We start from the raw sequence: 144179 nt of genomic DNA, 5'->3' as shown, positions 1-144179 counted from the left end.
TCCTGAGGTGATATATATGGAAGTTTGGCCTCATAAGCACCATTATCTTGTCGGAAATCGTCACAAATATGATTATAGCTTTGATGTTTTATTTCAGCAAATCGAAATAGGAGAAAATGGCCACAGAAACAGATACATAAAAAGAAATCAGATTATTCTTATGTGATGATATCACGTGTGGTGGTAACTTTACTATTCGTGATATATATTGAGTGTTTCTAGATTTCCACTACACAGTTGGAAGGACTTCGCTAGGGACTAACTATATTTCATTTTGAAAAGGACCTCACGTTTGGAAAGAGCCGTTTACTGTGCTACGGGAATAAACGTGTATACAATGTGCTCCTCTCTCTTTGTATATCGAACGTCTTGTAATACGGAAATGGATCCTTAATACAATCGTAATATTTTGAATCCTTATTTGTAATAATTTGTGTACATTAGTGGTCAGTAAACTAGTTTATCTTTATGAGAAGTGTGTCACTACCCTTATGATTCCCATGACTGACAAGACTCCAACTCTCCTTTGACCCGCACTTGACGGGAAAGTCATGTTTTAAATAAAGAAATAAATGCTTATGATAAACGATCTACTGAACTACAGGCTGCAATAAGATACGAAATTAATTTAATTATTCGTACTGAATCGCAGAAACGTCAGAATTTTTTTCTAACTGTGTGAGGCATGTTTTACAGCTAGAATACGAAATGATTCTTCAATTCAATGATGTTAATACAGTTGGTTCCTACATTTCTGTAGTGAAGGAGACCGCATAAGACAGGCGAAACGTAGGTAGAAATCGTATTAAGATGAAGCTAAAATCTTCGAAGCTAAAATCTCTCATCATTCTTTCATATTGTCGACCAGAGCTAAATCTATGCTTTTACTTAACATAGTAGGATTAGTATGTTAATTACTGCGACTGCAGCACTCAAATGTGAACAAATTTCTCGTCTATCTGTGAGCACGAACGGTCAAAGGGCAGATCACGTTCACTGACAGTGATATGCTGATACAGATTTCATCTGTGAAAGATAGATTAGGCAAAATTGGTGGTGGAGTGTTTGTGTCTGTCAGTAGTGGTTTATCTTGTAGTGAAGTCGAAGTAGATACTCCGTGCGAATTGGTATGGGTGGAGGTTATACTTAACAGCCGAACTAAGTTAATAATTGGCTCCTTCTACCGACCCCCAGACTCCGATAATATAGTTGCGGAACAGTTCAGAGAAAATTTGAGTCTCGTAACAAATAAATACCCCACTCATACGGTTGTAGTTGGTAGGGACTTCAACCATCCCTCCGTATGTTGGCAAAAATACTTGTTCTAAACCGGTGGTAGGCAGAAAACATCTTCCGAGATTGTCCTAAATGCTTTCTTCGAAAATTATTTCGAGCAGTTAGTCCACGAACTCACGCGAATTATAAATGGTTGCGAAAACACACTTGACCTCTTAGCCACAAACAATCCAGAGCTGATAGAGAGCATCATGACTGATACAGGGATTAGTGATCACAAGGTCGTTGTAGCTAGGCTCAGTACCGTTTCTTCCAAATCCACCAGAAAGAAACGCAAAATAATTTTATTTAAAAAGCGGGTAAAGTGTCACTAGAAGCCTTCCTAAGAGACAATCTCCATTCCTTCCGAACTGACTATGCAACTGTAGACGAGATGTGGCTCAAATTCAAAGATATAGTAGCAACAGCAATTGAGAGATTCATACCTCATGGAACTGATCCCCCGTGGTACACAAAACAGGCCCGAACACTGTTGCAGAGGCAACAGAAAAAGCATGCGAAGTTCAGAAGAACCCGAAATCCCGAAGATTGGCTAAAATTTACGGACGCGCGAAATTTGGCACGGACTTCAATGCGAGATGCCTTTAATAAGTTCCACAACAAAACATTGTCTCGAAATTTGGTAGGAAATCCGGAGAAATTCTGGTCGTATGTAAAGTACACAAGCGGCAAGACGCAGTCAATACCTTCGCTGCGCAGTGCCGATGGTACTGTTACCGACGACTGTGCCGCTAAAGCGGAGTTATTGAACGCAGTTTTCCGAAATTCCTTCACCAGGGAAGACGAATGGAATATTCCAGAATTTGAAACACGAACAGCTGCTAGCATGAGTTTCTTAGAAGTAGAGACCTTAGGGGTTGCGAAGCAACTCAAATCGCTTGATACGGGCAAGTTCAAATGGTTCAAATGGCTCTGAGCACTATGGGACTCAACATCTTAGGTCATAAGTCCCCTAGAACTTAGAACTACTTAAACCTAACTAACCTAAGGACATCACACACACCCATGCCCGAGGCAGGATTCGAACCTGCGACCGTAGCAGTCCCGCGGTTCCGGACTACAGCGCCAGAACCGCATGGCCACCGCGGCCGGCAATACAGGCAAGTCTTCAGGTCCAGATTGTATACCGTTTAGTTTCCTTTCAGATTACGCTGATACAATAGCTCCCTACTTAGCACTCATATACAACCCCTCGCTCACCGATAGATCTGTACCTACAGATTGGAAAATTGCGCAGGTCGCACCAGTGTTTAAGAAGGGTAGTAGCAGTAATCCATCTAACTACAGACCTATATCATTGACGTCGGTTTGTAGTAGGGTTTTGGAGCATATACTGTATTCAGACATTATGATCACCTCGAAGAGAACGATCTATTGATACGTAATCAGCATGGTTTCAGAAAACATCGTTCTTGTGCAACGCAGCTAGCTCTTTATTCGCACGAAGTAATGGCCACTATCGACAGGGGATATCAACTTGATTCCGTATTTCTAGATTTCTGGAAAGCTTTTGACAAGCTGCGGGCCTATGGGGTATCGTCTCAGCTGTGCGACTGGATTCGTGATTTCCTGTCAGGAAGGGCGCAGTTCGTAGTAATAGACGGCAAATCATCGAGTAAAACTGAAGTGATATCAGGCGTTCCCCAGGGAAGCGTCCTGGGACCTCTGCTGTTCCTGATCTATATAAATGACCTGGTTGACAATCTGAGCAGTTCTCTTAGGTTGTTCGCAGATGATGCTGTAATTTACCGTCTAGTAAGGTCATCCGAAGACCAGTATCAGTTGCAAAGCGATTTCGAAAAGATTGCTGTATGGTGTGGCAGGTGGCAGTTGACGCTAAATAACGAAAAGTGTGAGGTGATCCACCTGAGTTCCAAAAGAAATCCGTTGGAATTCGATTACTCGATAAATAGTACAATTCTCAAGGCTGTCAATTCAACTAAGTACCTGGGTGTTAAAATTACGAACAACTTCAGTTGTAAAGACCACATAGATAATATTGTGGGGAAGGTGAGCCAAAGGTTGCGTTTCATTGGCAGGACACTTAGAAGATGCAACAAGTCCACTAAAGAGACAGCTTACACTACACTCGTTCGTCCTCTGTTAGAATATTGTTGCGCGGTGTGTGATCCTTACCAGGTGGGATTGACGGAGGACATTGAAAGGGTGCAAAAAAGGGCAGCTCGTTTTGTATTATCACGTAGTAGGGGAGAGAGTGTGGCAGATATGATACGCGAATTGGGATGGAAGTCATTAAAGCAAAGACGTTTTTCGTCGCGGCGAGATCTATTTACGAAATTTCAGTCACCAACTTTCTCTTCCGAATGCGAAAATATTTTGTTGAGCCCAACCTACATAGGTAGGAATGATCATCAAAATAAAATAAGAGAAATCAGAGCTCGAACAGAAAGGTTTAGGTGTTCGTTTTTCCCGCGCGGTGTTCGGGAGCGGAATGGTAGAGAGATAGTGTGATTGTGGTTCGACGAATTCTCTGCCAAGCACTTAAATGTGAATTGCAGAGTAGTCATGTAGATGTAGATATCTGAGGCGTGACGGTAATATACGTGTCAGCCTCGCACTATAAAGCCATTTTAGATATGGTTATTTTCAATACTTTTTCTAAGTACTTTGGAAGTGAAACTTTTTATGGAGAAAGCTACATACAGGAATGTTCAAGTGTTCAAATGTGTGTGAAATCTATTAGGACTTAACTGCTAAGGTCATCAGTCCCTAAGCTTACACACTACTTAGCCTAAATCAACCTAAGGACAAACACACACCCATGCCCAACGGAGGATTCGAAACTTCGCCGGGACCAGCCGCACATACAGGAATGGAAGAGTACCATTTCGTATCCCGTTCCAATGTAAAATGTGTTGTCGTAAACTGAAAATGAGCTTAAGCCAGTGTGACACACATCTGTCCTTTTTCTGGAAATGGACCCTTCGATACCTGAGTAAATGTAAAAACTGGAGAGACCTACGGAGGGATGGAAAAGGGCAGTTGTTAATCACTGGACGTTAAAAGAAAAAGCTTCAAAAGATGATAAGTATGTAGTAAATGAGAGTTAGGATGCAACCATCAGAAGAGAGGATCTAGTCAGTGTCAAGAACATATTTCTGTAGGACGCTGAAACTTCTGCCTCCTTCTCATGATTTGGAGAAAAAATTAAACGGCCTTCCTCACAGCGTTTTCGCGGATCATCTAAAGAGCTGATTACAGCAGTGTAGATTTTAAGTACTATTTATAGTCAGTCAGACGTACAAACTTTTCTGCTTCAAACACCGTTTTTTTGCCAGTGACCGCGTCATATCACTATTTCTCAAGACGATATTCCGAGTTCGAGTACTTACCCACCATATGCAATTGTTAAAATTCTATTTCCAGTTTTGACCTATATAGGGTAATATTTACGTATATGCAACAAATGTTTTGTTGAATACATTCTTCAAACTTATAATACATTTGGTAGAATAATACTTGAATAACACATCTGCATCTATATTCCGCAAGTTGTCATACGATGTTAGCAAAGAGCACGTAGTGTACCAGTAGAATATTTCGTTTTTGTTTCCCACTCGTGGATGACTCGCGGGGAGAACGATTGTCGATAGCAATCCGCCAAAGTTTGCCTGTCTATGACTTTTTACTCCCATCGCCTTTGTAGGAAATTGGTGTCGTAGAAAAGAAAACATGTTTGATGAGTGGCCTGGGAATGTAAAGTTTAAGAGTAAGTTTTTCCTCATACACAATACTTTTCTCGCAGCGTATCCAAAATCCGATGTTTATGTGATGCAACTCATCTGTGTGTCTGTTCTATTTTTTCAGTTATTCCAATTTAGTAAGGGTCTCTGGCTATCAGTATTGACGAACAGATCAGACGAGAGCTTCCAAGGAATCATTTTGGTACATGAATTTCACTTCCTTAGGATACTATGAACTAATCTTAGACTGATATCTAATTTTTTCTCATCTGAATTAATTTGGCTACTCAACTTGATTACCTCTAGATATTAAACGATTGTCGTTAATGTAAGAGATGGACTGACAAACTTCCAAGCTAATCTATGCATGTTACATTGCGTTTGCTTATGTTGAAGATGAACTGTTTGTCTTTGTACCATGCATGAAACAACTGAATTTTTTCCTGCCGCTACAAGCAAACAGGGAAATATCGTCAAGAAATGCAAGGTGATTCAGATAAGTTCCATTAACACGCGTTCCTCCTCAATTTCCACATTTAACCGGCCAGAAAATTTCGTCTAGGTCTGCTGAGAACAATTTTGGTGATATGGAATCTTGTCACGTGGGTTCTCTTTCAATACAAAATTTCTCACAGTTCTGATGAAGTATAATGGAAGCTGTAGCATTTCGTATATATTCTTTAGTTTACTAACAGACGCTGAATCAGTCACTTGTTTCTCAAGCGTTCTTAGTACAGGTTTTGTTAAAACTGAGTTAAAAGATTTTTCAAAATCTATGAACCGTAGACAGCGTGGTAATTCGTATCAGTTACTCTGTTCAGTTATTTAATTCATCACCTGTAAATGATCCATTGTGATATATCCTCTTCTAAAATCCGTTTGTTCCTACTGTAGCGCTGATACCTGGTTAAGAGTAAAATTTGTGAGAAGGTGCGGTGGAGCGTTGCATTAGCCACCAGTGGACGGGACGGTGATTGCGGCATGTCGACACTTGGTTTAAGATCACAAGCATGTGAAATTATTACGAGACGAGTGAGCGCCTCTTGGCATAAATTGCAAACACATTGGGTATTGCATGGCAAAGGCAAGGCGATGTCTCCCTGTTTCGGTGGTGTTGCCAAATTCTTGACCAGGAGTGGTACATTGACACAACTTGGGCGCTGTTATCCAGTGTAAATAACCATTGATTTTGTAGCTGACTCATTTGCAGTCCAGCAGGGCCATCAGGACGCAGGGATTACGCCAGACGAGGATACAACATGGAGACACCAGCCGTAGCTGCAGGTTCGAGTTCCCGCCGGGGTACCTGTTTCCTGCACTGAGTCCACTCACCGCACTTAGTGCCACAGTGCAGCAGGCTTGCCGGTCCACTTCGGACCGGATTCCTGCCTGGAGGCAGTGGGTTGCACCCCGTGCATATCAGCCACCTGCCAACGATGCATTGGGAGCGTCTCTTCGCAACTGCCTTGGTTGTCTAGGAGGAGTCATTCATCGAAGAGAGGCTACTTCTGCAAGATTCCAGAACGTGCTGTTGACATCGGTGCTGTGGTTCACGCAACGTAGGCGCTGGCGTAGTGCCACGCGCAGACCTCAGAAAAGCCCGTGACCTACCTGACTGTAGATAATAGTGCTGCCTTTCTTCACTGTGACACTGAGAAATGGAGGGTGGGTGGTCCATTGACTGGGCCACCTTTTACCCCTGGGTAAATATTATGTTTGATGTTATTTAGTTGCCCTTCCCATTTCACTTATCTGTTTCCCAATCCTAAAGGTCTGTAATTTATTATTCCTAGATAAAAGCAGTAGAAACAGTGAGGTTTTTAAGTCTCATATCTATCTCACCAAATGTAACGACGCAGATAGGAATACATCTACATCCACATCTACATGATTACTCTGCAATTCACATTTAAGTGCTTGGCAGAGGGTTCATCGAACCACAGTCATGCTATCTCTCTACCATTCCGCTCCCGAACACCGCGCGGGAAAAACGAACACCTAAACCTTTCTGTTCGAGCTCTGATTTCTCTTATTTTATTTTGATGATCATTCCTACCTATGTAGGTTGGGCTCAACAAAATATTTTCGCATTCGGAAGAGAAAGTTGGTGACTGAAATTTCGTAAATAGATCTCGCCGCGACGAAAAACGTCTTTGCTTTAATGACTTCCATCCCAACTCGCGTATCATATCTGCCACACTCTCTCCCCTATTACGTGATAATACAAAACGAGCTGCCTTTTTTGCACCCTTTCGATGTCCTCCGTCAATCCCACCTGGTAAGGATCCCACACCGCGCAGCAATATTCTAACGGAGGACGAACGAGTGTAGTGTAAGCTGTCTCTTTAGTGGACTTGTTGCATCTTCTAAGTGTCCTGCCAATGAAACGCAACCTTTGGCTCACCTTCCCCACAATATTATCTATGTGGTCTTTACAACTGAAGTTGTTCGTAATTTTAACACCCAGGTACTTAGTTGAATTGACAGCCTTGAGAATTGTACTATTTATCGAGTAATCGAATTCCAACGGATTTCTTTTGGAACTCAGGTGGATCACCTCACACTTTTCGTTATTTAGCGTCAACTGCCACCTGCCACACCATACAGCAATCTTTTCGAAATCGCTTTGCAACTGATACTGGTCTTCGGATGACCTTACTAGACGGTAAATTACATCATCATCTGCGAACAACCTAAGAGAACTGCTCAGATTGTCAACCAGGTCATTTATATAGATCAGGAACAGCAGAGGTCCCAGGACGCTTCCCTGGGGAACACCTGGTATCACTTCAGTTTTACTCGATGATTTGCCGTCTATTACTACGAACTGCGCCCTTCCTGACAGGAAATCACGAATCCAGTCGCACAACTGAGACGAAACCCCATAGGCCCGCAGCTTCATTATAAGTCGCTTATGAGGAACGGTGTCAAAAGCTTTCCGGAAATCTAGAAATACGGAATCAACTTGAGATCCCCTGTCGATAGCGGCCATTACTTCGTGCGAATAAAGAGCTAGCTGCGTTGCACAAGAACGATGTTTTCTGAAACCATGCTGATTACGTATCAATAGATCGTTCCCTTCGAGGTGATCATAATGTTTGAATACAGTATATGCTCCAAAACCCTACTACAAACCGACGTCAATGATATAGGTCTGTAGTTAGATGGATTACTGCTACTACCCTTCTTAAACACTGGTGCGACCTGCGCAATTTTCCAATCTGTAGGTACAGATTTATCGGTGAGCGAGGGGTTGTATACGAATGATAAGTAGGGAGCTATTGTATCAGCGTAATTTGAAAGGAACCTAATCGGTATACAATCTGGACCTGAAGACTTGCCCATATCAAGCGATTTGAGTTGTTTCGCAACCCCTAAGGTATCTACTTCTAAGAAACTCATGCTAGTAGCTGTTCGTGTTTCAAATTCTGGAATATCCCATTCGTCTTCCCTGGTGAAGGAGTTTCGGAAAACTGCGTTCAATAACTCCGCTTTAGCGGCACAGTCGTCAGTAACAATGCCATCGGCACTGCGCAGCGAAGGTATTGACTGCGTCTTGCCGCTTGTGTACATTACATACGACCAGAATTTCTCCGGATTTTCTACCAAATTTCGAGACAATGTTTCGTTGTGGAACCTATTAAAGGCATCTCGCATTGAAGTCCGTGCCAAATTTCGCGCGTCTGCAAATTTTAGCCAATCTTCGGGATTTCGGGTTCTTCTGAACTTCGCATGCTTTTTCCGTTGCCTCTGCAACAGCGTTCGGACCTGTTTTGTGTACCATGGGGGATCAGTTCCATCTCTTACCAATTTATGAGGTATGAATCTCAATTGCTGGTGCTACTATGTCTTTGAATTTGAGCCACATCTCGTCTGCATTTGCATACTCAGTTTGGAAGGAATGGAGATTGTCTCTTAGGAAGGCTTCTAGTGATACTTTACCCGCTTTTTTAAATAAAATTATTTTGCGTTTCTTTCTGGTGGATTTGGAAGAAACGGTATTGAGCCTAGCTACAACAGCCTTGTGATCACTAATCCCTGTATCAGTCATGATGCTCTCTATTAGCTCTGGATTGTTTGTGGCTAAGAGGTCAAGTGTGTTTTTGCAACCATTTACAATTCGCGTGGGTTCGTGGACTAACTGCTCGAAATAATTTTCGGAGAAAGCATTTAGGACAATCTCGGAAGATGTTTTCTGCCTACCACCGGTTTTTAACAAGTATTTTTGCCAACATATCGAGGGAAGGTTGAAGTCCCCACCAACTATAACCGTATGAGTGGAGTATTCATTTGTTACGAGACTCAAATTTTCTCTGAACTGTTCTGCAACTATATCATCGGAGTCTGGGGGTCGGTAGAAGGAGCCAATTATTAACTTAGTTCGGCTGTTAAGTATAACCTCCACCCATACCAATTCGCACGGAGTATCTACTTCGACTTCACTACAAGATAAACCACTACTGATAGACACAAACACTCCACCACCAATTCTGCCCAATCTATCTTTCCTGAAAACCGTCTGAGACTTCGTAAAAATTTCTGCAGAACTTATTTCAGGCTTTAGCCAGCTTTCTGTAGCTATAACGATTTCAGTTTCTGTGCTTTCTATTAGTGCTTGAAGCTCAGGGACTTTCCCAACACAACTACAACAATTTACAACTACAATTCCTACTGCTCCTTGATCCAAGCACGTCCTGTATTTTCCATGCACCCTTTGAGATTACAGCCCACCCCGTACTTTCCCGAGGCCTTCTAACCTAAAAAACCGCCCAGTCCACTCCACACAGCATCAGCTACCCGTGTAGCCGCCAGTTGAGTGTAGTGAACTCCTGACCTATTCAGCGGAACCCGAAACCCCACCACCCTATGGCGCAAGTCAAGGAATCTGCAGCACAGAAGTACACCATCAGATCAAAGGAACATGGGCACCAGTTAGTGGACGTGAATATGATGTATGTCCAGCCATCACCTTTGTAACGGCGCCAGATCTGTTGGGAACACTTTTAATGAGGTGTCTGACCGTCTGTGAAGGAATGGCAGCCCACTCTTCATTACGAGTCGAAACCAGAGGAGGTAGTGATGTTGGACTCTGGGGTCTGGAGCGAAATCGACGTTGTAACCTATTCCGAAGGTGTCTTATTTGGTTCAGGTCGGGACTTTTGGCAGGCCAGTCCATTTCAGGACCGTTATTGTCTGCAAACCATTGCCTTACAGATGCTGCTTTACGACAGGGTGCATTGTCATGCTGATACAGTTATCGTCTCCGAACTACTGCTCTGCTATACGCAGTACACTGTGCAGAAAATAATGTTCATGTCCTCCTGCATTTATCGTTTTCTCTAGCGCAGTAAGCGCACCACACACTAACCGCAAAAACCACTGCTATACCGTAACACCACCTCCTCCATACATCACTATTGGCAATACAGATCATGGCAGATAACGTATTCGCCAAACCCAAACCCTTCCATCGGATTGCCACAGGGTATAGAGTGTGATTCAGCACACCAAATCACTCGTTTACACTCATTCTCTGTTAAGTGGTGCCTCTCTTTACACCGTCTCAACCGTTGTGTGTCACTGACTACTCACATTTGTCGCTTATGGGAGCCTCATTCTTTTTAACTTCCCCGTGCTAGCTGCGGACTTCTGGAGGCTCTTTGGAACTCACGAGTGATTCCTTCCACCGATTTCATGCTTTCTTTTCCCAACCACCCTTCGAAATGCTCGACGGTCCCTGTCCGTGAGTCAATGTGGTCTCACCCGTCATTGTTCCGCTGTGGTTGTTGCTTCACATTTCCATTTCTCAGTCACATCACCAACAGTCGACTTGTGCAGTTTTAGAAAGGCTGAAATGTCCCTGATGGACTTGTTATTCAGGTGGAATCCAATCAGTCAACGCTCTAAGTCACGGAGCTGTCCTGACTGACTCATTCTGCTGTTATTGCTTCTGTTTATAACACAGTAATTCCCGCCTCCTTTGATACTGGCGGGTCCACCCCTCATGACATTTGGCGGTGAATTCCGCATTACTTATGGGTATCCGGATACTTTTGCTCAGATAATGTAAATGAATGATTTCCACGGCCTGACACTATAGCGTGAGTTTCTTGAGCCCACAACTCCCATTATGAAACTTGAGCTTCTCCCGGCGTATTCAGTTTCCAAATAACTTACGGATATGTAGGCAGGTAACGCGCGTGACAACCACCGATATGTTGACAGGTTAACACCCCCTCATTTTCACGGTACAACTGAAACGAAAGTTCGCTATACATGACAGTTTAAACCCACTGTGAACGGTAAGAATTCGGCAAATTTCATACGCCGATTACAGGAAATTCATTAGAATGACCTTGATACTTAAGTAAGTTTTGATGCGGTACATCTCTTCATTCGAGTTTCTCTGTCAGGTTCGTTACGGTTAATTACTGTTAGGTTTGGTGTCGAGTTAAGTGACCTGTTGACTTCCGCTTCGTTTTTATTCAGTGAACAGTTCTGGGAGCAGACTGGTTGGTAGGCAATTTTTTTTACGAAAAATTTCAAGTGACGTGTCATACAATCGGCAGTATAGAAACCAGCTTCCTTGTTTTTGATACGTAGACGGCACATTAGTTATTTGGGTTCATGACTGTGAGAATTTGCATATGTTTTCAGAACTTATCAATTCAGACCTCCCACATATTCACTTCGCTATGGAAGTAGGATGTCTTCCTTCCCGTGATGTGTCGGTCAGAAGGAAGGATGATGGTACGCGTATAGAAAGCCAGCTCAGACTGATGTGTATCCTCAGGTTCATAGTTGTTCATTTATTTGTTTATTTATTTATTTACTCTTCAAGTTCCAAAGGACAAAATTGAGGAGGAAATCTCCAAGGTCATGGAACGTGTCAGTTCATGAAATTACATAATAAACGTAATAACAGATAAAAATAAATGTTCATGTACCTTAAAAAACGTCAGTCCATAAGTTTAAGAAAACGCTCTCAGCGATACAATAGAAATCAGCTTAATTTTTCAAGGAACTCCTCGACGGAATAGAAGGAGTGACCCATGAGGAAACTCTTCAGTTTCGATTTGAAAGCGCGTGGATTACTGCTAAGATTTTTGAATTCGAGTGGCAGCTTATTGAAAATGGCTACAGCAGTATACTGCACACCTTTTTGCATAAGAGTTAAGGAAGTCTGATCCAAATGCAGGATTGATTTCTGCCAAGTATTAACCTAGTGAATGCTGCTTATTCTTGGGAATAAACTAATATTGGTAACAAGAAACGACAATAAGGAATATACGTATTGAGAGGCCAGTGTCAAAATACCCAGACTCGTGAACAGAGGTCGACAAGAGGTTCGTGAACTCACACCACTTATTTCCCGAACCGTCCGTTTCTGAGCCAAAAATATCCTTTTAGAATGGGAAGAGTTACCCGAAAATATAATACCATACGATAATAGCGAATGAAAATAAGCAAAGTAGACCAATTTTCGTGTATAACGATCATTCACTTCTGATACCGTTCGAATAGTAAAAATTGCAGTAGTAAGTCTTTGAACAAGATCATGAACGTGGGTTTTCCACGACAGCTTACTATATATCTGAACACCTAGAAATTTGAACTGGTCAGTTTCACTTATCATTTGTCAGTTCTGTGAAACTGAAACGTCAAGTTTTGTAGAATTGTGTGTTAGAAACTGTAAAAACTGAGTCTTATTGTGATTTAGCGTTAGTTTATTTTCTACAAGCCATGAACTGAGGTCATGTACTGCACTATTTGAAATCGAGCCAATGTTGCACACAACATCCTTTACTACCAAGCTAATGTCATCAGCAAACAGCAATACTTTAGAGTTACCGTAATACTAGAGGACATATCATTTATATAAATAAGGAACAGGAGTAACCCCAACACTGATCCCTGGGGCAACCCCCACTTGACAGTACCCCACTCAGATCCCACATCAGAGCCGTTATCAACTTTGTGAATAATGACCTTTTGCTGCCTGTTGCTAAAGTAAGAGGTGAACCAATTGTGAGCTACTCCCCGTATTCCGTAATGGTCGCAATATGGCTCAGCGTGAAGCGGTAGTTGGTACATTGGTTCGTAGTGTCCACGTAATCTCAGACTGTGAAAGTTTGGCAGCTCAGTTAGCCCAAGCTTACACGGTAACGAATACAGTGTGAGACTGATCACAACCGCATTGTGCTGTCAATCAACCGTGAATCGGGTGTGTGATGATGATCACGAGACGTTGCCCACGTCTACACCTTTTTCCCCCTACGCTGGCGACATTTCATTCGGGACTGCCAGTGTACTGAGGAAACACGATGCGTAACCATCTAAAGTTAGGGTCCTTTTAGGGCAGGAATTGCCAGAAACTCTGCACGCGGGTCGTGATTTCTGTTATCTCAGTGCACATTTTCCCCCACTATCCACTACGCTGTCTGGGCGGGAACGATGGGGGACCTGCAAACGCACAGATTAGACGGCAGAGCAGTCGCGCACGGAACACAAAATGGCTTGCATACGACTTGAGTTCATGTTATTCCATACTAAGAAATTCGAAAAACTTAAGCTATGTCTAACGAAGAGCGGTATTACACTATTATTGGCTCTTGGTGTGAGTGTATATATCTACATAAATAAAAAATTAAAATGAAGTTGAATTTGCAGTTGCATTACGTCACTAATATTGTGTGAGCCATGTAGTTCCATGTAAAATTCTTACAACGTTTCAGCTTGGATACAGAAAAAGATGCAAAAACAAGTAGTCTCTATAACATGCCGTTAAGGACGGAATAAATTATCCCAACTACTTGTGAAAGGAAAAAGGCTATTACCCTTGCACTTCTCTAGCGACAGTGCTATGGCTACAATTCTCAACAAAATATATCAGGAAAACAACGAAATTTCCGACATCATTTAATATTTTTAGATCGCTGAAGACATAATAAAATTGATGTCTGGTACAAACTGTCGGCACACTGACAGGCGCAGGCAGTTTATCAGATTGTCGTCGCTTAGGCTGCCACGTATTCGTGAATTATTTAGTTTCATTATTGAAAAAATCTTTCACACACATACACTGATCCAGACATGGATGTCACTTTTGCAGCCGCATTATGGAGACGTGGAAACTCTTCGGGCCGGCCGGAGTGGCCGAGCGGTTCTAGGCGCTACAGTCTGGAGCTGCGCGACCGCTACGGTCGCAGGTTCGAATACTGCCTCGGGCATGGATGTGTGTGATGTCCTTAGGTTAGTTAGGTTTAAGTAGTTCTAAGTTCTAGGGGACTGATGACCTCAGAAGTTAAGTCCCATAGTGCTCAGAGCCATTTGAGCCAAACGCTTCGGAGGAAAATCTTCATAGAACTTCTGGACAGCCTTAACGTAATAGAATTTTTCTTTTAATCGGGAATTACACTGCAGGTCGATCAGTTCAATTTACAAATGAACAGGGTCGCTATCAACCGACACGGCAATGATCTTGAAAACGTCTCAAAGATAGATGTGAGGTTGGCTGTGTTCTGAAAACGATTTGAAAACTGTTGCTGTATTTCTTCCAACACCGAAATGAATTGTTCAAAATTCTCATTTTCTTTGACACCAGAGAAAATATGGAAATGGGCGGTGCTCTTTTCCAGAAGGTGTCTACATCTACATGGTTATTCTGCAATTCATACGTAAGTGCCTGGTAGATGGTTCATCGAACCAATTTCATACTACTTCTCTACCATTCCACTCTCGAATGGCGTGTAGGAAAAAGGAACACCTAAATATTTCCGTTCGAGCTATGATTTCTCTTATTTTATTATGATGATCATTTCTCCCTAAGTAGGTGAGTGTCAACAAAATATTTTCGCATTCGGAAGAGAAAGTTGGTGATTGAAATTTCGTAAATAGATCTCGCCGCAAAAAAAATAAAAAACCGCCTTAGTTTCAGTGACTGCCACACCAACTCGCGTATAATATCAGTGACACTCTCACCTCTATTGCGCGATAACACGAAACGAGCTGCCCTTCTTTGCGCTGTTTCGATGTCCTCCGTCAATCCCACCTGGTAAGGATCCCACAGAGGACGGACGAGTGTAATGTAGGCTGTCTCTTTAGTGATTCTGTCGCATCTTCTAAGTGTTCTGACAACAAAGCGCGATCTTTGTCTCACCCTCCCCACAACATTATCTATGTGGTCTTTCCAATTTAAGTTGCTCGTAATTGTAATGCCTAGGTATTTAGTCGAACTGACAGCCCTTACATTTGTGCGGTTTATCGTGTACCAAAAAATTATCGGATTTCTTTTAGTACCCATGTGGATGACCTCTCACTTTTCTTTGTTTAGTGCCAATTGCCACTTTTCGCACCATATAGAAATTCTCTCTAGATCATATTGTAATTGGAATTGATCGTCTGATGATTTTACTAGACGGTAAAATACAGCGTCACCTGCAAACAATCTAAGGGGGCTGCTCAGATTATCACCTAGATCATTTATGTAAACCAGGAACAGCAGAGGGACTATGACACTACCTTGCGGAACGCCAGATATCACTTCTGTTCTACTGGATGATTTACCGTCTATCACTACGAAATGTGCCCTCTCTGAGAGGAAATCACGGATCCAGTCACACAACTGAGACGATACTCCATATGCACGCAGTTTGATTAATAGTCGCTTGTGAGGAACGGTATCAAAAACCTTCTGGAAATCTAGGAATATGGAATCGATCTGTGATCCCTTGTCGACAGCACTCATTACTTCATGGGAATAAAGAACGATATTTTCTGAATTCGTGCTGATTATGTATCAATAAGTCGGTTTCTTCAAGGTGATTCATAACGTTCGAGTACAGTATATGCTCCAAAATCCTACTGGGTCTCTTCCACAACATGATTTTCATTTTAAATGCATTCACCTATCCCTTTAAATCAGATGTTAACTGCTTCTCGCCTTGCTGCTTCTTATTGGGGTATTCAAGAGTGCCGTCAAGTCAATTAAAAATGAGAGGTTTGGAATTCATTCCGAATCGTCAATCGGTGATTTCTGCTTTCCTTTTTCCTTCATAAATTGAACAGTAGCAGGTCCTAAGTCGAAAAATCGTTCCAGGCATGCCCCTCGACTTAATCAATATATGTCGCAGTAATTAAATCACGTCTCCTTACTGTTCCTGCAGTTCCATCAAAAACTGACCTATGTTGCCCATGTGAGTTTAAATAGTTTACTCCGTGCGGGGTAGCCACGCGGTCTTCTGAATCTGCTTCGTGTATTCATCTCTTGGTCTCCCTCTACGATTTTTACCCTCCACGCTGCCCTCCAATACTAAATGGGTGATCCCTTGATGCCTCAGAACATGTCCTACCAATCGATCCCTTCTTCTAGTCAAGTTGTGCCACAAACTTCTCTTCTCCCCAATCCTATTCAATACCTCCTCATTAGTTATGTGATCTACCCATCTAATCTTCAGCATTCTTCTGTAGCACCACATTTCGAAAGCTTCTATTCTCTTCTTGTCTAAACTATTTATCGTCCATGTTTCACCACCATACATGGCTACACTCCATACAAATACTTTCAGAAACGACTTCCTGACACTTAAATCAATATTCGATGTTAACATACTTCTCTTCTTCAGAAACGCTTTCCTTGCCATTGCCAGTCTACATTTTATAACCTCTTTACTTCGACCATCATCAGTTATTTTGGTCCCCAAATAGCAAAACTCCTTTACTACTTTAAGTGTCTCATTTCCTAATCTAATACCCTCAGCATCACCCGACTTAATTCGACTACATTCCATTATCCTCGTTTTGCTTTTGTTGATGTTCATCTTATATCCTCCTTTAAAGCACTATCCATTCCGTTCAACTGCTCTTTCAAGTCCTTTGCTGTCTCTGACAGAATTACGATGTCATCGGCGAACCTCGAAGTTTTTATTTCTTCTCCATGGATTTTAATACCTACTCCGAATTTTTCTTTTGTTTCCTTCACTGCTTGCTAAATATACAGATTGAATAACATCGGGGAGAGGCTACAACCCTGTCTCACTCCCTTCCCAACCACTGCTTCCCTTTCATGCCCCTCAACTCTTATAACTGCCATTTGGTTTCTATACAATTTGTAAATAGCCTTTCGCTCCTTGTATTTTACCCCTGCCACCTTCAAAATTTGAAAGAGAGAATTCCAGTCAACATTGTCAAAAGCTTTCTCTAAGTCTAAAAATGCTAGAAACGTAGGTTTGCCTTTCCTTAATCTAGCTTCTAAGATAAGTCGTAGGGTTAGTATAGCCTCACGTGTTCCAGTATTTCTACGGAATCCAAACTGATCTTCCCCGAGGTCGGCTTCTACTAGTTTTTCCATTCGCGTTGGTATTTTGCAGCCGTGACTTATTAAACTGATAGTTCGGTAATTTTTACATCTGTCAACACATGCTTTCTTTGGGATTGGAATTATTATATTCTTCTTGAAGTCTGATGGTATTTCGCCTGTCTCATACATCTTGCTCACCAGATGGTAGAGTTTTGTCAGGACTGGCTCTCCATAGGCCGTCACTAGTTCTAATGGAATGTTATCTACTTCCGGGGCCTTGTTTCGACTCAGGTCTTTCAGTGCTCTGTCAAACTCTTCACGCAGTATCATATCTCCCATTTCATCTTCATCTACATCCTCTTCCATTTCCATAATATTATCCTCAAGTACATCGCCCTAGTATAGACCCTCTATATAGTCCTTCCACTTTTCTGCTTTCCCTTCTTTGCTTAGAACTGGGTTTCCATCTGAGCTTTTGATATTCATACAAGTAGTTCTCTTTTCTCCAAAGGTCTCTTTAATTTCCTGTAGGCAGTATCTATCTTACCCCTGGTGAGATGAGCCTCTACATCCTTACATTTGTCCTCTAGCCATCCCTGCTTAGCCATTTTGCACTTCCTGTCGATTTCATTTTTGAGACGTTTGTATTCCTTTTTGCCTGCTTAATTTACTGTATTTTTATATTTTCTCCTTTCATCGATTAAATTAAATATTTCTTCTGTTACCCAAGGATTTGTATTAGCCCTCGTCTTTTTGCCTACTTGATCCTGTGCTGCCTTCACTATTTCATACCTCAAAGCTACCCATTCTTCTTCTACTGTATTTCTTTCCCCATTCCTGTCAATTGTTCCTTAATGCTCTCCCGAAACTCTGTACAAGCTCTGGTTTAGTCAGTTTGTCCAGGTCCCATCTCCTCAAATTCCCACTTTTTTGCAGTTTCTTCAGTTTTAATCTACAGTTCATAACCAATAGATTGTGGTCAGAGTCCACATCTGCCCCTGAAAATGTCTTACAATTTAAAACCTGGTTCCTAAATCTCTGTCTTACCATTATATAATCTATCTGAAACCTGTCAGTATCTCCAAGCTTCTTCCATGCATACAACCTTCTTTTATAATTCTTGAACCAAGTGTTAGCTAGGATTAAGTTGTGCTCTGTGCAAAATTCTACCAGGTGGCTTCCTCTTTCATTCCTTACCCCTAATCCACATTCACCTACTACGTTTCCTTCTCTCCCTTTTCCTACTACCGAATTCCAGTCACCCATGACTATTAAATTTTCGTCTCCCTTCACTATCTGAATAATTTCTTTTATCATCAACTACATCTTTAATTTCTTGCGCATTGTGGTATAATGCCGTTCAACAGAGTATTTGCGCTGCCAGGCGATTATGCGACTGCGCCCGTGTGGTTTGGCATGCCGTAGCCGGCCCTGTTTTAGATTCCATTTAAGCTGCGTGTTTAGCGTATCCCCTGCAGTGTAGGATGCCATACATCAGTCAGGGCAATAAGACCGTGCAATATCGGAGTATAGAGCATAAGCATCACACACACTTGATAATAGCCACACAATCTGCTATAGCAGAAAACTGTCTTCGTACGATCTCCCGATGGAATACACGGCAACAACACAGAAGTTACGGCGTGCACCTCCAGTTACCGAAATAGTGTTGTTAATGAAGTTGTTTCAATTAAGCTAGCTAGTGAATTTTGAATGTAGACGGTCGTGATTGCTTGAATTATGCTTAGGATCCTCCAGTCTCCTTGATCAATCAACAGAGGGACAATGTTAAAGTTATTTTCTTACCAATTGATGTTCAATATTTCACTATTAAATAACATCTGCCATTGTTTATCTTTGGTTATATAGTGGCGCAAGTGGCGTGCGCTGTGTGTTGTCTTTTTATTTTATTTTTAATTTCATTTATTGGCCTTTGGCGTTTGCCATTCAAATAGAGGTAACGAATATTTACAAACTGTTATTGTATACCATGTACTAAACATACACAATTAAATTAAACTAATGGTCTACCATTTAAACTTCATAATACATTTTTTTACAATAAAAAAAAGTCAAGGTAGTATTAAATTTCACTGTTCAAAACATCACAATCACAATGAGGATTAATTATTTGTAGTTGCTTTTTATTTTGTCATTATTTATAATTTTCCAAGTTGGGCAGTGGTGTCCACACACCATATCACCATAGAGATAGGATGGCTATGGATGGTATGTCTTCTTCCATATAATTTTCCAGTACTGCGTGTCTGTTCTGTAGCTTATTTGGCCAATAATACACCTAGCCACTTAGAGTTTTCATGTCACGTCAAACTAGACCATAGAAGCACTACCTCTGCAGTGTGTTTACGAACGCTAATTCATTTGCTCATCAAATAAATTACTTCAGCATAGTATTCCTCCTGTTTCTTGCCATTCACATAGCAATACTATGCTGCCGTTTGTTGCTAATAATTATCCGCACATAAGTTATTGGTGCAGTTATGACAAACATTCACGTTGACTTTATAAATGCGTAACTGCCATCAAGGAGGAAAATTCTGGCTATGACATAACTTACATTTATCGTTATTTTAGTGGCTGCACTTGAATTCTGAAAGCAAAGCCGCAGTGCTTAACTGCCTGATTGGAATTTAGCTCAGCTCGACGCTCAATTTATCTGTAATTTACATTTTATATGAAAGTTATTGACGTATACTAACTACCCTCAATAACTGAAGACGATGAAATTTGAATAAACGATGTATCACATTCTAATCAGCCTGGGTAGCAGCAGAGGAAAAAAAGGAAATCACGGTTGGCTATTGCAGAAAAATTACGATGAGGATGCACTAGATACAGGTGTCACTGAGTTTCACTTTTGGTTAAAAAAAATGTTTCTGAGCACTATGGGACTTAACATCTGTGGTCACCAGTCCCCTAGAACGTAGAACTACTTAAACTTAAGTAACCTAAGAACATCACACACATCCATGCTCGAGGCAGGATTCGAACCTGCGACCGTAGCAGTCGCACATTTCAGGACTAAAGCGACTAGAACCGCTCGGCCACCGCGACCGGCTTCACTTTTGGGACAATGCTAACAACTTCTTGTTTTGTTCTCCAACACGCTACATAACACTATATTATTCACATCAAGATAAAAAATATGTCAACGGAAATCAGAGTTACTCGAAAATATTGAAGAACTTTAAAGTACAATATTGTACAATACTGTCATATCAATTTACCTCCAGAAATTTTTATTGGCAGAGGAAACGCCGCTGCAAACCTTTTACAAACTACTGTAAACAACCGGGAGTACACCTGTAACAGAGATGGTAACACGTCTCTAGCATCGTCAAATGTTTCCAGAATGAGATTTTAACTCTGCAGCGGAGTGTGCGCTGATATGAAACTTCCTGGTAGATTAAAATTGTGGGCCAGACCGAGACTCGAACTCGGGAACTTTGCCTTTCGCGGGCAAGTACTCTACCAGCTGAGCTAGCCAAGCAGGACTCACGGCCCGTCCTCACAGCTTTACTTCTGCCAGTACCTCGTCTCCTACCTTCCAAACTTTACAGAAGCTCTCCTGCGTACCATGCAGAACTAGCACTCCTGAAAGAAAGGATATTTCGGAGACATGGCTTAGCCACGGCCTGGGGGATATTTCCAGAATGAGAAACGCAAAGGTCCCGAGTTCGAGTCTCGGTCCGGCACACAGTTTTAATCTGCCAGGAAGTTTCATCGTCAAATGTATCCAGATCTCTTAATATAATGCGGAGTTGACCACTAGATGGTACTAGAGGTGAGTCCACCAGTATCAAAGGATGTGTGGATTATTTATCGTGTTGTCAGTAGAGAAGCAGTAACAGCAAAACGGGTCGGTTAGGAGAACTCAGAGACTTGGAAAGTGGAATAGTGACTGGATGTCACCTGAAAAACAGCTCCATCAGGGCCATTTCAACCCTTCTAAAACTGCACAAGTCGATTGTTTGTGATGTGAGTGAGGAATGGAAATGTGAAGGAACAACCAGAGCTAAGACCACGCAGACCTCTGTTGGTCACCGACAGGGACCGTCGGACATTTTGGAGGATAGTTGGAATAAAATAGCATAAAATCAGTGGAAAGAATCACTCGTGAGTTCCAAAGAGCAGTTCGGCTAATAGAGTGACAGTGCGTAGAGAGTCATAAGCGATACATTTGCGTAGTCAGTAATAAACGTCGCTTGAATTGATGTAAAAAGCGTCACCACTGGACAGTGGATGAGAGGAAACGGGTGATTTGCAGTGATGAATCACGCTATACACTGTGGCAATCCGATGGAGGGGCTTGGGTTCGGCAAATGCGTGGGGAACGTTACAAATGATGATGTGTATTGCCAATAATGAAGTATACAGGAGGTGGTGTTACGGTATGGGAATTTATTTCGTGGTTAGTGTGTGGTCCCCTTTTTGCACCTAAGAAAACGCTAAATCCAGAAAAATATGCTGTTACAGCATTGTCGACTGCATATAGCAAAGGATCAGTTCAAAAACGATGAATGTTTGCTTCAGCATGAAAATGCACTCTGTCATAAAGTATGATCTGTGAGACAGTGGTTTGTGGATAATAACATTCCTGAATTGGGCTAGCCTACCAAGAGTCCCGAGCTGACCCCAGCGGGGCACCTTGTGTTGGCCAGCACATTATTATTATCTGCTTCACTCATTCTACACTGAAGAGCCAAAGACACTGGCATAGGCATGTTGTTGTTGTTGTGTTCTTCAGTCCTGAGACTGGTCTGATGCAGCTCTCCATGCTACTCTATCCTGTGCAAGCTTCTTCATCACCCAGTACTTACTGCAACCTACATCCTTCTGAATCTGCTTAGTGTATTCATCTCTTGGTCTCCCTCTATGATTTTTACCCTCCACGCTGCCCCCCAATGCTAAATTTGTGATCCCTTGATGCACCAGAACATGTCCTACCAACTGACCCCTTCTTCTTGTCAAGTTGTGCCACAAACTGCTCCTCTCCCCAATTCTATTCAATACCTCCTCATTAGTTATGTGATCTACCCATCTAATCTTCAGCATTCTTCTGCAGCACCACATTTCTAAAGCTTCTATTCTCTTCTTGTCCCAACTATTTATCGTCCATGTTTCACTTCCTGGCATGCGTATTCAAATACAGAGATATTTAAACAGGCAAAATACGGCACTGCGTTCGGCAACGCCTGTATAAGACAACAAGTGTCTGGCGCAATTGTTAGATCGGTTACCGCTGCTACAGTGGCAGGTTATCAAGATTTAAGTGGCTTTGAACGTGGTGTTATAGTCGGCGCACGAGCGGTGGTAAGTAGAATCTCCGAAGTAACGATGAAGTGGGGATTTTCTCATACGACTACTTCACGAGTCTACCGTGAATATCAGGTATCCGGTAAAACATCAAATCTCCGACATCGCTGCGGCCGGAAAAAGATCCTGCAAGAACGGGACCAACGACGACTGAAGAGAATCGTCCAGTGTGACAGAAGTGCAACCCTTCCGTAAATTGCTACAGATTTCAATGCTGGGTCATCAAAAAGTGCGAACCATTCAACGAAACATCATCGATATGGGCTTTCGGAGCCGAAGGCTCACTCGTGTACTCATGATAACTGCACGACACAAAGCTTTACGCCTTGCCTGGGCCCGTTACCAGCGACATTGCACTGTTGATGATTGGAAACATGTTGCCTGGACGAGCGAGTCTCATTTCTAAATGTATCGAGCGGATGGACGTGCACGGGTATGGAGACAACCTCATGAATCCATGGACCCTGGATGTAAGCAGGGGACCGTTCAGGCTAGTGGAGGCTCTGTAATGGAGTGGGGTGTGTGCAGTTGGAGTGATAGGAGACCCCTTATATGTCTAGATACGACTCTGACAGGTGACACGTACGTAAGTATCCTCTTTGATTACCTGCATCCATTCATGTCCATTGTGCATTCCGACGGACTTCGGAAATTACAGCAGGGCAATGCGACACCCCACACGTCCAGAATTGCTACAGAGTGGCTCCAGCAACACTCTTCTTAGTTTAAACACTTCCGCTGGCCACCAGACTCCCCGGATATGAACTTTATTGAAAATATCTTGGATGCCTTGCAACGTGCTGTTCAGAAGAGATTTCCACCCCCTCGTACTCCTACGGATTTATGGACAGCCCTGCAGGATTCATGGTGTCAGTTCCCTCCATCACTACTACTAACATTAGTCGAGTCCACGCCATGTTGTGCTGCTGCACTTCTGCGTGGTCGCGGGCGCCCTACACGATATTAGGCAGGTGTACCAGTTTCTTTGGCTCTTAAGTATACATGGACTATAACCAACACATGTACCGAAATTCGAGTGAAGCTCAAGCCGTTATGTAGTTAGTTATGAAATAGAACTTACGAGGTCCGACTGTAGCAAACAAAAATGCAGGTCAAGGTATGTCACCATTCCTGAATGAATATTCACTCTGCAGCGGAGTGTCACCATTAATCGTAAGTGCTCATTCGCTACGCTGTTAGGTCGCAACCGCCTGAGACACCAGGTTTTAAAAGTCCACTATAGTTCAAAAATTAATATTTAAAACGGCGAATGCGTAATTATGAATAAGAATAAAATAAAATAAGAGAGACACATAAGCAGGAGTATAAGAGAGGAGATCAACTGAGGTTTCTGAGACATTGTTATTAAGAACAAAGACAATGATTTTAAGGGAAAATGAAAATGTTGCATGTTGTGAGTGATGGGGGTCTAAGAGGGAGGGGTGGATACATGTTGAGGACTCTTAATACGGTTCCGGCGGAATAATGCTGTGGGAAACTTATAAATTTCGTACATTTTCCCATCATAACAGTTTCGTAATGAATTGAATGTTGATTCGGTGAAACAAGAAAATTGGTGCGTCCATTAGTGTGGCTGTGTTGCGTAGATTAAGAGTTGCTTTACAGCCAACGTAATTCAATCTATCAACTCCTACTTCTTGTATTATATTGAAAAAAAAGAAAAGAATTTCGCGGTCTCAGCCCGCCAACCATTATGTAAATATAGCAATGAATCCCAAGGCCTTCTTGTTACGTTAGCGAGCAGTCCAGTTAACATACGATGCCGAGCTAGATGGTCAAGTCCTAATTTAATTCAAGGTCACTACAGCAGAAATCGAAGAAAACACAGTAAACTGCTCTACCTTCTCACATTCCTTCTCTCATCTCATTAACAGTCTTGATATTGCCAAGATTTTGGACTGTAGGATGAAATATTATTGTATCATATAAAAATGTTAAGGATTTATTTAAATATTTCGAATGCCTAACAGAGAAAAAAAGTAGTAGATTCACTTCCATACTTTTAATCAAATACAGAATGGCAGGTTAAAATACAGGGTGAATGACAACTCTATCGACAAAATATTGTAAGCTGTACAGGGATATTTTCTGAGAATTTTGGTGTAAGCAATCCTTTGTCTCCGGAGGCTCGTCGCAGGTTAATTACATTTCTTTTGATATCATACCCGTATTTGTGTCTGTATCTGTATTACACTGAAAATATCTGCACAGTAACACAGATGTCGACGATATGTTGTATGCGTCTTGCGTGGAATTTTAACATGTCCCATTCACTCTTGCTGCTGATAACATTAATGCCCACTTTATCCTTCGCTCTCAAGCTTACATTAATTATTGCTCGGTTCCGTCTCTGGTTTGTTTTCCCGGCAGTGTTATTTGTAAGTTAACAAGGATATACATCAGTATGGATAGATCTACTAATGAAGAGTTGCCCGATATGCAATTCATGAATGTATTGAGTGAATGAAATGGAAGAACGGCACAACGACTTTCTGCTGAGATGTTACCGCAACGACAGCAACCACATCACAGTACTTTTGCATCAGTGTTTCGTGTTGTACGTCTTGTTGATCATACTTATTCCGTGTCACAAACATAAATTCACAGAAACGTTCATAAATAAGATAAGTAACCCAAGAAACCACATACACATTATGACTCTGCGGCGATCCAGTCTCTGGTGTAAGTGGAGGTAAGAAATCAAACGAAATGGAAGTATCCTGTACGGGCAACTGAGGCCATGGGTCCACACTAAGAAAGTACCCCTGCACATCTCCAAAAATTTAGTTGATGGAGTTATGGTTTACCCTGTATATGTTTCATTAAAAATTTATGATTGTCGTCAACGGTGATAGAAAATGGTATGCAATGCTACATGACAGATCTCATTCTCCATTGACTCTCAGCTGCAGATGTCATATTTTAAGATGTATAAATAGACAGTATAGTCAACTCGGAAGATAACAGTGGTGAAAGACATATACATAGTCGCAGTTTGCTCTGCTCTGTACGTAAGTAGAGGTTTCTTAAATGCTTGGAGGAGATAACCTGTTTTGTTGCAGATGAACTTCTACCAATGCATTTGTGCACACACGAATTTTATTTTCTAACAATAGTCTCAATATGAGTCGACATACTAACTCTTTGCGCCAGTTTTTTTTTCACTGCTGCTATAAATGATGTAGTGCACTATACGTCTTTTTCACATCTCTGTAAGGTACTCCCTTCATCACTTTAATTTCCTGGACTTCTATTGTCTAAGTAGTCGAATAAAATATTGACGCTAAACAGCATGGTTTCACCACCAATTGCACATGATGGAGATATACAGGGTGTTTATAAATTAGTTTTACAAAAGTAACTTTAACTGTAAAAAAGTTAAATACGTAACAGAAATGTTTGATACAGCACTGAATGCACTACATTTTCAAGTTTTATTTATAAATATTCAGTGTGGCTAGCTGTTGTAGCATGACAAATGTCCCATCTGTAATAAATATCCTGCTAAATTATATGAAGTAGGTGCTGATGCGTGGTGCCAACTGCTCGTGTTATGTGTTGTGGCAGATCGTCGACGTTTCCCGGAAACGGAGGAACAAACACACTGTCTTTAATGTAACCCCATACACAGAAGTCCATTGAGGTTAAATCACACGACCGTGGTGGCCAGGATATTGTTCCACCAGGTCTCCTGCGGAGACATGCGACACACGATGATAATGTTGTGGCGCCATATTACTTGAAAATAAATTCTGGGTCCATATTCTGTAATAATTGAGGCATTGCCGTTGAAGTAGACTCGACAAAAAAGAAAGGATCGTAAATCTTGCTAGAGCTTACAACGCAAAGAACATTTACCGTAGGCCAGTCCTGTACATGTTCGATTACGTGACCTGGCTTCTGCTCATCCCTTATCCGATCATTCAGCCGATTCACTTTACTGCAGATATGGCAGATTCCGTCGTCATTGAACACAATTTTACTAAGAAAATCATCTTCAAACTGAATTTTGTTAAACATTTTTACACAAAACTCAACTATTTTTTCTTTGTCACTTTCTCTTAAAGCTTTCAAAAGCTCGAATTAAATAAGTGTAAATGTCGTGTGACTAGGGCCTCCCGTCGGGTAGGCAGTTCGCCGGGTGCAAGTCTTTCGATTTGACGCCACTTCGGCGACCTGCGCGTCGATGCGGATGAAATGATGACGATTAGGACAACACAACACCCAGCCCCTGAGCGGAAAAATCTCCAATCCAGTCGAGAATCGAACCCGGCCCCTTAGGAGTGACAGTCTGTCGCGCTGACCACTCAGCTACCGGGGGCAGACAGCTCCAGTTTGTAGGATTTGAATAACAAGAATTTCCGTAATATCCTACCCACAATAACACTAGCTATATTCAATTCTGAGCTGGTATGTCTCGTTGGTTTACCTGGTCTATGAATGTAAGACAACCGAACTTGTTCAACTGCTGCATCAGAGACTGCTGACCGACCCTGACCTGGCATCCTCTGTGATACACAGCGACACTAAAGCGGCATAGAAACTAATTTAAGCCGCTCGTGGTAGCCGCTCGGGCTAGGGTGCCTTGTAACGGCCCGCGTGGCTCCCCCAGTCAGAGGTTCGAGTCCTCCCTCAGGCATGGGTGTGTGTTGTCCTTCATGTAAGTTACTTAGAATAAGTAGTGTGTAAGCTTAGGCACCGATGACCTCAGCAGTTTCGTCCCATAAGACCTTACCACAACTTTCAAAAAAAAAAAAAAAAAACTAGTGTAAGCATGGGTATACAAATACAGAGGTACGTAAACAGGAAGAATACGGCTCTCGGTCGGCAACGCCTATGTAAGACAACAAGTGTCTGGTGCAATTGTTAGATCGGTTACTGCTGCTACAATGACATGTTATCAAGATTTAAGTGAGTTCGAAATGACGTTATAGTCGGCGCACGAGCGATGGGGCACAGCAACTCCGAGGTAGCAGTGAAGTGGGGATTTTCCCGTACGAGCATTACACGATTGTACCGTTAATATCAGGAATCCGGTAAAACATCAAATCTCCGACATCGGTGGGGCTGGAAAAAGATCCTGCAAGAACGTGACCAACGACGATTGAAGAGACCCGTTCAGCGTGACAGAAGTGCAACCCTTCCGTAAATTGCTGCAGATTTCAAATCTGGGTCGTCAGAAAGTGTCAATGTGCGAACCATTCAACGAAACCTCATTGATATGGCTTTTCGAAGCCGAAGGCCCACTCGTGTACCCTCGATGACTGCACAACACAAAGCTTTACGCCTTGCCTGGGCCCGTAAACTCTGACACTGGACTGTTGATGACTGGAAACATGTTGCCTGATCGGACGAGACTCGTTTCAAATTGTATCGAACGGATGGACGTGTACGAGCATGGAGACAACCTCATGAATCCATGGACCCTGGATGTCAGCAGGGGGTTATTTAAGCTGTTGGAGGTTCTGTAATTGTGTGGGGCATGTGCAGTTGGAGTGATATGCGACCCATGATACATGTAGAGACGACTCTAACAGATCATACGTACCGTAAGCGTCCTGTATGATCACCTGCATCCATTCATGTCCATTGTGCTTTCCGACGGACTTGGGAAATTCCAGCAAGACAATTCGACACCCCACACGTCCAGAACTGCTACAGAGTGGCTCCAGCAACACTCCTCTGAGTTTAAACACTTCCACTGACCACCAGACTCCCCAGACATGAACATTATTGAGCATATCTGGGATGACTTGCAACATGCTGTTTAGAAGAAATCTCCACCACTTCGTACTCTTACGAACTTATTGAAAGCCCTCAAGGATTCATGGAGTCAGTTTCCTCCAGCACTACTTCAGACATCAGTCAAGTCCATGCCACGTCTTGTTGCGCCACTTCTGCGTTCTCGTGGGGGCCGTACGTGATATTAGGCAGATGTACCAGTTTCATTGGCTCTTCAGTGTTGTTTCGATGACACGATTGAACCAATTAACAACAGTTTGTCTTTCAGGTGGTGGCGCGCGTTATTTAGTCCTGAATTGTCTCTGAACCATAGTAGCACATTTCCATTCATGAAACCATAAACAACATTATGCACTCTCTGGACCGTTATACGACTGCATAATAACTGTTGGTATAACTCTTTGACGTATGCCACCTAATGGGAGAGTCGGGAACTATCAGTGTTAGGCGGGAGTAAAACTTCCAGATATACTGCATTCAGTGCTGTATTGGACATTTGTGTGAATTGTATATCCTTTTGGCAGTGAAAAGGGGGCAGATTTGACGAAATTTCCATATTATGCCTATGTGTTACATACCATTTAAGTGTCCAAATTGTTGACAAGTAAATCACCTTAGACAGTTGGTATATAAGGCCAGACTTTTCAGCAGTTAAGCGCTGTCATTATACACTGCCTGACAAAAAACCGAAGCGCTCAGAAGGAAACGAAAAGAATCTCCATGGGTTGAGAGGATACGTAATGTTATTTCAGTGATCACATAATAGAGTCAATTTAGAAAGTATTTTACAAACGTTCTCACCGCTATGTAGAGACTCCTATATCCCAGCACAAAGGATGTCTTGTCCATGAATCGAGCATTATGATTGGCTATTATCGAATTTACCCACCGAATTACTGATGCCGCTGGTGTGGAAGCACCGTCTGCCTTTTTTCTTTTTTTCTTTCTCCAGATGAGACTCTCAGCCGCAAACAACTATTTTATACAGATAGCCATATTGCACCCACAATTAAGCCTTGCAAAGTGCCCTATATATCGTGAAATACAGAAAGACCCTTACTCAATTACACTGCAATCCGACCGAGGAGGTTGAATATTAGAGCGCGAAACCAATCTCCAAGCCAGCAATATATCACCGCATACCATGTCAATGTAGTAAACATACAATTCGTATCCTGCGCCATACAAAAGTAGCCCCTTTTACATCATTCGTATAGCTTGCGACCGCCAGATACTTGTACATATACCGCTAAGACAGACGGCACCGTATATACTCCTTGCAGCACTAGATTTTTCCCACACCCAATAGTCACAAATTATCCACTCCCAACACGTGACCAGAGTGTCCTCAGCAGTCCGAAGTCACTATCAGAACTGTACTACAAATTCAGGCTCGTTTCCCCTCGGCACAAATGCGTTACTGTTTCTGGTCCAGACCTGCTTGCTTGCTTGCTTTTCTACACCCATCTCCAGACTCTGGGATTACAAGAACATATTTATTTTCGCATAGTTTGCCATAATATTGTACCATTTTCGCTGTACTTACCGCTATCAGGCACACAGCAATATCGAACCAATCGCTCATGCAAAATAATTCCGAAGATATAGGCCCCAAATTATATCTCTACAAAACCTAAACTTTAGCAAGATGGAGCTTGCTGTAAACCACTGAGTAACTAGAAACTTATCCCCTCAGCGAAGACCTTTACGTGAGAACTCGAAAAAAATAGATGAAACTCATATTTCCACTTGCAAACTATGATGTCGGTGATGTAACAGATTCCAAACCATTCCTACAATTTACAAAGTCAACTAAGGTGTTTCTCGTATCTAGAGAACCAGTAAACGTGTCTTCCACCCGTCTTTCACCCGCTAGATGCACACACCACAATCGATGTTCTGTTAACTAAATAATGGCGAGAAATGGGCAGAAGCAGTCAACCGGATAATTTACATGGAAGGGAATAACGGTCTGGCGAGAACACACATCCATATTGAATCTTCTCCAAAATTTCCACGTGATCATGAAAACCATCCAACACATACTAAGTATTAGTTCGCTATTCGGTCGTCTAGAGGACAACATGGTTAAGCCACCTACATTCCTACACTCCAACAGGCCTCTGCATTCGGACAGCTCCTACAGTTAACAGGAAACATGAATCATTCCCGCCACAGGTCACCGGCGCTGCACGCCAAGCACGCATAGACAGAATCGCCCTAGGAAAAAGAAAAACAGCCCCATATGTATTTTATCCAGTCATTTCCTTTGTACACCTCAGAACACAAACACATACTTTATAAGCCTGATGCTCAAGGCAAACCTATCACGCACCCCCTACTACTGAGTATAATACTTCGTCAATAACCAACTGCTGGTGATACGAAATAATACTGTCCGAAAATCAACCATTGGTGGACATGTCTCATACGTTTTTCTTGCGAGTGTTACCACCATGTCTTAGAAAGAGAGGCGTAATCGTCTTGCAAACAGCTATATGTTAAAAAAACATAACCATATTACCATCACAAGCGGTCTTGTCTCTACAGGTGCATACAAGTATCCATGTTAAACGCTATAACAGCTTTATAAATCCACGTATGGCATTACCTATGAATGACGTGGTTTCTCCAGACAAATACAGTGACACTGAATATAGACGATGATCGCCAGAGTGTATATTACCACACCAGCAGTGTGGTTACATATCGCCGACGGTGCACCCTCGTAATAAAATTACCGAATTTTGAAAGTGATTCGGCTAAGGAGTGTAGTATGAAACCAGTATTTGCAACTGCCTCACGCCGCCGCCACTATATATTTCTCCAATATTTGTAACGCATTCCGTCTCGATGCCATGTATAGAGGTTCTGCGATATATCCATTGAGTTATAGACGATGATTGATTGAGAAGAATCACAAACAGTAGTAGATGGTGTGATGATTGATTTCATAAGAAATGTACACTATTATTTTCATCATGGCAGCGATAACAGCAACCATTACAAAATTGTCTCGAATGAAAAACAGCCCACAGTTGCACTAAACTCTATTTATTTTAAACCTGGAACATAGTTTCTGCTATAATAATATAGCCTTCTTCAGAAGTCCTAAAAATGATCAAAATAACATCTAGACCAGTGATACAATCCACACATAAACTTCAAAACTAGGTAAGTGATAACATATTATTTACATACACACTAATAAATTAAAAGTGTCTTAGCCCAGCGGCTGCATCAAGACCAATAAAATAACTTCAACAGATATAAGCCTGTTTAGAATATAAGTAAAATTACATATGGCAACGTATGTCCTCTGCCATTACCTCTGTTATTTGGGGCGCATGGTCGTCAAATGTGCTGCAAGCGGAGCATCGTAGGTGACGCTCATCACGGTGAGCTACGTCGCCCCATTTATCAGGCGACTAGTCAATATGTACGACAATAAATTAATAACAAGCAGATAAGGAACCACATAATATTAATACGAATGTCCAACACATGAAATACTGTTGTATACGGTCATTATAGTGGTAGAACATTAACAGTTTCATGTAAAAAAGTTCGTTGTATCACTATTTGATGCATGATTCAGAAACGAGACCATCATATGAAAATATAACTTCAGCTTAAATTATACGCTCTAATAGCTTATAGGGCTAATTCTACCATCCGACCGTAGTTGTACATAGCCACACTACAAATGATTGACATGATCTCTACGACTAGCACCCTTGTTCAAAATGGTTCAAATGGCTCGGAGCACTATGGGACTTAACTGCTGAGGTCGTCAGTCCCCTAGAACTTAGAACTACTTAAACATAACTAACCTAAGGACATCACACACATCCATTCCCGAGAAAGGATTCGAACCTGCGACCGTAGCGGTCGCGCGGTTCCAGGCTGGAGCGTCTGGAAGTGCTCGGCCACTTCTGCCGGCAGCACCCTAGTGCATGAGTGCAGTAACACGGTACAAGATGACAAAGGGCACATTAACATATCTGTCTCAACATAAACAACTGCATAAAAGCAGATAATGACTCTTTATGACAAATTCCTACTGGAGCATCGTCCTAAAACATTAGTTTATCTCAAAAGATAATCATACAATCATATGGCACAATCGAGTAACTACTAGTGCCTATCTCATCTGTGCCTATTTCATCTGTTGGACATTCGCATTAATAGTATATGGATCCTCATTTGCACATGTAGGCTTGTTATTAATTTATTGTCATACATATTAACTAGTTGTCTGATAAACAGTGCGACATAGCTCACTGTGGTGAGCAGCACCTATGGTGCGCAGGGTGCAGCACATTTGACGACCGTGCGCCCAGTATAACAGAGATAGTGGCGGAGGACATATGTTGCCATATGTAATTTTACATATGTTCGAAACAGGCTTATGTGTGTTGAAGTTATTTTATTGGTTTTAACGCAGCCGCTGGGCTAAGACATTTTTTTCATTTATTAGTGTGTATGTAGGTAACACGTTATCACTTACCTAGTTTTGAAGTTTATGTGTATATTGTATCACTGGTCTAGATGTAATTTTGATCATTTTAGGACTTCTGAAGAAGGCTACATTATTATAGCAGAAACCATGGTCAAGGTATAAAATAAATAGAATTTAGTGCAACCGTGGGCTGTTTTTCATTCGAGACAAATTTACATTAGCGTTTCAGATCTCTAATGCTACGATTTCGGTAGAAATGATGTCTATGATTTGGAATCAAGTCTTTTCATTCAACCATATACCTGCGTTGGATCCTATGGAGAAGCCCTTTAATGATTACAGCCACTAGGAACCATATTTTTTTCACTCTCATATCTCGAAACGAGCCACTTTTCTCGAACCTATCTGCTACAGTAAAATTCTAACATGGTGTTAGGTAGCCCCTATGCATCTTGCAAATACCCCTCAGACTCTGCACTACCGTCCCTGCAGCTTTGCGCATGTGATTGTTCCAATGTAGGTCGGAATTTTGTAGACTTCAGAGAAAGCTATATCTACCACCTTCTGCAACCGGTGTAGAAACAGGCGAAGCTGAGTTACTGTGACAGAACTGTGTTATGACCATTTAACAGAAACGAAGCCTGCTCCTGCAACACGAGGTAGTATAAAAGATAGTATGGGAACTGGGGGAAGGACGTGGATTTTGATACTGCATTGTGGTGCTTCGCTGGCCGGTGTGGCCGTGCGGTTAAAGGCGCTTCAGTCTGGAACCGCGTGACCGCTACGGTCGCAGGTTCGAATCCTGCCTCGGGCATGGATGTGTGTGATGTCCTTAGGTTAGTTAGGCTTAAGTAGTTCTAAGTTCTAGGGGACTGATGACCATAGAAGTTAAGTCCCATAGTGCTCAGAGCCATTTGAACCATTTTTGAATGTGGTTGGTGCAGAAAAGCAAGCAAGCAAGCAGGTCCAGACCAGAAACAGTAACATATCTGCGCCAGGGGGATTTGGATTGGTTGGGGAGGAGACCAGACAACTAGGTCATCGTTCTCATCGAATTAGGGAAGTATGGGGAAGGAAGCCGGCTGCACCCTTTCAAAGGAACCATCCCGGAATTTGCCAAGGGGGAATGAGCCCAACTTTGTAAAACAGTTCGGAGAGTGACTTTGGTCTGTTGAGGTCGCTCTGGTCACACATTGGAAGTGGATGACTTGTGACCACTGGCTGCGGGTAAATATATAGTGCTGCGAGGAGTATATATGGTGCTGTCTATCTTCGCGGTGCCGGCCGAAGTGGCCGTGCAGTTAAAGGCGCTGCAGTCCGGAACCGCAAGACCACTACGGTCGCAGGTTCGAATCCTGCCTCGGGCATGGATGTTTGTGATGTCCTTAGGTTAGTTAGGTTTAACTAGTTCTAAGTTCTAGGGGACTAATGACCTCAGCAGTTGAGTCCCATAGTGCTCAGAGCCATTTGAACCATTTATCTTCGCGGTATATGCACGAGTGTCTGGCGGTCAATAGCAATATGAACGATGTAAAAGGGGCGATTTTTGGATGGCTGAGACATCATGAAAGCTCCTACAAAAGTGCACATTATGTATTTCTGGGACACTACACAATTTCCGAGAGGTCGACTTGGCTCCTGTTTTACATAGCCATGTGACGTCAGTATAACACTGAGAACCTTTTAGATGGTGAGTCACCATGCGGACGTTTCGCGGCAATGCGTCAGCTACAGTGGGGCAGGTAAGCACGGCTGGACGCAGCTCATATATTCCGTTAGGATCGCTAGGGAGAAAGCAGCTTGTGCTATTCTGGAACAGATTTCAATAGCGTGATCTGTGATGTCAGTATCCACAGGTATAGCGTCAGCAATGGTGAACACATGTGCTGCCCAGAGGCGTTTCACATATGGGATCAGTGTGAGAGCACCTTGGAGTTCTGTGGCGTGGTGAACAGGGGTGTGTGCTGTACTTCACATGATGGGTGAGGATGTGACGGCAGAGGAGGAGACGCTGCAGAATCAGGCCACTGCAAGGAGCCTGGTTGCTGCATCCCTAACCCGCCAGCCAGAGGGCGGCCCATGGACACCAGAGCAATGCTGTGGCAGCTGCGGCAGCCGGGTTAAGGTCAGGGCTGGGGTAGTGGTGGCGGCGGCGGAGGCGGCGGGACAGTGGGGGTGGCGGGGGCGGTGGCGGCGTCAGGCGTCGTGTGGCGGGCTGCATTTTTTATTAGCGATCTTTTGTTGGAACTTTATTCCATAGATTTCAACAACCTATAGGATGCTGTGAATTTAAAAAACACTACCACGTACATGTGAAAAATATTTAATTAATTAATTTGCATAAATTTTTATATCAATGTGGTGTTAGCAGTACATTAGTTAAGGGGAGGGTGAGCACGAGTGGGTGACATGGAGCAGAACAGCAGGTTAAGCGCAGAACACTAGGTTAATTTGCATAATTTTTATGTAAAATGCAGTACAATTGTTTAAGGGAGTGGGTGACAAAGAAGAATGCGCCAGAAAGGGCGTTCAAAAGCATGTGAAATTCGATAAGTGTACCAGAAAATGGTGGGAGGACATAACATAATTTGGAATCTAAGCCGCTACAGTAGTGTAAGGAAATGGGGGTGACATGGAAAACCACTTAACTGAACAATACGTTGAGTACTGACAAAGGCCCAAACATTAGGTTAAGACCCCCAGAGTACAGTGCTGGACATAATGTTATGCAACATGTTTGCCCCATGTAATTGCTTCTTACAAGACCTACATGTTTTCATACCGCAGAGAATGATGAGCAAGAGAAATCCAACACCACAAACCGATTTTTTTTTACAAATAAACAATATACCCTTGAATTTACTGTTATGAGACTCTTCCTTTCACCACCAGACCGTCATCCTGGATTACATCATGGAAGTGATGACAGCACCCTCTGTTGTCAGTACTGTGTACTAGGCCCAGACCTTGTGGCGATGTGTGTTGCATTATCCAGATAGCATTTGAACTTCCTGCCATTTTCTGGGGGAGGGGTGGTTAGGTTAGTGGAAGTATCCCAATTGACCTATCTTCCCACCAAAATTCAAACTACCCACCAAAATCCGCCATCTTGGATGACATCATCAAATGACATCACAGCTGTCATCATGGATGACGTCATCGCCGCCATCTTGGATTTGGGGTCGCACTGCCTTTGTTCCACTACTGTGGTGAATTCAATATTCATTGTGTAAGTGAGTGAGTAAGAAAGAGGATGATGGCAGATCTCCTTCATTCAGAGCATTTGATGCAAACTGCGTTCTTTCCAATGAGAGTGCGGGGAATCAGTAGCACAACCATAGATGACATTGTTGTTCATTCTTCATTACTAGTCAGGCTTTCTGTTAGCAAAATGTTGAAATGCCTTTCAGACCATGATGCGCAAATTTTAATGCTAAAAGGTTTTGGTGCACAGTTACATGTTAAATATAATTGTAAACTATTTATAAAAGCTAATCCACTTGCAATAGAGACCTCTTCAAACCTCATTCAGGAACAAGAGTGGCAGGATGTTTACAGTGCTGATAACCTAGATGATAAATATAATGCTTTCTTTAACAGATATCTCATAATATGTGAAAGTTACTTTCCATTATAACGTTCAAAACAGGGTACTGGCATTAACAGGCAGCCTGGGTGGCTGACTAGGGGGATGAGAATACCATGTAGATCAAAGTGGGAATTATATCAAAATGTTAGAAGCAGTCACAATAGAGCTGAAGCAGCCCATTACAAACAGTATTGTAAGGTACTTCAGAATGTTATTAGGGAGACAAAATATGTTATACGCAAATAGAATAGCTATTTCTCAGAATAAAAAGGATAAAATTAAAACCATATGGTCGGTCGCAAAGAAAGTGTCTGGTGAGCAGCGCCAGGTTGAGGATATAAAGTCAGTGCTTTGTCGAAATGTTTCAGTTACTGATAAGTCGGATATATGTACACCGTTTAGTAATCACTTTCTGAATATAGCAGGTGAACTACGTAAAAGCTTAGTTCCTCCAGGGAATCATACAATTCTCTTAGAAAATAGCTTTCCGAGTCCGTTATTTGAAATACTTCTCCATGATACTGACAAAGGGGAGTCTGAGTCAATAATGAAGTCACTAAATGCTAAAGACTCCCATTGATACGGCATGGTATCTAGCAGAATGCTAAAATACTGTTCTGCATACTTTAGCCCAGTACTTAGCCGTATCTGTAACTTTTCCTTTCGGAATGGTCAGTTTGCTGACAAGTTAAAGTACTCAGTAGTGAAACCATTTAATAAAAAAGGAGAAAGGGATAATATAGACAGTTTTAGGCCTATTTCTACGCCATCGGTGTTTGCTAAAGTGATTAAAAAGAGTAATTGATCATTTCAAGTCGCATAATTTGCCGTCAAACGTACAGTTAGGTCTTTAACAACGGTTTAACACCTGGAGCTGCTATACTATCGTTTCTCTGCGAGGCTCTGGACGGATCAAATAAAATGTTGCGAACGCTAGGCGTTTTCTTTAACTAACGCATCTAATTGTGTTGATCAGAAAATATTTCTGCAGAAGTTAGGCCATTATGGAGTAAGGGAAGTACCTCACAATTGGTTTACCTCTTACTTTAAGAACAGAGAGCAGAATGTCATTCTCTGCTATACTGAGAATAGCTACAATGTGCAGTCACAATGGGGCATATTTAAGTGGGGGCTGGCCCAGAGGTCGATGCTGGGGCCGATACTGTTTCTTATTTATATAAATGATATGTCTTCTGGTTTTAGAGGTGATCCTAAAATATTTCTGTTTGCTGACGACACCAGCTTCGTAGCGAAAGATGTTGAGTGCGATATTGACATAGTCCAAACAATGCAGTTCAAGACATAAGTTCATGAATTGTAGAAAATTAATTGATGTTAAATCACAGTAAGGTAGTAGTAGTAAGTTGTCCTAGAAAGCCCATGTTTATGGTCTTATTCAAAAACTAAATGCTGCTTAAGGTTTATAATTTATATAAAAAACAGCTACCAGCCACATGTATGGTTTAAAAAGACCATGGTCTGAAGATAATAAACCTTTTTAAACCATACATGTGGCTGGTAGCTGTTTTTTATATAAATTATAAACCTTAAGTACAACAGCCACGTTTCTCAACATGTCGACTTTCGACAAAATAGCGTAAATGCTTCCCAACTCTCTCTAAATTTGAACCTTGTTTACTGGTTTTGCAAAGGAAACCTTGATTGGACATTGAAGTCGCTTTTTTTTTTTCTTTATTGTACTTCAATTCCCCATCGGGGCGGGCTGGCAGCAGCATATGCGCTGCTCTTCAGCCGAAAGACATAGAACAAAACAATAGAAGACATTTAAAAACAGCAAAGGAGAGAAGAAGGTGAACATAGATACAACAAAGGGGGAACATCATGGAAGGCAATAGACAAAAAAAAAAAAAACCGGGTGACTGTAAAATGGAGATAAAAAACTGTTTAAAAGTAGCACACACAAAAAGCCACACACAGCGATGATTAAAAGAACACAAGGCACAGTATGACTGGAGCAAAAGGTATCGACGGATGGCGTAGCACATAAGGTAACACTGACGGCGGACCTCAAGGCAATACACAATGAAAATCACACCTCTTGACGCACAGGAGAAACAGCACTAAACACAACACTGATGAGGCACACTGATGATGATCAATACAGAGGATCTGCCAGGCGCAAGGAGATGAGGGAGACCTGAAGAAGGGAGGGAGGGGAAGAGATGGGGGAGATGAGCGGGGGGCGCACGGAGGAGGGCCAGGTAGGGAGAGATGTGGGAAGGAAAGAGGCAAGTATGAGGTGCAGGGCCTCAGGGGAGAGGGGAATGGAGGAAAATCCGCTCTGGGAGAAGGAAGGAAGAGGAAAAAAGGGGGCCCTGGGGAGGGGGGGGGGGAACAAGGCCAGGTTACAGTTGGAAGGAAGGGTAGATGTCACGGCGAAGTTCGTCATCCGGGAGGGGGAGGTGTTGGAAATTGCCTTCATGAAGGAGATGGAGGGTGTGGAGGTGGAGAGAAGGAGGGATACAGCGATAGAGGCGCAGCAAAGGGCGGGGGGTGGAGAGGAAGGAGGAAACCAGAGGGTGGGGGGGATCAAGTCTGCGAACAATGTAAAGGATGCGGAGATGTTGGAGGAACAGGAGGAGGTGGGGGAAAGGGGATCAGTTCATACAGGAGCTGTGTGGGGGAAGGAAGGCGGATACGGAAGGCAAGGCGAAGCACATGGCGGTCAAGGATTTGGAGGGCCTTGTAAAAGCGGGTGGGGGCGGAGATCCAGGCAACGCTGGCAAGAAGTTGCTTAAAATGAGTGGGTATATAGGCTGGTATCACTGGCATACAGAGTATGAGAGAGACTTCTTCAGCCGCTGGATCTGTGGGGATAGTAACTTCAATTACGGTATTTCACACGGTTTTAATCTGTGGACGTGTACGATTACAAAGTTTAAGAAGATTCAGATATCATAGCAGTATACTAATCATAAGCTGATAAGTCATAAATACAACTTTCCTGTTTTCTATTACAACCAACTTTAAACAATAAGACGAAACAACACTTTGTTCTGTATACACATTTTGTTTAAAATTATATGTAAGTGGAAATAATATATATAGGAGAAACAGTTTGCCAAACGGCGCTATGGTTGGCCCGCTAGATGGCGCTGCCATAGGTCAAACGGATATCAACTGCGTTTTTTTAAAAATAGGAACCATCATATTTTATTACATATACGAGTAGTACGTAAAGAAATATGAATGTTTTAGTTGGACCACTTTTTCGCTTTGTGATAGATGGCACTGTAATAGTCACAAACGTATAAGTACGTGGTATCACTGGACGATGACAGATTTTTTGCACGTAAACCGGCATAATATGCACTATTGGGCAACGGAAAATCCACGATGGCTGCGACAAGTGGAACATCAGCGACCTTGGCGGGTTAATGTATGGTGCGGCATTATGGGAGGAAGGATAATTAGCTCCCATTTTATCCATGGCAATGTAAATGGTGCAATGTATGCTGATTTCCTGCGTAATGTTCTACCGATGTTACTACAAGATGTTTCACTGCATGACAGAATGGCGATGTCCGGCACATAGCTCGCGTGCGGTTGAAGCGGTATTGAATAGCATATTGTCCTGGCGGAGGTTCGAGTCCTCCCTCGGGCATGGGTGTGTGTATTTGTCCTTAGGATAATTTAGGTTAAGTAGTGTGTAAGCTTAGGGACTGATGACCTTAGCAGTTAAGTCCCATAAGATTTCACACACATTTGAACATTTTTTGAATAGCATGTTTCATGACAGTTGGATTGGTCGTCCCCGGATTTCTTTCTGTTGGGAAAGTTGAAGGATATTTGCTATCGTGATCCACCGATAACGCCTGACAACATGCGTCATCGCATTGTCAATGTATGTGCGAACATTACGGAAGGCGAACTACTCGCTGTTGAGAGGAATCTCGTTACACGTATTGCCAAATGGATTGAGGTTGACGGACATCATTTTGAGCATTTATTGCATTAATGTGGTACTTACAGGTAATCACGCTGTAATAGTGTGCGTTATAAGAAATGATAAGTTCACAAAGGTACATGTATCACATTGGAACAACCGAAAAAAAAAATGTTCAAACGTACCTACGTTCTGTATTTTAATTTAAAAAACCTACCTGTTACCAACTGTTCGTCTAAAATTGTGAGCCATATGTTTGTGGCCATTACAGCGCCATCTATCACGTACTACACGAATATGTAATAAACAATGGGGGTTCATAATTTGAAAAAACGCAGTTGATATCCGTTTGATCTATGGCAGCGCCATCTAGCGGGCCAACCGTAGCGCTATCTGCTTTCCCCCTTCAAGCTAGACAAGTTTCGTTCTTTGTAGTTTTTTTTCATTTGACGCTTATTTCTTGAGATATTTGGCCCGTCACGATCAATGGACCACCCTGTATATTAAAGATATGCACCATATGTCCGTCTGTACATTTATTAGTTTATTAGAGTAACTTGTAAAAACTTGTCAATCGGTGAAGTACTTTTCGAGATTTTTAACTAACCTACCTTAAAAAATGTGTAGCCTATGTCCATTCGAAGTTTGTCAGAGTATCATGCAAAAATCTGAAGAAACATCTCGGATATTTGCTACCTACGTTTCCCGTTTATGTGGTATGTATATTTATGCTCCATATACACTTTAAAAAATTTGGCCTATGTCTGTCTGAACGTTTATCAGAGTACTAAGTTGCACTGCCTGTGTTGTTCAGAATTACGATGCAACGTTCCTTCGAACATGCATGCATGTCCGAAGGAACAGGTACTGCAGTGAGTACAGCCGTTATGAAATACATGAATTGTATTCGCAGTTACGAATATGGACAAATATAAGCTGTGTAATGGAATGACGACAATGAAAATTTGTGCCGGACAGGGACTCGAAGCCGAATTTCCCGCTTATCGAGAGCGGTCGCCCTACATTAGGCTATCCAAGTACGCTCCAGTGCCAAACATAAACTTACATATGTGGTAAACCATGTGACCACAGCCTGCACTCGTACAACTATCGATATAAACCGTCCAGCCGGTAGCAGCGTCACCTGGTGAGATGTGACTGCCAATCAGACACACGCACGGTGCATGTAGTGTCAGTGATCGTGCCGTCTGTGTGTAGAATGGGGAAGGCGTGCAATCTGAGTTCGACCGGAGCGCCGGCTGGAGTGGCCGAGCGGTTCTAGGTGCTACAGTCTGGAACCGCGCGACCGCTATTGTCGCAGGTTCGAATCCTGCCTCGGGCATGGATGTGTGTGATGTCCTTAGGTTAGCTAGGTTTAAGTAGTTCTAAGTTCTAGGGGACTCATGACCTAGAAGTTAAGTCCCATAGTGCTCAGAGCCATTTGAACCATTTTTGAACGGGAGAACAAACATAGGTGATGCCCATTTTGAAGAATGTTCGTCGAACAGACACAGTGAACTATAGGCCTATATCTCTGACGTCGGTCTGTTGCAGAATTTTGGAACAAGTTTTATGCTCGCGTACTACGACGTTTCTGGAGACCGAAAATCTCTGTAGGAACCGACATGGGTTCCTCGTAAGAAACCTAGCTCGCTCTGTTCGTCCACGAGACCCAGAAAGCAGTAGATACAGGCAGCCGGGTAGATGTGTTACTTGACTTCCGGAAAGCATTCGATATAGTGTCTAACTGCCAACTAATGAATAAAATACAAGTATACGGAATATCAGACCGACTGTGTAATTGGATTGAAAAGTCTCTAGCAAATATAACACAGCATGCAGTTCTGAATGGAGAGAAGTCTTCTGGCTAGAGTTGCAAAACTATCGTAGGCTACCCTGAGCTACCATAAATAAGCGTAGATTACGGTAGGTTTCCTAGTAGCTTTTCTCATTTAAGGTCGTACCTGCGTTACCTCTACCTTGGATGTGTTGCATACGTATCGGGCGTTACCTCATAACTATCGCTTTCCTTACATATGTGATCAGTGTCCTAATAGACTCCCCTAAAAATCGGAATCGCTGAACCGTCTAGAAACTGAGTGATGATATATAAACAGCAGGGTAACCTATGGAACATTTTTGGTCTACATAATTATCTTCCTGTCTGTTACTTAACGGTAAACAGTATTTATAGCAAAATTGGAACTGTCAATGTTTAATTCGGGCTTTATTCAAAAATTATTGATTTGTTACGTGAAACAGAGGGGTGTTCTAGTAAAAATAAAACAAAAATACTGATTTATATATAACGGTTTCCTCAACAAAAAGGTAAAATAAAAAAAAAAAAACGCAAAACAAAAATATGTCAAACATCGCTTCAGTACTTCGTCGAACTTATACAAAACATGTTTCTGTCATTCGTAAACGACTTTCACATTTATCAATAATAACACGGAATTCTTGCCTTTGATCATCATTAAGGACGTTCTACTGAGTAAAAAGTAAGGGCAACATACAGGGTGGTCTATTGATAGTGACCGGGCCAAATATCTGACGAAATAAGCATCAAACGAAAAAACTACAAAGAACGAAGCTCGTCTAGCTTGAAGGGGGAAACCATATGGTGCTATGGTTGGACCGCTAGATGGCGCTGCCGTAGGTCAAACGAATATCAACTGCATTTTTTAAAATAGGAACCCCCATTTTTTATTCCATATTCGTGTAGTACGTAAAGAAATATGAGTGTTTTAGTTCGACCACTTTTATCGCTTTGTGATAGATGGCGCTGCAACAGTCACAAACGTGGTATCACGTAACATTCCGCCAGTGCGGACGGTATTTGCTTCGTGATACATTACCCGTGTTAAAATGAACCGTTTACCAATTGCGGAAAAGGTCGATATCGTGTTAATGTGTGGCTATTGTGATCAAAATGCCCAACGGGCGTGTGCTATGTATGCTGCTCGGTATCCTGGACGACTTCATCCAAGTGTCCGGACCGTTCGCGCCGGATAGTTACGTTATTTAAGGAAACAGGAAGTGTTCAGCCACATGTGAAATGTCAACCACAACCTGCAACAAATGATGTTGCCCATAGTGCTCAGAGCCATTTGAACCTTTTTTTTTTTTTACCGGGGCCAGATTGTGATGGCCCAGAGGCTCGGCATGAGCATTTTGGAAACTGCACGAGTTGTCGGATGTTCGAGGAGTGCTGTGGTGAGTGTCTTCAGCATGTGGCGAAACCAGGGTGAAACCACGTCGAGACGTCGTGGTGTTGGATGGCCACCCCTCGTTACAGATGTCGAACGTCGTAGGCTAGGCAGACTGGTAAAAAAGGACAGAACTGTAGCGGAACTAACATCAAACTTTAATTATGGGCAAAGAGAGTACAAGCGTGTCTGGACACATAGTACACCGAACACTCCTAAATATGTGCCTCCGCAGATCCTTGCATGTGCCAGTGTTAACACCAAAGCATCGGCAACTCCGACTGAAATGACACGTGACTATCGGCACTGGACACTGGCGCAGTGGCGTGTGTCTGATGTATCCCGATCCCTTCTTCATTATGCCGTTGGAAGGGCGTGAATCCGTCGCCTTCCAGGGGAGCAGCTCCTTGACACCTGTACTGTGGGAATAAGGCAAGCTAGCGGCGGCTCCATTATGCTCTGGAAAACATTCACCTGGGCATACATAGGTCCAGTGGAGCTCGTTCAAGACACCATGACGGCCAAGGAGTATCGTACAACGGCTGCAGACCATGCACACACCTTCATGAGGACCATGTTTCCCGAAGGCAGTGACATTTTTCAACAAAGTAATGCCCCATATCACAAGAACAGGAGTGTGATGGAGTGGTTCGAATAGCACAGTGGCAAGTTTCAATTGATGTGCTGGCCTCTTAACTCGTAAGTTCTGAATCCCAGATGTGATTGAAGGTGGCATCAGACCTCATCACCCTCCTCCCCGGAATTTACGGGAATTAGGTGACTTGTGTATGCAGATATGCTGCCAACTCCCTCCAGCGACCTACCAAGGTCTCATTGCTTCTATGCCACGAGGCGCTGCCGCTGTTATCTGTGCCAAAGTTCGATACACCGGCTGTTAGGTAGGTGGTCATAGTGTTCTGACTGATCAGTGTGTATTATATATATATATATATATATATATATATATATATATATATATGAATTGCCTTGCTAATTTGTCAGTTATTATGCACAGATATGGCGCATTTTTACATGTTTAACTGCTGGGGTGCTGTCAGCCGGACGGAGTAGCCGAGCGGTTCTAGGCGCTACAGTCCGGAACCGCGCGACTGCTACGGTCGCAGGTTCGAATCCTGCCTCGGGCATGGATGTGTGTATGTCCTTAGGTTAGTTAGGTTTAAATAGTTCTAAGTTCTAGGGGACTGATGACCTCAGCAATTAAGTCCCATAGTGCTCAGAGCCATTTGAACCATTTGAATTTTTTTGGTGTTGTCAGTTCTGAGTGTAGTTTGATGCTGCTTGTTCAGTTTATGTTTTATCTGTTGCGAGATTGTATTAGTGAGAGAAGGACCATAACCATCAGAGATGGGCAAACTGAAACACTTAACTGTTTCGAAACAAATGAAACAGTACAATGTAATGTTTCGATACGCTGTTTCGAAACAGTGAAACAGTTTGTGTTTTGTAATCTAATAAACGTACACATTTAATCATCTTGAATGTCTAGTGTATAAGTATGTCCATATAAACACAAATGAGGTGCGAGAGCGCTAATCATTTCGCAGAAAGTATGAAACTATCACCCGGGCGTCTTGGCAGTTTCGTATTTCCTGCAGCAAATGCGCTGCTTTCGTGTTGTGTGACTTTCATACTTTTCAATTGGCTGAGGACAGCCATAGCTGAAGACAGAAGAACCACCACGAACGGAACTGGAGGTAGGAGCAAACTTCAGAAACAACGGATATGCTACTGGGATTCCCACATTCCGTTAGTATGGGTAATATATCCACCCTGCTGATTTCCATGCACACAAAGGGAATCATTGTGGATAATAGGCACAGTGACTATAGACTCACAAATAACGCCAAATAATTCGAATAAATAAGAAAATATAACAGAAAAAAATTTTGTCTTTCAAGGTGTTTCGAACCTTTACTATAAAGTCACCATGCTTCCCAGCCCTTCCCATTCACCATTACACTATCAGTGATATGTCAAACAGATTGCTTGCAACTATACCTAGATCAAACTTATGTCTATGTCTAATAACTGTCACTCTAAGCCTTTTTTTATTCAAAATGTTGTAGGCTTACTTGCGTTTCTTAATACGATTACTGTACATGAAAAGAGAAGCGTATGTTATAGAAAAAAGTGTAATTTAATCGAATGATTTCACATATTTATCATTTTGAATGGGAATAGTATGCGTTGTTTCATTGTTTGGTTAGTGTTTATAAAGCAGATGTTACGCCATTTCGTAATAGGACAGTCAGCTAGAAACGAAGCTTTATTTTCGGATATCTTACGCTTCATTCTATTGCTTGTCAAAAAGAATTCGACACTCTTGAAAGTGTTTCATGAAGTGTTATGTTGTCTTTCAGTATCTGTGCCGAGCCCGAATCTCGTACGACACGGAGCGGAATGAAACATCACTGTTTCGATAGAATTAGTCCGTTCCAAGCGCAGGTGGACTGAAACAGCCTTATTTTGCAATAACGATACAGTTTCTGTGTCTGGCTCGAGATCGAATCTGGTGCGGTTATCCGAAACAGGGGCGGAATAAAACACTGCTGTTTGGAAACAGTGAACCACAGCCGTTCCGAAACACTGAAACAGTTCCACGTATCGATACACTGTATCGAAACATAGAAACAGTGGCCAAGTCTAATAACCATTGTTTATTGCGTTACGTTTTATGGTTTCTATTTCTTGGTGGATTTTTGTATGCTGAAGTGGAAATCTGTGGGCTCTGTATAGTACTGATCTATATGCAGATTTTTTGTGGGCGTAACACGCAAGAAGCGGTTGCAATATGCTAAACTAAAAAACATAAAACAGATAAAAGTAACTGGCAACAGAAAATACAAATAAATAATTATTCCACATAGTCACTGTTCCCAAATGTAGCCAATACGGGCACAACTAATTAGGAACTGCGTCTGTCGAAACGGGTGACACAAAAGGCCTTTTGCTGCTCTATTATCGTCGTCTCGATTGGACACACCTTGGGTAATGAATTAACGAACCACATAGCTGCACCAAGGAGGCCACTATCCGCAACGACATGAACCGGAAACTACAACTGGAGTCTAGAAACCCCTTAGTTCTCATCTGTAAGTTAAAATCCACCCTAAGATTCTATCTTCAATCAGGCAGAATACATGGTGTTGTGAAATCAGGTGTATCTTTTGTTACCGCTCTGTATTTTATTCTATAACAGACGCTCTTGATGGTAACGTAATCATTCTGCTCGGCCTCCGTATCAAATAGGCCACACGAACTAATTGAAGAGTTCATAACAATAATAACCTGTGGCCTGTTTTCCGTTTTCGTGGTTTCAGAGTATACATGCCCAGGATCCAATGTTTCCTTTAATCAAATTTAGCAGAAGCAGCTCCTGTCCTGAGCTATTGCAGCTTAAAGAAAAGTCGATTCTACGGAAAACTTTGTCCAAAACGTCCCTAGCAAAAACGACCTTTCACAGTTGACGAGGACTATGTTCGTGTGAAAATTAGCGACCATGCAAACTGGCGCTTTGTGTTCGCTTTGCTAGTAACTGTAGTAGTCTTTCAGTCCAGTCCTTGCCTGTGTTGAGGTTCAGTGTCTGTCATTCTGTAATGCATTCCGAAGGTAGCGTCCAGTGGCGTAAAATCAGAGAAATCAAGAAATAAAAGAAAATATAATTAAAAGAAGACCCTGATGGGCGAGGAAAACATATGTTACTGCCAAACGTGCTGAGAATGGCTGCAAGTATGCACTGTTCCAATTTTTTTTCTTTGATCTATCAGTACATTTTTCTATTAGAAAAATATGTAGTATAGGTGATACCAGCTCCCAATGGTTGCAGGTGTAAAAGATTGCCATGTTTTCAGTCGGCAACAGCTGAACAAAGGAAACAACTTTTCTTTTGGAGAGTGGAGTAGAAAAATGATCAAGACTCTAATTTCACTGATCTCATCACAGTTGAGAGTGTGAAATAACGAAGGCCGAGCAAAATAGTGCATAGAGAGGGAGCAGCTGGTGAGGATGATGCAAGTTCACTGTTGCACATGACTTTTTTTTAATCACTAAGTCCGAATTCCGGCTGATGTAACTTCGTTGTATGGAGAGGCATTCATGGCTTTTGATGCAATCTGTCTAGGTCGACCATGTACTATTCAGCAGCGTCTGATCCCTAACAACGTTCTACAGAGGAAAAGAGAGGAAAGCGCAATGACAGTCCTCGTGCAGTTCCTCGTTCACAAAAAGAATTTACTAAGCAGCTCGTATCCTGATATTTCATGGCAGATTAAAACTGATTGCCGCACCGTCATTCGAACTTAGGACCTTTGCCTTTCCTGGGCAAGTCCTTTGCCGACTGAACTACCCAAGCACGACTCAAGACCCGTCCTCGCAGCTTTACTTCCACAAGTACCTCCTCTCCTACCTTTCAAACTTCACCTGAGTTCTCCTGTGAAACTTGCAGGACTAGCACTCCTGGAAGAAAGGATAATGCGGAGACATGGCTTAGATGGCTTAGCCAAAACCTGTGGGACGTTAAAGAAACTAATAGCTCCTATTACTCTCATATAAAAGATATCTGCCGAAAAATCTGTGAAGAAAATGCGCGAAATGTTTCTGGATGAGCATCAGATTGATGTGTTGTACAAACTCTACTGGAAAGTGTTCAATACTTTCATTATATTATTTGTATATCTACAGTCCGACACTTTTTATACCTTGACGCATTAAAGACACAGATAACTACATTTAGTGCTAGTGACAAAGCCGGATTGGTTTCGCAAAAAGGAATTCACTTACGAAGGGCGGAAGCCTTTTATGAGCCAAAAATACACTTAAAATGGAATTCACACCAGGGATTAGCGGCAGCTGTATCTTTCGATAACGTGCAAAACCATCCTCTACCTTATCTAGAGGATGGTTTTGCTTGTAATCGAAAGATAAATGCAAAACCTTAGCTAGAGTCTGTTTTTGCATGTAATTGAAAGATACAGCTGCCGCTGTGTAATATTTTAGGCGAGATAGCTATGATGATATGTTTATGGCATTCATGAACTTTCAATTCATGAAGCCATATATATTCATGTATCATGAAGAAGTTGCCAAAAGGGGCAGAACATATCGACCTTTTTATTGATATCTTACTTGAAAAATGAGCAACATTTGGAAATAGATATAGTTTTGATTTCGCATAGAAGCGCTCGTCAGAATAAAAATTTTGTCATGATGTACTTCCTGTATATGTAGACGCAAAGCCTGAAAATTTTCCATAGACTAACCTATCTCTTTCCCATAAGAAGTTATTCCTTGTGGCCCAAAGATCAGAATCTCTCCTTAATTTCACTTAAGAAACAATTTTAATTCATTGAACTTCCTGGTGACTGGGAAACAGGCATTACTTTAAGCCTTCAGCAAAGAAAGTAATTAAACTGAAAGGACTTAGAATGTATAAAACACAGGCATCCAAGAGCTACATTTTTGTGCGGAACAGTTAAACAGTATCTTGTCGTACTGTTGAAATTCGAAAAAAAATGAAGAATCCATATGAGTTGACTTTAGTTAGGTTTATGAGGACGTAACCAAGGTTAAGGAGTAAAAATCTTAAGAGTTCAAGGCTCTTTTGCTGTCCTTGACGAATGAGAGTCACAACGATTTCAATACAGTGGTTGTGTGTGGTGCAGAAGAGGATAGTCCGAATGTGCGTATGATTAAATCTAAAACAGTACTGTAGAGAACCACTGAAAGTTTGATTCGTTCAGTTCTGTGGACCTGTAATGTAACACAATCTTTTGGTATTTGATACATTGGCGTACTATGAGGTTAATAAAGTATGATTACTTCAGTTACTGTATCATTCCTTCTTATTCCCGGCTAAACTTTCTGATAAAAACAATCTGTGTTAGTGAGGATTGAACTTTGAAAAAAATTTTCTTGTAGCTAGACTGAAATGTAAGTTAGGAAAACATCATAGGAATGTTTCAGACATGCCTAGGAAGCGCTACAAAAATTATCGTTGCTAATAAGACGATTTATATCGCTTTACAAAGTTTTTCCTCTCACCCGAAAAATGTAAATTTTTGACAAAAGATGTTTTTGCTATGAATTCATCAATTTTTATTGCAATTTTGTGCTTATACGGCAATTTGTTGCTGATATTACCATGTAATTATTGATCAAACCTTTTTAAAACAACACAGTACACGTGGGCGTCTATCATGTTAATGAGGAACTGACGGAAAAACTCGATGAAAGTGGTTAGAGACAGCAAATGTTTCGTGATGATAATTTCCTTGCTAATGGCTGCATCTTGAGAGTGTACTTGCATGGGGCCAAACAACTCACAGCTCCTCAATTTACTATGGTTACACCCACTTATTCTGACACCACACCATCAACCATTTTTCTGATTGGGTGCTTGAGTTTACTTTCGACTGTTTGCCCCATCCGACTCGGGGCGTGATGAGTGATCGTCGATTTGGGATGGGGGGGTGGGGGTTAGGAGGATGTTTACGGTGTCAGTAAATGATGTCTATACCACACATTACAGAAATCAGCTGTGACTATGCTAGTTGAAGTAGGGGGTCCTCTGGTCTCCGCCACTTGCTAGAGCCGCAACTGCAGCGAAATGAACTTCGTACCGGACCGACCTATCGCAACACGCTAATCAGAAGACGAGGTAATCATACCTGTATAACGACGCCATTGACGTGAACCCTCGCCGCCGCCTCACCACCGCGCCATGACTAGAGTCGTGGCCGCTGGTTTCTGAGTAGTATATCACAACTTTCTACAGCCCATAATCTGTGCGACGACTGAAGAGAGTGCATCAGTTTTGGTCAGGGTTTCCGAAATTTTTTCCTGGCTGTAACGTGTATGCCAGAATTACACGCAAGCTCCCTACAAATATATTTCAATTTGGGAATATCACTTCCCGTTTCCTTACCCCTTGACATTATCTGCCAGCCTAATAGTCCCTGATTTCTGTTCAGCTCTCCATCAACTAACCCCATTCCCCCTCATAAAAGCAGTCAGTAAAATTAAAAAGTCTCTCTCTAGAATAGGTTCTGATGTATCGTTTTAAATAATATATGTAAATAAGGATGGCCTGTGACATTTCCTTTACAAGGAGGATGTCTACAAATCCTTTTGTAAGCAATTAATGTATGTCAAGTTCGATTCTAGAGACTTTCCAGTTTCATTGACTCCCCTTGGGGCGGTGGGTGGGTCGTCTGAGAGCTTGACATAAATCAGGTATTACGCTTCTGGCAGGTGATTCCTAGAGATACTTTTGGACCCCTGAATTAAGACAATCGTGGCCGGCGATTGGCTTCGGACGAAGAGGTGCACGCCTGGGTACAATCATGGTTCCGCAGGTAACCGCAAACATTTTTGCATCAAGGCATTGACCGTTTTGTCTCACAGTGGGATAAATATATTAAGAGTTATGGCGATTACTTTTGAAATAATAAACGGTTTGCTTATTTTTTTTCCATCTGTCTCGTTTTCATTTTGCTACCGTTTATAGCAACAGAAACAGGGTGTAGTTTGGACGAACCCACACGGGGAAATCCAGAACTCATTACTGCTGAGGACAGAACAAGTGCAGTAGCAACAATAGTAGACTTATAATGCTTCATGTAGTGTACACAGCATATAAGTTTGTGCCAGACTCGAAGTCTGTACGAAGTTATACTGAAACGGAAGAGGCAAGTAAAATTCAAATGTGATCATGGAGAAGTGTAGTGAGCAGTTTGCTATTGGATAGTCTTCTTCTTTAATACTTTTCTTATAACTAATCAGCTGTATCTTAATTAAATACTCAAAGTCTTACATTAAACTGAAAAATGTTGGACACTGTTGCCTAGATGAGTCATTTATTAATGAGTAATCCGAAATGGCCCACTGAAGATGGCTCAGCGGAAGTACTTTCCGTAGTACGAAGCAATAAAAACAAGAAAGTATTGAAAGATGATGTCACTGATCATACTATGCTACACGATGTTTTATTGTTAGCTAACACTTTATAGATCAGAAATAACAGAATAAGTCGTGATCTTAACGTAATGGAGATCCTAGAACGTACGACATCGAAATTCGTTGCATATTTCATATGCGGCGAATACAATGGCCTACTGTGTTGTGTCATTAGGGTGTGGTACAAGCAGCTATCCTTGGAAGCGCAAAGGTCTAGGGTCCGTTCTCTGTAATATGGCCAATCAGTCCTTGTGATTTCCACGCCTAACATCAAGCAACATCGTCCAGTGTTTCAAACGCCAAATAGGATAGCTCAAACAATTCCAAAAAGGAACTTGATTCCTTATTAGGGAACACTATAAATTTCCACACTTTTTTGGAATTAAGGTCTGCTTAGTAACAGAAAATATGTGATAATAATATATTACCTTACTGAGTTAAAGGCCAATGTGCTATTAAGTCAGGCTATATAGTTATTACTGGTATTATTACGTACAACTCTTCTTGTTTACCTTGACCGATAAATACGTGCCATATTGCTATTACATCTCATTCTTGCAACGAAATACCTAGTGACACAAGTGACAGAAAAAGTGAAAATCAATCATTCGAAAGGTATAGCCAAAAGCACGACGAAGTTTCCACAGAACGGCACAAGAAAAATGGAATTTTCTTTCGTAATGAAAAAGAGATGTTGCCAGAAACTGTACTCAATTTTCGATAGATGGAGCTGTAACTATCTCGGTGCTGTTGCTTGTTATTAAAACAGATTTGTCTCCTGGTGTGTTTGGAAAATGTTGAGTACTGGATAGAAAACGGACAACGTGTGCACACAAAATACTGTCTCAAATTCCACGATTAAAAGTAGAGTGAAATGACTCCACCTCAATTGCATTGTTATCTGCCAGACTTAACGTGTTAGTTGTTTTCAGTGGGGTAAATTAATGCTACTATGTTCATCTTTGGCATGCTAGTGTAAAAATTGACACTATATTGGCTAAGAGCAAAATTCGTGCATTTCGCAATCTTATACACACTGAATCTCCAAAGAAACTGGTATAGGCATGCATATTCAAATATAAAGATCTGTAAAAAGGCATCATATGGCGTTGCACTCGGCAACGCATATGAGTCAACAAGTGTCTGGAGCAGTTGTTAGATCGGTTACTGCTGCTATGATAGCAGGTTATCAAATTTAAGTGAGTACGAACGTGGTGTTATATTCGGCACAAGAGCAATGGCGCACAGCATCTCCAAGGTAGCGATGAGGTAGGGATTTTGGCGTACGACCATTTCACGAGTGTACCGTGAATATCAGGAATCAGATAAAACATCAAACTTCCGAAATCGCTGTAGCTGGAAAAAGATCCTGCAAGAACGGGACCAACGACGACTGAAGAGAATCTTTCAACGTGACAGAAGTGCAACTCTTCCGGAAATTCCTGCAGATTTCAATGCTGGGCCGTCAACAAGTGTTAGCGTGTGAACCATACAACGAAACATAATCGATATTGGCTTTCAGAGCCGAAAGCCCTCTCGTGTACCCTTGATGACTACTCGACACAAAGCTTTACGCCTTGTCAACGAAACATCATCGATATGGGCTTTCAGAGCCGAAGACCCACTCGTGTACCCTTGATGATTGCACGACACACCGACATTGGACTGTTGATAACTGGAAACATGTTGCCCGGCCAGATAAGTCTCGTTTTAAATTGTATCGAGCGGATGGACGTGTAAGGTATAGAGACAGCTTCATGAATCCATGGACCCTGCATGTCAGCAGGCGATTGTTCAAGCTGGTGGAGGTTCTGTAGTGGTTTAGGCCGTGTACAGTTGGAGTGATAGGGGACCCCTAATACGTCTAGGAACGTACGTAAGTATCCTGTCTGATCACCTGAATCCATTCATGTCCATTGTGCATTCCGACGAACTTGGGCAATTCAAGAAGAACACTGCGACACCCCATATGTCCAGAATTGTTACAGAGTGCCTCCAGGAACACACTTCTGAGTTTAAACACCTCCGCTGGCCACCAGACTCCCCAGACGTGAACATCATTGAGCATATCTGGGATGGCTTGCAACGTGCTGTTCAGAAGAGATCTCCACCCCCTCGTACTCTTACGGATTTATGGTCAGCGCTGCAGGAGTCATGATGTCAATTCACTCCAGCACTACTTTAGATATTAGTCGAATCCATGCTACGTCGATCTGCGGCACGTTCTGCGTGCTCGCGGGAGCCCTACACGATATGCAGATGTACCAGTTTCTTTGGCTCTTCAGTGTGTAAGCTGTCTTCTGCTTTCTCGTTTATATACAAGCGAGAATGCATGTGATAGATTACTTTATTTCGAAATTGCAGATTCTAACACTTAAAAATGTTGTTCGCGTCATTTTCCGATTATTTTTCATCGGTTGTATCAAACCTTGTGTGTGTGTCATGATAAATAATGTAGTTTTGAACTCCTGCGAGTCCCACAAACACCTAATTCATTCCATGTCGCCAGCTGTACACTACATTTCAGCTTTCCGCAGTTTTTTTGCAGTAGAATCTTCGTTCAGATAATCTTTCTCCCTGACATCAATTCATAAGTTATCTACGTGGTTAAAGATATACACTGGCCTGCAAAACTTGAGAATGAAAATAACTTTCGCATGAAGTATCACTGTCAAGTATTATAGTTCGATGAAGCTTGGACCATACATAGAAAGAACTTCTGCAGTATAGTATAGAAGGTAACTGAAAAAATTATGCAATGGGACAAACAGCAACGACACTTTTATTAAAAGTTACACCGTATTCGCCAGAATTTGAAATGGTCCCTTGGACAGTGAGAAAGGTACGAAATTGTTCTCAGTGGGGTGTGTGATCACGGACAGCAATCCATGCTCTGCAACGTGCTTCCACGCTGGCCACAGGGTTAGTAAGGAGTTCTTGTGGTAGGGCGTCCCACTCTTCCACCAGCGCGGTTCACAATTGCTGGATGGTCGTTGGTGCATATGGACTTGCTGAAATACGTCTCCCTAACGCACTCCTCACGAGCTCGATGGGATTTAAATCGGGCTAACGGGCAGACCAGTCTATTCCCCGAATATCCTCTTGTTCCGAGTTCCTCCATCTGCACTGTTCGATGCGGTTGCGTCTTGTCACCCATAAAAATGAAGTCAGGGTCGGATGCACCCTGAAAAGACTCACGTGAGGAAGGAGTACAGGGTCACAGTAAAGCTGACCGGTGAATGTTCTATTTTCAAAGACTGGGAGGTGATTAAGCCCATGCAACACAATGCCTCACCAAAACGATCATGTTCGACAATGTTGGACGTACTCTCATATGGCGAGAGGTGAGAATACATAACACACCTAGGAACATGCGACATTCTGATTTACCATTCGATGTTCAAAATTAAATAGCTTTGCAACTTAGGGATCATAATATCACTGTTTCCAAAGTTTTTTGTTGCATGATCGTCTAAAATGATTATTAAATGGAATACTGGAGCAAACGATTTTATCTTCATCTAGCAAAAAATTTCGATGAGAGATTCTCGTTATGGCTGCACAGTAGAGTATTTTTTGCTATAGGGACCAAAGATAAGATAATACTGCCGCCTGTAATGCAAACAAGTCAGTAGCACAATAAGAAGCTGACGATACCAGTTTGTAACGATACCTCCAGTTTGATGTATATAGCTTCGTAGGTACTCATATTCATAAAAAATTGTTTCATATCTAAATATTCATGTTATACATTTTTGAATTAATATTGATGCATTTCATTGAAATTGATGTAAAATTATTTTTATTCGTTGTTTCAAAAGATGTACTAGCTATTATTATCGACGAAGTTGTGAACTCTTTGTTTTTAAATTGTTTCTCTGTTCCCCTTCGTTGCGCACAGTCTTGGAGGGAACGGACATTCTTGGCGAACGAATTATTGTAAATGAATATAGTGGTTTTTTTAATATAAGGCAGAAGAATCTATAGTCGAAAGTTCATTGTGGTTAAATATTAGTAAATATTGTTCTTTCTAAATTCTGAAACTTCATTTCATTGAATAATGATTGAAAGCCAGCTGAATAACACATTCACTAGTTAATGTTTCTTCGTATCAGAAATAGGATCCGTGACCAACATCATATCCCACAGAAGACTAAGAGGCCACTGACGAAATAACAAAATAAGTAATATTTTATAATGCCAGATGTCGCTGAGGGTTTCGATGCAACTTACTTAGAATAAATGATCAACGTGTTTCGAAGACAGGTTATTGAACATTGAGCATTGACGACCCCATTACACGGGCCACGACTTGCGTTAACTTCTGAATACAGATGAATGATTCTCATATAAGTTCAGAGTGTTATGTAGGATTCATTTTCATTCCTATTACTTTGTAGATGATTAACGATCGTGCTTTTCACTGATAGGCAACTTGGAACCCTTTAAGGAAATACAAAATAATCTTTTATAAATCCACTTCTTCATAAATTTTCAAGATCACAGATCAATGTACTATTTCAGTTTTGCGTCGTAATTGACTTTTAGTTTTAACTGCGGTATAGCAAATTATTTAAATTGTCCATCGAGTTCACAGATTTTAAAATATGTCTTCTCCGAGTAAATCACCACACAAATATTTTTTTTATCTTCTATAATTCAAATAATTTTATTACACATCGAAACATATTGCCATGTAATAAAACTAAGATTATCACAATGTACGTGAAAACATTCGCGGGTTATTCAGAATTGATACAAATATGACATGAATATCTTGTCTTTTGTACATTAACAATGGACAATGGATTTCTTCGCAAAGCTTTTTGATGTTCTCCCAGGGAACGGGTGTCGGCTCAGACATAATGCGATCCAGCTACTTAGGTGACTTTGTACCCTTCTCAAGAGATGGATCTGCTTACACCAAATCTCGGCGTCGAGCAAGCAACGCCGACAAATACCAACATTCATTTTGTAGTTCTTTGTAACTAACAATTAACATTAAATGTATTATCATACATAAAACGGATTGCATAAACATACTGTAAAATATACCGTAGTGGCAGCAAACGTCCTACCCAACGTCCTAACGCAGACAGCGTCAGATGCTGCATCAAAACAAAGTATGGTTATGCCTTGAGCAAGCAATTTCTTCTTCAACCCCCATACATGTTTCGATGAAATTTCACCATTATCAGTGGGTTTATTTTATTTCTGCCAAATAACACTTAAATTTCTTTTAGTGACAATACACGGTGACAATTATTGAACTATTTGAAAAGAAACGTAAATTAGTTACAAACTACAGCGTCCACCCACTTTATTCAACATGTAAACCTCACTACCGACATTGGGATGTGGGTTATGACATGTTCAATATGCCCGCCATCATTGGCGATGATGTGGCGCAGACAAATAGCGAAATTCTGCATGACCCGCTGAAGTGTCGAAACATCGATGCTGTCTATGACCTCCTGAATGGCTGTTTTCAGCTCAACAATGGTTTTGGGGTTATTGCTGTACACCTTGTCTTTAATACAGCTCCACAAAAAGAAATCGCATGTGTTCAGTCAGATACGGAAAATATGGCGGCCAGTCGAGGCCCACGCCAGTGGCCTCTGGATACCCCAGACCCAGAATGCGGTCTCCAAAGTGCTCCTCCAGGACATCAAACACTCTCTTGCTTCGATGAGCTCGATCTCCATCTTGCATGGACCACATCTTGTCGAATTGAGGGTGACTTTGGATAATAGAGATGAAATCATCTTCCAAAACCTTCACGTACCGTTCGGTACTCATCGTGCCATCACGGAATATCCCACCGATTATTCCGTGTCTGGACATTCCACATCACACAGTCACCCGCTGAGGGTGAAGAGACTTCTCGATCGAGAAATACGGATTCTCAGCCCCCCCCCCCCAAATGCGCCAATCCAAATGAAAGTGGTCTTTGTTGCTAAACCAAACCATACCAATTCCCATCATGCCCCGCAGCCAACTGTGCATTCTGTACGTCCTAACCCAAACCGTTCAGAGTTTATGACGATTTTATTTAATATAGTTCAATGACTGTCACCCTGTATATGCAGCTTTGTGGTTATGTCGTTTCTGTTCATAACATTATTAACAAGATCTGTTCCTTAATATCAAATATGGATGTTTGTATGGCTGTTATTTGCAGTACATCTGACGTTTTTCTCCACTTTCTCACATGCAATTAATCAGGATTTCTCAATACCATATTGCATATATTTACCAAATGTTAGGCCTAAAATAAAACTATTGCTATTTGTACTTCACTTTGTTAATGTTAGATTATAGCACTGCCATTATCTCACACTCTGCTGTCAACTCTTGTTTGTTAATCATCCTTTAACTACCGTTTGCTAGGCAAATATAGCTTCCGAAAATGTTGTAAGGAACTGTTACTCATAATAGGCTTTGTAAGTAGATAAATGGAAAGCAACTGTCGATGAGGACCACTATAAAAGTGTGCTGCAGACAATCATACAAATAACTGTAAACAATAGATACGAAACATATATTATAGACAACTGAACCACAAATTTGAAACTAACATGAAAGATATACTCAACACACAACAAAAAACAGATCAACACTAATAAACAGACACAGGAACAAACAGAAAACTTACACACTACATAACTGAACAAGATAAGCCCACAACGACAAACAAATGGCACACGCTGACGACATCAAAACATCTTACAGGGTTGGCAGTATATTCAAGAAACAAGTACTGAAAATAGCCTACGGAACAGAACTTTATACGGGAGAAACTGAGGACAACCAACATTAACGCATACAAACACCATACATCTGGAATCAACTCACATGTCGAAACTCGAACTCAGTGTATATCAGACAGAAATATAGAAATTTCAGCATTAAATACACTTAACACTGAATGCATTTAAGAGAACAGTAGTCTTCTACATTTTCAGAGCACCTTACAAATATGATACACAGACCAACAATAACAAAAACTGAAAATAATTAAATGCAGCAACAGCCCTCGACAGAATCTTATACTGGAAAATAATGATCAAATACTAAAAGCAATATTATAAGGAATGAGTACACAGCAGTGTGTTACGGAATTTCGTTCTCTGCTCTCAAAGAATTGTCACAAACGTATAAAAAAAGCGCATGCGCTCACTCTCTCTCTCTCTCTCTCTCTCTCTCTCTCTCTCTCTCTCTTTCTCTCACTCTCACCCACACATCGGTGTGCGCATTCGAGCGTGCGTAGTGAGAGAGAGAGAGAGACATATCTCAGAGCCTGCTGACAGTACAAAGGTCGATATTCCCACCCAGAACATACAACTTAAGATGGTGGAAACTGAGTATCTTGTAAACAGTGACACATTGAGTGCTGAAATGTACAGTTTGCGTAGGAACATTAAAACGTGGAAACAAAATAAAGTAAATGAAAATTACATGCATGACTCCCACCCCCTCCTAAGTCACCAGTTTACAAATCCCATCACAAATACACTCCTGGAAATTGAAATAAGAACACCGTGAATTCATTGTCCCAGGGAGGGGATACTTTATTGACACATTCCTGGGGTCAGATACATCACATGATCACACTGACAGAACCACAGGCACATAGACACAGGCAACAGAGCATGCACAATGTCGGAACTAGTACAGTGTATGTCCACCTTTCGCAGCAATGCAGGCTGCTATTCTCCCATGGAGACGATCGTAGAGATGCTGGATGTAGTCCTGTGGAACGGCTTGCCATGCCATTTCCACCTGGCGCCTCAGTTGGACCAGCGTTCGTGCTGGACGTGCAGACCGCGTCAGACGACCCTTCATCCAGTCCCAAACATGCTCAATGGGGGACAGATCCGGAGATCTTGCTGGCCAGGGTAGTTGACTTACACCTTCTAGAGCACGTTGGGTGGCACGGGATACATGCGGACGTGCATTGTCCTGTTGGAACAGCAAGTTCCCTTGCCGGTCTAGGAATGGTAGAACGATGGGTTCGATGACGGTTTGGATGTACCGTGCACTATTCAGTGTCCCCTCGACGATCACCAGTGGTGTACGGCCAGTGTAGGAGATCGCTCCCCACACCATGATGCCGGGTGTTGGCCCTGTGTGCCTCGGTCGTGTGCAGTCCTGATTGTGGCGCTCACCTGCACGGCGCCAAACACGCATACGACCATCATTGGCACCAAGGCAGAAGCGACTCTCATCGCTGAAGACGACACGCCTCCATTCGTCCCTCCATTCACGCCTGTGGCGACACCACTGGAGGCGGGCTGCACGATGTTGGGGCGTGAGCGGAAGACGGCCTAACGGTGTGCGGGACCGTAGCCCAGCTTCATGGAGACGGTTGCGAATGGTCCTCGCCGATACCCCAGGAGCAACAGTGTCCCTAATTTGCTGGGAAGTGGCGGTGCGGTCCCCTACGGCACTGCGTAGGATCCTACGGTCTTGGCGTGCATCCGTGCGTCGCTGCGGTCCGGTCCCAGGTCGACGGGCACGTGCACCTTCCGCCGACCACTGGCGACAACATCGATGTACTGTGGAGACCTCACGCCCCACGTGTTGAGCAATTCGGCGGTACGTCCACCCGGCGTCCAGCATGCCCACTATACGCCCTCGCTCAAAGTCCGTCAACTGCACATACGGTTCACGTCCACGCTGTCGCGGCATGCTACCAGTGTTAAAGACTGCGATGGAGCTCCGTATGCCACGGCAAACTGGCTGACACTGACGGCGGCGGTGCACAAATGCTGCGCAGCTAGCGCCATTCGACGGCCAACACCGCGGTTCCTGGTGTGTCCGCTGTGCCGTGCGTGTGATCATTGCTTGTACAGCCCTCTCGCAGTGTCCGGAGCAAGTATGGTGGGTCTGACACACCGGTGTCAACGTGTTCTTTTTTCCATTTCCAGGAGTGTAGCACATATTTCTCCTGGCCCTTATCCCGTATTTTAACCGGGTCAGCGTGTTAATTATTGGATTTGACAATGTTAGTGGTAAACGGTAGGCAGATGTCCTCCCTGTGGCCACCTCTTAGTATAACACACCAAGAAATCCTCCATCTTTGTAGGTGGAACTGTAATATTTTTATGATTAACTGACAAAGCATTCGCAACGATGTGCCAGGTTTTCAAGTACTCCTAAAAAGCAGAGTAACTTATAATACTAGGTGCAGAAAGTTAGCTAAAGCCCGAAATTTACAAAAGTAAAATATCTGGGGTGACTCTGAATGTATACCATGGATAGGCTAAGGGGAAGTTAAGCTGGTATATTTGTCAGACAAGAAAGTCAAAGCCACCGAAATAGAAACTGGGGCTGCATTTGAGGTCATTTGGGTAAGTCCAAGTATCAAAGTTGGACAAAAACGTGTTAATTGGCCACACTGAGGGACGGTTAAAAGTTGCAACGGTCCCGTAGCACTGTTGAACAGCGGGGCCACTACACAGCAATACGTTGGGTTCTCTTAAATGTATTACTTTAATTCGTTACAATATTTGACGATAATGTCCAATAAAATTTTACTAATTTAGGCGCTAAAAGATGCTATGGACCTTATCTGAGCAACGTAACCAAAATTACGTACGACGTTAAAACTACCCGTAATGTTCTATTCTTACTAGGTTCATTCACATTGCCAGGATAAATATTTGCGATTGATAAGTCTCTGTATCATAAAACAAAAAACTTTGGTCATCAACTCAGACATAATGTGTAATGAAACTGCCCAAGGAACCAGGGTGTGTTTGCTCTCATTTTGTTAAATGAGAAGAGTAAGACAACCACTGATCCAGAATTACAAGACACCAGAACTGACAGCTGTCCCTCTTAAGTCTGCAGAGTGTCTTGAAATTGTTTATGAGCTACTAGAATTCACGCTAAAAAGACAAACGGGCTGTTCTATAAGCTTATATTCCCATCTCTGGATAGAACAAAATTTCGGAAACACTTTATAGTTCTGTGTCACACAGCAAATCGTTGAGATATGTTTGTTGAAAAAGGCTGACTACGTTATGCTTAGTGGTGGAAGCTAAAAACCGAAGACTAAGTCATTCTACAGGAGAGAATGAGCACACTTACATATCCGAATACTACATCATTTATCAGAAATGTACAGACCTGCGTTGAAACATGCTAGTGAAAGGAACACAAACCGGGATCGCGAAAATAGCTGTAAGTGAGTTGGTTATCACTAACCTTAGTTCAAACGAACAGCTTTCAGACTTTGTGAATATTCTTGGTGTCCGACTATTTCGCGTATATGAATACAGATTTTTAGGCGAGCTATATGTATACACTCCTGGAAATGGAAAAAAGAACACATTGACACCGGTGTGTCAGACCCACCATACTTGCTCCGGACACTGCGAGAGGGCTGTACAAGCAATGATCACACGCACGGCACAGCGGACACACCAGGAACCGCGGTGTTGGCCGTCGAATGGCGCTAGCTGCGCAGCATTTGTGCACCGCCGCCGTCAGTGTCAGCCAGTTTGCCGTGGCATACGGAGCTCCATCGCAGTCTTTAACACTGGTAGCATGCCGCGACAGCGTGGACGTGAACCGTATGTGCAGTTGACGGACTTTGAGCGAGGGCGTATAGTGGGCATGCTGGACGCCGGGTGGACGTACCGCCGAATTGCTCAACACGTGGGGCGTGAGGTCTCCACAGTACATCGATGTTGTCGCCAGTGGTCGGCGGAAGGTGCACGTGCCCGTCTACCTGGGACCGGACCGCAGCGACGCACGGATGCACGCCAAGACCGTAGGATCCTACGCAGTGCCGTAGGGGACCACACCGCCACTTCCCAGCAAATTAGGGACACTGTTGCTCCTGGGGTATCGGCGAGGACCATTCGCAACCGTCTCCATGAAGCTGGGCTACGGTCCCGCACACCGTTAGGCCGTCTTCCGCTCACGCCCCAACATCGTGCAGCCCGCCTCCAGTGGTGTCGCGACAGGCGTGAATGGAGGGACGAATGGAGGCGTGTCGTCTTCAGCGATGAGAGTCGCTTCTGCCTTGGTGCCAATGATGGTCGTATGCGTGTTTGGCGCCGTGCAGGTGAGCGCCACAATCAGGACTGCATACGACCGAGGCACACAGGGCCAACACCCGGCATCATGGTGTGGGGAGCGATCTCCTACACTGGCCGTACTCCACTGGTGATCGTCGAGGGGACACTGAATAGTGCACGGTACATTCAAACCGTTATCGAACCCATCGTTCTACCATTCCTAGACCGGCAAGGGAACTTGTTGTTCCAACAGGACAATGCACGTCCGCATGTATCCCGTGCCACCCAACGTGCTCTAGAAGGTGTAAGTCAACTACCCTGGCCAGCAAGATCTCCGGATCTGTCCCCCATTGAGCATGTTTGGGACTGGATGAAGGGTCGTCTCACGCGGTCTGCACGTCCAGCACGAACGCTGGTCCAACTGAGGTGCCAGGTGGAAATGGCATGGCAAGCCGTTCCACAGGACTACATCCAGCATCTCTACGATCGTCTCCATGGGAGAATAGCAGCCTGCATTGCTGCGAAAGGTGGATATACACTGTACTAGTGCCGACATTGTGCATGCCCTGTTGCCTGTGTCTATGTGCCTGTGGTTCTGTCAGTGTGATCATGTGATGTATCTGACCCCAGGAATGTGTCAATAAAGTATCCCCTTCCTGGGACAATGAATTCACGGTGTTCTTATTTCAATTTCCAGGAGTATATATATATATATATATATATATATAATGAAAAGCGAACAATTGATCATTAATACTGTGGTGCATGTTTGTAATAATGTAAAGCCGAGCATTGTGAAACAGAACCTGTAAATATAATTCTCGCGCCACTTTGTAATTCGTAATATGTGGCTTGAAAAAATACACCTACGTCGAGTGCATCCCTCAAACGTTGTAAAACGTAATTTTATATAACTGGCCTATAATTTATAGTGCTTTAAAAGTAGTGTCCTATGAAGATCACATAACACTAAACTTTATTATTTTCAATTCGAAATTGATAACGGTAGGTTTCCCCAGAAAAAATAGTGTTGTGTGTGGACACTGACTTCGTGGAATATGGAGCATGTGGTATGTGGATAAACTGTCCCTGGCCAAAGTCTACCCTTTCTGTAACCGAGAACTTGTAAGCCATCAATTCTTCCTTCATACTGATCTGAACAGACTAAACTGTGTATTCTTAAAATTGCTCTGAATGTTTCTCGTTTTCTGTTCAAACTGTCTCTAAGCACTATGGGACTTAACATCTGAGGTCATCAGTCCCCTAGACTTAGAACTACTTAAACCTAACTAACTTAAGGACGTCACACACATCGATGCCCAAGGCAGGATTCGAACCTGCAACCGTAGTAGCAGCGCGGTTACGGACTGAAGGGCCTAGAACAGCTCGGCCACAGCGGCCGGCTCCTGTTTTCTGTATTACGTTTTGGACACAAGAAATAATTTATAATGCAATCTGGTCGAGTTACAGAATCATGTTCAAAAGTAGGTAATGCTTGCTTTGCACAGTTGAAAGAAACGGAGGCATGTATGAGTATTTGAGAGAAATATTAGATCACAGTTACGTCTAGCAGTTTAATAATCTGATTCTAAAACGTGTAAGCATTCCACGTTACAACTAAATAATGAATAGAGCGAGTGTGTGGCTCCGTGTGATAATCTAACATCTTTTCACACACAAACACATCGAACATTATCTGATAAAACAGTCTCGAATTCTCCATGCCATCACTTAACTGCCACGCTATATAGCATGCAGAGAATAAGAAAAGGTTTCTCCCAATTACAGTTCGGTGTAAAGTTTATACTGGCAACAGGTTTGCTCTTCATTGACTACCATTCCTGCTGAAGGTGGAGTATGACTTAGAATTCGTACTTGAACTTAGATGTATACCGAAAGATGTATACAAAGCCACGTAAATAGTTGCGCCTTCAGACGTGAATTCATCTGCGCTATGGGAATAAAAATAAATTTCAGAAGCTTCAGTTAAATGTATAATTGTTATAACTCAAACCATTATCATTGATACAAAAAACAGTATAGTTGTTATATGCGAACCACATGGTATTACAGGGCCATCACACAAGAAATAATTGAACAAAGAAATAATATTCCAGATACAACAGAAAATCCTGTAAACATTAAAATAAACGAGAGTGTGTTGTAGTCAACACACCCACTGTGAGGATGGTGCTTCGTGCCAATCAAATAAAGCTCACAGAGACCACCACACAGCTGCGCTCTACCAAAACTGTGGGTCGGTAGTTTTAGAACACTACAAATATGACGTACTGAATGCTATGATCACAGGTAGTGTCGATAAAATTGGTAGGAAAAGAAATATAAATGAATGTGTAAGAGAGAAACTGGGAGCTGGTGACTTCTCTTCGTTTTCTTGTTTGTTTTGCACATAGTTAGAACTGCACATCACTCAGTGTTTCTCCATCGTGTATTTTATATCCTTTTTTATATATGCTTTTGTGTAACCAAGGTAATTATTTTTGACACAAGGACAGTTTACTTGCATAAACATAAAAAATATATATAATTATTGTTGTCATTTTGTACTCAGTAGAAGGTTCTTCATCATAATCAAAGGCAAGAGTTTCCTGTTATTACTGATAAATGTGAAAGTTGTTTATGAATAACAGAAACATGTCTTATATAAGTTCGATGAAGTATTGAAGCGACGTTTTATATTATTTTGTTTTGCGGCTTATTTTATTTTACATTTTTGTTGAGGAAATTGCGTTTTCAAGCGCTTTATGATAAATCTGTACGGTTTCCTTTATTGTTACTACAACACCCCTGTGTGGTATCCTGTGCACGCTCTTGACACCGTGGATCTCGGAATATTGAAATCCCTAACGATTTACGAAATGGAAAGTCCCATCCGTCTAGATCCAACTAGCTTTCCGTTTTCAATGTCAATTTCCGTCGTGCCGCCATAATCACGTCAGAAACCTTTTCACATGAATCACCTGAATACAAATGACAGCTCTACAAATTCACTGCCCTTTAATACCTTGTGTAAGCGATACTACCGCTATCTGTGTATGTTCGTATCGCTATCCCATTATTGTCACCTCAGTATAGGTGGTCTTCGGAGTGCTGTAGACGAACAGACGGATGCGCATGATCAGGTAGTAGATTGTTGTATCGAGTCCTCATGCAAGATGATGACATGTATGTAGTACTGCATCTCAACCCATGTAAACATTCTTCACAAAAAAAAATTAGCTGCATATGCATCCCGTCATGTGATTATAGGTGTACAAATTTCCTGCCGTCTACTTGAGCCGACGTGTACCGTGTCTCATCAGTCCAGACGTCGTATTTAGATGCCTCGAGCGTCCAATGGAGGTGTTCCTTCGTTCATCATGATAACTGCGTCCAACAGTTATTGTTGTCCAGCATCCAATTAATGATAATCCGATTCAGTGTAGCCTATCTGAAATACGTATCTATTAGTTCTTACAATATGCGATAGTCGAGGGCAGCCTCTCTATAGAAAATGATTCCTGGAATCAAGATACTCGCAATACACACTAAGCAAGCTGACAGCTGAAAAACTCAATGCGTGCATGACCTAGAAGATGGACAGTCATACGCGTTGGGTACCCACGATAGGATTTCCGTTTAATGCACCGATCTGCATGTGTAGTCCACCCTGTGCTCGACTTTCCCATCCGTGGCCAGCACAAGGTCTGAAGGTACGGAGTTCAAGTGACACGCCTGGTAATTCCATTTACTTTTGGAAAGGGGGGAAGGGAGACTAGAGTTTAATGTCCGGTCGATGACGAGACCATTAGGGACGGAACGCAAGCTCTAAATGGTGAAGAATGCGAACGGAAGTTGGCAGTGTCCTTTTCAAAGGAACCATTACATTATATGGCTTAAGCAGTTTACGGAAATTTATAAAAACCTGAGTATGGATAGGCGGTGTGGTTTTGAACCGCCACCCTCCCCAGTACAGGTCTAGAGACTTACCATTGCACTACCTCGCTCAGTTTCACCGTTTGGGAACGAGTGTTTTCTCTTTGACATACAAGTTATTCGTTAGCGTATGTAGCAGTTTACCAGACATGTCGTATTTATGTTGTAAATTACGTACTACTTCATGGTCTTCTATTTCAAGTTCAACGGTTTTATAACAACTAGCGGCTTTACATTCATTGTTGCTATACTGGCGAACTAAATTCCAAGAATGTCATTTGAAGATAGAGCTTAGTCTAGCTAATCTCTATATGTTGTAAAAATATATGTATGTACAGGGGTTGAACAAAAATATGGAACCACCAAAAATGTAACTCATTATCATGTGTAATACGGTGTATGAAACCCGTCAGCATTGAAAACAGCTTATAGTATGATTTCCGAAGGAATATTATATAGTACCATTATTTCTGTAAAATAGTGGTACCTTCGCTTTATGATGATGGGGGCGGACAGCTATTACGAACCCCTCTCTTCATAGTAGACCAAAAAGGCTCAATAATGTTGAAATCTGGTGACTGCGGTGGCCAGGGGAGATGCGAGCATTTATTTTCCTGCTCACAAAACCAGTCCTGGACGGTGAAAGCAGTGTGACTAGGGATCTTGTAGTCTTGGAACATAGCATCACCATTTGGGAACAAACATTGTATCATGGGATGGACTTGATGAGCCAACATGGTCACATAATCCGCGGCAATATAGTGACCTTGAGGAGCAATTAGGGGTCCATGAAATGCCATGACAATCAGAAGTAAGAAACAGTGTGGAACAAGACTCATACGGCCAAATGACTTTCTTCCATTGTTGCGGTTTTATGGTTTCGGCATCATGCTTTCCTGTTACGGTCATTTGAATTCCAGCTCGCCCAATAGTTCTTTGCTTAGCTCCTTTCACGTTTTATTGGTGTTGACAGGGTTCGCGAGTGTCACATTCAGTTTAGACTTTTGCAGCTGTCGTCCTCATATGTTTCCGTCATAGTCCACTTCAATCACAAACAGTCACCTTCACTCAAGACACTTTCGTCTGCGTTATGACTTAGCGGATGGCGTTTTTCCTATTTTGCTCTATGTGGTAAAAATCTTCGATACGGTAATTCTTGAAACACCAAACACTCGGGCTACCTTGGTTACGGAAGTACCCACGATTCGAGCACCACATGTGCAGTTGCACTTAGCTCCGACATTACTCACTCAAAATTCCACAGAACACTGTTTTGACCACGAATGACACTCGCAACGTCCTGAGGACACAGCGCAGGTACCGCTCATGGTCATATACAACAGCGCAACCTGCACGCTTGCCTAAAAACAACATTTTTATTCAAGCTTGCATTTCTCGTGTTTCCATATTTTTGCTTAACCTCTCCCTGTATTTATGCATTTCAACATTTCCTGCTAAACTACTGGATCGATTTCAGCCAAATTTGGTACGCATATCACTTGCTATATGGAACGAAACTCTATAATTGTAAGAACCATTTACCTCTCAAAGGGGTGGGCGTAAAAATCAAGAGAAAGGAAACGCGTGCAAATACCCAGACCATATTAATCCAGTATTTGAGAATGAGAACACTTAGCGACTTGAAACGTACTTCGCACATAATTTCAAACCTGTAAGAAACTTTTTATGGCTGAAACCCTCAGAAAATGACGAAAGGAAAAACTTTATCCCTAACTACTTTTTCGCTGTCTTGCAGTAAGACTGCCGCATCCGGCATGAAGTTTTAATTTATCTCTTCTTTCCTGAAACAAACAGTATCCACATATACAGAAGAACGTCCCTGCGGAATTATACCTTTCTATGGAACATAGATCAGGAGATATGACGTCTTAAACATTGAGAGGCGTGAAAAACTGCAGCAACATGCGTAACGGTTTAATTTATTATTTCTTGACTACTAAATCTATTGGCAACATATTTCACAGACGGTATCCACATATACCACTGAATGAACCTGCAGATTATGTTATTGTGGGACACATAGCTCAGGAGATATGACCTCGTAAATACTGAGAGGCGTGATAAACTAGGTTTTCTTAAAACGAAGTTCATTTAACAGACAGACAGAGCACAGAAACAGGTAAATCACAACTTAGCATTTTCACAAAACACCTGTTTACATCTTTGGGCTCTGTGTGACAGAAGATGAAATCGCCAATATAAACGTTTATTTTTTATTCTTAACCCCACTGGCACACACAGCTAATGTACATAACCTATCAGCTGATGTATAAGGAACTGTATAATTCACCTGATGATGGCAGCATGCTGCTGAATGCATTGTGCTAATAAAATATTAGTAAAAAGTGACTGCAGCAGTGTAAATTATTCCACATAATAAATTTTAATGGCTGGTTGTGAGTCTTTGTTGTCGTTTTAATAGTTTAGCGCATAGACTCCGGCACAACCTTCACAAATATGGTTATGTGCTAAAACCACAGTCGTATCGTTGTTTTGCAACTCTTTGTCTGCTCTTTATCGTGTCATGCAAGTGGCATTTGGCACTGTATTAACAGTGCGTTCTCTGGAGTGGCTCCTTTCACTGCGCCGACTGACTAATGAGCACGGCTACGAGCAGAGTGCCAGGAATGTAGTTCCATTGTCATCAGCACTGCTCGAAAGTGACAGTAAGATATTAGTCTGCGGTGCTGAGCCCAGATTTATGTTTTCAGACAAAATTTCAACTCCGTTCCTGCATAAAGACTGTAAAAACATCCTTTCGCTAATTTATCTCTACATGACTACATACACGTCGAAATGTACAGTACTACTGCTTATACTCAAGGTGAAAATAAAATGAAAGTAAGAGAAGGCCAGCATCACGCTACTTTGAGATTATGTGGATTTCGTTGTTCAGTTTGCGTATGTTAATATGATATCATATTGTTCACGTCTCATAAACAGTCTCGTTAACGCACATTGCAAGTAAACATGTAGCTCATATGACATTAAAACCACCGGGAAGAGAGAAATAGAGATATAATCGCGTGCCGTTAGTGGCCGGGAGAGGTCGAGGGGCTATTCAGCCGCCTAATCGGGAAGGTTTTTCGTCTTGTGCACAAAGTGACCTCTTTCAACGCGGTATATGAGAGCTGTGTCTTATGTGTATCTGTCGAGTGTAGGTGACTGTTATGGGCGTGTGTATAGCATGGTGTCACATAATTCTGCAGATTTTCCCGGTGATCTGTTGACATCTTGAGGTGTCGGCTCTTCTGCCGGGTATCGGCGTCGTTCTTGCACGAGATTTCGTTAACCTGACTCATTATCTTCATCAGCTGATACCTCAGTCTCAGGTAGCAGCTCACTAAGATAAAGAGTCACGTTGTCGAAATATCGTGCAAGAACGATGCTGATATCCGGCGGAATACTCGACACCTCAAGATGTCAGCCTGGTGTCATGTTTGTGTTGTAATATGATGAGTGAAGGAAGAGGGTGAAACGAGAAGCCAGGACAAGGCCTCCTCACGATTAGCATCAAGCAGGCCACCGGGCTTACAATCCCCATCCTACTGACGGATAGCCATTGATAGTGTCACATGCCCTCACTTCACGAGACACGTCGGAGAGGTTACAAAATTTAATCCACGACACTGGCACAAAGTCTTGGGAACAGGAACTTTGTGCCACCACCTTCCTCCGCTTGGTGATGGTGGTGATGAAAATTTCTTCACCAGCAGAATTCAAACCGGCTATCTTTTGGTCAAGTGCTAAAATTGGAAATTTGTTTTAAGGTCTTATGGGACCAAACTGCTGATGTCATCGGTCCCTAAGTTTACACACTACTTAATCTAACTTAAACTAACTTACGCTAAGGACGACACACACATCCATGCCCAAGGGAGGATTCGAACCCACCTAGACCGTGAGTCTACACCGCGCGGGCTGGTCAAGTGCCACGGCACGTGGCGTGCGTTAGTGACGTTAAGTTACCGAGAAGAATAGAAACAGTAGTCTTATTCTCCTGTGTAATATTCTGTGCTGGTACAGGTGACATAAAGAAAACAGTCTTTTTGAAGACATAAAATTGTGATTACGTAAGTAAATGGCGTCGCTGGCTTGTAACCTGCATAGCCCCCTGATAGTGATTTACGGATTGCAAATAATGTGACAGGATCTTCAACATTCTAACTGTGATCTCACCGTATATCTGCCTTCCAAAATTAGCTGCACAGTTTCGCTGATTTATGTGGAGAAGTTAGCTCGTTTCTCATTAAGTGGGAAGTTTGCGCCAAAATCTGCATAATACGCTTGATCGTCCTCTCGTTGTGTTACAGATCAATGAAGGGGAAGTTCATAGGCGTGTTCAGTGCGGTGTTATGTCTGTGTTTAGTTTCATTGTGAGTTAAAATCTGACATGTCAGATGAATGTGTATTTTGATCATTAATAAGAATGGTAGAGAATTATAGTGGGTCTCTTAGCATGAAGAATGAGCCGACTGAAAACGAATAGCTAATTCTAACAAGATATATTAGTGTCACTGGGCCACGCTCCCAGGTGTACATCGACCACTGAGCACCTCGTCACAGTCATAGGTAATCCCGCTTATTTACACCGCTCAGTGTGGAGAGCCGTTAGACGGCCATAAAAACGGCCTTTTCAGCTTGTCGCTCCAGGTTAATATGTTGTCAATGTATTAGAACAAATATATCATAAATTCTCATCAGGTAAGGTTTATCTTCAGCGGAGATTTGCTGTCAAGATTGTTATAGTCGATCATAAACAGATGCATTTGTAAGTGAGTGAAATAGTGCTGTATCATAAAGCTATGTGTCGACTCATATCTGGGTTCCAGTGAACAGCAAGCATCACAGCGTCGAACTTTACGGGAACATTACCATATCTATGTACTGTGTCACAAATATTTTTCAATATTATCGAATAATACGAAGCTTACTGAAAAGTGTCCGACTTCTTTATGTGAAAACTCTTACAGATTTTGTAAATAAAACAAACGTTGTTAAGATTCTACATCTTTATTCTTCATGTCTGCATATTTATTTCTCAACATAGTCATCCTGGTGACGAACACATTTCTTCCAACGAGAGACTATTTTGTTGATACAGTCACTGTAAAATTTTTGATTTTGTTGACGGAACCACGTCATCCCTGCTTGCACCGCTTCATCACTATCAAAGTGATAGTACATAGTCATCCTGGTGACGAACACATTTCTTCCAACGAGAGACTATTTTGTTGATACAGTCACTGTAAAATTTTTGATTTTGTTGACGGAACCACGTCATCCCTGCTTGCACCGCTTCATCACTATCAAAGTGATAGTATCGAAGGTGGTCTTTAAATTTTTGAAACAGATGAAAAACGGATGGAGCCAAGTCGGGACTGTATGGAGGATGATCGGCGACAGTAGACGTCAGATTGATGTACACGTCGCAGCGCTCGTGCGTGGCCTAGCATTGTCATGCTGAAGGAGAGGATGCTCCGACTGTGGACGAACTCTTCAAATTCGAAATTCGAGTACAGCACGCTGTTACTCACACACCGACATAGTTACGTTACACACTGCTATGTTTCACGCTGCAATTCGGAGCTCTCTAGCGGCAGAGGGTTGCAACTTGTGTCAGAGAAGTGGGAAAGTCGGCCGAATAATATGCATGACATGTAATACCTCAACTGATATTGAGAGTAGGTAACTGAAGAATGAAGAACCGGTTTCTCATGTACAGAATGACTTTGTGAGGCTAACATTCGTTCCACAAATCCTCTCCGGCGCACTCTTAATGTGCAGATTCCGGAGTGACGAAGTAGCAGATCTGGAATGGCTCCATCAGCATTTGATTGCCTTATATCGTTTGTCATGTCTTTCCGCCTCGCTATTAAAAGCGCCAAATGGTTAACAGACACGCCTGAAGTTCTAACCTGCAGCCGTTCTCCTCTGACTCCAGATAGTGAACTCAGATCTTCCAGGACTCGGTCCCCGCGCTCAGTGCTTCCGGAACACTCCTCTCATACACCAACCCTTCTTTTAGTCGACAGTTGGATTACGGTATGTGTTGAGTGTGGACTTCACTACCTTCTTAAAGTTATCCAACTGCCAAACCTAGATTGCAGTAAAAACCCACTTTACAAGAAAATTAATTGTGAGACAGCATCGTACACAACTACTGACAATAAACCTACTGTCACCGTCTACATATATGACCAGTATTTGCGTTTTAGACACGCTCTCCGATAATCTTTTAAATCAGTCATTTTGTAATGTAGTCATCGTGTTGTGAGACTAAAATGCGACCTTCGTCTGCGATGTCACTGTGACGGTGTCAATGGTATATTATAGTGAGAAGCGTTAGGGGGATGGAGGATTCAGCAGTAATGTTTAAATATTCTAATGACGCATTATTACGAACACACGTATGGCCGTTACTAACAGCCTGAAATTATTATTTTCGCCAAGTTTGGTGGTATAGTTGTATTAATTTTTGAAATTGATTGCAGATTTGTAGACTTTTTGATTAATCCATGATAGTAAAAATCTTGCAGAGTGTAGTGTCCTGTAGTCCCTTGCATAGTGATTTCCATAACTGCGAATAATTCTCCAGTAGTTCCGTAATTCACTGACTGTCTCCTGCGGTGGCTGGCCTCTGGTGAACCTGCTGTCCCATGATTGGTTTGGCCGAGCGTTTCTAGGTGCTTCAGCCTGGAACCGCGCGACCGCTACGATCGCAGGTTCGAATCCTGCCTCGGTCATGGATGTCCTTAGGTTAGTTAGGTTTAAGTAGTTCTAAGTTCTAGGGGACTGATGACCTCAGATGTTGAGTCCCATAGTGCTCAGAGCCATTTGAACCATGATTGGTTGACTCGCATCTCAGCTCTCCACTGACCTTTATGTTCCATTTCATGGTTATCTCTGCGCAAGACAAACGGGCTGCAGGGTTCGCATAGCACTATAACGTGTTCTGTAAGCTGAAGCTTTCAGGGAAACACCATCGATGACTGTGTCTGGTTGACTTAATGATCCTTACCACACTGTCTCAACGTCAATATTCCGCTCAGTACGCCATATAACTGTTGAATGAATTCACTCTTCATCATGATGGTATCGAAATAAACAGTACCATTTACAACAAGTAGAAAATGATTATTATTTGGAAGAGCTTCGTGTATTAATAATTCGTCTACAATGACCACAATGTCGCCGAAACGTATAAATATATATTAATATTCCTTCTATAGCAAAGAAGGGCAGTGTTGAATCAGAGACGAATACCTCCCTTGACTTAACTTGACTTCGACATTCGTCCCTTTTTGGGCTTTGCTAACTGCTTCCGCCCAATAGACGGTATTTGTAACAACACCCTGCAGGGCCTGAACTTGGAGCACTGCTGTTTTCGTCGAAACACCAGCTGATCTATTACGCAACTGTCTATCAATTCCTCACCATCGCTTTCCGGCACGCGAAAATTTCTCACTGTCTGCAAACTGTATTAAGTTTCTATCCAATGAGTACGATGTAGATAAAAGATAGCGACTAACTTTGCACGATGTGAGAGCCACAGACAGTTTGTTCATAACGAATATTCTGTGTTTTGTAGAAAATAAGTTACAGAATTCTTTGTTCTGCGAGTATTCAAAGATTCACGACTGAGGCGGTGATAAATCAAACAAGCCCGGAAATTCGTCATTCACAGCCTGATGGTTATATTAGAAAAATATGGACTGTGTAGTATGATAATCTAGTTACTCTGAGGGACAGTATATCTCATTTCATCACAAAGAATCTACAGCGGTATAAATCAAGAAAGCGTCTTTCAAATGTATGTAATTAGATTACAGTGGGGAAAGATTTTCTGTTTAAAATCTATACAGATGCAATAATAAATAATCCTATCGATCAAAAGCGCCACACCCAAATTTCATAATCCCTTTATTACGGCATCTGGAATTAGCGAGAATAACAAGATCTCTATCACCCAAAGTCACTGTCGACAAGAAAATAAATTGCTGCTATATTTATAATGTGCTGTGGCTGGTTTAGGTTGTCAACGATTTTTCAGTATTATTCCAGTCGAAAGCTAGGATAATTTTGTACTAACAGGCTATGGCCGACAGCTTCATATGTTCTTACCAATTATCGCTATTAGTAAAATGAAACTAATTCATGTTATGTACCGTATGTTTATTATTATTACTAGGATTACTACTGTTTTATTATATTTTTTCGGAAATTTTACAATTACACCTTAAATTATTCTTATTTTTTTAAAGATACAAATACCTTATGATGTGCTGTATGTCTTTTGTCATTGCCATAGTGTTCCAATAGAGTAAAAATAAAATAAATGAAAAGAAATGAATTCCAACGGACTGTAAAGGCACTTCAGACCACCTGTCTGGCACTCGACAGGAAAGGAAAGCTGTAAATCCAATTCTTGGTAGCATTTCGGTAAATACAGAAAACATATCGTCGGCAGTATTCGTTTTCATGACCTTCCGGCATCGAGCTGAATAATTCGTAAAAGCAATAAAAATTATAAATTTGGATTTCCAGACTTTCAGTCAGGTTTTTAAATCTCTCCAGACATCACGACGTGATTCAAGCGGTATACGACGATACCTATTAGCAATGTGTATATCACAAAATTTTTCTTGATATTTGCCGTCACTGTTTTCTCAGTTTCCTCAGAAATTCTTCTTATACTACCTTGCTTTTTTAAAATTTTATTTTTATCTCGAATGTTTTAGAGATGAAGCAATACGACACAAAACACACGATAATATTGATAGTCAGTGTGGTGTTTCTGGAAGTGGTTATCGCCAATGGTTCAATCCTAATCTAGATGCCTGAGCCGCTTTTCAATTCATTACGGTCCTAAATATACGTGCCACTGCAGAGCGTACTGACACAACGTAATTAAATTAGCCACAGAAGCTGTCACCCGCTCTCGGTTTGGAGTGGGCAAGTCAACACAAAACCGGTCCTTTTCATGTATGGCGCTACTGGCAGTCCGACCATCTATCTTCCCACTAGGACCAGAAAATAAACCGCTACGTGCGCGAACGTGGGCGCTCGTGATGTGTGCCTCACCCAGCAATCCGGTGGTTGCTTCTGGGGACAAATACAGAGCTTGCTCCGAATGCAGCTTCTTGCTACCTGCAGGAAGAAAAGTCTTGGCAGCAAAAAGAGTATAGGGGGCTCTGCCAAGGCCGGCTGGTTCCCATTCCCCCAGTGTCCAGAGGCGGCCCTCCGCCCAAACCGGTTCATGCTTCCCACTCGGCATCCTCCGCGCTCTCTTTCTTGTAATGTCATTCTCCCGTTGTTGCGGCAACGTATAGTAAGCAGTTAGTAGTATTTTCTGTACCAGTACGACACTGAAGAAAGGGTGTTCTAACATTTCATTGAATTGTAGGTTTGCTTCAGGGTGCAGTGTGCCGATAAATAATTGCTAAGAAAATAATGTGATACGTTGCGCCTTTCCGACGTAATTAGCATTGACGTTAGTCAATCAGTTCGTCGTGCGCCCAAAGCCAAGCATTTGCACGCGTTAAAATGCGGTAACGTACAGACATCCGTGGGTGCGTGAGATACCAGTTGTTCAAATGCTTGTTACCAGCTAAGATGTGACTTTTTCGGAAGTGATAAATTTAAGCTAGGTTAGCGGAAGTTACGTTTGTTCGATTTGAGGAAACCATTTGGCAACACTGTCTCTGGCAGACTGCTTGAATCTGCCTGATTGGCTAATTTCAACGCTAATTAAATCGAAAATGGTAGACCGTATCGAATTTTTTCTTAACAATTATTTGTTGTCACAACCTACCCTGCAACGCCCTTACAAGATTTTCAGACTTTTCTAACCATCCTGTGTACATAGAGTCAGGAAAGAATAATAAACAGTCACAATCCACATGATACCTTCATTCTCTAAGGGAGTAATAATTTCAGCCATCTCAAATCAGGTTACACGAATTGACAAGTAGAAATTGCAGCTGGATGTAAGTTCATCTGAAAAAGACTCAGAATCAGGATTATGCAAAAACTTATATTTGGCTTCTTCTCTTGACTTCCATACTCAACCAACACATAAAGAGTGGTGCAAAATTCAGACACCCTAACTTGTGTAAGTTGCATTAATGTTTGATAAATTTAACATATGCGGACCCACCAACAAATTACAGTACACATCACTTCATTTTATATTCAGACTGTCTTCCTTCTTCACAATACACCGTTGAAGACTACCTGAAACGCTCTGACGGACATGCATACACAGGTCCGTATTGTTTCATAGATTGTTGAAGGCGCCCTCAACGTAACCAGTCAGCTCTTCAAAAGCTCGTGGTTTTTGACTGTCGTTTATGTTACGGCGTAAAGTTATACGCTGGCACGCCAGTCGGGAACGATAGAGAAGAAATGGCTGTGGGAAGGCGTTAGCCAATCACACGCTGACCGGCCCCTCTCCAGGACGACAACGCATCAGCAGTGGCAGCTATACGAAGAGGACATACGCGCCGCGCCCGACTGGTTGCGGCCCAGTTTATAGCAGCTTCGAGATTAGGCACGTATATAGCAGCGACTTAGGATTGTTTTTGCTGAAGAACGTTGGTTATTTCATATGTCGCCCTTTCCTTGCGACACTTCTGTGTAATAGTCAAAGTTAATTATTGTCTTTCTTCATTTTGTAATAAAACTCACTAATGCGATTTGTCTGAATTGTTTGTCTAGCGAACCGAGTACGTAGGATTCCTGGACTCCTAATATTCAACGATGAGCATAGAGACATAAAAGTTTATTTTTACAGATCCATAACTGTGTGTTTTTCCTTTATTATAATTATTACACTATTGGCCCTTAAACTTGCTACACCAAGAAGAAATGCAGATGATGAACGGGTATTAATTGGACAAATATATTATACTAGAACTGACACGTGATTAAATTTTCACGCAATTTGGGTGCAGAGATCCTGAGAAACCAGTACCCAGAACAACCACCTCTGCCCGTAATAACGGCCTTCATACGCCTGGGCATTGAGTCAAACAGTGCTTGGATGGCGTGTACAGGTACAGCTGCCATGCAGCTTCAACACGATACCACAGTTCATCAAGAGTAGTGACTGGCGCATAGTGACGAGCCAGTTGCTCGGCCACCATTGACCAGACGTTTTCAGTTGGTGACAGATCTGGAGAATGTGCTGGCCAGGGCAGCAGTCGAACATTTTCTGTACCCAGAAAGGCCCGTACAGGACCTGCAACACGTGGTCGTGCATTATCATGCTGAAATGTAGGGTTTCACAGGGATCGAATGAAGGGTAGAGCGACAGGTCGTAACACATCTGAAATGTAACGTTCTCTGTTCACAGTGCCGTAAATGCGAACAAGAGGTGACCGAGACGTGTAACCAATGGTACCCCTTACCATCACGCCGGTGATATGCCAGTATGGCGATGACGAATACACGCTTCCAATGTGCGTTCACCGCGATGTCGCCAAACACGGATGCCATTATGATGCTGTAAACAGAACCTGGATTCATCCGAAAAAATGACATTTTGCCATTCGTGCACCCAGGCTCGTCGTTGAGTACACCATCGCAGGCGCTCCTGTCTGTGATGCAGCGTCAAGGGTAACCGCAGCCATTGTTTCCGAGCTGATAGTCCATGCTGCTGCACACGTCGTCGAACTGTTCGTGCAGATGGTTGTTGTCTTGCAAACGTCACCATCTCTTGACTCAGGGATAGAGACGTGGCTGCACGATCCGTTACAGCCATGCGGAAAAGATGCCTGTCGTCTCGACTTCTAGTGATACGAGGACGTTTGGATCCAGCACGGCGTTCCGTATTACCCTCCTGAGCCCACCGATCCCATATTCTGCTAACAGTCATTGGATCTCGACCAATGCGAGGAGCAATGTCGCGATACGATAAACCGCTAGGCTACAATCCGACCTTTATCAAAGTCGGAAACGTGATGGTACGCATTTCTCCTCCTTACACGAGGCATCACAACAACATTTCACCAGGTAACGCCGGTCTACTGCTGATTGTGTATGAGAAATCGTTTGGAAACTTTCCTCATGTCAGCACGTTTTATGTGTCGCCACCGGCGCCAACCTTGTGTGAATGCTCTGAAAAGCTAATCATTTACATATCACAGCATCTTCTTCCTGTCGGTTAAATGTCGCGTCTATAGCACGTCATCTTCGTGGTGGATCAATTTTAATGGCCAGTAGTGTACTATTAGTATTATACATGTTACAGGCCTTTATCAGACCACGCGAAGCATTTATGACTACTTGTTCTTCCATTACTCTTTCGTTTATTCGTTAAAGGCCATCTTCCTTTCTACGGTCCACTTTGGTCTTTGGGCTTTAGGTGCTGTCTTCTCTGACATTACTTCCCACTTGTGTATTTTGTGTCTACAGACGCTTTTATCTGTGATGGGCGCTGAATCTGTCTGTGCTTTTTCCAGATCAGTTTTGACTTGTGCCACTCTCTGTATGTATCTGAGCATTCTGTTTGTGGGTATGGTCTGTGGGAGTCTGCTGATGTGGCCGTAAAATTTTAGTCTGCTCTTACTGATGTCCGCTGCGATGTTGGACAATTTCTCTGTGGTGTCTCTGGAGTGGAGCCTGTATCCTTCGTCTGCGAGTTTTGGTCCAATAATTTTCCTCATAATTTTTCTTGCCTCTGTGAGGATCTTCTCTAGGTTGCCCTTGGTGTGCAGCGTCAGTGTCTTTCAGGCGTGTAGCACCTCAGGTTTGATTTCAATATTGTAGTGACGAATTTTGATGCAAGTGGACAGACATTTTTTGTTATATATGCCATGTTTTAGTATAAGGCTCTCTTCATCTTCAGCAACCTGGTGTTCTGCGTGATTTTCTCCTTTCATGTCGGCTGGAGCACTTCCCCTAGGTATTTAAGGTATTTAAAAAGTGTTTCTCTGTTGGTCTTGCCCTATTTTGTGTTTAAATTCAGTATGATGAATTTCGTGCTGAAGAACTCTGTTTTTTGGAAGGAGATCTGTAGCCCCACTTTTTCTACGCACTCCATGAGTACTTTTACCTGCCTGATTTCCGTAGTTTCGTTGTCTGCAGGTAGTGCCAGGTCGTCCGTGAAGGCTACTAAACAGTCATCTTCAAGTTCATCCTTGGGTCGCCCTAGTCGCACTGGCTTCCAGTATCCCTGTAATTTCAGCTCTTTCTCTGATTCCTTAATGATTTTGACCAACACTAGGTTGAAGAGGCGTGGTGAGAGACCATAACGTTGACGCACGCCTGTCCTGATCTCAAAGGGTTATGAGATTTCCCCTCTAAATTTTATTATTATTATGAAAATACATTACGTCACACAACTATCATATGCATCGATCGTTTTCCTTAATGCAAATTATTTTACCGCCACAATACAGGAAACACGGATGTTACCCAGCAACGCTCTGCAGCCCAGCGCAATGGTAGCCGCATAGCAAACGACGCCAGCCTCGTCCACGAGTATTCGGTGGTCTGACCAATATCGAGACTTCGTTGACACTGTCGTCACTAAGCAACGTTATGCTGCTCAGCCAGCATTGACGTGGCGTCTGCTGCGATCAGGTGATGCTAACAGGGAGGCGGAGTATACGCCGCGCAGAAGCAAACGCGTTTCTGCCGTCGTACGCATGACGTCAGAGATGAACACTTTGCTCTCATATTTGTATGTTGGAGGCTGTGCGATTTCGTGACCGTTGTCGATTTTGCTGTGTTACTTTTGTATAGAGAGTGACTTACAAGCTAAAGTGTTTCGAATGTGTGGAAGGGATGCCAGTCTGAGCTGTTGTTGTCTCTAGTTCTCACACTCGCAACACTAAAGTGACTGAAGTAGTACTACATGCTTTCCCTGGCGAAGCAAGTCCGCAGAAGGTTTTGCTGTCGAAATGCTGCAGAAAAGACGCCGTGAATGTTGCAAATGCTAGAATATGCCCTCGTCATTCCAAAGAAATGGATGATGTTAGAGACACGCTTTCGAAACTGGTAAATTTATCGCGGAAACGATTGCTTAAGAGCGATGCGTTTCCATAGTGTAATTTTCCTTTGTAGTAGTAGCGCCAGTGATAGCACACCACTGAGATCCCTAGAAAAAGCATAGACACTTTAGAAAAGCTTTCACCACGTAAGAAGAGCGCTGATAAGTGTACATTTACAGATTAATTTATTAGTAATGATTCAGATAAAGCCAGTTTACAGAATTTCGTAGTGCCGTTATAGTGGAGAAATGCTCATCTGAGAAACTTGTGCATTAAACTGCGAACACGTGATACAGATCTCCGAAGTAAGTTGTCATCAAGGAAATGAGGTCTGCACGACGAAGAAAGTAATAAAAACGTACTTGTATCTTGTGAAATTAATCGAATAACAGGACGAAATGAGCCGGCCGCTGTGGCCGAGCGGCTCTAGGCGCTTCAGTCCGGAACCGCGCTGCTGCTACGGTCGCAGGTTCGTATCCTGCCTCGGGCATGGATGTGTGTGATGTCCTTAGGTTAGTTAGGTTTAAGTAGTTCTAAGTCTAGAGGATTGATGACCTCAGATGTTAAGTCCCATAGTGCTTGGGGCCATTTGAACCATTTGGACGAAATGTTTTCACCCAATCAAATCAGAAGTCTCTTACAGAGGTCAAGACGGGTTCGAATGGTCAAAGAGGACATCTTTCAGCAGGATAAATGCCATGTCACAAGGTCATGATCTTGGTACGTTGGTTTGAGGAGCATGATGGTGAAATCGCGTTGATGTCTTTGTCACAATATTCCCTTGATCTGAACCTACTGCAGCAACATCTACGACTCCATTGGGTTGAAATGGCTCTGAGCACTATGGGACTCAACTGCTGTGGTCATAAGTCCCCTAGAACTTAGAACTACTTAAACCTAACTAACCTAAGGAATCACACACATCCATGCCCGAGGCAGGATTCGAACCTGCGACCGGAGCGGTCATGCGGTTCCAGACTGTAGCGCCTTTAACCGCTCGGCCACTCCGGCCGCCCGACTCCATTGGGAGCCAGCTTCGCGCCCACATGCTACCAGCTGGAAATTTACGGAAATTCCGTGGCCTGTGTGTAGCCATCTCATGCCACTTACCTCCATAAACGTACCAAGTACTTGCCGGATCGATGGCACGCAAATCGCTACTGTACTGCGTTCCACACGTGGGTCAACGCGCTATTAAACAGGTAGTAATAACGTTTCGGCTCATCGGTGTATAGTCTCTGTAAATAAACTAACGAAACAGCATCCACCGCAGAATAGCTCTAAAATAAAGCATAGGACTATAAATGTGAAGATGCTACATAAAATTTGTTTGACTATGATAAGGGAAATGGTAAAGTCTTCAACCACTACACTAGGTGTGTAACTACGTTGGGGCAACTGCGACAGTGCCCTGGTCTCCCGAGGACATGGAATTACACTGGCGTCCTAAAGAGAGAAAGGAAAGAGGAATGAAATATTAAAATAAGATGGTGAGAGTTGGCAACACTCTCTTAGGATGTAAAGGTTGGCTACAGCGCGCATACACAAGCTCAGAAATCTAAGATATTGTTGTCGCGCTTCGCAGCGCACGTATTAACTAGCAGCAATTTGGAGCCCAGTGTAGGAGCCCGCCTGCTGTGGTGCGCCCGTGTGTTGGGCGAGGGGTCGTCGCCGAGCTGTCGTACTGCTGTGTCCGCCAGCAGCGACACAGGATTTGGTAGTGAGTTGATATTTTTCTAATTTGCAGCGCGCTTATTAATTTAAAGAAAAGGGTTTGTGTATGTGCGTAGCAGCAGACGGTAATTTTGATAATGATAGGAGTTGAATTCTTAAGGGGAACCATTGTTAGGTGAATAGATTAAGTATTGATTTTTGTCATTGATTTCTTTAATTGTCAGGGAATTGTTTCACTATGCATTTAAGTGAGAAGTATTTCAGTCTGTCTCAAGAGTTTGATTAATTTGTAATATTGCTTTAATGCCACTGGAGGCAGATTTACATACGAAGCGATTGTTCAAGGAGCTTCTAGCGTTTTGTTAACTGAATGATAAAGAATCGCTTTCAGAATATAGTTTTTTTTTTAATGGGAATTAGATTTGACCAAACCCTTTCTCTTGAATTATATGTAGCTGCAGGAAGCAGCAGCAGCCGCAGCAACAGCAGGAGCCTCCATACAGGACACGCATTGCACTCAGCATGAATAATAGTTTTTTTTTGTTTTTGTTAAATAATGGAATGCAGCAGATCAAGCAGTGGCAGCAGAAAGACCAAGTAAGTTATTTGTTGTGCACAGGACTAATTGAAAAAAATAAAGTTTTGGCGATCTCTGTAATAGTAAAGTTAACAAGAGTACAAGCACGAGATTTTCAGTAGAAAACACGACATAAGAAGATAGAGCTCGCGACTTTCAATGGAAAATGAAATTATAGAAATTAAGATTTGTGTTGATGTATGTTCACAAACGTACAGGGTGACAATTAGTGAACTACATGAAATAAAATCGTCATAGCTTCTGAACGGTTTGCGCTAGGACGTTCAGGCTGCACGGTTGGCCACAGGGCATGATGGAAATTGGTATGTGAATGTGGTTTGGTTTAGCGACAAAGCCCACTTCCATTTGGATTGGTTCGTCAATAAGCAAAATTGGAACGCTTGCGGGACTAGAACTCGCATTTCACGATCGACAAGTCTCTTCACCCTCAACGGGTTACTGTGTGGGAGCTATGTCCAGTCGCGGAATAATCGGCGCGATATTCCTTGATGGCACGGTAACTACCGAACGGTACGTGAATGTATTGGGAGATGATTTCATTCCCGTTATCCAAAGTCACCCTTATTTCGACAAGATGTGGTCCATGCAAGGTGGAGCTGGACCCCACCGAAGCAGGAGAGTGTTTAATGTCCTGGAGGAGCACTTTGGAGGCCGCATTCTGGGTCTAGGGTACCCAGAGGCCACTGGAATGGGCCTCGATTGGCCGCCATATTCTTCGGATCTGAACACATACGACTCCTTTTAGTGGGTCTATATTAAAGACAAGGTTTACAGAAACAACCTCAAAACCGTTGCTGAGCTGAAAATGGTCATTCTGGAGGTCATCGACAGTATCGATGTTCTGAAACTACAGTGGACCATGCAGAATTTCGCTATTTGTCTGCGCCAATGATGGCAGGCATATTGAACATGTCATAACCTAAATCCGAATGTCAGTAGTGAGATTTACATGTTGAATAATGTGTGCGCAACCCTAGATTGTAACTAATTTACGTTTCTTTTCATATAGTTCAATAATTGTCACCTGTATGTCACGCGCTTTGGGTAAAAGCTGTATTGTGGAACGAGGCTATGTTCAGAAATGTATTTAACACACTTTGGTTTACAGCTGTATTGTGGAACAGGGGCTACTGACGTTTACCCGTTGAGTCCCTACAGATCCTCGTGTCTGGCGCTCCAGAACCATCGATTCAGTATCAGTATTACAGTTGTGATATCCGTACCAAATGGATTTTGGACCGTTGAGAATGTGATAGTGAACCTCTAGACATTAAAATTATGACACCAAGAAGGGTAGGAAAAAACGAAACTTTACTTCTTGCGCGTACACTGTGTAATAGTAAAAACACGTGATTAAATTTGTAGATGAGCTAGATAAGAAATTTAGTAGACGCAGTACTTACTTCTGACACGAACAATGGCTCTAACCTGGCTGAGCTTCGAGTCGAACTGACCTAGGATGCGAGATAAGTGTACGTCATTCCCTGATACTTCAGCTCTTCAGTTCATCAAACGTAATGCCTGGCGGATGATGGTTTGTCTCTCTCTAGCGAACTCAAGTCCACACGTTTTCAATGGACGAGAGCGAAACTCAGCTTACCCCTTTCTCTTATGATATCCTAAAAACCATGGATAGAGGGCAACAGGCAGATTCCGTATTTCTAGAAAGCATTTGACACAGTGCCCGACTGCAGACTGATGATGAACGTTGGAACACATGGATTAGGCTCCCAGATGTGAGAGTGGCTCGAAGATTTTTTAGATAATAGAACCCAGTACGTTGTCCTCGACAGCGAGTATTCCTCAGAGCCAAGGGTATCGGCAGAAATGCCACAGGGAAGTGTGATAGGACCACTCTTATTCTCTTTATCCATAAATGATCCGGCGGACAGGGTCAACAGCAATTTGCGGCTGTGTGGTGATGACGCTGTAGTGTATGGGAAGATGTAATCCTTGAGTGACTAGAGGGGAATACAAGATGACTTAAGGCAGAAATTCTGGTTGGTGTGATGAATGGCAGCTTGCTGTAAAATGTAGAAAAATGAAAGTTACTATGGGAGAGTAGGAAAAAGAACCTTGTAACGTTCCAATACAGTATCATAGTATGCTGCTTGACACATGCACATAGATAAAATATCTAACCGTAACGTTGCAAAGCGATACGAAATGGAAGTCGGGAAGCCGAATGCTCGATTTCATTTTATTGGAAGAATTTTGGGAAAATGTAGCTCATCTATGAAGGAGACGGCATATGTAACGCTAGTTCAACCCATTCTGTAGTACTGCTCAAGTGTCTGGGATTGCCATCAAGCCGGATTAAAGGAAGACCTCGAAGAAATTCAGAGGTGTGATAGATTTGATACCAGGAAGTTCGATTATCACGCCAGTATTACGAAAATGCTTTGTCAATTCAAATGGGAGTTCCTGGAGAGAAGACGACGCTCTTTTTGAGAGATATTGTTACGGAAATTTAGAGAATCTGGATTTGAGCCCGACTAAGATCGGTTCCAATGCCACCAAGGTACATTTCGTGTAAGGACCACAAATATAAGAACGAAATTAGAATTATATATTAATACCTTCAGTGGCTGACGGACGTTGATACATATCAACGGGGACAGGTGAAAATGCGTGACCCGATCGGGACTCGAACCCGAGACCTCCTGCTTACATGTCAGACGCTCTATCCCTCTGAGCCACCGAGGGCACAGATAATAGGGTGACTGCAGGGACTATCTCGCGCACGCCGCCCGCGAGATCCACATTCTCACCTTATATGTCCACACACTACATTCGCAGTGTCCCTACCCAACACACTCATTACTTGTGGAAGACATTCTTACCAAGCCCCGTAAGTATATCCACATAAGTATATACACTCCTGGAAATTGAAATAAGAACACCGTGAATTCATTGTCCCAGGAAGGGGAAACTTTATTGACACATTCCTGGGGTCAGATACATCACATGATCACACTGACAGAACCACAGGCACATAGACACAGGCAACAGAGCATGCACAATGTCGGCACTAGTACAGTGTATATCCACCTTTCGCAGCAATGCAGGCTGCTATTCTCCCATGGAGACGATCGTAGAGATGCTGGATGTAGTCCTGTGGAACGGCTTGCCATGCCATTTCCACCTGGCGCCTCAGTTGGACCAGCGTTCGTGCTGGACGTGCAGACCGCGTGAGACGACGCTTCATCTAGTCCCAAACATGCTCAATGGGGGACAGATCCGGAGATCTTGCTGGCCAGGGTAGTTGACTTACATCTTCTAGAGCACGTTGGGTGGCACAGGATACATGCGGACGTGCATTGTCCTGTTGGAACAGCAAGTTCCCTTGCCGGTCTAGGAATGGTAGAACGATGGGTTCGATGACGGTTTGGATGTACCGTGCACTATTCAGTGTCCCCTCGACGATCACCAGTGGTGTACGGCCAGTGTAGGAGATCGCTCCCCACACCATGATGCCGGGTGTTGGCCCTGTGTGCCTCGGTCGTATGCAGTCCTGATTGTGGCGCTCACCTGCACAGCGCCAAACACGCATACGACCATCATTGGCACCAAGGCAGAAGCGACTCTCATCGCTGAAGACGACACGTCTCCATTCGTCCCTCCATTCACGCCTGTCGCGACACCACTGGAGGCGGGCTGCACGATGTTGGGGCGTGAGCGGAAGACGGCCTAACGGTGTGCGGGACCGTAGCCCAGCTTCATGGAGACGGTTGCGAATGGTCCTCGCCGATACCCCAGGAGCAACAGTGTCCCTAATTTGCTGGGAAGTGGCGGTGCGGTCCCCTACGGCACTGCGTAGGATCCTACGGTCTTGGCGTGCATCCGTGCGTCGCTGCGGTCCGGTCCCAGGTCGACGGGCACGTGCACCTTCCGCCGACCACTGGCGACAACATCGATGTACTGTGGAGACCTCATGCCCCACGTGTTGAGCAATTCGGCGGTACGTCCACCCGGCCTCCCGCATGCCCACTATACGCCCTCGCTCAAAGTCCGTCAACTGCACATACGGTTCACGTCCACGCTGTCGCGGCATGCTACCAGTGTTAAAGACTGCGATGGAGCTCCGTATGCCACGGCAAACCGGCTGACACTGACGGCGGCGGTGCACAAATGCTGCGCAGCTAGCGCCATTCGACGGCCAACACCGCGGTTCCTGGTGTGTCCGCTGTGCCGTGCGTGTGATCATTGCTTGTACAGCCCTCTCGCAGTGTCCGGAGCAAGTATGGTGGGTCTGACACACCGGTGACAATGTGTTCTTTTTTCCATTTCCAGGAGTGTAGTTCTGGCAATACTGGCCATGACCTTCCTCTTCTGTGCGGATGCACACGTATTACCCGAACCCTTACGAGACTTGGTAGGAATGTCTTCCACGAGTAATGAGTGTGTTGGGTAGGGACACTACGAATGTAGTGTGTGGACATATAAGGTGAGAATGTGGGTCTCGAGGGAGGCGTGAGCGAGATAGTTCCTGCAGTGGCAGTATCCTCTGTGCCCTCGGTGGCTCAGAGGGATAGAGCGTGTGACATGTAAGCGAGACGTCTCGGGTTCGAGTCCCGGTCGGGACATGTCCGAAAGAACAGACAACATATTCATATAAGTACAAAGATAAGAGGAGAGAAATTAGCCTGCCGGTGTGGCTGAGCGGTTCTAGGCGCTTCAGTCTGGAACCGCGCGACCACCACGGTCGCAGGTTCGAATCCTGCCTCAGGCATGGATGTGTGTGATGTCCTTAGGTTAATTAGGTTTAAGTAGTTCTAAGTTCTAGGGGACTGATGACCTCAAATGTTAAGTCCCATAGTGCTCAGAGCCATTTGAACCTTTTTTTTTTTTTTTTTTTTTTGAGAGAAATTAGAGCATGTACAGAGCTTATAGGCTTATAGACAGTTGTTTTTCCCTCACTCTGTTTGTTAGTAGAATGGGAAAAAATCACTAGTAGCGGTACGTGGTACACTCAGCCATGCTACTTATGGTGGATTTCAGAGCAGGTATGTAGATGTAGAGATTTACAGAACATGCTGGTCAGAGGAACAGTTGAATATCCTCGTTAATGACTCACGGATAGCAGGGGTATCACGTGGTCTTGGGTTAGCTTGCTGAGAGATTAAGTCATGGAAATCTTGGAAGTAGGACACGGCCACCATCCTTAACACGTCAAAAATGTAACACCTTCTTTCCTTGTTATGTATCTAGTGGCAGTCCATACCATCACGATAGGTTCTGAACCCTCATGACGATGACGAATGCAGTCGGGCATTGTTGGTTCTCCACGGCGTCTCCACACACGGATCAGGGCATAAGGACGTTGTACGCTCGTCTGGAGAGTCGACGTGGTGCCTTCCCTGTATCCACTGTTATCACTGGTCGCGTCACTGTCTACACGCCTCTCTGTATGGCCACGACAAAGGGGAAGCCGCAATGATGGTCTCCATGCACATAGTCCAGGGTGCTCCAGATGGTGTCACCCTGTCCATATGGATACTTGTCTTGCTGCAACAACCCCTTTTCTGGAGTCAAGGGCCGCGCGGAGTGGCCGCGCGATTAGAGGCGCCATGTCACTGATTGCGCGGCCCCTTCCGCCAGAGGTTCGAGTCCTCCCTCGGGCCTGGGTGTGTGTGTTGTTCTTAGCATAGGTTAATTTAAGTTAGTTTAAGTAGTGTGTAAGTCTAGGGACTGACGACCTCTGCAGTTTTGTCTCTTAAGAACTCACACACATTTGAGCATTTTTTATGAGTCAAGGCATGTTGCAAGACCCTGAACAGTTACATACACTGGGATGCAAAAGTCATGGAACAGGGATATGAACATATTCAGATGACGGTTATATCACGTACACAAGGTATAAAGGGTAGTGCATTGGCGGAGCTGTCATTTGCACTCAGGTGAGTCATGTGAAAAGGTTTCCGACGAGGCGACGGAAATTAACAGTCTGAAAGCGGAATGATAGATGGAGCTAGATGCATGGGACATCCCATTTCTGAAATAGTTAGGGAATTCAGTATTCCGAGATCCACAGTGTCAAGAGTGGGCCGAGAACAGTGTGCTTTCAAGCATTCTCTCTCACCACGTACAACGCAGTGACCGACGGCCGAGAGCAGCGGCGTTTGCGTAGAGTTGTCCGTGCTGACAAACAAGCAACACTGTGTGAAGTAACGGCAGAAATTTATGTAGGATGTATGATAAACGCATCTGCTAGGACAGCGAAATTTGGTATTAACAGGCTATGACAACAGACGACCGACTCGAGTGCCTTTGCTATCAGCACCAAATCGTTTACAGCTCCTCTCCAGGGCTTGTGATCATATCAGTTGGACCATAGATGACTGGAAAAGCGTGGCCTGGTCAGATGAGCTCCGATTTCAGTAGGTAAGAGCTGATGGTAGGGTTCGAGTGTGGTGCAGACCCCACGAAGCCGTGGTCCGAAGCACTGTGCAAGCTTGTGGTGGCTCCATAATGGTGTGAGCTGGAATGGACATGGTTCTCTGGATCAACTGAAGCGATCATTGACTGTAAATGGTTATGTTCGGCTACTTGGAAATCATTTGCAGCCATTCATGGACTTCATTTTCTGAAACAACGATGGAATTTTTATGGATGACAATGCGCCATGTCATCGGACCACAATTGTTCGCTATTGGTTTGAATAACGCTCTGGACAATTCGAGTGAATGGTTTGGCCACTCAGATCGTCCGATATGAATCCCATCTAAAGTTATCGAGAGGTGTGTTCGTGAATGAAATCCTGCACCGGCAGCAATTACGGACGGCTGCAGAGGACTGCCAATGACTTGTTGAGTCCATGTCACGTCGAGTTGTTGCGCAATGCCGAGCAAAAGGAGGTCCGACAAGATATCAGGAGGTATGTCAACTCACCGTACATGGGGTGGACTAGAAAATGGAAACACCCCGAGAACTGAACACTTGAACATAAAGCAGATGCTAGCCAAGCCTGCAGGTTGCGCTGTTTTATTTGACTACGAACGGACCTGTGTAATGTACTCAATACGTTGCAAGTCTCAGTCGTGGTCAGAAAAGTGTTCTGAGTCGTTTTGAGGACTATACGTCGCAGGTAAGTGAATTCGAACGTGTCCAAATTGTTGCTCGTATCGTAGATGCTTCCGTAACCAAAGTAGCCGAGATGGTTGGCGTTTCAAGACGCGTCATATCGAAAATTTTTACCGCGTACAGGGAAAGCGGGAAAACATCGTCCGCTAAGTCACAACACCGACTAAAGTGTGTGTTTGTGACTTTCGCAGACAGTCACTGAAAATAATTCTGACGTAAAATAAGAGCACGATAGCTGTAAAAGTCACTGTAGAATTGAATGTCGCACTTGCGATCCCCGTGAACACACACACACACACACACACACACACACACACACACACACACACACACACAAACGGAAGGGAGCTCCGTAAGTAGAAAACTGCCGGGGGAACAGGAATTCCAGAACCATTCATCAGTGATGAAAATGCCCATAACAGGACAACGTGACGAAACCATAAAATCTGGTCTACGGAACGATGGAATAAAGTCAGTTGGTCGGATGAATCGTGTTTAACACCGTTTACAGCTTTTGGCCGGGTTTACGCCCCAGGAGTGAAACATGGCGGAGGTTCCGTGATGATGTGGGCTGCCATATCGTAGTATTCTGTGGGCCCCTGGGCAATCTGCAAGTTAACAGTACTGCCAAGGAGAACGTGAGTGATCGCTATCCAACACCATCATCATTATCTGAACTTATCACTATTTTTCAGGAAGAATAGTACAAGAAACCATTGAAAAGCATACAGGACCTGTATTTATCCATTTCGAGACGTTCCGAGACGACTGGAAGCTGCCAACTGTTTTCTTACGCCGTATTGGATATGGTAATGTGTTTTATTGTTGGAGTTTTCCTCTTTTGTCCATCCCTTCCAGTGCGGAGCACTGTAACCCGAGAACTTCCTGATGGGTGGGCAGCTTTTTCTTCTTACTCCGCCGTCGCTGACCATTTCTATCAGATTTCAAATTATCGCTAGTCGCATATGACTGGCGCTAGTTGCTCCACTATGAGGATACAAATCAGGTTTGCTCCAAAGACACCCTAAAATGGTCTTGAGCGTTAATTGTCTTTGAGACTGCACGTGGTGAGTTGATGTTACTCACGAATGCTTTCAAGGTGACAAAGACTCCATTACCAACACCTCACTGAGTTTGAACTATCTCGAGTAATAACGCTACGAGAAGCTGGATGTTCCTTCTGCGACACCACAGAAAGACTTGGCAGGAATGTAGCCACTGTATATGACTGCTGGCAGCAGTGGTCACGACAACATACGGTCGCAGGAACACCGGGCTCCGGCGGCCACGTGCCACTACCGAGAGAGAAGACCGCCGCGCTCTGCGTATAGCTCTGGCGCATCACACCGCATCTGCAGCACCATTTGGCACCACAGTGACACAACGGACTGTCACAAATCGGCTACTTCAGGGACAGTTTCGAGCCACACGCCTTTCAGCTAGCATTTCACTGACACCAAATCACCGCCATTTGCGTCTTCAGTGGTATGAAGTGAGAGCTCGTTGGAGGGCAGGATGGAGATCTGTTGCGTTTTCTGACGAAATGTCGTTCTACCTCAGTGCCAGTGATGTTCGTGTGTTGGTTAGAAGCAGTCCAATTGAGGGCCTGCAACCAATCTGTCTGTGTGCTAGACACACTGGACACGCTGGACCTCAGCATGTTATAGTCTTAGGTGGAGATTTCAATTTACCAGATATAGACTGGGACACTCAGATGTTTAGGACGGGTGGTAGGGACAGAGCATCGAGTGACATTATACTGAGTGCACTATCCGAAAATTACCTCGAGCAATTAAACAGAGAACCGACTCGTGGAGATAACATCTTGGACCTACTGATAACAAACAGACCCGAACTTTTCGACTCTGTATGTACAGAACAGGGAATCAGTGCTCATAAGGCCGTTGCAGCATCCCTGAATATGGAAGTTAATAGGAATATAAAAAAAGGGAGGAAGGTTTATCTGTTTAGCAAGAGTAATAGAAGGCAGATTTCAGACTACCTAACAGATCAAAACGAAAATTTCTGTTCCGACACTGACAATGTTGAGTGTTTATGGAAAAAGTTCTAGGCAATCGTAAAATGCGTTTTAGACAGGTACGTGCCGAGTAAAACTGTGAGGGACGGGAAAAACCCACCGTGGTACAGCAACAAAGTTAGGAAACTACTGCGAAAGCAAAGAGAGCTCCACTCCAAGTTTAAACGCAGCCAAAACCTCTCAGACAAACAGAAGCTAAACGATGTCAAAGTTAGCGTAAGGAGGGCTATGCGTGAAGCGTTCAGTGAATTCGAAAGTAAAATTCTGTGTACCGACTTGACAGAAAATCCTAGGAAGTTCTGGTCTTACGTTAAATCAGTAAGTGGCTCGAAACAGCATATCCAGACACTACGGGATGATGATGGCATTGAAACAGAGGATGACACGCGTAAAGCTGAAATACTAAACACCTTTTTCCAAAGCTGTTTCACAGAGGAAGACCGCACTGCAGTTCCTTCTCTAAATCCTCGCACAAACGAAAAAATGGCTGACATCGAAATAAGTGTCCAAGGAATAGAAAAGCAACTCAAATCACTCAATAGAGGAAAGTCCACTGGACCTGACGGGATACCAATTCGATTCTACACAGAGTACGCGAAAGAACTTGCCCCCCTTCTAACAGCCGTGTACCGCAAGTCTCTAGAGGAACGGAGGGTTCCAAATGATTGGAAAAGAGCACAGATAGTCCCAGTCTTCAAGAAGGGTCGTCGAGCAGATGCGCAAAACTATAGACCTATATCTCTGACGTCGATTTGTTGTAGAATTTTAGAACATGTTTTTTGCTCGAGTATCATGTCGTTTTTGGAAACCCAGAATCTACTATGTAGGAATCAACATGGATTCCGGAAACAGCGATCGTCTGAGACCCAACTCGCTTTATTTGTTCATGAGACCCAGAAAATATTAGATACAGGCTCCCAGGTAGATGCTATTTTTCTTGACTTCCGGAAGGCGTTCGATACAGTTCCGCACTGTCGCCTGATAAACAAAGTAAGAGCCCACGGAATATCAGACCAGCTGTGTGGCTGGATTGAAGAGTTTTTAGCAAACAGAACACAGCATGTTGTTATCAATGGAGAGACGTCTACAGACGTTAAAGTAACCTCTGGCGTGCCACAGGGGAGTGTTATGGGACCATTGCTTTTTACAATATATATAAATGACCTAGTAGATAGTGTCGGAAGTTCCATGCGGCTTTTCGCGGATGATGCTGTAGAATACAGAGAAGTTGCAGCGTTAGAAAATTGTAGCGAAATGCAGGAAGATCTGCGGCGGATAGGCACTTGGTGCAGGGAGTGGCAACTGTCCCTTAACATAGACAAATGTAATGTATTGCGAATACATAGAAAGAAGGATCCTTTATTGTATGATTATATGATAGCGGAACAAACACTGGTAGCAGTTACTTCTGTAAAATATCTGGGAGTATGCGTGCGGAACGATTTGAAGTGGAATGATCATATAAAATTAATTGTTGGTAAGGCGGGTACCAGGTTGAGATTCATTGGGAGAGTGCTTAGAAAATGTAGTCCATCAACAAAGGAGGTGGCTTACAAAACACTCGTTCGACCTATACTTGAGTATTGCTCATCAGAGTGGGATCCGTACCAGATCGTTCTGACGGAGGAGATAGAGAAGATCCAAAGAAGAGCGGCGCGTTTCGTCACAGGGTTATTTGGTAACCGTGATAGCGTTACGGAGATGTTTAATAAACTCAAGTGTCAGACTCTGCAAGAGAGGCGCTCTGCATCGCGGTGTAGCTTGCTCGCCAGGTTTCGAGAGGGTGCGTTTCTGGATGAGGTATCGAATATATTGCTTCCCCCTACTTATACCTCCCGAGGAGATCACGAATGTAAAATTAGAGAGATTAGAGCACGCACGGAGGCTTTCAGACAGTCGTTCTTCCCGCGAACCATACGCGACTGGAACAGGAAAGGGAGGTAATGACAGTGGAACGTAAAGTGCCCTCCGCCACACACCGTTGGGTGGCTTGCGGAGTATAAATGTAGATTTAGATGTAGATGTAGCTGGAGTTATGGTCTGGGGTGCGATTTCGTATGACAGCAGGAGCGCTGTCGTGGTTATCCCATGCAGCCTGACTGCAAAATTGTACGCCAGTCTGGTGATTCGAACTGTTGTGCTCCCATTTTTGAACAGCATTCCAGGGGGTGTTTTCCAACAGGACTGTTGTAACCAGGCATACTGTACGGAGTGTCGACATGTTGCCTTGGCCTGCTTGATCATGAGATCTGCCTCCAATCGAGCACATACGAGACGCCGTCATATGACAATTACAGCGTCATCCACATACAGCATTAACCGTCACTCTATTGACCAACCAAGTGCAACAGGCGTGGAACTCCATCCCATAAACTGACTTCCGGCACCTGTAAAACGCAATGCATGGCCGTACATACATTCAACATTCTGGTGGTTTATAGCATTACCGCTACTATTGTAATTTAGTATGCTTTTACCTAAACAAAAGAAACCCTGTCTCTATGTTGCCACGTATAACCATCTTACTAAAATTTAGCTTAGTTTCCAAATAAAGTACACTGTGGGAGGATAGCCCTGTATATAGGAAAAGCTAGTCAATAGAGTTACCCCTTTTACAGAATTTGATCGTGTGTTGTGTTTAATGGATAAGTAAATCAGATTATTCAATTCTTTTCCTAAGATCTTACCCAGCGGTTAGAAAGAAACGCAGTATGAATAGCATTATATTGAAGCTAGCACAACTCAGTTCCATGTTCATTTAGTGTTTTAAAACATGCACTAATGGTCGCCAGCCTATCCAGGCAATGAAACAGTGAAGTAGTGGAAAAGCAGAAGTATGAATTTTGCCTACTTCCTTGCTACTGTTTAATTTGGTTCTTCAAATAAATATTACTCCACTTAAACAATGTTGGACTACGACCTTATACATTACGTTTTTAAAAGAGAAAAAGCCCAGTAGATAACTTCAAGGAAGTTAAATAAATTTGGCCACGGGGGACCTTTTGAAAAGCACTTTCCATAATCAACAAACTTAAATACTAAAATACTTAGATACTAAAGCACACACTTTTTATGCTGAACATTTCACTTCAAGAAAACCTCTTTCTTACTGGAATTTACTTTCAAAAGCTATTACTGTTTGAACTAACTCTGTATATTCATTTAATAGATTTTAGTAACTTCGCTTCACTCTGACTGAATTTTACGTAAACAAAAGTTTACTATAACACTTTGTAATAGTTAAGAAAACTTTTTCATTATTTGCACAAAAACAATTCAAATGGTGCCTCTTTATATTAGCTTAGCACTTCATACGTCTGTAAAACAGGGTACTCGGATTGATCAAACACCAGGAAGAAACCCTATATAGGTGCATAATTAGGATGAAATAACAGGGTGAACCTCTTTCTTTAAAGTTCAAGAATGATTATTAAAACACAGTTTAAATTATTGGTTCACGCTGTACAACAGTAAAATACGAAAAAAATCTTATCTGATGGCTTGGATGTGGCGAACAATTATGACGGCTACACTACCCACAATACGGCCTTCAAGTATCTTGCTGTATGGGCTCAATTTCTCTTCGTGGCGTCGTTCAATTTTACATACTGTAGCCCAACAGCTCGCAGGTAAGCCGTAAGCTCTTTGCAGTCTTCATCCGAGGCAATTTTGTGCAAATTTGCAGGCAAAGCTTCTGATGCTCCACCAGTGTGTTGCCTCAATCACTGCTGCCTACAGACTGTGTGACTTAGTTCCCGCGCTTGCTGTAGGTAGCGCGCCAATTCGCCCTTGCCATCTTTTCCACTCCACAGAGCCACTTTCGCATCTATTTCTTACGTTGTTCTTTAGGGTGATCATTTCTTACAGCTGTCGAATTTACATCAACATAAACAGTTTATACACACAAATATTTTAAATACAAAATGTAATCAGAAAATTATTTAACGTAATAAACAATTTACAAAGTATTTTACATGCGTTATCACAGACAATGCAATGAACTTCAAGCTCCATTGTAGTATACTTTACTTTACACATACGGAAAATATAGTACCAATATGTTAAAATTTTAGTAGTGTTATAGGTTCCACCGGTTATTAGTGTACCTGTATCTCCCATTTGCAGTGGCTTACCTCGCGCTTACATTAACCTGTGATCTTGTGCTAATCATGTAAATATTTTACCTAGACAAAGATCTTCCAGAAATTTCATTACTCTATATTTATTAATTTTTTGGAGTTGCGATTTTTTTCACTCATTGTAGGTGTTTAGTTCGTATATTAGGTGTTTCGCTGAGCGTATGTGGAACAGTGAAGATAGGTTCTCAGTAGTGTAATAAATGGGAAATATTGCATCGATTCTGGCCATATGAGTTTAATTTTCAATACCTACGCCACATTAAAATCATATTAGAACTGCGCAAATAATAATCAAATGTACTGAACTGGTTTGTTTAAGAACCATACACAATGTATTATAATCATGTGTCAAAATTGGGTTGATAGTCAAGTGTGTTGATAACACTAATTTTAGTGGAATGTCATTAGGTTGCTCAGAGTCACCCCACTTTTTGTTTGCCTGACCAGGTCCTCGGTACGCATACGTCAGTTGAAATCTTCTCATCTCTAAATATTTTGATATTTCTGTTAGTATTACGCATTCCTAAACTTGAACTCTATTTCTGGTTAGTGTAGCAGCAAATTATCAATTAATCGTGGGAATGGGTTCCACCTGGATTTTGAAGTTGCAGTTTTTTGTGTCCTCCTCCAAGCACGTTTCAGAGTATCTTAAACATCAGAACTTCTTTTAAATATTTGAAAAATGTGAATAATGATGAAAATATAAACCCAAAATTTTCATTCTTACAATTGATATGTTTTTATCTCTATTACTAGTTTACATGGGTTGTGGCTGAGCAGCCTGTCATCTGCAACAACATAGTTGTCTTTAAGATTGACGAAAAGTTGCGAGCTGTAGGTGGTGTGTGAAATTATTTCTCCATGCGCACTCGAAGGCTTCGGTGTTATTCTCTTCATGTAGGAGTTCCTCATGGGAAAACGCAGTCACAAAAACACTGTACACTTCATTTCTCAACAACATTCTTACTTATTAGGCACTGTTTTCACAAGTATTATATTCGTTCAGTGCGTGTGGCAGCATCCGAGATACGTTTTGTTTTTGTCCTGTGCATCCCCTAAAGCATAATTCGAATGACTGCTTTAATGTTACCGGGAGACTTGACGCAGTAGCTAGCATACGGGACTCGCATTCGGAAGGATGACAGTTCAAATCTCCGACCAGCCGTTCAGATTTAGGTTTTCCGTGGTTTCTGTTTTCCTAGGAAAATGCCTGGACGTTTCCTTTGAAAAGGTTACCACCAATTTCCTTCCCCATCCCTTCGTAATCTGAGCACTGGTGGCCAAAACTAGAACTAATTTTTATCCCGCGTAAATCTATTCCGCAATAACGCACTAGCATATCTACCAATTTTCTCTGCCATACGATAATTAAAGCCCACACTGGACATCCGTGAGTAGCTGCAATTTAATTGTAACCACTTGGTACCACCAGAATAGAAGACTGCAGTTTTCTGCGAAATGTTTTGGAAGTTGAAATTAATGTCTTATTAACGATCAATCTTTCCGTTTCGAGGAAAAAAACATCACGGGCTGAAACGAAGGAGCATCACTGAAAGAGTTACTGCCTAAACGAAATGGCTCTGTAAGGCATCTAAGTCTTCTAACTCAGAACGAAATTATTTCTTTGATGGCAAGACGAGGCATACACATAATGATTCAAGATTATCAAAATGCAGAATTTTTATTGGTCGTATATGACACGGCGCAAGGCATTTGTAAAATCTTCTTGTTAACTGATCTTTTAACAACATAAAAATAATCATAAATGATTTTGGAAACCCTTTAGAGTTAATGATACGTGAATCAGATTTTACACAGTCTTTTCAGTCATTTACCTAGGTCGAAGTCAGACTGTATTAGGATTCTAACATCGAATAAAAGAATCTTTTGAAGGAAACGGACTAGATCTAAGCAACTGTCACGGTCAAGGCCACGGCGAAGCTTTTGCCGCAATTAGTGAGTACAATAGTGTGCAAAAAATCAAGACTCACCTTATAACTATTTTCTCCGATGTGGAAGTTGCAGCATAAACTGAGTGCTTTAAGACGCTGCAGAGGTTCTCCGAAAAAGTACGCTGTTCTTCGAAACAGCTGAGAATATCTATAAATGTATTGTCCACAAAATGTTAGCCTAGATGGTTTTAAAAACTAGTTCTTGGCGTATTTTCTAGATATTCCTACAGCTACTAAACTCAACGCATTAGGCTGGGGGGTTGGGGGAGGACGCCATTTATGCTCTTAAAGAAGCATTCGTTGATGCTACTTAGGATCTGACAAATGTAAATCGAATGGATAATAAACGTGATGAAAAAAGAGCAGTAGCAGGTCTTAAAAAGAATGTCAGATCCTACAGTTTTGTTGCCCTTATCGTAACTGAACATAAAGTAGTAGAAAAAGCTGTGTAGTGTTTATATTTGTGAGATATGGACGATTTTATTTGTTTATCGTATGTCGACAACGGCAAATATTGAGGAATATATACACTATACAGCTATACGCTAAAGGTTTTAGGAAGAAAGGTAAATCTACCTCTACATGGATACTCTGAAAATCACCTTTAAGTGCCTGGCAGAGGGTTCATCAAACCACCTTCACAATTCTCTACTATTTCAGTCTCGTACAGCGCACGGAAAAAAACGAACACTTGTATCTTTCCGTGCGAGCTCAGATTTCCCTTATTTTATTATGGTCATCGTTTCTCTCTATGTAGGTTGGCGTCAACAAAATGTTTTCGCATTCGGAGCAGGAAGTTGGTGATTGAAATTTTTTCTATGTGTTCCTTCCAATTTAAGTTGTTTGTAAATGTAATACCTAGGTATTTAGTTGAATTTACGGCTTTTACATTAGATTGATTTATCGTGTAACCGAAGTTTAGCACTTATGTGGATGACCTCACACATTTCGTTATTTAGGGTCAACTGCAACTTTTCGCACCATTCAGATACCTTTTCTAAGTCGTTTTGTAGTTTTTTTTTGATCTTCTGATGACTTTATTAGTCGATAAACGACAGCGTCATCTGCAAACAACCGAAGACGGCTGCTCAGATTGTCTCCCAAATCGTTTATATAGATAAGGAACAGCAGAGGACCTATAACACTACCTTGGGGAACGCCAGATATCACTTCTGTTTTACTCGATGACTGCCGGCCGCTGGTGGCCTAGCGGTTGTAGGCGCTTCAGTCTGGAACCGCGCGACCGCTGCGGGCGCAGGTTCGAATCCTGCCCCGGGCATGGATGTGTGTGATGTCCTTAGGTTAGTTAGGTTTAAGTAGTTCTAAGTTCTAGGGGACTGATGACCTGAGATGTTAAGTCCCATAGTGCTCAGAGCCATTTATTTGTACTCGATGACTGTCCGTCAGTTACTACGAAGTATGACCTCTCTGACAGGAAATAACGGATCCAGTCGCATAACTGAGACGATATTCCATAAGTACGCTATTTCATTAAAAGCGCTTGTGAGGTGTCAAAAACATTCTGAAAATCTAGAAATACGGAGTCAATTTGAAATCCCTTGTTAATAGCACAATATTTCGTGCGAGTAAAGTGCTAGTTGTGTTTCATAGGAACGATATTTTCTAAATCCGTGTTGACCGTGTGTCAATAGACCGTTTCCTTCGAGGTAATTCATTATGTTCGAACACAATATATGTCCCAAAATCTTGCTGCATATCGACGTTAATGATATGAGCCCGTAATTTAGTGGGTTACTCCTACTACCGTTCTTGAATATTGGTGTGACCTGTGCAGCTTTCCAGTCTTTGGGTAGGGATATTTCGTCGAGCGATCGGTTTTATATGATTGTACGGAGCTATTGTATCAACATACTCTGAAAGGAACCTAACTGGCATACAATCTGGACCGAAAGACTTGCTTTTGTTAAGTGATTTAGGTTGATTCATTACTCCGAGTACATTTACTTCTACGTTACTCATGTTGGCAGTCTTCTTTGTTGAAGAAATTTCGGAAGGCTGTGTTAAGTAACTCTGCTTTGGCAGCACTGTCTTCGGTAGCATCTCCATTGCTATCGCGCAGAGAAGGCATTGATTGTGTCTTGCTGCTCGCATACTTCACATACGACCAGAATCTCTTTGGATTTTCCGCCAAGTTTCGAGACAAAGTTTCGTTGTGGAAACTATTATAAGGATCTCGCATTGACGTCCTTGTTAAATTTCGATCTTTTATAAAAGATCGCCAGTTTTGGAGATTTGCCTCTGTTTAAATTTGGCATATTTTTTCTTTGTTTCTACAACAGTTCTCTGACCCGTTTTATGTACCAAGGAGGACCAGCTCCGTCGTTTCTTAATTTATTTGGTATAAATCTCTCAGTTGCTGCTGAAACTATTTCTTTGAATTCAAGCACATCTGGTCTAAATTTATACTGCTAATTTGGAAAGAATGGAGATTGTCTCTCAGGAAGGTGTCAAGTGAATTTTTATCTGCTTTTTTGAACAAATATATTTTTCGTTAATTTTTGGGGGATTTGGGGCTTACAATGTTGAATCTCGCTACGACAACCCTGTGCTCACTAATCCCTGTGCCCGTTTTGACACTCGTTATTAGCTCAGGATTATTTGTTGGTAATAGGTCAAGTGTGTTCTCACATTCGTTTACTATTCGCGTGGGCTCATGAACTAACTGTCTGAAATAATTTTCAGAGAATGCGTTTAGCACAATTTCAGATGATGTTTTATGCGTACCACCGGAATTAAACACGTATTTTCGCCAACATATCGAGGGTAAATCAAATTCACCACCAACTATAATTGTGAGTCGGGTACGTGTTTGAAATCAAAGTCAAGTTTTCTTTGAACCTTTCAGCAATTGTATCATCTGAATTCAGAAACATTTGTTGAATGAAGCCAGTTGATAGCAGAGTGAGCAGCATTAATAAAATCACTGAATAGTCTTGGGTATTTGCTGAGAGGTCAGTCTCGGACAATATGCTGAACAGTTTTTTCTTGGGCTCCACAAGCACAGGCTGGAGAGTCCCAGAGACCCCACTTGCACAATAGAGAATTGCATATGGCGTGACCGGTTCTTATCCCATTCAATCGTGTCCATTCACTTCTCTTCAGATCAAATCCTGGTAGATGGCAGATGGATTTTGAACACCTTGATGTTTTATCGTTTCAGCATTCCATCTCCTGCACCACTCTTCTTTAAGGTCAAATTTCTTGTTGTTTTTTCCATTATGCCACAGTAGAGTGCGTGATATCAAGCGGTCTTGAGGAGGATCATTTAAGACTATATGGACCTGAAGGTAACGGTGTAGTCGTGGTGATGCAGCTTTCTCCATTCTCGGTCGGTTGCTTTTTGGCGTCGCAATTCAGGTGGTGGAATGCTACTGATGGTGTGTACCCAAGGGATCGGTATGGATGTTAGTGTACCCGTAATAGTTGTCATTGATTCATTCAGATGGATGTCTAGTTTCCTTGCATGAGCACTGTGTTGCCATACTGGGACACAGTATTCAGCTACTGGGTATACTGGTGTCAGAACTTCTGTCCGTAGAGTGGAAGCTTCAGCACTCCAGGGTGTGCCAGGCAGTTTCTTTATTATGTTACTTCGAGTCTTTAGCTTCTACCTAGTGTTTTCCAGGTGTTTTTCATATATTAATGACCGATCGAATGTGTCACTAAGATATTTAGGCTTTAAATCGTGTCTAATTCTCTGTCGGTAGAAATTCACATAGAGCTGTTCGTTTGCAATTCTGTTGTTTGAATGGAATGCGCAGACTTCTGTCTTTGCTGCATTTGGTAGCAGTTCCCAAGTTTTGTAATATGTGTTAAGATTTTTTAAGTCTGTAGACAATATATTTTCTCCTTCCTCGCGTGCGGACTATGCAACTGCATATTACCTCTGAAGAGCGGCGCCCTAGAACCTGTTGCAGAATCCCGTCATTCGATGAATTGTTCCATGAAGCTTTCAGCACCTATGAAATACGAAACGTTGAGTCTAAATTCACAAATAAACTAATGAAAATAGTAAAGAATCAACTCAGTGAACTTTCTGACGACTAGAGTCGGACGGAGCCAGTAACAAAACTTAGAGTGATTCATACTTTTTTACCAAACAAATACGCGGTTTCAAGGAATCAAGGAAATTGTTGAGGCATAGAGAGCAATACAAAAGAATGGGCTCCTCGTTCAGTCATTGAAGGCCCAAGGCATGTCGACCGGCTGCTGTGTCACACTCTGTCTTTCGGCGTCATACGGATGCAGTATGGCGGGGTATGTTGACGGCACACCGCTATCCTGCTGTTCTACATCTACATCTACATCCATACTCCGCAAGCCACCTGACGCTGTGTGGCGGAGGGTACTTTGAGTACCTTTATCGATTCTCCCTTCTATTGCAGTCTCGTATTGTTCGTGGGAAGAAAGATTGTCAGTATGCCTCTGTGTGGGCTCTAATATCTCTGATTTTATCCTCATGGTCTCTTCGAGAGACAGACGTAGGAGGGAGCAATATACTGCTTGACTCCTCGGCGAAGGTATGTTCTCGAAACTTCAACAAAAGCCCGTACCGACCTACTGAGCGTCTCTCTTGCAGTGTCTTCCACTGGAGTTTATCTATCATCTCCGTAACACTTTCGTGATTACTAAATTATCCTGTAACGAAGCGCTCTGCTCGCCGTTGGATCTTCTCTATCTCTTCTATCAACCCTATCTGGTACGGATCCCACACCGGTGAGCAGTATTCAAGCAGTGGGCGAAGAAGTGTACTGTAACCTACTTCCTTTGTTTTCGGATTGCATTTCCTTAGGATTCTTCCAATGAATCTCAGTCTGGCATCTGCTTTACCGACGATTAAATTTATATATTCATTCCATTTTTAATCACTCCTAATGCCTACTTCCAGGTAATTTATGGAATTAACTGCTTCCTGTTGCTGACCTAATATATTGTAGCTAAATAATAAAGGATCTTTCTTTCTATGTATTCGCAGCACAGTACACTTGTCTAAATTGAGATTCAATTGCCATTCCCTGCATCTTGCGTCAGTTCGTTGCAGATCCTCCTGTATTTCAGTACAATTTTCCATTGTTACAACCTCTCGATATGCTCCAGCATCATCCGCAAAAAGCCTCAGTGAACTTCCGATGTTATCCACAAGGTCATTTATGTATATTGTGAATAGCAACGGTCCTACGACACTCCCCAGCGGCACACCTGAAATCACTCTTACTTCGGAAGACTTCTCTCCATTGAGAATGATATGCTGCGTTCTGTTATCTAGGAACTCTTCAATCCAATCACACAATTGGTCTGATAGTCCATATCCTCTTACTTTGTTCATTGAAGGACTGTGGGGAACTGTTCAAACGCGTTGCGGAAGTCAAGAAACACGGCATCTACCTGGGAACCCGCGTCTACGGCCCTCTGGGTCTCGTGGACAAATAGCGCGAGCTGGGTTTCACACGATCGTCTTTTTCGAAACCCATGCTGATTCCTACAGAGTAGATTTCTAGTCTCCAGAAAATTCATTATACTCGAACATAATACGTGTTCGAAAATTCTACAACTGATCGACGTTAGAGATATAGGTCTATAGTTCTGCACATCTGTTCGACGTCTCTTCTTGAAAACGGGGATGAGCTGTGCCCTTTTCCAATCCTTTCTGCAGACTTCCGAGACCGTGGAGACAATACTTCTCGTTCAAGTAGCTCTTTAGTTGACATCACACTGTAACAGTCTCTCCATCAAGGCAGTACCCATCAAGGCAGTCCTTCGCAAGGCAGCCTTATACGCTGGTCACTCAGCTACGGAGGAGGACAGAGAGCAATACACAGTTTGTTCATACCTGCAGCCTGTGACTAAGATCTTAAAAATAGAGCATAGGTTTGCAAAGATATTTCGTGATGGCGTCCCTCCACAGTTTCTAGCATAGCTGATGATGATTAAAAATTCATTTAAAATGTAGCTATTGAAACTGTCTAGCGTACCATATTAAGTAGAACTAGTGTTCATAAAACTTAGATTACTGTTAGTGAGTTAATCTAACATATGCACAGCGGACCTGCTGCAGCTAATAGCACTTTCACGTGTACGAAAATCCAATTTTTTTTCGAAATGAACACGATAAAAAATATTTACGTTGTATAATGAGTCAGGAATGGTTAGCTCTTTTGACATAACTAAAAACAGGAAATGAAAGAACATGAAATACTGATTTTTCTAAAAAAAAAAAAGAGCACTCTGCAGATACAGGAGTTGGACAAAAATATGGAAACACAAAATAACAACACATTACCGTGCCTAATACAGTGTAGGAAACCTGTTGGTATCCAAAACAGCTTCTAGTCATCTTGGAATAGTAAATACACGTTTTTAAGAGAATCTTATACCACTCTTTCTGCAAAACAATGACAAGTTCAGATAACGGTGATGGAGCTGAATAGCGATGACACCCTCTTCTTTCCAAAGCAGACTCCAGGGTCTCAATAATACTGATATCTGGTAACTGTGCTGTCCAGGGGAGCTGTGACAATTCATCCAACCAGTCTGATTCATCACTTGGGAACAAGTGCAATACCATAGGATGGACTTAATCAGTCAAAACGGTCACATAATACATGGCAGTAATGCGATCTTGCAGAGTAACGATGGGGCTCAAGGGTGCCTATATCATCACCGAAGCCCCGCTGTGATTCACTGTTGGGGCGTAAACTAGACCACAAGTCGGTAAAAGTGTGAAACAAGACTCATCCGAACAAACGCCTTTCTTCCATTGCTCCGTAGTTCAGGTTTTATGGCTTTGACAATACGTGCAGTTGTATCACTGATGACTGGTTTTGGAATTGTAGCTCACCCAGCGATTCTCTGCTTATGGAGCTCCCTTCTTGTTGTTTTGGTGCTGAACAGGGTTCGTGAGTGCGACATTCAATCCTGCAGTGACTTTTGCAGTTGTCGTCCTCTTATTTTTCGTCACAGTCTTCTTTTCTTGGTGGTAAGTTTCTATGGGACCAAACTGCTCAGGTCATCGGTTCCTAGGCTTACACATTACTTAATCTAAATTAAATTAACTTACGCTAAGGACAATACACACACACACACACACACACACACACACATGCCCAAGGGAGGACTCGAACGTCCGACGAGGGGAGCCTTGCGACCCGTGGCTAGGCGCCTAAGACCGCGCGGCTACCCCGCGCGGCTGCAATCTTCTTCAATGGCCGTCTGTCTCGATCAGTCAACACACACTTTCGTCCGTTTGTGACTTAATGGATGATGTATACGGTATCTTCGATATCGTGCCTCTTGAAACGCCAAACATTCGGCTACCTTGGTTATTGAGCACGCGCGTTACAAGCACCAACAATTTGCCAACGTTCGAATGTACATATCTCCGACATAACGCACTCAAAACTACACAGAACACTGTTATGACCACGACTAACACTTGCAGCGTGTTGAGGACATTACACAAGTGCCTTTCGTGGTCAAATACTACAGCGTAACCTGCAGGCGCCGGCCGTGGTGGCCAAGTGGTTAAAGGCGCTACAGTCTGGAACCGCGCGGCCGCTACGGTCGCAGGTTCGAATCCTGCCTCGGGCATGGATGTGTGTGATGTCCTTAGGTTAGTTAGGTTTAAGTAGTTCTAAGTTCTAGGGGACTGATGACCTTAGCAGTTAAGTCCCATAGTGCTCAGAGCCATTTGAACCATTTTGAACCTGCAGGCTTGTCTACCATCTGCATTCATGGTCAAGCAAGCATTTCTTGCGATGTTTCCTTTTCTTGTGCAAATCCTGTTCAAATATGATAAAAACATTTAAGTTAACAAAACGGCTAGGTCACTAAGCTCATATCCTGCATATCTCACATCTATGGATGGTCTGTTACTCAGCCAACAGTCACGCGTGCCTGGAAAAGAGTTCAGGTCAGTCCTGGTTACAAAAAACGGTAAAAGATCCTATGTACAAAATTACAAAATTATCGCTGACCTATGTCTGTTATAGGGATAATGTAGACAATTTTAGACCTATATCTATGCCATCAGTGTTTGCAAAAGTTATTGAAAAGGCTGTGTATGTAAGGATAATTGATCATTTTATATGACATAATTTGCTATCAAATGTACAGTTCGGCTTAGAAGTGGTTTAACAACTGAAAATGCTATATTCTCTTTTCTCTGTGAGGTACTGTATGGATTAAACAAAAGGTTTCAAACGCTGGGCACATTTTTTGATTTAACTAAGGTGTTTGACTGTGCTGAACACAAAATATTGCTTCAAAATTTGGACCATTATGGAAAATGGGGAGTAGCAACAGTCAGCAACAGGTAATTATTCACAGTTTTGAGAATGGCTGTGATGTGGGGTCTGAGTGGGGCACAGTCAAATGAGGTGGTGCCCCAGGGATCAGTGTTGGGGCCACTCCTGTTCCTTATTTACATAAATGATATGCCCTATAGTATTACGGGTAATTCTAAAATATTTCTGTTTGCTTATGGCACTAGCTTGATAGTAAAGACTGTTGTGAGCAATATTGGCTCTGTTTCAAATAATGCAGTTAATGACATAAGTTTATGGCTTGTAGAAAATAAACCAACGCTAAATCACAGTAAGACTCAGTTTTTACAGTTTATAACACACAATTCAACAAAACCCAACATTTTAATTTCACAGAATGGTCATATGATTTGTGAAACTGAACACTTCAAACTTCCAGGTGTTCAGATAGATAGTAAACTGTCAGGATGTTGTTCAAAGACTTAATGCTGCCATTTTTAATATTCGAGCTGTATCTGAAGTAAGTAATCGTTCGACACGAAAATTAGTGTCCTTTGCTTATTTTCATTCGCTTATGTCACATCGAATTATATTTTGGGGTAACTCTTCCCATTCTCAAAGAATTTTTGGCTCAGAAACGGGCAATTCGTACAACAAGTGGGGCAAAATCGCGAACCTCTTGTCGACCCTATTGGCTTATTCCCAAGAATTAGCAGATTTCACTCAGTTAACACTTGGCAGAAATCCAATCTGCATTTGGATCGCACTTCCTTAACTCTTGTGCAGAAAGGTGCACAGTATACTGCTGCATCCTTTTTCAATAAGCTGCCACAAGAATTCAAAAATCTTATAAGTGATTCCACGCGCTTTCAAATCGAAACTGAAGAGTTTCCTCATGGGTAACTCCTTCTATTCTGTCCAGGAGTTCCTTGAAAAATTAAGCACTTCCTATGTTATATTGTTGACTGCGTTTACTTAAACTCATTGCTTGACTTTTTCTGGTTTCATAAACGTTTTATTTTGTCTATTATTACTTTTACGTTGTAATTTCATGTACCGACACGTTCCATGACCTTGGAGATTTGCTGCTCAATTTGGTCCTACCAAACCACACGCGTAAATAAAATAACACGGTACAAGCTCTTTCTCCTGAAGCAACTCAGCATAAAGGATTTATTTCATCGAAAATTTGAATGTGAACTAAGAATGATACCAGAAAATAAAAATGTAGTAAGGGTAAGGTAAATGTACCAAAGAGTGCGCAGTTCCAAAGAGAGCGCAGCTTATATTCCTGACAGTTGATTAAATTGATCAGCACAGCTGGCCGGTGTGGCCGTGCGGTTCTAGGCGCTTCAGTCTGGAACAGCGCGACTGCTACGGTCGCAGATTTGAATCCTGCCTTGGGCATGGATGTGTGTGATGTCCTTAGGTTAGATAGGTTTAAGTAGTTCTAAGTTCTAGGGGACTGATGACCTCAGATGTTGAGTCCCATAGTGCTCAGAGCCATTTTTGAAACTTATCAGCTCACCACTGACGCGGTTATGTTCAGAGTGGTATCAGAAATAACTCGTAGAAGTTGTGTGATTCTTGATGTAGTTCTGGTATTCTATTGCCTAAGTTATACACAGAATACACGAGCAATAGCCTTTAAGTCTTGACTGCGTTTTCAAAAGCTGTCTTGCAACCTAGTATACTGCATCCACATTTTTTGCAAATGTGTCATGGTCTGTTATCTTTTGACTTCGCTTTGAATCATTGTTTCTGTACGAAAGAACGCACATATTACGTCCCCAAACAGTGCCTGCGTTCTTTTTAGGGTTGGTTGGCTGATTTTGGGGAGGGGACAAAACAGCGAGGTTATCGGTCCTATCGGATTAGGGGATGGAAGTTGGCCGTTCCCTTTAAAAAAACCATCCTCTCATTTGCCTGAAGCGACTTAGGGAAAGCACGGAAAACCTAAATCAGGATGGCCGGAGGCGAGTTTGAACCGCCGTCCTCCCGAATGCGAATCCAGTATGCTAACCATTGCGCCACCACTCGGTCTCTCTTTATGGCACAACTGCGAATTTGTACCCCTTGAGTGCGTTGTGAAATCTGAAGGATAGGGTTTGTTTCTGAACGACTTCAAATTAAATACGAAAATCGAACAGGGAGCTCATCTAAACTGAACAGCTGCTTAGTGAGGCCAGACAACAAATTGAAAACGGAGCAAGCAAACAAAGGTAGCCGCTGCTCCTGATACGGAGTCTGCTTTAAGAAAAAGACTGAAATTCTAAGTAGAAAACACAGATTTTGGCGTTTCCAGAGGACTGGATCCAGTGCATTAAGTGTGGGAGATGGTGGCACGAACAGTGCTCTTCATTTGATGGTGACATGGCGTTCATTTGTGAAATTTGCTAAATGCGTACTCTTTGTGCATGTTTTGTTTACTCTTAAGCGCAGGTGAACGAAAGACTGCGCATTTCCCGTCTTTTTTTTTGTACTTCTGAAAATTTCAATAAAAGTATTATCTCTCTGCTGCTGTAGTTTTCTGAACATCTAGATTTTGTGTTAATAAATCCTGTTGATAATAACCCAAATATTTACGGTTATTCCTTGACTGCGCACTCTTAGGTATGGTTCCCCTATATAAAATATTAAACAAGCAATTAGGAAAAATTATCTAGGCGTACTTGAGACTCAGAGTAAAAGTGAAGACAAATAGGATTCTCCATGAATGACGGATGATCTTAAGAAGTTGATTTGGGATTGAAGAATTTATACAAAAAATGGTTACCAACTAAAACATGTCAAACTGTACCAAATCAACTGACAACAAAACAGAAGTTAAGAAAGAGAATTGAATCAGAAGAGCACAAGGTGTTGCAACAGAAATGCATTCAGACAGGCAGGTCAATAGGTGGATCACAAACAATCAAAGTGTGGAGGACGATTACTGACATGAAGAAAACACGAGTAAACAAGGCAGAAGACAAATTAATTCCTTTAGGGGATGGAAAAAGTATTATGGAGGCTTTCTAATTGAAGACAAACCCAAGTACACAAAATAGGAAAAAGGTAAGACTGAAGAAACGGTTCGAAATACGACCATTACGACAGAGGAAGTAAACAACGCATTAGCTAAACTGAAAAATGACCGATCATCGGGTCCTGGAGATATTCCTGTGGAATTATTGAAAGCTGGAGGATACCAACTGAATGAAACAACAATGCACATTATGAACAACTACTGTCAACGGATTGAAATTCCATAAGATTACAAAAGATGGTCGCCGTTTTCAAGAAAGGCAGTAGAAGAGGCGCTAACTGCCGTAGAAGCATTAGTGTGAAATGTGCGATGAGACGCTTATTTGGCAAAATTAAGTATGAGAAAATAAGGCAGAATGCTAGCCACCATATTGGGGAAGACAAGAATTGATTCAAATAGAACAGATATTTCACACATAACCTATTTATTTTACAAAATGTAATAGAGAGATTTGTAACAGTAGGGAAGAAGTTTACACTGAATTTGTAGCTTTCTCAAAAGTTTATGACACAGTTCCTTGAGCAAAACTGTGGGAAACTATGGAAGATATAGATAGATACGGATGACCTTCTTTTACAGGTTATTACTGAAATGTTCAGAGATAATAAGATACAGATTAAAAGGAGGTCAAATTTATGAGAACCTGTTAATTTCACAAAAGGGCCGAGACAAGGTTGCAGTATGTCACCCATGTTGTTCAGTTTATACGTAGAGGCGGCTCTCCAAAGATGGAAGAACAGCTGTGAAAGAATATGAATCATTGTTTATGATATATACTGCATAATGCACGACAGAGGGCACGACGCGTTGTATCAGTTGTTAGGGTTTGTTCCTGTTCCATTCATGTATGTAGCGCGGAAGAATGATTTTTAAATGCCCCTGTGTACGCTGTAATTAACCTAATCTCCCCACTGTCCCTATGGAAGCGATACGTAGGATGTTGTAGTATATTCCTAGAGTCATCATTTAAAGCCAGTTCTCTAAACTTTGTAAGTAGGCTATCTCGGGCTAATTTACGACCACGTACAGGTGTTTCCGTTAAATTTTGCTCATGTTCAAGCCACTCTACGACAAGATGATTATGGTCTTTAGTTCATGATACAACATTAATATCAGGAATGTGACAAATCTGGTCTACAGATTAGGCTAACAAAAACAGAATATCTGGTAGCGAGTTGTAAGAGAAGATTTGAAGTATATGTCAACGACGGAGCAGTTATCAGACGGATAGAAAAATTTAAATATCTATGAGCAAATATTGACAAAAGTCGATTAGGTAATACGATAGTAAAATAAGACTGGTGGGAAGGGTTCCAAAAAAATGCAATGCAACTGTAAAGGAAATAGAATATAAGAACTGAGTGCAACCAATTCTATTGCTCCAGTATTTATAAACTTTTCAAATACATATGCCAAAAGACGTTAAATGCATTCAAAGATGAACTACCAGGAATGTAAAAGGACATTATGGCCAATACCGATATGTAACAGAAATGCTCGGGGTAATTAAGTGACAATCATTGGAAGAGAGACGAAGAACTTTTCACTAAACCCTCCTGGGTAGATTTAGGAAACGACTGTATCACCATTGTACTGTAAGCATCGTAATTTCGTGTAGGGATAATGAGAAAAGGGAAGAGAGATTAGAGCGCATACATTCAATATCACCAGATTTCCTCTCACTGCTTCCTCCATTCTTCTGACATTACAATCCAAGATGGCAGTAGTAGTTCACTTGTGCTAAATTTAGAATCCAAGTTGACATAGTCCACTTGTCCTATGTTTGAAATGACTGGAAGTTCAACAACTCCAAGATCGTGGAACTAGGACACATGTCCTACAAGGTTTTAATTTACGTCATAGTTCACTGGATGGCCAATGGAATGTTCAACCCTAGTCTTGCTTTCTAACTTTGCATGGTTGTCACACCTACTCAGGCGGCTTGTCCTAAAATGTTGGTAGCTCAGTTGGCCTAAGTTCAAAATAGCAGAGGCACAGCTAACGCAGTATTGAAATTTACTGTTTAGACAGTTGGCCTACTATGTTAAATGCTTAAACAACTGCCACTGCCAATGTGCATGTAGTAGGATAAAAATATCTGTTCAGTTGTTTAAACAATTGTGGGCTGCATCTGGGGGGGGGGGGGGGGCTTCTGCCAGCTGGGTCAAGCACACACTGGGATGCTAGTCACAGTGTCCCACACTGTTGCCAAAGCTGTTTCATTATGTTTGTCATCCACCAGTGCACTAACATGAGGCTACTGTGATCATGGGCAGTGAGGAAATGCCAGGTGCCAGTCAACATCACAATGTCAGCCAGCCATGCTGTGCCATCCACTGTGCCTGACTGATGCCTCTTGACTCTGATATCACTATGGATGGCTGCCTGTGCGGAAACTGCTACGCCAGGCCATGTCATCGATCGCATGGTACCACACATTGTGCTGATATTAACCAGTTTCTACCACATACAGATATAATGCACTCTTTCAGGAAAGTGATGACGTATCTATGATAGTCGCTGGATCTGTTTCTGGCAATCCAAACTATTTCTAGCACACAAACATTCCACGTCTATGGTTGTCCGGTCTACTTTTAAGTTGTCCACTATTAATATCTGAAGTATCAGAGTTTTTCACAAGTCCAGCCTTTCACAAACATATCATCTATTTTATAGTTATAAATCATAGCCTCCAGTCTGGTAATACCATGTTCTTTAGACACGGAAGACGTAAAAACTGGAAGTGGTGGCAGTTTAACCTTGGCACTAGGTCTGGCAGAGATGAACTTGGAGAATTTACTTACCTCTTGGATAACTGTTAAATACTCCACTTATTTCCTTCTTTAACAGAGTTTTGGATGCTTTTCCAACATCCTATCCTAAAAACACATGACATAAAGTGCTTTTTAGGATATTTGACACGGACTGCGAGAGCACTTGCGAATTTTAATATTTACCTCTTCTCCCTTACATAGTAATATTGCTAAGCGATTGAGCATCCTCCTGGTAGTATGGCGACATATTCTAGAGGCGCTTGTGATCTCTGTTGGCGTCTGAGTAATAATTTCCACATAGTTTACGAATAAAGCCACAGTGCGGTTCCTGTTTGGCAGTTGTGATTTTCCATGGCTCTCACCTATCATTTGAGGTAACTGAAACTAAGATCCCGATCGCCTCAGTTTTAAGAAAATGCCAAACAATTTATATATGAAAATATATGTTCCCCATTATACAAACAGTAGTATTCTTTAGTTAAAATAAAATTTTGCTGTTGACAGGCTTTGGTGCAAACAAAATAAAGAACAGTAACTGGTTCCGACATAATGGATGGCAGCCCTCTCTCTGTTCCCTTTACTCCCCTTTACTCATGCAATACAACTGACGAATTATAAATACTTAGTTGCCGCAGATGGGTTTCACTTTAAACACTGTTCAACAAAATTTCAAAACAAGAAACAAAATCGAGAGCAAGATGAGGGTCGAAGTGTAATGAGTGTTAACTTTGCTTCACATGTTTTAGTCAACACTGAAGGTGTAGTGAGTGTTGTTCAGTACAAGTGGAACCTGAGTAAACAGCTTGTTCTTCGGAATTGTGCTACTTTTTCTGTGCTCCATCAATACCTAAATGGGGAAAATGGTAAACAGGAAACAGAACACCAGTGCATCCAGCAGCAGGGCAGCAGCATTATGGAGGCCTCGGTTTCCAGTACAGAGGAACTGTTCAGCTCTGCCGTAAGTGTCATGTTTCACAATAAAGATAATCTCGATCTGATTGCTGCACTGTATCAGATGCAGCAGCCCTAACCATTGACAGGAGCCACTGGAAGGGACGAACATTAGAAAGTGCTACGAAACCTTGTCCAATAATTGTGAAGTTTGTTTCCTACCAAAAGAGGGCAGAGATCTTTAGCTACAAGAAAAAATTAGGCAAGGAAAGGTCTTACAATAAGAGAATATATTACACAGGGACGGCTAAGGATTTATAACAATGCCATATCCCATTTCGGCCTTTAGAATGTGTAGATTCATGATGGCAGAGTAATTATCAAGACTGCAGCCGGAAAGAAGACAGTGACAAACATGACAGAACTGATAGCAAGTGAAACTACGCTAGTCAGAGTGAAAATTTAACACCTCTCATCTTGGTTTAATACTAACTTAGTGTAACACCCCTTCTACTCTAAATACTATCTTGAAATTGTATCAACTCTGTAACCATCTATGTATCTGTGCATTCACCTACTGTTCTTGTAACTGTAACTCTGTAGTTATCTTTGTACCAGTGCCTTCACTTATTACCTTTGTATTACTTAATTTTATTTACTGTTAGCATTAACTGTTTGCTTGAGAATTCAATACCTTACATATAATAGTAGCACTGCAATAATTACTCCCTTGCTGGTTACATTACTCACTCACCTTCTTGGTTTAAACTGCCAAGAACTATATTCCAATTAGTATCATATTAGTAATTTCTAATTTAATTGCTAGCTTTCTGTGTTAATCTTGTAGATATTTGAACCTATTTTTCTCTGCTGACAGCGTCAGCCTTGTAAATCAACCTCTTCTCCCCTTACATCCTAAACTGTGCAATACACCTTCCATCCTTTAATGCAGAGGATAAATTGTTTTACAGACATCACTATGCTATACCATATTCCTTCACAACGAATGCTCTCTGTTTCTTACTCCTCTATCCTTGCTCTTCCCCCTCCCATCCATTCCCCTTGCATGCTACAAGACACTGGCTATGCCGCTGTCCAGGGCTGCTACTGCCCCTACTTACAGCATTGTAGCAAAAACGTTTCATGATGGCTATACGCTTTATTCACACATGCAACCGTTCAAACCTTACAGTCCACTTGACAAAGTTTAGGTGCATATTACAGGAACTCCACTTTCATGTTGTGGCCTTTTCCTTGTAAGACATGACAGATATAATAGACGTGGTGGTGGTGTGGCAGCATATATACGTGCAAACTTACTCCCCATTATAGTGCTCACGTCCAAAAGCGAGGAGAAAGAGCTCGACTGCATTGAGATGACCTACGCCAAGGGATAACGATATGCAGGTGTTTTCTTGTGAAGAATGATTATGTGGGATGAGACGAAGCCCATAAATATATTTACCTTCGTCGTCTTTCATGAGGAATCGATACAAAAACCTACTATCTGATCATGTGCATTCATCTGTTTGTCTACAGCACTCCGCAGACGTCCAACACTGAGGGGTCAATCATAGGATAGCGATATGAACATATACAGATGGCGGTAGTATCGTGTACACAAGATATAAAGGGGCAGTGCATTGGCACGATTGTCATTTTAACTCAGGTGATTTATGTGAAAATCTTTGCAAGGTGATTATGTTTGTACAACTGGAGTTAACAGACTCTGAATGAGGAATGTTAGTTGGAACTAGACACATGGGTCATTCCGTTTTGGAAAGCATTAGAGAATACAGTACTCCAAGATCTGCAGTGCCAAGAGTGTGCCGAGAATACCAGATCTCAGCTATAATATCTCACCATGGATAACACGAGTATATGGACAAAGCCGTGTTCTGACCCACTCGTCATTGTTGCCAGATGTACCCAAGATGACGGCGATGACATCATGAAAAATGGCGGCGTGTAGACTTGGCAACAGTGCATGATGTCAGTCAAGATGGCTGAAATGACATCAATCAAGATGGCGGATTTTGGCGCGAAGTTTGAATTTTGGAGAGAAGATAGGTCAATTGGGCTACCTCCACTAATCGAAGAAAATGGCGGGAAGAAAGGGCATTTGGGCTACCTCCACTAACCTATCTCATCTGACAGCCTCCTGGACCTAGGACATGGTCGGGACAGGATGTGACCTGTGCTGGACATAAGTCTTTATTTTGCATGCACTATTTATTTAAACAATTAGAGGCAGTACCACCATCATATGTAGTCGCAATGGGGTCCGGATTCCAACTGACCTAGTACACAATACTGCCACCAGAGGGTGCTGTCATACCTTCTGTGACATAATCCAAGACGGTGGTCTGGTGGTGGAAAGGAAGGCCCTCATACCAGGAAATGCAAGGGGTATATTGTTTATTTATAAATAAAATCAGTTTGTGGGGGTTGGATTTCTCTTATGCATCATTCACTGCTGTTTGGAAACATTTAGGTGCTGTAAGAAGTAATTACATGGAGCAAACACATTGCATAACCTAATCTTCAGCACTGTACTCTGGGTATCTTAACCTAATGTTTGGCCTTTTGCCGGCACTTAACCTCTTGTTCTGTTAAGTGGTTTTCCATGTCACCTCTATTTCCTTAAACTATTCTACCGCCTTCGATAGCAAATTAAGTAATTAGTTATGTCCTCCCATCATTTTCTGGTACAGTTTTCAAATTTCACATGCTTTTGAACGCCATTTCTGGCGCATTATTCTTTATCATCCACCCTCTTAAACTATTGCACCGCGTCTTACTTAAAAATTATGCAAATTAAACTAGTGTTCTGCACTTAACCTGCTGTTCTGCTCCATGCCACACACTCATGCACACCTTCCCCTTAACTATTGTACCGCTAGCACCATGTTGAGATAAGAAAATATGCAAATTAATGAAATCGAGATTTTTTACATGTATGGGGTAATATTTTTTAAATTTACAGCATCCTATTGGTAACTGAAATCGATAGAATACAGTTTAAACAAAAGATCGCTAATAAAAAAGAGATTGCACCACTCCCCACTCGACGCCGCCACTGGCACTGCCGCAGCCGCCGCCGCCGCTATCTCTGCCCCTGGCCCTGACCCTGACAGCATCGCTCTGGCGTCCATGGGCTACTTACTCTCTCTCAGGCTAGTGGGTTAAGGCTGCAGCAACCAGGCTGCTCTCAGCGGCACAATTCCACAGCATCTCCTCCTCCACCATCACGTCCTCAACAATCACATGAGGTACAGCACACATCCCTGTCCATATCATCACAGACTCCAAGGTGCACTCACACCGATCCCATACACAAACCTCCTCTGGGCAGCACGTGTGTTTACCGTTGCTGATGCTACAGCTATGGGTACTGATGTCACAGATCGCACATTAGAAATCTGTTCCAGAAAAGCACAGGCTGTTTTCTCCCTAGCGATCCTAACAGAAGATACCAGCTGTGTCCAGCTGTACTCACCTGCTCCAGCATGACTGATGCCTCACTGCGAAACATCCCCATGGTGGTTCATCATCTAAAAGGTTCTCAATGTTATTCTGACATCACATGGCTACGTAAAATAAGACCCAAGTTGACGTCATGGAAATAGTATAGTGTCTCAGAAATAGTTAATGGTCGCTTTTGTAGGAGCTTTTATAATGTATGAGCTTGTCCACATGGAAATTCTTGTCCTAACAGAACCTTTCTACGAAAATAGCACGGAATAATGCCGAATACATTCCTCCTGATGGTCCTAATGTGGTACTCCGTCCATCATGTCTTACCCTTCCTGCTTTCAATGTACACAAACGTTCTCACCGCTATGGAGACTCCTATATTCCAGAACAAAGGATGTCTTGTAAATGAATGGGGGATTGTGATTGGCTCTTATCGAATTTACCCGCCGAACTACTGATGCCACCAGTGTGTAAGCACCATCTACCTTTCTTTTTTTTTTCTTTCTGGAGACGAGACTTTCACCCGCAAAAACTATTTTATACAGATAGCCATATTGCATCCACAATTAAAACTTGCAAAGCACCCTACATATTGTCAAATACAGAACGACACTTACTCAATTACACTGATATCTGACTGAGGACAGGAGCTTGAATATTAGAGCGTGAAACTGCTCTTCAGCCCACCAATATATCACTGCGTACCCTACATATCGCGAAATACGGAAAGACTCCTACTCAATTACACTGCTCTTCCACTGAGGACAGGAGCTTGAATATTAGAAAGTGAATCCAATCTCTGATGCATCAATATATCACCATGTACTCTGTTGATCTGGTAAACATACAATTCATATCCTGTGCCAGACACCGTCAGACCTTTTGCATTATTCGTACATATACTGTGAAGACAGACAGCACTGTAGGTATACTTGTGACACTAGATATTTAGCATACCATTTTCGTGATACTTCTCGATATCAAGCACACAGCAGTATCCTACCACCACTTGCGCAATGTAATTCTGAAGATATACACGGGAAATTACTTCTCTACAAACTCGAAATTTTAGCTAGGTGGGGTGTGCTGTAAACCACTGACTAACTACAAACTTGTTATGTCTGCGATGGCATTTACGAGGAAACTCGGAAAATAACAGAGAAAACTGATATTTCCACTAGCGAATACCGATGTAGGTAATGTAGGAGATTCCTAATCACCCCTACAATTTACAAGCTGAACTAAAATGTTTCTCATGTCTAGAGAACTGGCAAATGTGTCTTCCACATGACAGATGCACACACCACAATCGATCTTCTCTCAATTAAATAAAGACGAGAAATGTGCAGAAGCAGTCAACCAAACAATTTACATAGGGGGGAATAACGGTCCATGACAAACACACCTCCATATTCAATCTTCTCAAAGTTCCACACCATCACGAAAGCTATCCAACACATATTAAGTATTAGTTCGCTATTTGGTTGTCTAGAGGACAACACAGATAATTCATCTACATTCCTACACTCCAACAGTCCTCTCCATTTGGACAGCTCCTACTGTTAATGGGAAACGCGAATCATACCGGCACAGGCCACTGGCGATGCATGCCTAGCATGCACAGGCAGAGTCATCATCTAAAGAAATTGGACACATATATATTTTAACCCTGTACTTACAATTAAATGTTACGATCGCGATCTCAGTTGAACGACATTCAACAATGAGCGAAGTAATGGAAATACATCCTGCTGACGGCTCTGAAAACAGAAATATCTCTACCTCCTTTATGACCGGATGTAGTTACTCCCTTTTGCACATGTTGGAACACAAACACAAACTTTATAAGCCTGATGCTCAAGGTGAACCTATGACTCATTTCCTACTACTACTACTACTACTACTACTACTACTACTACTAAGTATAATACTTGGCCAATAAATGATTGCAGATAATATAAAATAATACTGAGAGAAAATCAGTGATGGGTGTACATGTCGCATAAGTTTTTGTTGCGAGTGCTACCACTGTGTCTTAGAAAAAGAGGCGTAATCGTCTTACAAACCGACAGATGTTAAAAAAACTATCGCAACAACTACTGTATGTTACTGTCACAAGCGGTCTTGGTTCTACAGATGTACACAAGTATCCATTTTAAAAGCTATACTGGATTTTTAAATCGTGGTATAGTATTACCTCCAAATCACGTGTGTTTTCCAGACAAATGCTGAGACGATGATCGCTGGGGTGTATATTAACAGACCAGCAGTCCAGTTACAAGTAGCCCACGATGCAACCTCGTCATAAGATCACTGAACTTTGAATGTGATTCGGCTAAGGAACCTGGTATGAAACCGCTATTTGCAACCCCCCACTCCGCCGCCACTAGATATTTCTCCAGTATTCGTAACGTATTCTGTCCCGATACAATGTCAGAGGTTCTGCGATATATCCACTGAGTTAAAGGTGATGATTGATTGAGAAGGATCATAAACAGTAGTAGATGGTGTGCTGATTCAGGTCATAATAATTGTACTCTAGCTTTTCAGATCTCTAGAGATCCTATGGAGAAGTCTTTTAATGATTATAGCCACAAGTGAATCATATTTCTAGCACTCTCATATCTCGAAATGAGTCACCTTTCTCGAACCTATCTGCTACAGTAAAATTCCTTCCTCGTTTTAGATAGCCCCTATGCATTCTGCCACCTCAGACTCTGCACTACCATCCCTGCAGCTTTGTGCATTTATTCTATTCTATCCACCATAGATAGCCGGCCGAGGTGGCCGAGCGGTTCTAGGCGCTACAGTCTGGAACCGCGCCACCGCTACGGTCGCAGGTTCGAATCCTGCCTTGGGCATGGATGTGTGTGATGTCCTTAGGTTAGCTAGGTTTAAGTAGTTCTAAGTTCTAGGGGACTAATGACCTCAGAAGTTAAGTCCCATAGTGCTCAGAGCCATTTGAACCATTTGAAAAACCAGAGAAAAATTACGAATATTAAAAGCTCAACTAACTTCATCCAATAGAGAACTAGATAAGATTTTTACCACATCTCTCTCCTCCCAGGTATCGAAAACAAATACTGCATGCATGGAGGCATCGAGCATATATGAGGATCCTATTAAATATACAAATATATATATTTGTTTTTGATATCTGGGAGGAGGGAGATGTGATAAAAATCTTATCAAGTTCTCTGTTGGATGAAGTTAGTTGAGCTTTTATTGTTCATAATATTTCTCTGATGGATGGAATAGAATAACGATAATATAATGTTGGGGTGATAGATGTGAATGGGCTCTGAGGGACGTGGATCTATAGTACCTGCTTGTAGTTTGGAGAAGCACCCCAATACAGTAGCAAAATCCACGTGCTTCCCTCTGTTCCCATACTATCTTTTATACTACCTCGTGTTGTTTCCAACGAAAGGTCAAAACAGTTCTGTCGCAGTAACTCAGCTTCCCCTGTTTCTACATGGGTTGAGGAAGATGGTAGATATAGTTTTCTTCCGACTTCTTCTCAGTTCCTACTTACATTGGAACGATCATGTACTCAAAGCTGCCGGGATGGTAGCACAGAGTTGGAGTGGGCAGTTGAGAGTGCATAGGGGCTATCTAAGACGAGGCAGGAATTTTACTGTAGCAGATAGGTTCGAGAAAGGTGACTCGTTTCGAGATATGAGAGTGCTAGAAATATGATTCACCTGTGGCTATAATCATTAAAAGACTTCTTCATAGGATCCAACGCATGCATGTGCTTGAATGGAAAGACTTGATTCCAAATCAAAGACATCATTTATAGCGGATAGCACAGCACTAGAGATCTGAAAAGCTAGTGTACATTTCTTGCGACGTCCCTCAGCACACCATCTACTACTGTTTGTGATCCTTCTCAATCAATCATCGCCTATAACTCAGTGGGTATATATCGGAGAACCTCTGACATGGTATCGAGACAGAATACATTACAAATACTGGAGAAATATATAGTGTCGGCTGCGTGAGGGGGTTGCAAATAGCGGTCTCTAAATTTAGTGATTTTATGACGAGGTTGCATCGTGGGCTACTTGTAACTGGACTGCTGGTCTGATAATATACACTCCAGCGATCACCGTCTCGGTATTTGTCTGGAAAACACACGTGATTCGGATGTAATACAATACCGCGATTTATAAAGCCAGTATAGCTTTTAAAATGGATACTTGTGTGCATTTGTAGAACCAAGATCACTTGTGACAGTAACATACAGTAGTTGTTGTGATTGGTTTTTTTTAACATCTCTCGATTTGTAAGACGATTACGCCTCTCTTTCTAAGACACAGGGTAGCACTCGCAAGAAAAACTTATGAGACATGTCCATCCATCGCTGATTTTCTCTCAGTATTATTTTATACCGTCTGCAATAATTTATTGGCCAACTACACTACTGGCCATTAAAATTCCTACACCAAGAAGAAATGCAGATAATTAACGGGTATTCATTGGACAAATATATTATACTAGAACTGACACGTGATTACATTTTCAAGCAATTTGGGAGCATAGATCCTGAGAAATTAGTACCCAGAACAATCACCTCTGGCCGTAATAACGGCCTTGATATGCCTGGGCATTGAATCAAACAGAGCTTGGATGACGTGTAAAGGTACAACTGCCCATGCAGCTTCAACACGATACCACAGTTCATCAAGAGTAGTGACTGGCGTATTGTGACGAGCCAGTTGCTCGGCCACCATTGACCAGACGTTTTCAATTGGTGAGAGATCTTTAGAATGTTCTGGCCAGGGCAGCAGTCGAACATTTTCTGTATCCAGAAAGGACCATACAGGACCTGCAAAATGCGGTTGTGCATTATTCTGCTGAAATGTAGGGTTTCACAGGGATCGAATGAAGGATAGAGCCACTGGTCGTAACACATCTAAAATGTAACGTCCACTGTTCAAAGCGCCGTCAATGCGAACAAGAGGCGACCGAGACGTGCAACCAATGGCACCCCATACCATCACGCCAGTATGGCGATGACCAATACACGCTTCCAATGTGCGCTAACCACGATGTTGCCAAACACGGATGCGACCATCATGATACTGTAAACAGAACCTGGATTCATCCGAAAAAATGACGTTTTGCTATTCGTGCACCCAAGTTCGTCATTGAGTACACCATTGCAGGCGTTCCTGTCTGTGATGCAGCGTCAAGGGTAACCGCAGCCATGGTCTCTGAGCTGATAGTCCATGCTGCTGGAAACGTCGCCGAACTGTTCGTGCAGATGGTTGTTGTCTTGTAAACGTCACCATCTGTTGACTCAGAGATCGAGACGTGGCTGTACGATCCGTTACAGCCATGCTGATAAGATACCTGTCATCTCGATTGCTAGTGACACGAGGCTTTGGGATCCAGCACGGCATTCTGTATTATCCTCCTGAACTCACCGATTCCATATTGTGCTAAGAGTCATTCGATCTAGACCAATGCGAGCAGCAGTGTCGCGATACGATAAACCGCAATCGCGCTAGGCTACAATCCGACCTTTATCAAAGTCGGAAACGTGATGGTATGCATTTCACCTCCTTACACGAGGCATCACAACAACGTATCACCAGGCAACGCCGCTCAACTGCTGTTTGTGTATGAGAAATCGGTTGGAAACTTTCCTCATATCAGAACGTTGTAGGTGTCGCCAACGAGGCCAAACTTGTGTGAATGCTCTGAAAAGCTAATAATTTGCATATCACAGCATCTTCTTCCTGTCGGTTAAATTTCGCGTCTGTAGCACGTCATCTTCGTGGTTTAGCAATTGTAACGGCCAGTAGTGTATTAGACGTAGTAGTAGGGTATGAGTGATAGGTTCACCTAGAGCATCAGGCTTAAAAAGTATGTGTTTGTGTTCCAACATGTGCAAAAGGGAGTACTACATCCGGTCATAAAGGAGGTAGAGATATTTCTGTTTCCAGAGCCGTCAGTAGGATGTATTTCTGATACTTCGCTCATTGTCGAATGTCGTTCAACTGAGATCACGATCGTAACATTTAGTGGTAAGTGCAGGGTTAAAATATATATGTGACCAATTTTTATAGATGATGACTCTACCTGCACATTCTCGGCATGCAGCGCCGGTGGCCTGTGCTGGAATGATTCACGTTTCCCATTAACAGTAGGAGCTGTCCAAATGGAGAGGGCTGTTGGAGTGTAGGAATGTAGATGAATTATCTGTGTTGTCCTCTAGACAACCAAACAGCGAACTAATACTTAATATGTGTTGGATAGCTTTCGTGATGGTGTGGAACTTTGAGAAGATTGAATATGGAGGTGTGTTCGTCATGGACCGTTATTCCCTCCCATGTAAATTGTTTGGTTGACTGATTCTGCACATTTCTCACCTTTATTTAGTTGAGAGAAGATCGATTGTGGTGTGTGTGGATCTATCATGTGGAAGACACGTTTACCAGTTCTCTAGACATGAGAAACACCCTAGTTCAGCTTGTAAATTGTAGGGGTGATTTGGAATCTCCTACATTACCTACAACGGTACACGCGAGTGGAAATATCAGTTTTCTCTGTTTTTTTTTTTTTCAAGTTTCTGCGTAAATGTCATCGCAGACGTAACAAGTTTGTAGTTAGGCAGTGGTTTACAGCACACCCCACCTATCTAAATGTATGGGTTTGTACAGAAATAATTTCCAGTCTATATCTTCAGAATTTTGTTGCGCGAGCGATTGGTAGGTTACTGCTGTGTGCTTGATATCGAAAAATGCCTCGAAAATGGTGTGATATTCTAGCAAGCCATGCGAAATTAGATATGATCTTGTAATCCCAGAGTCTGGAGATGGGTGTAGAAAAGCGAACAAGCAAGCAAGGAGGTCTGGACGAGAAACAGTAACGCATTTGTGCCAAGGGGGGAAACAAAGCTGAATTTGTTGAACAGTTCTGAGGACATTCTGGTCACGCATTGGGGGGTGGATGCCTGCACAACCATGTGGTAAATATCTAGTGCCGCAAGTCTACCTATGGTGCTGTCTGCCTTCGCGGTATATGTACAAATGATGTAAAAGGACTGGCTTTGTATGGCACAGGATACAAAATGGTTGAAATGGCTCTGAACACTATGGGATTAAGTACATCACACACATCCATGCCCAAAGCAGGATTCGAACCTGCGACCATAGCAGTTGCGCAGTTCCGAACTGACGCGCCTAGAACCGCTTGACACCATAGCTGGCCCACACAGGATACAAATAGTATGTTTACTAGATCGACAGAGTACACGGTAATTTACTGATGGGTGAGTTCTAATTGTCAAGCTCCTGTTCTCGACAGGAGAGCAGTGTAATTGAGTAAGTGTCTTTCCGTATTTGATGGTATGTAAGGTTTAATTGTGGATGCAATATGGCTATCTGTATAAAATAGTTTTTGAAACATACAAATTTACAGCAGCCATACACATCAATAAATATGTACATATATATACACAAATTGTATTTATATTGCATGTGCCCAGTACTTTGCAACCTCCAAGGCGCCTCGATTGGGTTGCAGGAGATCAATCTTCATGCAGGATGTAGGACACAAAAGGCACTGGAGCATGTGGCTTGTGGTTTGTTCTTGTCCACAATCACAGGACGTATCTTCTGTTGTGAAGCCCCATCTCTTCAGGTTGTCTCTGGATCGTCCAACTCCTGATCGTAATCTGTTTAAAGATTTCCACACCAGCCAGCTCTCATTGTGTCCAGGTGGTAGTTATTCAGCTTCTGGTGTCTGCAGGTGAGGCGTCGACTTCTTCCATAACTCCAGCCTTGCCTTCTCTGCTGAAATGGTGAGCTTCTCGGATGTTCTCAGGAAGCTCTTTCGTAATCTCAGCTGTTGCTGTGGTGGATTATGTCCGTGCAGTGGATGGGAACTGTCTTGTTCCACTTTCAGTCTCTCCATGTTGGCAGCCACTGTTCTGCGTATCCACGGTGGCGCTATTCCAGCCAGGCAGTAGAGCTTATCAGTTGGGATAGGTCTTAAGCAGCCTGTGATCAACCTGCAGGTTTCGTTGAGAGCAATGTCTACTTGTCTGGCATGAGATGACCTGTACCAGACTGGAGAAGCATAATCAGCAGTAGAAAAGCACAGTGCCATTGCAGAACAGCGAATAGTTTGTGGATGTGATCCCCACTGTGTCCCTGCTAGTTTGCGAATTAGGTTGTTTTTCATTTTGGTGTTCCTGCAGTGAGTTTTGAATGTCAGAGTTCTATCGAGAGTGACTCCCAAGTATTTAGGTGCGTGATGATGCTGGAGTTGGATGCCTGACCATGCAATATGTAGCTCACAATTAGCTTCCCTGTTCCTTAAATGAAAGGCACACACTTGTGTCTTCGAAGGGGTACATGAAAGGAGCCTCCACGAAGATTGCAATGATTTCCGACCAAGATAAGACTTGCAATCGGGCGTACCCTGGGCGTCAGGTTTCTCTGGCGGCTGATCCTTTCATACCAGAAACATCATCTTGGTCCTTTTCAGGACCACAGTTGACCATCATATCTGCAGAATGAAAAAGAAAAAAAGGTTGACAGTGCTACCACACTGGCTACATCAGTAATTTGGCGGTTAAATTCGTTAAGAGCCAATCATAATCCCTCATTCATTCACAAGACATCCTGTGTGCTGGGATATAGGAGTCTCTACATAGCGGTGAGAACGTTTGTGTATGTTGAAAGCAGGAAGGGTTAGACATGATGGATGGGATGCCACATTAGTACCATCAAGAGGAATGCATTCCTCGTTCTTCCGCCCTATTTTCGTAAACAGGTTCTGTTGTGAGAAGAATTTCCATGTGGACAAGCTCAGACATCATAAAAGCTCCTACAGGAGCGACCATTAACTATTTCTGGGACACTATACAATTTCCTCGAGGTCGACTTGTGTCTTATTTTACATACCCATGTCATGTTAGAACAACATTGAGAATCATTTAGATGGTGAGCCACCACACAAATGTTTCGCAGTGAGGCGTCAGTCACGCTGGGGCAGGTAAGCATGGCTCGACACAGCTGGTATGTTCTGCCAGGATCAAAAAAATGGTTCAAATGGCTCTGAGCACGATGCAATTTAACTTCTGAGGTCATCAGTCGGCTAGAACTTAGAACTTATTAAACCTAACAAACCTAAGGACATCACACACATCCATGCCCGAGGCAGGATTCGAACCTTCGTCCGTAGCGGTCGCTCAGCTCCAGACTGTAGCGCCTAGATCCGCACAGCCACTCCGGCTGGCTCTGTCAGGATCGCTATTGAGAAAGCCACCTGTGCTTTTCTGGAACAGATTTCTATAGCACGATCTGTGACATCACTATCCATAGGTGTAGCATCAGTAACGGTGAACACACGTGCTGCCCAGAGGCATTCCCATATGGGATCGGTGTGAGTGCGCCTTGGATTTCTGTGGTGAGGTAGACAGGGATGTGTGCTGTACCTCATGTGATTGGTGAGGATGTGATGGCAGAGGAGGAGACACTGTGGAATCAGGCCACTGCGAGCAGCCTGGTTGCTGCAGCACTAACCCGCCAGCCAGAGGAAGGGCAGCCCATGGACTCCAGAGCGATGCTGTGGTGGCAGTGGCTGGGGTAGGATTGGGGCCAGGGGCAGCGGCAGCAGTGGTATGTGCGCTGGGGGTGTCAGCGGTGGCGGTGGCGTTGTGCGTCGAGTGGCAGGATGTATTTTTTATTAGCGATCTTTTGTTTATACCGTATTCCATCGATTTCACCAACCAATAGGATGCTGTGAATTAAAAACAAAATAGCCTATACATGTGAAAAATATCGATTTAATTAATTTGCATAAATTTTTTTTATATCAACATGTGTTAGGGGTACAATAGTTAAGGGGAGGGTTTGCGTGAGTGGGTGTCATGGAGCAGAACAGCAGGATAAGTGTAGAAACTAGGTTAATTTGCATAGTTTTTATGTAAAATGCAGTACAATAAATTAATGGGGTGGGCGACGAAGTAGAATGTGCCAGAAATGGCGTTCAAAAGGATGTGAAATTCGAAAAGAGTACCAGAAAATGGTGGGAGGACATAACTAATTACTTAATTTGCTACCAAAAGCGGTATAATAGTTTAAGGAAATGGAGGTGACATGGAAAACCACTTAACAGAACAATAGGTTAAGTGCCAACAAAGGGTCAAACATTAGGTTAAGACTCCCAGAGTAGAGTGCTGAGCATTAGGTTATGCAACTTGTTTGCTCCATGTAATTACTTCTTACAAGACCTACATGTTGCTGAACAGCAGAGAATGATATGCAAGAGCAATCCAACCCCCACAAACTGTTTTTTATATATAAACAATATACCCCTTGAATTTCCTGTTATGAGGCCCTTCCTTTCCACCACCAGACCGCTATTTTGGATTACGTCCAGAAGGGATGACAGTGCCCTCTGGTGACAGTACTGTGTACTAGTTCAGTTGGAGTCCAGACCCCATGGTGACTACACGTGATGGTGGTACTGCCTCTAATTGTTTAAATAAATACTGTATGCAAAATAAAGACTGATGTCCAGCACAGTTCGAGTCCTCTCCCCACTATTTCCCAGGATGAGGTGGCTGCGGATGACTTAGGTTACTGGAGGTAGCTCAAGTGCCCTTTATTTCCCGCCATTTTCTTAGGTTAGTGGAGGTAGCCCAATTGACCTATCTTCCCTTCAAATTTCAAACTTCCTGCCAATTCCTAGGAAGAGGTGGCGGTCGGGTGACTTAGGTTAGTGGAGGTAGCCCAGTTAACCTATCTTCCCTCCAAAATTCAATCTTCGCTCTAAAATCCGACATCTTGAATGACGTCATGCGCTGTTACCAAGTCTACATGTCGCCATCTTGGATCACGTCATCTCTGCCATCTTGGATACATCTGACAACAATGGAGAGTGGGCCAGATACGACTTTGTCCCAATACTAACAGAGTGGCTGACACCCTCCAATTAGTGACTGAGAGCAGCGGCATTTGAATAGAGTTGTCAGTGGTAACAGACAAGCAAAACGGCATGAAATAACCGTAGAAATCAATGTAGGATGTACGACGAACGTATCGATTAGGACAGTGCCTCGAAACTTGTCATTAATGGGCTATGGCAACAGTCGGCCTTTGCTAACAGCACGATATTGATTGTAGTACCTCTCCTGGGCTCGTGACCATATCGATTGTACCGTAGACTACTGAATAACCGTTGCCTGGTCAGATGGGCCCTGATTTCAAGTGGTAAGAGCTTATGGTAGGGTTCAAATGTGGTGAAGTTCCCATGAAGTCATGGGTTCAAGGTGAGAACAAGACACTGTGCAAGCTGGTGGTTGCTCCATAATGGTGTGGACTGTGTTGACATGGAACTGAACCGGTAATTGACTGGAAATGATTATGTTCGGCTACTTGGAGACCATTTTCAAAAAAATGGCTCTGAGCACTATGGGACTTAACATCTGTGGTCATCAGTTCCCTAGAACTTAGAACTACTTAAACTTAACCAACCTAAGGACATCACACACATCCGTGCCTGAGGCAGGATTCGAACCTGCAACTGTAGGGGTCACACGGTTCCAAACTGAAGCGCCTAGAACTGCACGGCCACACTGGCCGGCCGACCATGTTCCGCCATTCATGGATATCATATTCCCAAACAACGATGGAATTTTGGTTGGTGACAATGCGCCATGTCATTGGGCCACAATTTTTCTTGATTGTTTTGCGGATTATTCTGTACAATTCGAGACAATGATTTGGCCATCCAGATCACCCGACATGCATCCCTTTGAACGTTTGTGGAACATAATCGAGAGATCAGTTCGTGTACAAAATTCTAAACCGGCAACAGGTTCGCAATTATGGACGGCTATAGAGGCAGCATGGCTCCATATTTCTACAGGGGCCTTCCAACGACTTATTAACTCCATATAATGTCGAGCTGCCACACTGTGCCGGGAGAAAGGAGGTCTGATACTATATTAGGATGTATCTCATGACTTTTATAACTCAGTGTACATGTTCACTGAAATTAAACATCTCAAGAGAAAGTATCGTAGCTGTGTGATATACATTCCCCACCCCCGAAGCTGGACAGCTCTCTATCTTTGAATCCCCACTCTCAGGTCCTGAATCTTTGTATGAACATGTAATTGTAACCAGAGATGTGAACATAAATTTTCTAAGTAATAATCATTCTATTTCAAAATCCATGCATATACTTTCGTGCTCAACCTTACATTACTTCCATATGAGCCAACTCATCATACAACAGACACTCATACCTCTATCGTTATTTTTGCAAGCGAGTTTCCATATAGAGTAATTTACACCTGGCCTACCTGCTCATGATGGAACGTTTATGACTTCATCGTTGCAATGTCCAAAGAACAAGCTGCAAGTGGCCATTCTTAGAGGTTCTGATATGTCTGAGTTTACAACTGGTGCGTATGATGTTGTTTGGTAGGCAACGGCAGAAAGTACCTTTGACATAAATTATTAGGCATTAAATTTCACTGATCGATTCAATCATTTATGCTATAAACACTGTCCTATAACATCTGTAAGAGTCAGGATAAAATCTGCACCATGGCTTACCGATTAACTTTAACTCCTCATGAGCATCACAGATGCACTACGGAGGAAGTATAGACGGCACACTATCTGTGAGAATCATCTTAACATCAAGAAACTACGCAAAAGAATTCGTCAGTTCGTGGGAAATGCAAAAAATAGGTTGTTGTTGTTGTGGTCTTCAGTCCTGAGACTGGTTTGATGCAGCTCTCCATGCTACTCTATACTGTGAAAGCTTCTTCATCTCCCAGTACTTACTGCAACCTACATCCTTCTGAATCTGCTTAGTGTATTGATCTCTTGGTCTCCCTCTACAATTGTTACCCTCCACGCTGCCCTCCAATGCTAAATTTGTGATCCCTTGATGCCCCAGAACGTGTCCTACCAACCGGTCCCTTCTTCTTGTCAAGTTGTGCCCCAAATTCCTCTTCTCCCCAAGTCTATTCAATACCTCCTCATTAGTTATGTGATCTACCCATCTAATCTTCAGCATTCTTCTGTAGCACAACATTTCGAAAACTTCTATTGTCTTCATGTCCAAACTATTTATCGTCCATGTTTCCCTTCCATACATGGCAGAAACGACTTCCTGACACTTAAATCTATACTCGATGTTACCAAATTTCTCTTCTTCAGAAACGCTTTCCTTGCCATTGCCAGTCTACATTTTATATCCTCTCTGCTTCGACCATCATCACTTATTTTGCTCTCCAAATAGCAAAACTTCTTTATTACTTTAAGTGTCTCGTTTCCTAATCTAATTCCTTCCACATCACCCGACTTAATTCGACTACATTCCACTATCCTCGTTTTGCTTTTGTTGTTGTTCATCTTATATCCTCCTTTCAAGACACTGTCCATTCCATTCAACTGCTCTACCAAGTCCTTTACTGTCTCTGACAGAATTACAATGTCATCGGCGAACCTCTAACTTTTTATTTCTTCTCCATGGATTTTAATACCTACTCCGAATTTTTCTTTTGTTTCCTTTACTGCTTGCTCAGTATACAGATCGGGGAGAGGCTACATTCCTGTCTCACTCCCTCCCCAACCACTGCTTCCCTTTCATGCCCCTCGACTCTTATAACTGCCATCTGGTTTCTGTACAAATTGTAAATAGCCTTTCGCTCCCTGTCTTTTGCCCCTGCCACCTTCAGAATTTGCACGAGAGTATTGCAGTCAACATTGTCAACAGCTTTCTCTAAGTCTACAAATGCTAGAAACATAGGTTTGCCGTTCCTTAATCTTTCTTCTAAGATAAGTCGTAAGGTCAGTATTGCCTCACGTGTTGCAACATTTCTACGGAATCCAAACTGATCTTCCCCGAGGTCGGCTTCTACCAGTTTTTCCATTCGTCTGTATAAAATTCGCGCTAGTATTTTGCAGCTATGACTTATTAAACTGATAGTTCGATAATTTTCACATCTGTCAACACCTGCTTTCTTTGGGATTTGAATTATTATATTCTTCTTGAAGTTTGAGGGTAACTCGCCTGTCTCATACATCTTGCTCACCAGATGGTAGAGTTTTGTCAGGACTGGCTCTCCCAAGGCCTTCAGTAGTTCTAATGGAATGTTGTCTACTCCCGGGGCCTTGTTTCGACTCAGGTCTTTCAGTGCTCTGTCAAACTCTTCACGCAGTATCGTATCTCCCATTTCATCTTCATCTACATACTCTTCCATTTCCATAATATTATCCTTAAGTACATCGCCCTTGTATAGACCCTCTATATACTCCTTCCACCTTTCTGCTTTCCCTTCTTTGCTTAGAACTGGGTTTCAATCTCTTGATATTCATACAAGTAGCTCCATTTTCTCCAAAGGTCTCTTTAATTTTCCTGTAGGCAGTATCTATCTTACTCCTAGTGAGATAACCCTCTACATCCTTACATTTGTCCTCTAGCCATCCCTGCTTAGCCATTTTGCACTTCCTGTCGATCTCATTTTTGAGAAGTTTGTATTCCTTTTGGCCTGCTTCATTTACTGCATTTTTATATTTTTTCCTTTCATCAATTAAATTCAATATTTTTTCTGTTACCCAAGGACTTCTACTAGCCGTTGTCTTTTTACCTACTTGTTCCTCTGCTGCCTTCACTACTTCATCCCTCAGAGCTACCCATTCTTCTTCTACTGTATTTGTTTCCCCCATTCCTGTCAATTGTTCCCTTATGCTCTCCCTGAAACTCTGTACAACCTCTGGTTTAGTCACTTTATCCAGGTCCCATCTTCTTAAATTCCCACCTTTTTACAGTTTCTTCAGTTTTAATCTACAGTTCATAGCCAATAGGTTGTGGTCAGAATCCACATCTGCTCATGGAAATATCTTACAATTTAAAACCTGGTTCCTAAATCTCTGTCTTACCATTATATAATCTATCTGAAACCTGTCAGTATCTCCAGGCTTCTTCCATGCATACAACCTTCTTTTATGATTCTTGAACCAAGTGTTAGCTATGATTAAGTTGTGCTCTGTGCAAAATTCTACCAGACGGCTTCCTCTTTCATTTCTTACCCCCAATCCATATTGACCTACTATGTTTCCTTCTCTTCCTTTTCCTGCTCTCGAATTCCAGTCACCTATGACTATTAAATTTTCGTCTCCCTTCACTACCTGAATAATTTATTTTGTCTCATAATACATTTCATCAATTTCTTCATCATCTGTGGAGTTAGTCGGCATTTAAACTTGTACTACTGCAGTAAGCATGGGCTTTGTGTCTATCTTGGCCACAATAGGATGTTCACTATGCAGTTTGTAGTAGCTTATCCGCACTCCTATTTTTTTTATTCATTATTAAACCTACTCCTGCATTATCCCTATTTGATTTTGTATTTATAACCCTGTATTCACCAGACCAAAAGTCTTTCTCCTCCTGCCACCGAACCTCACTAATTCCCACTATATCTAACTTTAACCTATCCATTCCCCTTTTTAAATTTTCTAACCTACCTGCCCGATTAAGGGATCTGACATTCCACGCTCCGATCCGTAGAATGCCAGTTTCCTTTCTCCTGATAACGACGTCCTCTTGAGTAGTCCCCGCCCGGAGATCCGAGTGGGGGACTATTTTACCTCCGGAATATTTTACCCAAGAGGACGCCATCATCATTTAACCATACAGTAAAGCTGCATGCCCTCGGGAAAAATTATGGCTGTAGTTTCCCCTTGCTTTCAGCCGTTCGCAGCACCAGCACAGCAAGGCCGATTTGGTTAGTGTTACAAGGCCAGATCAGTCAATCATCCAGACTGTTGCCCGTACAACTACTGAAATGGCTGTTGCTCCTCTTCAGGAACCACACGCTTGTAAGGCCTCTCAACGGATACCCCTCCGTTGTGGTTGCACCTACGGTACGTCCATCTGTATCGCTGAGGCACGCAAGCCTCCCCGCCAACGGCAAGGTCCATGGTTCATGGGGGGAGAGGGGGGGGGAGTAGGTACGTCGAGTCATTAACTGAGGACTGTCACAGATCCTCCGGCTTGTTTAAAAATGTACGATTTATAGGAATAGACAAACCTGTATCTGCAGCTGAATCTCCATTTTCTGTTGAGGATCTAAATGAGTATTTCGCCACCCCTACATCTCTGCTTGACCAACGCACACGGACGCAGACCATCGATTCTCTTGAAGTATCAGTGGCTGGTACAAGCAAAAATTTTTTTCTGTATCCAGTAAGCTTCAGCATGATTGGAAAATCAGCTGCACGATTTCATTCGGAGGCTGCAGAAAATGACAATATTACTATACAAATGATAAGTTCCCTCATCTGTCCATTACTGCCCACAAGAACGGGTATTTTTAACCGTTCTCTGGCCTCAGGCCTCTTTCCAATAGCCTGGAAGCAGGGACTTAAAAAAAATGGTTCAAATGGCTCTGAGCACTATGGGACTTAACATCTGTGGTCATCAGTCCCCTAGAACTTCGAACTACTTAAACCTAACTAACCTAAGGACATCACACACATCCATGCCCGAGCAGGATTCGAATCTGCGACCGTTGCAGTCGCGCGGTTCCGGACTGCGCGCCTAGAACCGCTAGACCACCGCCGCCGGCAAGCAGGGACTCATAAATCCTGTACCCTCACAAGCTTCTTCTAACCAAACTGCGCGCCTATGGAATATCGCCTCAGTTGTGCGACTGGATTCGTGATTTCCTGTCAGAAAGGTCACAGTTCGTAGTAATAGACGGAAAGTCATCGAGTAAAACAGAAGTAATATCCGGCGTTACCAAGGAAGTGTTATAGGCCCTCTATTGTTTCTGATCTATATTAACGACATAGGAGACAATCTGAGTAGCGGTCTTAGGTTGTTAACAGGTGATGCTGTCATTTACCGTCTTGTAAAGTCATCAGATGACCAAAACGAATTGCAAAATGGTTTAGATAAGATATCTGTATGGTGCGAAAAGTGGCAATTGACCCTGAATAAAGAAAAGTGTGAAGTTATTCACATGAGTACTAAAAGTAAGCCGCTGAATTTAGATTACGCTATAAGTCACACAAATCTGAAGGCTGTAAATTCAACTAAATACTTAGGGATTACGATTACAAGTAACTTCAATTGGAATGATCACATAGATAATGTTGTGGGTAGAGAAAACCAAAGACTGCGATTCATTGTCAAAACACTTACAAGGTGCAGCGGGTCTGCTAAGGAGGCTGCTTACACCACGCTTGTCCGCTCTATTCTGAAGTATTGCTGGGCGGCGTGGGATCCACATCAGATGGGACTGACGGATGACATCGAAACATTGCAAAGAAGGGCAGCTCATTTTGTGTTATCGCGAAATAGGAGAGATAGTACCACAGACGTGATACGTAAATTGGAGTGTCAATCATTACAACAAAGACATTTTTCGTTGCGAGGACCTTCTCATGAAATTTCAATCACCAGTTTTTTCCTCCGACTGCGAAAATAATCTGTTAGCACCCACATACAATGACAACCACGATAAAATAAGATAAATCAGGGCCCGCACAGAAAAAATTAAGTGCTCGTTTTTCCCGAGCGCCGTTCGAGAGTGGAACGGTAGAGAGTGCTTAAAGGAGGTTCATTGAACCCTCTGCCAGGCACTTTATTGTGAATAGTAGAGTAATGACGTAGATGTAGATGTACCCAAAAAGAAATCGATCAAAGAACCGTGTGATCACAGGCCCATTTGCATTCTACCTGAATTATCGAAGGCTTTAGAACAGATTGATCACGATAAGTTTACAAGTTACTGAACGTCAAATAACCTTCTTGATAAATATCGCAGCATGAGGACTACTCATTTAAAAGTGACCGGCGAGCTGAACCAAGGTATGGACAAAGAAGACACGACTGTTATGTGATTTTTGTATTTCAGTAAAGCTTTCAACATTGTCGACTTTGATATTCTGCTTGCTAAACTCTAGAGTCAAAATATTTCTTCAAGTGCTGTATAATGGGTCCATTCATACTTTATATTACGCCAACAGTGTGTGATGTCAAGAACAATGGGATCACAATGGAGGAATATAGTATCGGGGGTCCATAAGGATTAGTATAGGGGCCATTACTTTCCTCATGTGCTGACTACTCTCTTCCATTGCAGATATCATTTATATGCTGACGACCTTCAGTTGTACCTAGGAGAAACGCTAACAAACCTGCACACAGTCATCCAGCACATAAATGCTGACTTAGATGTTTTATCAGAGTGGGTGCACAACATAGGTTTGAAACTTAATCCATCTAAAACGCGAGCACTCTCAGTGGCACACAAAAGACTTACAACCCCTCATTTCATAAAAATCTCTTCCACACATAATCCTAAACAGCACAAAAATAACCTTTTCTTCTTCTGCGAAGAATTTGATGTAAATTATGGACCATCACATAGACTTGACTGACACACAGTTGCCGTCTGTAAGAGGTTGTCAGTATCACTTCATTCATTGCAGAAATATAAAGAAAAGTATTTCCTTTCGAGATTAAAAAGAGTTTAGTAGAGTCACTAAAACTCCCAGTCCTTGCTTATGGTGATCCTATTATCCAAGCACTTTCGTAACAGAGCTCATGTCATCAGGAACTGGCTATTAATGCTTGTATGCGATACATTTGTTATTAACGCTATTTCGACCATATCACTCCTACCTACGATCCGTTGTCACGGCTACATGCCGATAAGTGTAGAGATTATCATACCCTGTGTTTTCTGTATCTGCTTCTCAGCCATTGCACTCCTTTTTGTCTTCGACCTGTGCTACTGTCCGAACAACGCAGTAGAAATACTCGATCTCAACAAAGCAAAGTCCTCTCTGCAACCACGAACAAATAGCGAATAGTAAACAATGTATATTCTCAGATTCGGACATATATCTAAATATTTGTCCATAAACTATCTTTTCTATGACATTAATAATTACCTCCAATCCTCCTTGCAATCCTTCCACCCAAGAGCACTTCAGAATTTTAATTGCGCTGTTTATTTCCTGTATTTGCACCATTCTTAAAGTACGCCACGTCTTCTAGTGTGTATGTTACCAAATCTTTTCCTCCATATTCTTACGGAATTTCCATATAAAAGTTCTCAATTTTAGTTAACAAATGGTTGTTGAACATAATTATTTTGTTGACTTAAAACACTGGAAATGGCCAATAGGAAATATGCTTACAGAGAGACTTTTATTTATCCTTTAATATAGTAAACATTCATGAATCCATCAATTTCAGAGAGTACTACAACAAATGGCAGCTTTCAATTCATATGGACAGTAAATGCTGATATCTTGTATTCAAAAGCCCAAGATTTTTCCATGCACTCTGTTTAAAGCAAATTGTAAGCTTTGCTTGCAGATCTGCTATGGCTTCTTTTTCCAATAGCAGTTTATATTATTCTATTACAGCAATTGTTTTCGTCATGTATTCAAATTTCCTTTTTTTTATTCGATCTCTTTCATTTCCAGTTTTACTTTGTATATGCGTAATACATGACGAGTACTTAAAGGCGTAATTTTTTTTAATATGGAATGGTTTAAGTCTATATGATACATTTATAACTTTTTAAAACAGTGAATGGTAAACAGCAAATAGTTAAATGGCATATGGTAAATGGGCAAATGAGTGAATGGGTAAAAGGGTAAACAGGTAAGTGGGTAATATTCAGAGCTATTTATCAGCTGAATCAGGAAGTGACGGGGAGTTGACTCTCCAGAATTATTTATCACATGTAAATCAGCAGCTGGTGGGTGAGAGGATACCTGTGAATTTCTTATCTCTAGGGAAGCCCTACTTTGCATCACATAATTATTTATTAACGATTTTAAATACATAAGGTAGTGGTAGCGAAATCTATAAACTGAAAATCGTTATCACATCCAATAGCACGCAGGATAATGACGGACACCTTGTAAACTGACCATCACTGTCCCATCCAATAGTACCTATGGGGATAATGGCAATCACTAATCATCATTCTCCACTGAGCATCATTTGCAATCATCTAAATCGACCACCAATCTTTATCCTGTTAAATGACCAACATTATCCACTGAACATCATTCTCCATCCTGTAAATTGACCATCAGTCACCATGTATTATACGTATTTTCCCTATTTTAAGTATTTCCTCTACCTCTCTGTAATTCGTAGTTTAATGAAGCAACAGGATTATAATATATTACAGAGGAAATGAAAGGAGTATAGTTAGCCTCCTGTAGCCGATCCTTCCTTATAGACTTTCATCATAGAAATATACTTAACGAGTTTCCAGAAAATAATGTAAAACTGTATTATACAGAAAGCGATAGCTTAATTTATCACATTAAAACTCCAAATATCTCTAAAGATATGTAAAATGATGTCTGTAAAAGGCTTGATACTTGAGGTTTCCCTCAAAAGAACAGATACAATACTCTACTGATGAATAAAAAAGGGGCTGCATTGATTAAAGACGAACTGAATGATGAAACTATTACAAAATTTGTTGGTCTACAAGCAAAAATGTACACTCTTGAGACCAAGTCTGGATGCATAATGCACAGACCAAAAGGAATAATTGGTAGACCATAATAGGGAAACCACTGATGATAACAGGCAACGTGTGTTTGATCCGGAAGTACAAATAATTGTTCAGTATACAACTCGATCAAAGCAGCATGTTCCTTTTACTATTATACAATACAAACTGGGTTTATCAACACAGGATGATAACGTTTGATATTTCTAGATAAGGTAAACACATTGGCAGAAAAATAAGTTCACCTGGAAAGGTGACCTCGATTTTGGTCTGATGACAACTTATGGCACCTGGGGATAGCAGATGTACTGATAATGGTTTTAACCCCGTCTGTCAACAAATAATGTAATACGGTAGGTACCAAAACTCCATCTATGTCTACCCTTTAATAGGGAATGCTCATACTCAGAAGGCTCAGTGTGGTGCAAACGTGCCGGCCAGGGTGTCCGAGCGGCTCTAGCCGCTACAGTCAAACCAAAAGATCCAGAGGCAAAAGTGCGCAATACGCGCCCGCCTGCAAAAATAAATATCCTGGCCCTCTAACATAAAATCTGTAACCTATCATTAGCTAATGTAACTTTCATTGCAGCAAGTAGAAATTGAAATTTAATTGAGTGTGTTGTAAAATCCCACGTAATATAAACAAAGAGATCATTCGTTTACTATATTCAAAGTATTAAACAAAAATTATTAATACCTATAAATGTTATTAAAAGTAAAAGACATTATAGTGATTGACAGTCAATATCAATAAAATTAGGCCTATAGTTTTATCTGTTGTTTGGTGGATCTGCACTTACAAAACCTTACTGTACTCATCTTGACGTCTAGTGAAACTGGATCATGCAGCGTGCTTTCTGTGATGGTAGGTATTGATTATTTCACTGGCATCAATAAATCACTTTGGATACTGTGGAGGCTGCGTTCACTAACTCTGTCTTGAGTCATAGAATTCCATAAGTAGTTCTTTATAAGTATGAGATTGAAAAATTAGCATTCGGAAATATCAACAGGAATAGGTAGAAACAAACAAAATTTTGTGCGTTAATCTGGAACGTTACAGTTACGATTGTATTCTCTGTTATTTATAGTTTTGTTAACGAACTACTGAGCTTAATGAGGCTATTTCTTTTTTCAGAGCTCTTTTGGTCTGGGAATTTACTGGATAAATCCTCCTCATATTCATTTTGAAGAATTACTACCGCATTGTGAATCACTTCATTGGAAGTAGAATTTATAAATTTTGGAAAAATAATTATGCTCACCTTCAAATCTGCTCATTTACTTGACTACAGTGATGTCCAAACACCCATTAAAATGACCCATTTCTTTGCCAAAGATGTAGCCGAAGACATGGCTTCCAAAAAATTGTGTCGATAGCAACATAAATTATCCGCTGCATCTGAACGAGAGAACAAGCATAGACCTATTTTGATTTATTTATTAGACCGCGTGTCCGCCCCGATAGCTGAATGGTCAGCGTGACGGAGTGCCGTCCTAAGGGGCCCGGGTTCGGTTCGGTTCGCTTGTTTGGTGGAGGAGACCAGACAGCGAGATCATCGGTCTCACCGGATATGGGATGAACGAGGAAGGAAGTCGGCCGTGCCCTTTCAAAGGAACCATCCCGGCTCTGAGCACTATGGGACTTAACATCTATGTTCATCAGTCCCCTAGAACTTAGAACTACTTAAACCTAACTAACCTAAGGACATCACACAGCACCCAGTCATCACGAGGCAGAGAAAATCCATGACCACGCCGGGAATCGAACCATCCCGGCAGTTGCCTGGAGCGATTGTGGGAAATCACGGAAAGCCTAAATCAAGATAGCCGGACGCGGTATTGAACCGTCGTACTGCTGAATGCGAGTCCAGTGTGCTAGCCACTGGGTCCCGGGTTCGATTCCCGGCTGCGTCGGGGATTTTCTCCGCTCAGGGACTGGGCGATGTGTTGTCTTCATCATCATTTCATCCCCATCAGGCGCGCAGGTTGCCCAATGTGGCGTCGAATGTAGTAAGACCTGCACCAAGGCGGCCGGACCTGCCCCTTAAGAGGCCTCCCGGCCAATGACGCCAAACGCTCATTTCCATTTCCATTAGATCGAGTAATACTGGATTGTACTTTGAAGTTTGATGGTTGCTAAAATTTTCTACTGTTTGATTTTCCTATTTTCTCCGTATCTCCCCGAAAAGCTATATTATTCGACTTCAATGTTATCGTCATATTCACAATGAGCTTATGCTCCTGTTGCGTAACTGAGTTTTTCCTACACCATAAATTGATCACAATGCATGTCTGCAGACGTGCATATAGTTCCGTGTCACACTACACTTTTGCTTTGCCAGCTCTAATCTCGAACAACTTCCCTCCAAAGTGAAAGATTTTGTCAAATAAAGAACTTTTTAGTTTCATCATTTACATTCAACTGATAACCCGCGCAATCATTTGAATAGTTTGCGATATTAACAGACTTAATTACATTTATGGCGATTTCGCTACCATCTTCTTTTTCACCTTGATAATTGCTGTTATAACTTCTCACTTCAGAACAGTACTCGATTTTGACACTGCAAACTTCTGTAACCGTTGTCCTAAACTGAGTAGACTGCCTGTTATCACACCATTACTTATTATTGGATAATTGACAGTGTTGTCAAATAAAGACTTGACAAATGTTAAATATTCTGAAAACTGTGCATTATACAGAGTCGGTTACACTAAACATCAAGAATAGATAACTTTTTTACCTAAATGTGATATTTTGGTATACATTTTCATTGCTGTCATTGTTTTGTAATAATTAATCTGCGCCACACTGTTGTGAGGTCTGAGGAACATGCTGCGATCAAAGTGGTACCAGAGACGGCAAGGACAACACTGTTTATATAGTTTGTGCTAAACTGAGTTTAGCGTTGACTGATACTGCGAAACCGTGTTGATCTGTTTACTTTACTGCTTATCGTATACATATTTCTGTGTTTATATTTGTATATATTCTAATGTTTTTATTTTAATTTTAATTCTTAATAAAATAACAATAAGCATTCACTTTCTGCGGGCCACTAAAACACCTGGCCAGCCCGCAATGCAGGGCCTAACGCTACATCCCTGCGTACCTGCACAGACCGCATGTTTCCGAGGTCTACTCAGTCTGAAAAAGTACCGGGGGAAACCCTGGGACCAAAGCGGCTTACTGGCCACGTGTCCTCCCACAAAAAGGGTGGACTGTAAGGATAAGTTACTATAACGAGTATTCTCAAAATACGCAAACGTAACATTAATCGATTCTTTCTGTACGAAATTATTTCTTTTTTCAACTTTTAATTCACTAACAAAATGAAACTTAGATCTGTCTCAGGTATTGTGTACTTGTAACATCTCACCTGCACAGTGACTGTAAGAGGCAACGACGTTATCAACAGATTACTAAACGAAAATAACATGTTCACTCAAATTAAAATGAAAAAAAAATCTTCATAAATCAGATAGTTATGATTTATTGGAGAAACAACTTTGCAAAGATTCATTTGTGAACATAATTACAAAATAACTCACTCACGTACCAAATAAATATCATGGCATATTAACTTTCAGTTGTAGAGGGGATGTTGACGATATGTTTGGAATGGGATATGCGTTCGTTACTGTCTTATTATTGAGGTATCAGTAGTCACAACAGAACCTGTATTTCTTAGTTCCATCCATAGATTTTTTAGGCACAACAATGCCCGCTCCGCAGCAACGATTACTATGCTCTATAATACCGTCCGCAAGCCGCTGATAAGTGAAATCCTCCACAATCGGCTGCAAATACCTAGGTATTTTGTATAGTTTACGGTAAAGAGATGCTTCATTACCTGTTGGTATACTATGTTGAACTAATGGAGTTGCTGGTAACAGCCCTTGCGGAAAAAATAAATCCTTAAATTCCCACAACAATTCCTCCGTGTGCTCCTTTTCTTCTCCTTTAAAATGCTTAACTTTGTTATGCAATGCAGTTCTATCGGCAGTTGGTGGTCTATCGCTACTCCTACCTCTCGAACACCTGTCTTCGTCATCTGGTACATTCAAATTTGCTACTAAAAGTCCTTTTCCCAAATTCGCGTCTACAGCGCTAAAATTATCCACGTTCACGGGGACTATTCCCCCGTCATTTCCCTCTTGAACGCATACAATACTACGTTTCACAAAACAACCTAATGGATCCAAAAATTCATTACCCTCCAATGGTTCAATAACACATACCGTACCCATGGGTAGATTTAACTCTACACTTGCCCAAAGCGACTTCCCGGTGCCACTAGACATACACTCATGCGAATTAAGCCTTAATGCTAATGTACGCGGTTCAATTGGTTTGTTCGTTCAGCTGAACTCCCCTCGCGACACCTCTGCATCGACAACAGTTTCCCCTAGCTGAAATAACATTCCACCAAGTTCCACAGTTCGTTGTACAAGGTCAATTTTGGCATGATGTTGGTGCAAGAAATCTACTCCTAGGACCATGTCATAACCCTTGCTTACCCATGGTACTACCTCCATGCATGCATCAAATCGGGCTTTCCCTATGCAAAAGTCAACTGTTACTGACCCCAAAGGTGTGAACTTATCCCCCACTCCACACAACCTATAACGTGGTGGGTCTAACTTCCTTCGTCCCATTAAACTCTGAGTAGCCACTGAAACTTGCGCCCCTGTGTCCAAAAAAATCTTAAACTTTTTAGTTCCTATGTATCCTACCACTGAATGTTCCACTTCTGCATACGTATTTGTAGCATTGACATTAAACGGGAACTCCCTTAGGTGGGTCTTGGGCCCCCTCTGCCGTTTAACGATTGTCCACCTCTACTAACTCCACTTCTCCATCCTCCACGCTGCTGATTTACACCCCTTCCTCTGCTCCTCGGTAGCTGGGTACATTGCCTATGCACGTGCCCTATACAACCACACTTTATAACTTTATAACATTTTATAACCGCTGCACACACATCATATACCCCTGTTGCCACGTCTATTTCCTCACGTTGAATTGCCAGCTGAATGGCCGAATACAAATCTTTCAGAGTCCTTTCACGCACTTTCCGTGACATATGCGCCGGTAGCCCCCTCAGATTTACAAGTGCCCTTTTCTCGGCCTCCTGCAACAGAACATCATCCGCCTCATCGCTCTGATGCAACTCGTAAATATACTCGTTAATTTCTCTTATCCTGGCCGCAAATTTCTCTAATGTCTTCCCCTGCCTCTTCGAAATTGTACTCAACCTCTCCCTGAAGTACCGAGCGCTATTCTGTTTCTTGTACCTCTGTAAAAGCCCCTCCTTCAACTGCTTGAACTGTCCCGCCTTGCTTAAGGCCTCAGAATACCTTATATATGTCTTCGATTCACCCGTTAATCCAATCTTGGCTACATGTAGCAACTGTTCAACCATTCCTCACATCTGAAGTTTCCAAGTCCTCCAAAAACGAACGCACATCCTCAGATGCCTTGCCAGAAAACGGAATAATCGAACTCGTGGCCTCTGGATCAATCTCCTGCTGCAACACCCTAGGCAAAAACGACCTATCCGATGCGGTTTCCCGCTCATTTCTAGATGTTAATACACTTCTCAACTGCGTATTGTCCACTGTCAATCGTGCTACCTTTTCCAACAAAATCCGTACTGCTTCTGGTTCCGACGCACCTTGCGTCCCTGACTATGCCATTGTGTTGCTTTCATTCCCAGTTAATCCCGAAACAAAACATTTAAGTACAAGAATAACCTGACTTCCTACAGCTCCATGTCATCATACTCAGTATAATTATACACCAACACAAAAGTAATCAAACGCCACGAGAAACAACATCTAACTGCCACAAACACACTAACATTCTGACAAAAAAATAATAATATGCCTATGCAAAACATCTAAAATGGCCTGCCAGGAGCCATACTCAAAACATAAACAAAAGAAAGAAGAAAACGTCCAAAACTCAAAAAGAAAAATTGGTCAGCACTCACCACATTTTGTGACTCTAATGCAGGCGGTGGGCTTGAACGTTGTACTGTACAGACAACGCCCGCTATTCAGACACCAAATGTAGAGGTGATGTTGGACGTGGATGGGGTGTCAGGATGCGCCGTATTAAAGCTCGTCCGAGTTTCCCAAGTGATTTATTATTTCCAGCTTCAGTGCCCCCGTTCCTTTAGGTCTGTGTCACTGGGTCCCACAATACTGAGGACACCACTTCGGTGTCTGGGAAACGGCTAGGTGCGGAAAGACTGCCTCAGCGACCCGTGTAACGACCTGCTGTGTGTCGGCCTTGTACGGTCGCAGAGTTGTGATGACGTCATGCTGTGCCGGCAGTCGAATCATTGGTCTCCGTCCTCAATGTCTCAGCACCGCTCGCTGGAAGCCGCAGGGTGGCCTGCGGTGTGCTTCCTCGCCGGTGTGGCTAAGATAGCGGCGACAACAAGCGCCCGTGATCAGGCGTCCGAATCTGTGGCCCCCGCCTCAGGACGCCTCCGGCGTGTGTTGGGAGCCAACAAGACTGCATGCAGCAGCGAGGTGAGGCGTGGCCCACCGCTGGCTGGCTGCGGACCCCACGTTAGCCTCAGAGGGTCGAACCAGCAACCTGCCGTGGACTGGAACGCTGGCACCCCATCTGCTGCTGCATGTAGCTGGTGGTGTGACGCGGCCCGCCGTCCAGGAGAGCTGTCACACTTGAATCCCCTTGTTGGAAATCCGGCACCTGTTTATACACGGCTGTATGCCTCTGTTTTGCTAACAAGCCGCTCTGAGTCATGTATCCATAACACCTGGGTTGGGTCAGTGGGCCCCTACTGCCTGTACCTTGCGCCATGCAAACCGTTGCATTTACTCTTTTCAGCGGTTCTACCGCCCTGTGGCTTCCATTCTACTTCGCAAGCACTGGTAGCGTAACTTACCGTCAACAGGCCCGCGCCTGGCTGTAATATGTGCACTCAGAAATATTGCACCGAAGCTAACTTTTTCCTACTCTGAAACAGTGGTGCCGCTACACGGTATAGAGCACTTTCCTTCTTAGGTCATTTGCACGTGTGAATTGATATTTCTGCAACATGAATATTGTTAGTAACTTCTTTATGAACATGCAAAATGACCAAGCCAATGAATCTATTTTGTGTCATTGTTGACTGCAAAAACGTTTTCAGGAGTCT

This window comes from Schistocerca piceifrons, chromosome X, assembly GCF_021461385.2.
Source record: "Schistocerca piceifrons isolate TAMUIC-IGC-003096 chromosome X, iqSchPice1.1, whole genome shotgun sequence".
Classification (NCBI taxonomy): Eukaryota; Metazoa; Arthropoda; class Insecta; order Orthoptera; family Acrididae; genus Schistocerca; species Schistocerca piceifrons.
This window is presented reverse-complemented; position numbering follows the sequence as displayed.